We start from the raw sequence: 140423 nt of genomic DNA, 5'->3' as shown, positions 1-140423 counted from the left end.
GTCTTGCCCAAAGACACAAAAATGACAATACCAAGGAACAACATGCTATTTAGTTAAATTAAGTTAAATTCATGCATAACTCAAATAGAAGCTCAAGAGCATTCTTCCCATACATTACATTTACAACAGACATAAAGATTTTTAAAAATGCTGAGGTCTGGTATTGCTCTTGAATCGATGAAGCAATCAAAATAAAATCTAAAAATCTCTAGCTTGACGTAGTTGCCCTTTGACCTCTCAAGTGATCAATGTAAATCAATAAAACGCTGAAGATGAATATCTAAAACCAGGCGGTGAACAACATATTTTTGTGTGCAGGTCGTTTTCATACCCGTGCTATTTCCCAGTATGCTTCTTATGCCCAGAACCTGCGCGCTGAGGATGCCGAGGGTGATGAAGAGTTGGGGAACGATACAGATGGCTCCTCTCAGGTTCTTTGGAGAGAGTTCACCCAGATACATCGGCACCACAGTGGACGACAGCCCTGTTGAATATACATAAATACTTTTAAACACCCACATTACTCGCCGTTCTATCATAATGACGTATGTAAACGAATCACAACCTGCGCAGATGCCCACTATAAATCTGGCCACAATTATGATCTCGTAGGACTTTGAGATCTCGCTGACTCCCATCATCACCGCGGGCACGATGGAGAAGATATTGTTGAAGAGGAGAGTGCCCTTCCTGTCAATTAAACACACACAATTGTCTTTGTATTTGCCTTGCATTTTAATAATTCGTTCGTATTTTTACCTCCCTAGTTTGTTGACAAGCGGAGCGACCATCAGGGACCCAAAAAACCCCCCCAGAGGATACATGGACACGGACAGGGACCACAGCACAGTGAGGAAGCTCTCCTCCATGGGCTCGTTGTAGCGCTCCAGGTACGTGGCATTGTAAAAGGCTTTCATAAACTGCAAAAGGTGAAGATGATAATAGTGAGGACAATATACTTTTATGGGACTGGGTGATGGGTCGTTACCAGAGCAGGAGAGTTGACCACGGCCACGTTGTAACCGTACTGGAAGGATGAGCCGAATGCGGATATGAGAGTAGCCAGGGCGAGGACCAGGGTTAATCTCTGTCAAAGAAAGATCAGCGATATTAACAATGTGTGCAAGCATAAGATATGACTGAAGATGTTTGTCTTGTACCAGTTGGATACGTTCATATGACCAGAAAAAGCAGCAAGAATTGGTGTATTTGTGTTAAAAAGTGTCTGTTTTATTTGACTGGATCGTAAGTTATATATATATATATATATATTTGCTTACAATTATGAGTTGTTCTAGAAATTTAAAAGGACCCCAAGAAGAAGAGCAGTACTGATGACGCTGATGGGGATCTATTAAACACTAAACAATCAAGAAATCAGATTGAACATTTCAATAATTCTCCAGCAATTAAACAATGATCAGTTTTGATGTGTGGATGTAAACGTGGCCACTGTTATTTCAAAATTTAGTTTGAATAATATTTCAACAGCAACAGCAACAGCAACAGCAACAGCAACAACAACAACATGAAAATCAGTACTAGGCCTTCAACTAAACCAAATAAATACATAAATAAATAGCATCTGTAAACTCTAACACAGCTGGAGTTGCATGCATTTACCCTGGTTAAGTTAAGATTTGGCAGAACTTTATTAGTGCAGCAAAATGACAGAGAATAATTTGTGCAGTGCCTCCCCATGTCATGAAATATTCCTTACAGTTTCTGCATATCACTCACCCCTCTCCTCTCGGGTGTTGCTCCAGCCTGTTTCTCCTTCATGACTGTTTGTTTGGACTCTTTTCAGCAGTTACCACAGGACATTGTCTGGACGGAGCTGGACCTGTTCTGCCCTTTGAACCTGGAACCACAGGCCCTGCTTTATGGCCACGGCTGATGTTTATGGGTCCACTGCTGCTGACGGTGCGTTTAGGTTCAGGGAGGCTTCGGTAAAATAAACTTCAGACGCGTGTGTTATGCCATGATGCGTTTATGGCACCTTTAGTGGTCTCCCAGGGTCTGCAGCTGTTAGAGTAATTGTTTGATCGTGATATTGGTACGAGAGTTGGCTTGCTTATCCACCTGCAGAGAAAGCATTTAATTACAAGCCATAAAACTCAATTAATGGTTTCAGTGGGAAATCATTACAAAATCTGTTGTAATTATACAAAAACAAACCACCTTATGTTTCGTTCTATCGAGGCACTAACATGAGTTTCACAGATGTAAAGCAAAATCTCACAATTGTGTTCGAACATAAAAATAAATTAGGCAGTTTTTGACCCTATTTCTACCTATTTATCAGTTAAATGTACATTTTCTTAGTGCAAATATTGAACAATGTGTTTATAAAAAATCGAAATAAAATAATTACTTACTTTTGCACTAAATCTTAAAAAAAAAAATAGGATTTTAATAGTATAAGATCATTAAAGAACCATTTAATGAAAAACAAAAAAATATGTACTTACAATCCCACCAAGAAGATGACAACTGTTCTTTAGGAGAGGTTTAAACGGGAAAAACTAGGTAGTGTCACTTTAGGCAAATATTACTAATGCAAACAAAGTATTTGACACAGCAGCCTCTTCTGAAACAGTTAGGCAAAGGTTTATTATCCACATTTAAAAAAATGATTCACATTGAAGTGACAGTGAGTGGTATTTACTGCAGTGTAATTACCCAGAATGCCTGGACTAATGAATGAAGTGGGCGCTGAGCCTGCAGAGTCCAACCCAATGGTGCAATGTCACAGGATGAGTCTGTGGAGGGAATTGTCAGGATGCTGTTGTTTTATGTTAAGCCCAAAATGTCTCCACTTTCCCACACTATCTCGGCACCGTCACTTTAAATATATGACTGTCTAGTAATAACCTTGACTCCGGGGCCCATTACTTTGTCGGTAGCTAAAAATATTGGTTGTTTATGTTTTCAGAATAAACATGAAGAAAAGCCTGGGAAGGTACAACTTCTATTTAACCAGGTAATAACCCATATAAACTTTGTGATACTTTATCAGAGACGTGTACACTTAGAAACACATGATCAAAAGTAAAATAACTCTGAACATTTTTATTACCGGTTCTGTAAATGTACAAATTCTGCAAAGTTGTTGCCGTGGCAGTGAGTTGTCACGAGATGGACAATATAACAACAGTATTTGTTTTTGCTTTGAACTTTTTTGCAATTGTGAAAATACTTGCCAAAGCAGTAGATTAATACATTCTCTGCTGAAAATCCGATACGGCAGAGGTTTGTTTTCACTGACTGTAGTTTCTTCACTTGATGAGGCCTCAGTGGATTCATAACGATTGCCACACTCCAAACAACAAGGTATGAACCGCTAACTAAAGAAAGCTATTGCCAAAGGAGAAGTGGAGTGTGTTTTTGTCTGATCAGGAAGGCCGACATGTGATGGTTCATGCATCCGGCCCGCAGTGAGTCAAATGATACTCACTTGAACCATTCATTACATTATTGCACCAATGAGTGATGAAAGAATGGAAACTGGTGTTATTTATGTTAGTTGAATTCAGTAAAAATAGGATTAATCATGGTCCAAACATGTGAGCAGCGATGTTTCAACAGCTATTTGCAGTGAGTCATACATTTATTCAGCTGCAAACAGGAATTGTCAGAGTGATTTTTATTTTACAGAATGTGCCTTCAGCTCTCATTCAGTTAACATTCTTTTATTACAGTGGAAAAAACTTGTGCTTGTGATTACATTTGAGCCCAATGTTTGTGCAGTTGATCTCAAGAGGTCTGTCAAAAATAATTAACACGCTCTGGTGAACCCTGAATGAAAAGGAGCTGATGTGTAAGGGAACCATTTCTTTCTTTTTTTTTGTAATAGTACAGCTATTTTTTATTTGTTTTTTAACAATTTGCACATTAATATAACCACATACAAATTTTCTGTAACAAAAATCCTTCGATTCAGAACTAAAATAGTGTAAAAATGACGAGTTTACAGTACAGTCTCAAAATTACAAATAATCACAGCTGCTCCACTGCACTTCAACAGGCAAAACACAGATAAGGCAGGAGTGTTTCGACTGGTTTCGTGTAACTTCACTCCAGTTAACGCATATACACGAGAGACAGAGCGCTCTCTCCATTACGAGGCAATTATAGAACATTTTATTTCCGGCACCAATGTCCAACCTTCGAGATACGATGCACACATTTGGGGTCATCTTTCCGCCCGGGCCTGTCCGGTGCCGGCCTCCTCCGCCGTGGCCTGGCTGGATGTGCAGTGGGTACAACAGCGGCAGCAGCACAGAGCGCTGCAGAGGCGCGTGCGAATGGGCCGCGTGAACAGCACAAACATGATGCAGTTGGCCGCTCCCTGAAATGTGTTGCCGATTCCCTGTTGGAGCAGACGCATCAATGGAACTGGTTACCTTTTTTTGCTCTATACATGCGTTCGCGGTGACGTCATACAACCCTATAGCGGCCATTTTAAAAAGGGGCACGCGATATAAAAAAAAAACAACACGACTGCGTCCTTTTCTATGGCATCTTAAGCTACGAATACTTTGATTCTTTAGACGATAACGGCAAACTAAGGTACACGACAAAGCGAACATTTCTTGGTCAGTCAACAGAGCAATGTCCTAACAGAACAATGACCTTTACAGAACAATGACCTTACAGAACACAGGTTTTTGGCATTTTGGCCTCATATGTCCTGGATATCGTATGTAGTAGACGTGCTGTTGTGCCCCTTTCAAAATGGCGGACTCGGTTGCCACTGCGCACGTTCCCGGATGTGCGAACGCATGTATAGAGAGACTGTTCATGGTACAGTTAAAAAAATAATTGAATAATGATATACTGTATTGTAGATAATAATAACCCTTAGAAAACCAGTTACTCTCACCAGGTCACCAATAAAAACAAACTCACCACCAGATTTAAATGTTCGGTGCCGTTTTGTCTCAATGTTTTCATTTGTGTACAGCACTTTGAAAGACTGTTGGATTAAATATGACTTGAACAGTTTCCTTTATCAGTCTTGCTATAAGGCTTAAGCTAGGGACGCAAACTACAACAACACCAATGTATTAGCTACGCAATTACAATGGTCAATGACAAATTTAGACATATTAAAGACAGTCATCCACATCTGTTCCTGTCCCTGTTGGATCATTCACTAAAGCATTTCAATAATATTCTACATAGGGACAATTTCTATTATTCTATATATATCATATGTCCATTATTGTATTGTGACCTACGTGCAAAGTGACCAGCACCGGGTGTTGTCTGATGGTGGAGTTCGCCAGCAGCAGAATGAAGCGGACCGTGCTCCAGATCCGGAGGCAGATGAAGATGACAGGAATCATGGTTAACTTCATGTCGGCCATCGATGTGAACGATTGAGCTGTGGAACTGCTGGCCAAGATGGGACGGTACTCGGACAAGGCTGCGTGCTGCACAACAGACAAAAAAAACAACCTTTAAACTGCTTGTATCGAGCTATTTCAAGTTCTAGGTTCAAGAGTAAATAAAAAAGGAACAAAATTAAATCATATGACAGGAACAAAAGGCATGTGAACACTTAAAAGCCCCATTTATTAACTGGCTGCATTGCAATAACTGTAATGACTTTTTTTTAAAAATCACTGCAAATACATTGTTTTATTGTCAAAACTCACCGCTATGTGAATATGCCTCTTTATCAGTATGTACAGGACAGGCAGAGTGACATAGGCCAGGAACTCCCAGATCTTTCCAGTCAGCAGCATCCACAAAACATGATCCGGAGCCTGAATCTTGACCCAGCACCAGCCCACGGACACCTCGGACGCATCGTAGCCAATTTTGTTCAGGGACAAAGCTGCAGTAGTGATGGCCAGAGGGACACCCCAACTAAAGGGAGAGAAAACAGAGACATAGATTTGAAATATCATCAACAACTTGAGTATTTAGTAACATGTTTGTTTCAAAGAAAGCATTAGAAGCTTTGGGATCATTTGCAGGTTCATATAATTGAACATTTATGTAGAGAATTGCTTGATAAATGAAGATTGCTACTGAATCATTATTAAAAGCAGCAACATAATGTATCAACCCAAAGACCTGCTTTATCTCAAAACAGCAATCATGTCCAAAGCCTCTCTCTTTGTGACGGGGTGCCAGCCTTAATGAATGGCTCTGTTGTGATCCACAAGTCAATAGAGGGAAGAGACAAAATCACAAAAACAAATATACACAGCACCAAGGGTGAGCCAGGGGGTACGAATGTTTTGTACCAGATATAGATCAGCGAGCCCAGTGCCAACTCTTTAAATAGATGTTCATAGTTTAAAAGCAGTTGGTTTCATGGCAATGAAACATGTAAAAACACAGCTGCTTTTGAATTCTGGCTTGTATTGCTCTGTATTCAGATTCAAGCAATTTTGAGACAGAAATGATTGTCTTAACATAGCTTAATATTAACGCTATCAGTATTTTATTTAAACCCTACATAGGATTTACCCATTTATCAATTGTGTTATTATATATGAGCTTGATTAGTTTTAGTTTCCACGCACTAACAATTGAATAAAACTGTCTTGTTCATATTCATTAGAGAAATTGGCTTGTCCAATGGGATTCTGAGACGCTCGTGCTCTCTGGCGTCAGTAAACAAAGCTTGTTACCATGGAAACCAGTCTCGTGGCACCAAAAAGATGCAAAGTTAGCGGTTGTTTGTTTCTATTTTTAATCAAACTTATTGCAGAACACTTTTTGCACTTTTGAATTGCAGAAAAAGTTTGAACGTTCCTACGACGCCAGAGATTTCCCGTCATGCCCCTGGAGACAAACAACGTCAGTGTTTGTTTGACATTTTTTGACACTTTTTTTGACACGTTATGGCACATTTTGACACTTTTTGACACATTTTGACACTTTTTAACCCCGCACACTTGCCTCACGACGTGGAAACCGCGCACCAAACGGTCCGCGTCTCTCTTGCTCGCCCGCACGATGAACACGTAGAGATACACGGCGATGGCCACGGTCCAGAAGAACGAGCTGGTGTTGGCGAAGGTGGAGATCGCGCCCTGGACCACGCAGTCCACCGAGTCCTCGCGGAACACCTTGCCCGCCCCGTACGCGTACGACACGGCGGAGAACCAGTCCGATACCGAGAGCCAGACGAGCAGCCGCCGCGGCGACGTCCGCAGGTCCGGCCAGGCGACGTACGTGACGATGATGAGGGACGAGCCGAGGAAGGAGAGCGCGCAGGAGCAGAGCACGACCACCTGCTCCGACAGGAACACCTCGGTCCGGTTCGCCATGGTCACGTCTTCTTCTTCTTCTTCTTCTTCTTCTTCTTCTTCTTCTCCCTGCGCTGGACAACAACAACTTCTGCTGCTGTAACCATGGAGCGAAATGAAACAAGTGCAGCCCCGGCCCGGGACAGAGCCGGTCGGAACTCACGCGCGCGCGGCGAGCGTCATGTTCTTTTTAAGGAACTGCGTGTGTTTTGGTTGAATTCGCGTTTTAAAAAAAGAAGGACCTTAACCAAACTTTTCTCTTCTCTTTCTTTCTTTCTTTCTTTCTTTCTTTCTCCTCTTTGCTCCGAGTTGCCCAACCGGAACCAGAGCCCCGCCGTCGTCAGAGTCAGCTGGTGCACGCGGCTCTAATTATGGGGCCCTATGACGTTCCCTGGTGTGAGGATATGTCATCCCAGGCACAACGTGTACTCGAGTATGTGGAATGGTACTTTAAAGATTGTTCAAGTTGAAAGTAAAACAGAACGAGGGAATAACAACTAATAGTGTTTTGGATGTAAAAAACAACCAGATAAAAAAAGTTTGTTACATTCAGGTCTATTTTTTGGATAATAGATTGAACAAAAAATACTTCTAAAATTGTCATGAGTATTATTATTTGGTTCTTACGATTACAATTTGAATAATCACGATTATCAATTAACTGAATAATCATCAATAATCATTTGTAGAGCGTTTTTAAAAACAACAAGCAACAAGCAGCACAGCAGGCACAACGTGTACTCGAGTATGTGGAATGGTACTTCAAAGATTATTCAAGTAGAAAGCCAAGAAGTAACTCAAGTAACAGTAAAACAGTATGGGGGAATAATAACTCAAAGTGTTTTGGATGTAGAATATGAGTTATAATTTGAAAGTGATTTAATTGGAAGGACAAAACCTTAATAGATGCAATTAAATTTGACTGGCAGATAGAGGCATGTCACGATATCGAATTGCAGCGTTGTGATTATTGTGAGAAAAAACATTACGATTTAACGATTATTCACGATTATTGAGACCAAACAGTGAAATTCTCGATTTTCTTTCATTCCCGTGGTCTGACATGTTACTGTTTCCCAAGTTTGTGGCCGACAAAATAAAGTGTGTCAAAAACAATCAGATAAAAAAAGTTTGTTACATTCAGGTCTATTGTTGGGGCAATAGATTGAACAAAACAGACTTAAATTTGCCTCTTAAATTGTCATGAGTAATATTATTTGGTTCTTATGATTATAATAATTACGATTATCAATTAACCAAATAATCATCAATAATCATTTGTAGAGCACTTTTGAAAACGACAAAGTGCTTAACACACATTAGACAATGTAAAGCAACAGAAAAAAAAATACTACTTGTGTTAAATAGCCAGAGAACAAAGGTGCGTGTTAAAGAAGACTTAAAACAGAAAAATTTACAAAATCTGATCTCCAAGCATAAACCACAACAATGAACAAAACTAAATCATATCTAAAGGAACTGTACAAGAACAAACATAAACACAAAACATAGAGGTACAAATAATGTAATAATTAAATTCATCAATACCTGAAACTTTACCAATTACCTTATAGACTTAGTCACAGTGGGAAGAGTAACTAAAGCCTTCACTCAAGGCAGTGTTCTGTTGCTAATTCAAAGCACTTTGAATTACGTTTGTACGAATTGTACATTTTGCTTGCCTACTTGCTGCAAATTTGGGGCTTTGTACTTCCAAAGCAATGGAATAAGAATTTTTAAGGACTACGACAAAGTCTGAGGGGAGGAAGAACTTCTATTCTACGACGCTAGGCGGTTGAAGGTGACCCGGTCTGGGAGAGACGGGAGATGGCGGAGGAGAGTGGATCGGTGGTCGAAGACGTTCTGGACGGTGTGGAGGAGCAGCCTTTTCTGGCTGCACGTGCCCGGAAACGTAAAAAGTCCCTGAAGCTATTGATATCCGGGGTGAGAGCAGAGTCTGTAAGGTGATCATAAAGCTTGCACAGGATAGTGCATCCTTTAAGGAGTGGAATTCAGTGGCATTGTCAAAGAGCCTAACTGTAGCTGTGAGAATGATCAAGAGTGCGAGTGTCCTTAGAGATGGCTCGCTGCTGGTCATGTGCAAGGACGCGGCTCAGCAACGGAAGGCGATTGGAACTAAACGTCTGGGTGGAAAGGACATTCTTGTGTCTGATGCTGAAAGAAACACGGTCAGAGGAGTGACTGTGCTGCTCAGACTCAAAGTAGAACTGAAAGGATCAGGATCATTGCTAAAGCTGCAGGGAGATTCCTTGGAACAAAGGAGCTTGATTGGGCAGATATAGAAAACAGGCTAAAGGCGCTAAATGGGAGTCGGAGTGATGGGGGTCTGCTTTTGGGGAGTCAGAGTGATCAGAGTGACGAGATGGGGGTGGGGGTGGTCTCCTGTCCTCGCCCAGTCTCGTAGACGCACGGCTACCAAGCAGCGACATCAGTGGAAATATTAAAGCCAATAGAATGAAGCCTAAAGAATAAAGCTGTACGGTGGAAGCACCGATTGTCAAAGAAGGAGAGGAAGATGAAGAAGAGTCTCCCTGGAATGAAGCCGGTTGGTCTCTGAAACAACAACTATTCTAGTCACAAAGACATATCATGACCTCATGGGCTTTGTAACACCAAAGCAATGGAAGGAGTACTTTTACGGACTACGACAGAGTCTGAGGACTACAAAACTGTGAGGAGACCTTGCTCAACACCCGGTCTGGAGAGACGGGAGATGGCGGAGGAGAGTGGATCGGGGATGGAAGACGTTCTGGACGGCGTGGAGGAGCAGCCTTTTCTGCCTGCACGTGCCCGTAAACGTAAAAAGTCCCTTAGCTCGTCCGAGGGTTCTGGGAATGAGCAGCAGGATGAGGCTGAAGCTATTGATGTCCGGGGTCAGAGCAGAGACTGTAAGGTGATCATAAAGCTTGCACAGGATAGTGCATCCTTTAAGGAGTGGAATTCAGTGGCATTGTCAAAGAGCCTAACTGTAGCTGTGGGAGTGATCAAGAGTGCGAGTGTCCTTAGAGATGGCTCGCTGCTGGTCGTGTGCAAGGACGCGGCTTAGCAACGGAAGGCGATTGGAACTAAACGTCTGGGTGGAAAGGACATTCTTGTGTCTAATGCTGAAAGAAACACGGTCAGAGGAGTTATCGTAGGTGTTCCTACGGCGACGTCTGTGGATGAAGTTAAGGAGAATTTGACGGGAGTTACGGTGGTGGACGCTAGGTGTTTGAAGGTGACCCGGTTTGGGGTAAGATGTGACAGCTTGTCGGTAATGGTAACACTTGAAGGGAGGTGCCTGCCTAGTAAGGTGTTCATTGGGTACATGTGCTATAGCGTCAGGCCATATGTTCCGCCGCCCCTGCGTTGCTTTAAGTGCCAGCGCTTTGGGCATATTGCAGCGGTCTGTAGAGGGAGGCAAAGGTGTGGTAAATGTGCAGGAGATCATGAGTATGGGAAGTGTGACGTGGGTGCAAAACTGAAGTGCTGTAACTGTGGGGAAGAACATAGCTCTGCCTACGGGGGCTGCAGGTTTAGCAAAAGAGCTGCTGAGGTGCAGAAAATAAAGGTCTCTCAAGGTATATCCTATGCAGATGCAGTCAAGAAAGTTTCAAGTAACGAGTTTAGAGTAAATACAGAGAGAGGAGCCAGCGCTGCTCCCAGCCAGGGCGAAATGAGAGAGGCCAGCGTGGCTCCCAAGAAGTGTGAAGGTTTCAAGAGTGGAGGTCCCAAGTGTGCAGGTTCCAGAATTAATGAGAATACCCTGGTTGTGGATAGAGAGGATTTTGTACTCTTTATGGTGGATGTTGTAAACTGTGCTGCTCAGACTCAAAGCAGAACTGAAAGGATCAGGATCATTGCTAAAGCTGCAGGGAGATTCCTTGGAACAAAGGAGCTTGATTGGGCAGATATAGAAAACAGGCTAAAGGCGCTAAATGGGAGTCGGAGTGATGGGGGTCTGCTTGTGGGGAGTCAGAGTGATCAGAGTGACGAGATGGGGGTGGGGGTGGTCTCCTGTCCTCGCCCAGTCTCGTAGACGCACGGCTACCAAGCGGCGACATCAGTGGACATATTAAAGCCTATAGAATGAAGCCTGAAGAATAAAGCTGTACGGTGGAAGCACCGAACGTCAAAGAAGGAGAGGAAGATGAAGAAGAGTCTCCCTGGAATAAAGCCGGTTGGTCTCTGAAACAACAACAACTATTCTAGTCACAAAGACATATCATGACCTCATGGGCTTTGTAACACCAAAGCAATGGAAGGAGTACTTTTACGGACTACGACAGGGCCCCGAGTGGACGGAGATAGAGGATGCGCTGCGGGAGGGCGCCCTGCCCCATTCTGGCAGTGGGAGTGGGGGGGCTCCCGATGCGCCGTCAGGTTCCGGGGGCTCATAATGGCGGTGGTTGTCTTGCAATGGAATGCGCGTAGTCTTCGTGCTAATGGCCAGGAATTTAAGCATTTTGTCTCTACCTTGTTGAACAAGCCTCACGTTATGTGCGTGCAGGAGACTTGGTTACGACCTAGGTGGGGTTTTGGGATACAAGGGTATGTGTGTGTTAGGAATGATAGGGAGCAGGGTAGAGGCGGAGGTGTGGCTGTGTGAGCCTGAACAACAACAACAACACAACAACGAACAATACCTCGTGCACTTGGATGCCAACTGCCATAAAAAACTACAACGACAACAGTTTGGATATTACGACAACATAGAGGAACGCCTCGGTCCGTATGATGGGGAAGAAGAAGAGGAAGCGTGACCTGGTCGGTGACGATATGAACAGCGGGGAGGACTCCCCTGGAGCCACTGATCCTGTGCAGCGTAGGGCGTCTTCTTGCTCGTCTATGGAGGGCTCTCTCAGTGAGGAGCAGGGCGGGGGGGTTGCAGATGTCGGGGATGTGAGTTCAGAGTGTAAGGTGTTCATAAAGCTCGCGCAGGATAATGCGTCCTTTAAGGGGTGGGATCCGATGGCGTTGACAAGGAGCCTGACTGTAGCTGTGGGAGTGGTCAAGCATGCGAGTGTCCTTAGGGATGGCTCGCTGCTGGTTGTGTGCAAGGACGTGGCTCAGCAAAGGAAGGCGATTGAAGCTAAGTGTCTGGGGGGGAAGGACATTCTTGTGTCTGATGCTGTAAGAGGCACGGTCAGGGGAGTTATAGTAGGCGTCCCTACGACGACATCTGTGGATGACATAAAGGAGAATTTGACTGGAGCTAAGGTGGTGGATGCTAGGCGGTTGAAGATGACCCGGGATGGGGTAAGGTGTGACAGCCTGTCGATAATGATTAGATTTGAAGGTGGGATCCTGCCTCGTGTGGTGTGCGTTGGGTACATGCGCTATGGCGTACGCCCATATGTTCTGCCGCCCCTGCGTTGCTTCAAGTGCCAGCGCTTTGGGCATATTGCAGCGGTCTGTAGAGGGAAGCAGAAGTGTGGTAAATGTGCAGGAGACCACGAGTATGGGAAGTGTGACGACGGAGCAAAACTCAAGTGCTGTAACTGTGGGGGAGAGCATAGCTCTGCCTACGGGGGATGCGTGTTCAGCAAGAGGGCTGCGGAGGTGCAAAAAGTTAGAGCCTCTCAAGGCATATCCTACGCGGATGCGGTCAAGAAGGTGTCTGGTAGTCAGGTGACGGTGGATGCAGTGGGGGCTGCCAGTGCTGCTGGTGTCCTAGGCGACAGGGGAGGGGGCAGCGTTGCCCGCAGCCAGGGGGAGGTCCCCACTGGGATGCCCGTGAGTGTGGCTTCCACGGGCAGAGGCCCTGTGGGTGCGGAGGATGTACTGGTTGTGAAGAGGAAAGATTTCTTCCTCTTTATAGTGGAAGTGATTAACTGTACTGGGCAAACCAAGAAGAGATCCGAAAAGACTAAGATCATCGCTAAGGCTGCAGGGAAGTACTTTGGAGCTGGGGGCCCCGAGTGGACGGAGATAGAGGATGCGCTGCGGGAGGGCGCCCTGCCCCATTCTGGCAGTGGGAGTGGGGGGGCTCCCGATGCGCCGTCAGGTTCCGGGGGCTCATAATGGCGGTGGTTGTCTTGCAATGGAATGCGCGTAGTCTTCGTGCTAATGGCCAGGAATTTAAGCATTTTGTCTCTACCTTGTTGAACAAGCCTCACGTTATGTGCGTGCAGGAGACTTGGTTACGACCTAGGTGGGGTTTTGGGATACAAGGGTATGTGTGTGTTAGGAATGATAGGGAGCAGGGTAGAGGCGGAGGTGTGGCTGTGTTTGTCCGAGATGACCTAAATTACGTTGTTGTCAGTGTGAGTAAAGCGCCGGAGGCCCTGGCGGTGAGGGTCTGGCTGGGTGGTGAAGCTGTTACTGTGGTTAACCTTTATAATCCGTGTGGTGAGTTAACGCTAGAGTCCTTACATAGTATCGGTAAGGATGTTCGGGGAAAGGCCGTGTGGTGTGGGGATTTTAATGCGCATAGCGCTTTGTGGGGCGGTAGTGGTACCGATAGGTATGGGCAGGTGGTAGAGGGTTTTATCAATCAAAGGGAGTTGGTTTGTCTGAATGATGGGGGTGGGACCCGCTATGATATGGGGACCGGTGCGGAAAGTGCAATAGATCTTACACTTGTGTCCAAGGAGTTAGCTGGTGTTTGTAGTTGGGAGGTTCTTGGTAATCTTTCTTTTGGTAGCGATCACTATCTAGTCCGCACCGTGATTGGCTTTGGGAGCTGTGTGGTCAGGGGGACGAGGATCCAGAGGTGGCAGTTGGCAAGGGCGAACTGGGGGGCTTTCCTGAGGAAAGCTGATGATGGTTCTAGGGTTCTGCAGGAAGGAGGATTGACTCAGGTGGATGATCTCAATAGTGCAATTGTCTCGCTCATCACGCAGTCAGCGGTAGGCACGATTCCTAAGAGTGGTGGTAGTGGACATAGGAAGCGGGTGCCGTGGTGGACTGAAGCATGTGGTCATGCTGTTAGGGCGAGAAATGCGGCGTTTCGCCGGCTAAGGGTTGCCCACACTGAGGGTGCCCTCATTGACTACAAGAGGGCCCGCGCTGTTGTGCGGAAAACTGTGAGAACGGCCAAGAGTGCCTATTGGAGGCGGTATTGTTCCAAAATTGGGAGAGAAACGCGTCTCGGGGATGTTTGGGGGATGATTAAGCGGATGCATGGGGTTGAGCGCCGTCGTGGGACCCCGGTCCTAATACTGAATGGTGTTGAAGCAGTCAGCGACGTTGACAAAGCTGAACTGTTGGCCAGCACCTTTGTGTCGGTGCACAGCTCTGACAATCTCTCACCTGCGGAAAGGCACTACAGGGAGAGTACTTTGGCCCAGAATTCTGAGCTGATTGGGCACCAGCCTTCGACTCAAGATGACCTTGACCTTCCGTTTAGTTTGTTTGAGCTAAGGAGAGCACTTTCTAAGGCGAAACAGACAGCCCCGGGTAAAGATGAGGTGTGCTATGACATGCTCTCTCATTTGACTGATGACACGCTTGGGCTAGTCCTGGGTCTTTTCAACCGTGTTTGGGATTCAGGTTGTGTTCCATCTGCGTGGAAACAGTCTACGGTGGTGCCGGTTCTGAAGCCGGGTAGGCCAGCGTCTGACCCTTCAAGTTATAGGCCGATTGCCTTGACGTCGCAGCTCGGGAAAACGATGGAGCGCATGGTTACCGAGCGGTTGGATTACTTCTTGGAGAGTCAGGGTTTGCTTCCCGCGCACCAGAGTGGTTTCCGTAGGGGCAGGAACACCATGGATTCCGTGTTGTGTTTGGAATCTGATATCCAGCTGGCCAGGGCTCAGAAAGAAAAGGTTATTGCGGTGCTCTTTGATGTGGAGAAGGCGTACGATATGGTTTGGAAGGATGGGCTCCTCATTAAGCTGCGGAAGTGTGGTGTGAAGGGTAAACTGTTTAACTGGGTCCGGAGCTTTCTGTCTGGCCGGCGTATCCAAACCAGAGTGGGCGCTGCTTACTCTGGGGTCTATGGGGTGGAGAATGGGATCCCGCAGGGGAGTGTGTGTAGCCCTATCTTGTTCAATGTTATGATTAAGGACATCTTTGACGACGTGGATGGGTCTGTTGGGAGGAGCCTTTATGCTGACGATGGCGCTCTATGGGTGAGAGGGAGGAATCTCCGGTTTTACGAGGCGAAACTGCAAAGGGCAATACAGCAGGTGGAGCAGTGGACCCTGAAGTGGGGGTTTAAACTGTCCGTACGGAAGTCTCAAGTGATCTGTTTCTTCAATGGACATAGGGACGTCTCCCTTCGACTGCATGGGCAGGTGCTCGAACAGGTCAGGGAGGTGAGGTTCTTGGGGGTCACCTTTGACGAGAGGCTTAGTTGGCGTCGGCACATTGATGAGGTCAGTGGTAAATGCAAAAGGGTGAATAACTTGCTTCGTTGTCTATCCGGCCAGGACTGGGGGGCCAGCAGAAGGTCGCTCCTGGGTATTTATCGGGCCGTCATGAGGGCGGCTATTGATTATGGCTGTATAGCCTACATGTCTGCGGCTGAGACTAACTTAAAGAAGCTTGATGTGGAGCAAGCCCAGGCCTTGCGCATCTGCTGTAGGGCTTTTAGGACCTCCCCTGTCTCGGCGCTGCAGGTTGAGTTGGGGGAATTGCCGTTACGGCTCCGGAGGCTAGAACTTCTGTTGGCTTACTGGGTGAATGTGCAAGGTCATACGAGCTCTCACCCGGTGAGGGACTTTCTCAGGGTTGATGGGGGGCAGAGTGAGGCTGGCGGTATGATTTTCAGCCAGGTAGGAAATGCGAAGGCGCGGCTTGCGGGGGTTGGTGATCTGCGTGTGAGCCCGTCGGTGGCTTTGTCTGCTATAGCTCCGTGGAAGTTTGTCCCGGCTCCTGTTGATGTTAGCTTGCATGGCAAGCTTAGAGGAGTCGCTGGGAGGGCACCGCAGTTTGCCGTTCAAGCGCTCATCGATAAGCACTCAGGTGATGTGTTTATTTATACCGACGGGTCTAGGGATCCTGAGAGTGGGCGTACTGGCGCCGCTTATTTTGTGCCTGACCTGGGGCTAGCGGTCAAGAAGAGGTTGACAGATCGCCTTTCTGTTTTCACGTCGGAACTTATAGCGATACGGTTGGCGTTGGAATGGGCGGAATCTGCTTTGCAGTGTTGCGGCATTGTGGTGGCCTCTGACAGCCTTTCTGCATTGCAAAGCATTAAATCTGGGAAATCGGATTGCAGACAGGATGTGTTGAATGGCATCTTCTGTCTGATGCTCTCCCTGTCCAGGAAGGATGTGAGGGTTTCCTTCATTTGGGTCCCTGCGCATGTGGGGGTGGATGGTAACGAAATGGCTGATGCACTGGCTAAACGTTCCCTTCGGCGGCCATCAATTGGTGTGGCGGTTGAGTTAAGCAAATCTGAAATCAAGCCTGTTATCAAGAGTCATGTGGTCGGCCTTTGGCAGGAATTTTGGAGCCACTGTGTTACTGGACGGCATCTCTATCACATACAGGGTAGTGTGGGTCCTTGCGGGTCTATGGGCAGGAACGCGTGGGAGGAAAGGGCCTTCGCCCGCATGAGGATTGGCCATACTGGACTCAATTGGTCACTAAGTAGGATAGGCAAACATCCGACCGGTCTGTGTGGTCACTGTCGGGTGCCAGAGACTGTCGAGCATGTGCTGATTTGCTGTGAGGCTTATGATAGGGAAAGGGCCGGGTTGGCCTTGTGGTTTCGGAATAATGGGCGGGAGTTCAATCTGCGGAACGTTCTGGCGATCCAGTCACAGGGTTTGTGTCAGGCTGTGGTTGCTTACTTATGTAGCACAGGGCTGGGTAAACGTTTATAGAGGTGGGGGGTGTTGGAGACTGAGCCGAGGATGAGGAGCAAGAGGATGTTCTAACGCGCTTGGACTTCATGGGCCTAGAAACGCCAAAGTGATGGAAGAAGGACTTCTAAGGGATAAAACGACAAAGACGTCCCATGACCTCATGGGCTTTGTAAAACAACAAAGACGTCCCATGATCTCATGGGCTTTGTGCTTCCGGGGCGCCGAACGTCAAGGAGGGCGAGGAGGGTGGGGAGGAGTCTCCCTGGAGTGGAGCCGAGTTCATTCTTTCCGCTTTGATCCCATGGGCTTTGAAAACAATGACACATAAACACAGTGGTACAAGTATATATGTCATATGAATGGGTTCCAAGTGTGGAGCTCATGGGCTTTGTACTTCCCAAAGCACCGACCGTCAAAGAGGGCGAGGAAGGTGAAGAAGAGTCTCCCTGGAATAAAGCCGGTTGGTCTCTGACACAACAACTATTCTAGTCACAAAAACACATCATGACCTCATGGGCTTTGTAACGCCAAAGCAATGGGAGGAGTACTTTTACGGACTACGACAGAGTCTGAGGACTACGAAACGTCTGAGGAATAAAGTCTGGCGGTAATGCAACACTCGGATGCCAACCGCCATAAAACAACAACAACAACAACAACAACGGACTACGACAGAGTCTGAGGACTACGACAAAGATGTCAACCGCCATAAAACAACAACAACAACACACTGGACTAAAACTGTGAGGAGACCTTGCTCAACACCCGGTCTGGAGAGACGGGAGATGGCGGAGGAGAGTGGATCGGGGATGGAAGACGTTCTGGACGGCGTGGAGGAGCAGCCTTTTCTGCCTGCATTGCCCGGAAACGTAAAAAGTCCCTTAGCTCGTCCGAGGGTTCTGGGAATGAGCAGCAGGATGAGGCTGAAACTATTGATATCCGGGGTGAGAGCAGAGACTGTAAGGTGATCATAAAGCTTGCACAGGATAGTGCATCCTTTAAGGAGTGGAATTCAGTGGCATTGTCAAAGAGCCTAACTGTAGCTGTGGGAGTGATCAAGAGTGCGAGTGTCCTTAGAGATGGCTCGCTGCTGGTCGTGTGCAAGGACGCGGCTCAGCAACGGAAGGCGATTGGAACTAAACGTCTGGGTGGAAAGGACATTCTTGTGTCTGATGCTGAAAGAAACATGGTCAGAGGAGTTATCGTAGGTGTCCCTACGGCGACGTCTGTGGATGAAGTTAAGGAGAATTTGACTGGAGTTACGGTGGTGGACGCTAGGCGTTTGAAGGTGACCCGGTTTGGGGTAAGATGTGACAGCTTGTCGGTAATGGTAACACTTGAAGGGAGGTGCCTGCCTAGTAAGGTGTTCATTGGGTACATGTGCTATAGCGTCAGGCCATATGTTCCGCCGCCCCTGCGTTGCTTTAAGTGCCAGCGCTTTGGGCATATTGCAGCGGTCTGTAGAGGGAAGCAAAGATGTGGTAAATGTGCAGGAGACCACGAGTATGGGAAGTGTGACGTGGGTGCAAAACTGAAGTGCTGTAACTGTGGGGAAGAACATAGCTCTACCTACGGGGGATGCAGGTTTAGCAAAAGAGCTGCTGAGGTGCAGAAAATAAAGGTCTCTCAAGGTATATCCTATGCAGATGCAGTCAAGAAAGTTTCAAGTAACGAGTTTAGAGTAAATACAGAGAGGGGAGCCAGCGCTGCTCCCAGCCAGGGCGAAATGAGAAAGGCCAGCGTGGCTCCCAAGAAGTGTGAAGGTTTCAAGAGTGGAGGTCCCAGACTTAATGAGAATACCCTGGTTGTGGATAGAGAGGATTTTGTACTCTTTATGGTGGATGTTGTAAACTGTGCTGCTCAGACTCAAAGCAGAACTGAAAGGATTAGGATCATTGCTAAAGCTGCAGGTAGATTCCTTGGAATAAAGGAGCTTGATTGGGCAGATATAGAAAACAGGCTAAAGGCGCTAAATGGAAGTCGGAGTGATGGGGGTCTGCTTGTGGGGAGTCAGAGTGGTCAGAGTGACGAGATGGGGGTGGTCTCCTGTCCTCGCCCAGTCTCGTAGACGCACGGCTACCAAGCAGCGACATCAGTGGACATATTAAAGCCTATAGAATGAAGCCTAAAGAATAAAGCTGTACGGTGGAAGCACCGAACGTCAAAGAAGGAGAGGAAGATGAAGAAGAGTCTCCCTGGAATAAAGCCAGTTGGTCTCTGAAACAACAACAACTATTCTAGTCACAAAGACATATCATGACCTCATGGGCTTTGTAACACCAAAGCAATGGAAGGAGTACTTTTACGGACTACGACAGAGTCTGAGGACACTTGGATGCCAACCGCCATAAAACAACAACAACAACAACAACAACAACAACAACTACGAAAAGTCTGGGTGGAAAGGACATTCTTGTGTCTGATGCTGAAAGAAACACGGTCAGAGGAGTTATCGTAGGTGTCCCTACGGCGACGTCTGTGGATGAAGTTAAGGAGAATTTGACTGGAGCTACGGTGGTGGACGCTAGGCGGTTGAAGGTGACCCGGTATGGGGTAAGATGTGACAGCTTGTCGGTAATGGTAACGCTTGAAGGGAGGTGCCTGCCTAGTAAGGTATTCATTGGGTTCATGTGCCATGACGTTAGGCCATATGTTCCACCGCCCCTGCGTTGCTTTAAGTGCCAGCGCTTTGGGCATATTGCAGCGGTCTGTAGAGGGAAGCAAAGATGTGGTAAATGTGCAGGGGATCACGAGTATGGGAAGTGTGACGTGGGAGCAAAACTGAAGTGCTGTAACTGTGGGGAAGAACATAGCTCTGCCTATGGGGGATGCAGGTTTAGCAAAAGAGCTGCTGAGGTGCAGAAAATGAAGGTCTCTCAAGGTATATCCTATGCAGATGCAGTCAAGAAAGTTTCAAGTAACGAGTTTAGAGTAAATACAGAGAGAGGAGCCAGCGCTGCTCCCAGCCAGGGCGAAATGAGAAAGGCCAGCGTGGCTCCCAAGAAGTGTGAAGGTTTCAAGAGTGGAGGTCCCAAGTGTGCAGGTTCCAGAATTAATGAGAATACCCTGGTTGTGGATAGAGAGGATTTTGTACTCTTTATGGTGGATGTTGTAAACTGTGCTGCTCAGACTCAAAGCAGAACTGAAAGGATCAGGATCATTGCTAAAGCTGCAGGGAGATTCCTTGGAACAAAGGAGCTTGATTGGGCAGATATAGAAAACAGGCTAAAGGCGCTAAATGGTAGTCGGAGTGATGGGGGTCTGCTTTTGGGGAGTCAGAGTGATCAGAGTGACGAGATGGGGGTGGGGGTGGTCTCCTGTCCTCGCCCAGTCTCGTAGACGCACGGCTACCAAGCAGCGACATCAGTGGGGGGGTTCAACACTAGCAGCTTAAAAGATTAGCAACAGAACCCACCAAAGTGTTGCACAACAGAGAAAAAGAGCGTCAAATTAGTGTTGACACAGTTTTTATTCTCTGGCGTAAAAGGCTGGTAATCATTATTTTCATTAAGGAAGTTTAGCTTGAGAATTCTATACTATTATTGCATCATTAAGTAAATAATGTATTTTTATGATTGCGTAAACCAATGATTAAAATTAAAACCAATACAATACATGAATGAAAACTGTAGCCTCAGCAGGAGTGTATGTTTTGCTAGTAAAGGGTCACGTCGCATCTTACTGTGAGGACAATGAGAATGCACTGTGAGGAAACATAGAACATAAACCCCCGTCTTAATTAATCTCTTTCTTTAGGATCGCATAATAAATAAATATTGTTACACTGTCAGGTAATAAATCACACCGTGAATTATTCAAAGCAGCTTTTCTTCGTTGGCTGATAACGGGTCACAAGAGAGTTTTAAGAGTTAAATTTATGCTGCCGGTCGACCTTGTGGAGAAGCCCCTTTTACTGCTCCTGCAATGCTGCGAAACCTCTTTGTGGCATTGCAGTAGGAGCACAGTGTCGTTCCCTACAGGCCGCAGTGAACCTAACTGCAGCCCCATTGCCCAAGTCCGCTAAAACGAAATTTGACTTGAAAATCCATCCGTCTAGTAAAGTGCAAAGCGCAGCTGGTTTTCAGATCTTCAATAAGGGCCAGACGTTTAGCTGTGGTCTGTGGAACCGAAATGAGTCTGCACCTGGCGTACTTTGCCTTTTTTCCCCGCATTAGATCTCTGTGAGCAGCATTCACGTTGCAACATTTTAAATAATCCTTAGGTGTATTTATTGAAGGAAGTAAACACAAAATGACACAAATTAAATATGTAAATAAATAATTCAACACCATAGGATACTTGATTTACTTTTTAATGCTTTCTTGATTTAAAAAAAAAAAAACTACAAAAAACTCAAATGTACCATACTTTTTATCCATTAATTATTGTAAAATTTGAGAAACCCCATTCAAATAGACCTCTATTGTAAATGCTTGGTACGGATACAAATGTATTTACAACAATAGACATTTTGGATGCTACGCTTATTCTAAAATGTTCATGCATTTGCAACTTAAAACAAGCAATTTCAAGCCACACTTATGAATGACCTTTTCATCCATAATAATGCACATTTTTAATTTTCAGGGGCATGCTGGGAGATCGGTCACAAGATGGCAGCAGAGGATCGTAAAACATGCTGAAGAGGCTTGATGCTGTGATCCAAGTGAACTTGTTGTAGATGTTATCATGAAAATGCCATGCTTGAAGTCACTTTGCATATGTTCCAGATCCTGTTCAACCATCCCCGTTGTCCTCCTCTGGCGTCCAGCTGATCTCACAGGCCTCTTATTGCGAAGAATTTCTGCGGCAGTATACTTGCTGATTGCTTCGTTCTCACTCCTCACAACAACCAGCTAAGACACTGCCAGAGAAACACCCACAGCAGCCGCATCCAAACAGCCCTCCTCCGTCTCCACTTCCTCTTCTTCTCAAACACACTTCCTCCAGTAAGTCTTTTTGCAGGTTTCGCTCACTGGTTTTGTTGTGGCGACTATAAAATGTTCATGGTTGGAGTCCTGCGCCAGCACCTGGAAAGCCACACAAGAAGAAAGTGAAATCAAATTTGAACAGGATCAAAAAATCATAACCGCGTCAGCTTGGTTTGGAAATCAAATCCCGATTGTCAGCAATATTACATAGTTAATTCACTGATGACTGGTCGCTTCACTGCCCACAGTGTGTTAAGGTTTAACAGCTCCTCAATACAAGCCATCAGCGTGGCTTCTCTTTTTCAGCACAACTTGTCTAAACATCCCTAAAACTAATAATAGACCTGCAGTGACTCATGATTCTGCAACAAGAGGTTCAATTTGATCCCTCTCATCTATTTGTGTGTCCTTCTCCTTGTGTCCACAGCACAAGAGCTTCGGTGTCTATACGAGTGTATTGCTTACTGTGAAGCTATTTCGGGCCGACTGACCATTCCATACTGTCCTGTCCCTGTGGGGTGCGCTTTGCTGACGAGACAAACACGGAGAGTGGAGAGAAATCTGCAGTAGAGGTAACAAATGAGGGTGGACAGACAGGGGAGCGGTGGGTTGTACATTGGCGGATAGCGGAGGTGATATCAGAGGCACATTTATGAACAGATGTGAAAGACTAAAGGCCGACCTTGGACTGACGCAGTGCTCCAGTGTAATTAAAGAGTTGTTTTAATGCTGGATGCGCTCCGACCCTTTGTAACAGTTTGTAAGAAAACAAATTCAATGTTCATGATAATAATGAATATGTTAATAATTCACTATATTCATGACATCCATTCATGTTAAACGTATACAGCGTTGAAATATACAGTTCTCCGTTTGCCCTACGTTTTCACTCATTAAAATGTTCTACTGCTAAACTAAGTATTTAAACTAATCTCTTTTATTGCTTTCCTTTTCCTCTGATGTCGGATGAACTGACCACGGCTGACACTAATATTTTAATTGTGTGGATGTGGATCTTTTGGCGCGCTCCGCACTCTGAGCACATGATGACAGGGATTGTTTCTTGCTCCGAGGTGGATGTAATCCCTCATCCTGGAGTGACAAATGGCAGTGAGAACAGCTCATTGAATGAACAGGTTCAATGACTGCACAAGACATCAGCACTGGGACAATACACTCCTTAAATGTCATCATCTCCTCACTGCCTACGGCCCATTCTGTTTTTTTTTTGTTTTTTTTAAAGAAATGTCAATCATCAAGCAACTACAGTGTGAACACGCATTACTTTCTTGGATAATTTATTTGACATCGTTAATAGGCCTAAGGTGTCTACAGTAACTGATAATATCCTGTTATTTAGTGTGAATACATAGCATCGGTTGTGTTTTTAAATATACAAATTTAAACTGTACTATTATTATTATTGATTACAAATGCAACTGATTTGCTTTGTAAGAAAAACAATATTCTAATTTTTCCTTTGACTTTAGATGTGAGGTGTTTTCTTAAGAATAGTGGATACTTATAATTGCAAACTGAAAGCGATCATAAAAAAGGTTACTATTTTATCAGTTCATAATAAATAAATACATAAATATACCTGAAATAAACAGGTGATAATATTTTCACACATCTGTACGTAAAAATATCACTATTGTCAGTTGTGGCTTTTGAGGAGTTTACATGGGACTTAAGCCTGTGTCCCGCTCCAGCCCAACACGACCTACACAGTTTGATCTGGATCCTGTCAGCATCACCATACATCGCTCCTTCTCCTCTGCACGTCCCCGCTGCTCCGGTGTCAGCTACAACACCCAGACAGTCATGCTTTCCTGCTCCAAACATAATCATCTTATGCCTAACAATGCCATTAGTATTTACTGCCGAGGCGCGCTGCTCGGCAATGCCACACATGACAAAAGCTGTGATGGCATGCCTGTCGAGCTGAGGTTTCTCCATACAAATCTGGTCATTGTTTGTTTGATAATTGTTCTGATTTGTCTTCTTTTGTTTCAGTTTGACACATGAGCGGCTTGTTGGTAGTGGATTATCCCCTGGTTACCATAAAACAGAGTTGCCCAGTTACTATTTGCATGCCTGGTGATGCAAAGGTAAAATACACAGAGCATACAGCACATTCATCTGCGTTTTAAAAAGCCAGTGTACACCTACGTGCTAAGTTAAAAAAAATAATGAACTCTGCAGCCTATTCTCCTTGTTTTGAGCTGATAACTGACTTGCGATCAATCTGAGTGTCTGGGCTAAACCTTGTGCCTTGCTAGGTCAATATGCTTTTCAAACAAATACCAGTTTACAGCAAGAAATGTACTTTTAATTGTCTGTATTGAATGTGTCTGTTTGTTTGCTGTATCTGTTTTATAATCAGCTATTGTTTGGTGTTGTTCGTTACCATGGCATCGCGTTAACCTCAGGATGCTTTCTCAATGAAGTCTACAAATTAATTTCCTCTTTTTTAAACTGTAAGTCTGTCCATTCTTTTTATTCCTTTTCAAACTCAAGTGGTTGAATTCAACATAATGGGATTTCCACACACTTCAAAAGGCTGTTTTAAATATCCACTTCTCTTTGAAATAGCAAAAAAAATGAACGTCTTAAGTGGAAATTACTTAAGTGATGTTTTCATATTCTTACTCACCAGTCATTGATAAGGCTCTTTCATCCTTCAGTGCCCACTCGTCCTGGCGTTGCCCAGAGTTTGTGGAGTCCTGTCGGCCACTTCTCCCGTTCTTCACCAACTCTTGACCACTGTCCTGCCTCTCGTCCCTCTTTTTAATACTGCTCTTTCTGCTTTGCATCCGGCAGTACAAGTCAAGGCATGTTCCAACACGCCACCAACAGCCTGAGCTGGAGATGGAGCCGTCTCCTAGAGGACACACACAGGGGGAGGAGCGAGGATCAGACAAGGGGGAAGCCCACAAATGACCCTGGCAGCAGTTTGACTCAGCCACATGTGCTACTGACAAGTGAAACACAGGAAGGACGCAGTGAGGTAATGATGAGTGATTCAGCAACCGCTATTTACACAAGCTAACACAAAGAAACACAGCCATAATGTGAACTGACAACTAAAGCCGTATTAAATGTATTACTGCTTAAGAAGTTTAATTCTATTTTATGGTAGATGCTGTTTTAAAAATATATATATATATATCAATTACGTTTATTCTTGGTACATAATATGAAATTAAGCATTTTCCCGTTTCCATTAAAAATATTACTTGTAAAAACGGTGCTGCTGTATAATTTTATGCCTATGTAGATTATAAAACCTGAAGAAACGCTTACAGATTCATTCCCATAACTGACTCGCAAAATCTTCTGTCCATAAATCATTCAAAAATTCTTCCGTAGAATTTTGTCTGGTCCTGTTCAAAGTTGTAAGTAGAAGTATTATTCTGTTAAAAATGAATCTGCGAAGCGCTCAAATCAAAGCTGTTGTGCGGATGCATCAGATCTTCCTCGGTTTGCATTGTCAAAAAAAATATTAATAGCAAAAAAATTGTCATGCTGCAGTGGAGCTTCGCACCAAGATAAATGAGCAGTGCATTCTTCTCTTTAGCCGCTGAGGTTTAAAGCCAGAGGTTGATCTTGCCGAATCATCACCTTCAATGAGCTAATTATGCAGTTACTCTAATGCTAGCTAGATTTTTACGAGAGGGTTCATCACTGCTACAGAGGAAGTTGATCACTGGGCAGATTCTAGATGCAGCGGCAGGATCCAGCTCAGCAAAACTCTTCTGCTTCAGTTTGGCCTGGGACCTGCCGCCTGAGCACCTTTACAGGCACTGACCTGAGGAGAGTGCTGGTCTCACTGCGGCCTGTCAACACTGATGACCTTATCAATGAGAGCAAAGTCACTATGCCCCTCCAACATCAGGGGCTTGGGGCTTTGTCTATCCTCCACAGTCCACAACTAAGATAATAGAACAGGAGAGATGCCTGCAATTAGTCACTAGGCACCACTTTGTCAAAGTGAAATGGAGAGTTGGCTCTTAATTTATAGAAGTAGTGTGTTTTTGCAGATGAGTGAAATATGGACAAAGTCTGGGTGCACTCTCTCTGAGGAAATTATTCTCTGCTCTTTGTTAATGAAAGGATCATGTAAAGTTGGCAATAGGGTCATCCATCTCTGGGCTGCAGTTAGCTTTACCCATTTGTATCAGTTGAATGGAGTGTGTCCCAGAGGGAGTGAGGAAATAGGAAGGAACCCCTGGTCCAGCAAGTTCAATGCTTGCTGCATTGATTACATCATCAGGACTGGAGCTAGAATGGGACAATGCACCATCAGGGGGTGGGGGGCAACTGGCTAATCCCCCCTCTGTGTCCTTTAAAGTAAGCAATGCTTTGTCCAAATACAGGATGTGTGTGTCTGTTCCTCTGAAGTCAGGCTGAGCCTGGGCCCGTGCTGTAACAGCAGCAGCGCATCACGTGATAGAAGATGTCTCTCAGACTCCCAATGAGCACAGTGTATGAGTGTGTGAGGCTGCTGCAGGACACTGCAGGATCGCAGCCTTTTCTCCCTCCTCTTTTCACTCAGGCAAATTGCTCAAGGAGGATGCTGGGAGCATGTGCTGCATACTTTTTAGAAGGGGAGGGTGTGATGGAGGAGGGGGGCATTTGAAGAGGTGCAAAGCATGCTGGTGAAGCGCTGTGCTGGCCAACTGTACCTCAGAGAGACTACAGTAGAGAAATTGGAGACAAGGAAGGAGGAGGGACGAGGATAGGGGTGGGGAAGGGCAGGAGCGAGGTGCAAGCAACATCAGGTGAGTGCGGCACTTTCCTTTGGCAGGCAGCGCTGCACCACCCCCAGTGAAACTGCAGATGATGTCAGGCTCCGGATGTGGCTCGGACCCTTAGCACACACTGCTCCTGCTCTTTGCTGCTGCAGAGGACAGAGAGCCAAAGAGCAGAGCTGCTCAAACCTCCCAAACGTCCAGCTGTGACACTCGGGCCTCGCATTTTCAAGGTCTTAGCACAGTTACCTTAAATGAACCCAGGGCCAATTAACCTGCACAATGGCCAGGGTAATCTGACTGAGTCAAGGGCACTTTTTTTGAGTATATTTTCTTTATACTACGCACCTTTTGACTGAGACATAGTTCACGCTTAGATGCTAAAATTTGTACAAAGTGGAGAAATCTTTTTTCCTTAAATAATTTATTGTGTTTAAATGCCTTGACCAATGGTCCTGTTTCCCTTTCTGTTGTCAAACTTTAAATTATCCTAAAGCTGTATTGTGGATTGCACCAAAGTGTTGCTAGCTGGAGCACAACTTCAGTATTGCACCACAGCTTCACTGTCCCATGCAGGCCACTCTACCCTCTTTGATATCTTCCTATTTCAGTTTATAGTTAACATTGTGCACAACAGTAATAAGAACCTGTGTTGTTACTTGGAAAACTATCACTACTAGCATATTATGTATAAGCAGACAACACATGGAAATCAGCGACGCATGGGACTATTTGTTCAAACTAACACTAAATCAAAAGCTGTACTTTTGGCTATAGCTATAGTCTTAGCTTTCTGACACTGGTGACTGTCCCCAGCCTGTACCATGTGTTAAACATAGATGAGAGCAGTGGAGCCTGACCGCTAACTGCTGCGTGGTAGAAGCTGCTGCAGAGGCAGTGATGAGGCAAAAGCAGCCGGGAGCACTGCAGGCATGCTCCCCTTACTAAACCCCCGCTACTATAGGTAATGTGGCAGAAGTGCACTAATCTTTACAAAGATGTGAAAACAAAAGGCAGCGAGCATTGCAGAAAGAAGAGCTAGAAAAAGGCATGTACTCACAGAGTCCTGACTGCCAGCCTGCAGAGGTACGGGACCAAACTTCTCTGGACTCACTCTGAGCCTCTCGGATGCTGCTGGTGTTCTCTCATGGCGCTGTAAAGTTGACTGCAGCATTGCCTCCTGAACAGAATGACATTGTTTGCACTCTCTCTCTCTTCCTCACCCCTCCTCTCCTGACGGCACTCCCCCTCCTCTACAGTGCAAGCTCGCTGGCAGCACAAACTGCACAGCTCAGCAGTGTTCCCCACTGCCGCAGCAGGTCCTGCATGAGCTCTGCGTATCTGTGTGGGATGGGACTTTTAAAGGGGAATGCAACCTGCTGGGTCAGCCCAAGTGCAGATCCCCAACCCATCCACCTCTCCATCCCGTTCTCCTCAGCATCCCCCTCTCGTTTCCTGCTCCACTGACCCCCCAACCATCATCAGTGTAACAGACTCCTACAAGAGCCCCCTCCACACTTCTATTCATTTTCACACACCAGCAAATCTCCTCAGAGACATGAATGAGAGCACTTCCAGACTTCAGAGATTCTGTGTAGCGTGCAATTATGATCTTTTTTCACATCTGATCTGTGGAAAGATGACTTTCAAAATATTTTATTTTAAAATGTGATTGAATATTGAGCAGTAAACTAAACTGTAGTTCACCATCAACCTCTGGCCAATTTATATGCACAATCATGTCTCAATTCACTATTTGTGAATGATGCCTGCACCATTTGGTGCAATCATTATTTTATCTGTAAATGACCCCAAAAAATGTTTAAATAAATAAATACAAAAGTAATAGCTGTTAAATAAAATTGTTATAACCTTCAGGACCCAAAATATGCCGCTGTACTAATGCCATTCTGCAGTGCACTAATGTATAGAAATATCTTGACCAACCAAATGTTCCCTGAGCACGTTGCACAACTTCGCGAGTGTGAGATCATCCATCATTTAGTCAGCCACAGACCTGAAACTTCATTTTCTGCTGTATTTTCACTTCAGGAAAATGGTCCTGAAGATATAATTTTTTTTTGTTCTTGTGTTGACATATTGCTTGTGCAGCATGGGCTAAGAAAACGTAATGTTAACTCTATTATAAATTCTCAGTGGTTGGGGCTCTTGCTGCTCTATGCAGCAGTGCAGCGCAGCCCTCCACTGCTGGACTGGGGCTTTTCATTGACTTCACTGGGATAGAGTCTCTCATTGTGATAACCTTTTCTCTGGAATATCCCACATTTAAGAAATATATCTTGATATTTGAGATTACGTTAATTTAGGCACAAAATATGATTTTTGTTCCTTAATTAGCTTGTAGGGGCCCTACTAAAGATTTCCTGAATCGGCAGTACATCATAATGCCTCTATTTCTCGTGGGAATGTATGGAAAGTGCTTGTCTAGATCGGTCAGTGTCAGTATATTTCACACACAGTTTTCTGGTGTTGAAAGAGGTGTAGTTTGCTGCATGTGTGACCTGAGCTGCATGCGGTGCCGTGCTGCATTCGGCCGAGCATCTGTCCTCTCTGCACTCAGTGACTCCAGTAAAAATGCCCCCGACAGCACATCCCTCGCAAGGGCCACGCCGTTCTCAGTAATGGCACCCCCACTGATGAATAAGACATGAGGAGGGGCCCTTTTACATGTCCTATTAGATTACCTAGCCGAGTTTTACCTGGTGACTGTCACCTCATCGCTCCTGGCTCCAGCTCTTCTTATTGTCTCTTGTTAGCAGAGCAAGGTGTGTAAATGCTCGGTTGGGCCCATAGATCATGTTAGCGCTGTAAGTTAAGTCATTTCTATCCCTCAGCAGATGTTATCATACTTGTACTTGTGTTTTTGTTTAGTAGTTGGTTTAGCAAGATTGCATTTTGTCTGTTTTTTCAGTGCACTCCTGTGATATGGCTCCTTATTTCTGATGTTCAGGTTCTGTAATCTGAAGTACAGATATGACCTGCTGTCTTATTGTATTCAATAAGTGGGCAGATTGTCATGGTAAGATTGATATTGCTGTTGTACTTTCATATTATGATCAAGTTTTGATGGTGCACTGCCGTCTCAGTCACATGGTGGCTGCTGTGACTGTTCTTTATCACCAAATGTTCCAAGGTGTGGTCCATTATCTCTTATCAGCTCTAATTTGTCTTAATAAAAACAGACAATAACCGTATAGAGAAATATGAATATCATCCGTCTATTGTGCTCTGTCCATGTCTCAAATGAATAAACTAACATTACAAGATGATGTTGACTTTATAAATCTGAATCATCTGAATTTAATTGAAATATGTGAAAATAAATGCCAAAACCAATGTGGTGGTGACGCTTAAGCAAATGGAGCCATAGTTTATTCATAATTTGTATAGCCATTTTTGAGATTAGATAACGCTTTACCACAGGTTACTTCGGGAAACTTTTTTTTTTCCATCACGGTGGTAAATCTGGACTCTGCACTCCATTGACAGGGCAATCCTCTGAAAAAGCACGATGCACAATGACAATGTGTCACTGCAGGTTGTTGTTGACGACTCATAAAGTAAAAGTAATGCTCATGGGAATGGAAAAGGTAATATGTCCTGATGTCTGAACTTGGACATAATGAAGGTGAGTGCAGGGGCCTGTGCGTGTGCCGGTCTTTTTTGCCATTCGCAGCCTATTTCTTCTCCTCATTGATCTGTCCGGAAAAGATAATAGCCACATTGACTCTGATAGCTCAGCAGTTTGTTTGGTTTACACATCAATTCTGACTAATTCTCTAGACTACTCAGTCCAGAAGCAGAATTACCTTGACTGTTGTCTGACTCCTGAGTCTTTTACTTGGATTCAGGGCTGTAGTCGACATAAAGGGGGGTGGCAAAAGCTATCAAAGTATCAAAGTATCTCCATGTACTGTATCTGTCCCAACCTGCACTCAAAAGACTGCACAGGAGTTTATGCAAAAATAACTATTCAAACAGAAAGGTACTAGTAAACAGTGTATTTTTATGTTACAGATATACAAGTTTGATTAAACTTGTGATTCCCTCCAAAATCTTCAGTTAACTCACTCTAGTCTTTTCCTTTTTGCTGTCTTTTCCCATATAAATATTTTTAATCTAAATAAAATAACTAGTTGAATATTAACAATTTTGGTCAACTAAGACATCATTCATCGACTAAATTACTAAACAATTACAGTCCTACTTCTTTACATTGCTTTTACTTTACTTTTCTTTCTGAAATCTTGAAATCATACCGATGTAATTATAATAAGTTATTACAATTAATAATTGTTATAGTTGCAATAATGTCTTCAGTTGCTCGTCAGGTGTTGCTGAATGGTTGGCTTTAGAGTTGTCGCAATACTAACATTTCAAACTTGATTTACTGGGAAAATACATCCACAACCATAAAATCATTATTATTCTATATATATTTTTAATTAAACACTGTGGCCTTATAATAGTTTTGATAAAATAATTTGAAAATGGTTCATATAAATAAATTTTGTATTGTATTTTGTATTGATTGTTCAAATTCTAATTTTGATAATAGTTTTATTTTAGTATTGATTTGTATCTCATTTTTGATACTTTTGACAAACCTAATTAGCTTTGTAATAATAATAATAATAATAATAATAATAATAATAATTTAATTAATTATAATATGCAAGGTAGGTTAGCTGTTGGTGCTTCTGACTCACACTAAGAAGGTCTCATGTTTGATTCCTCAGCATGTCTAAGACCACATACAATAGGGTCTACTTTGGGGTCAGGACCCTCTTGTAAAAGAGTTCAAACTTTCCTGTTTCAATAAACAAGTGAATAAACATTGCACCAAAGCCTATGCTGACATCCTTTTGTGACGCTGAGCAGATTACAGAAAAATGCACATCGTACTACATTCTGTAGTAATAGATGCAAATATTTTGATCACTGCCTTTGAAAACAGCAGAACAGCAATAAGAGTCAATAGCAGATTGTTATTATGGAGCTTGTGAACTTGTGACAGCTGCGGTTGGTCTGTCAGCTGTGAGTGTCAGCAGCAGACTGTCTGCCCTCTCTCTCTCCTCAAGCACAATGTAGAGATCAGGCTCTGCTGCCAAGAGCTGCAGAGGAAAGCTTTTTTTATTCAGAGGAGCTACACCACTGCATTGTCAAAGATATATTTTTTCCTACTGACAACAAAAGTAACTATAAAAATACATAACCAATATCCTAAAAGATATATCTACAATATACTGTATGTGATGCAGCTAGGGTACCAAATTATCATGATAAACATTTTTACAATTCACATTTCAATAGATTTTGCTTCAGAGCACAGATGTATTAAGTAAGGGATGTTTGTATAGGACGGCTCAGCAGCAGTGATGAAGGCTTTGAGATTGTCTTGAAATAAACTTAAATGAGGAGCATACTTTTAGTGACACACAATATTGGCGTAATACATTTAAAATTTCAATAAACTATCATTACAGCAGTTTATGTGTACACGATTTAACAGTAAAAAATGACACTTTAAGTAGGGGCAGTAGCACATGCACTTGTTTCTGTTGGTTCTTGTTGGAACATACCTATAATAATGTCTAGTCTATGCTTTCCTCCTTAGCTGTTTTTGTCTGCAGACATGGTCAGCTGCTCTTTATTTTAGTTTTAGCTGTTACATTGCTGTTCTTTCAGGTTTATGCAGAATTGCAGCATATTTGCCAAAGCAATGCTTGTCATCTCCTGGCCTAAATTCTGCACTGCCTTTTGTTACTGTAACACACAGGTACAAACGAAGAGGTCTTGCTGGCTGATCTGTATTTACCCTTTAATGTTTGTCTGCTCGTTGCAAAGGACAGTGGAGCTAATGTGTGGACAGAGGCTATGCACCGTCTTCACTGCCGCACGCAGATATTGAAGCTGCTGGGTCATTGCAGTCATTATCGGGACAGATGGGTTCACATTCAGAGGCAGAGTACCAGTACTTTACTAATACCCTAACGCGAGTAACTATCTCAATGCAAGTAACACATGAAGCATTGAAAAGTAAAAATGTACTGGTACTTAATCTTCTCATTTTGTGATCAATAAAACAGGTGTAACACAGTAGGACAGAACAAAATGTGCAAGGAAATAATAAAGTCAAATAAACAAAATAAAGCCTTTTGTGCATAATATCAGCTCATATTATTACAATCAAGATAATTATTTTTTTAAGATTTCTACATCACTCATTCTATTCATTTTAATTATACAATCCCTCCTGATCATGATGGAATTCATAGATTAGGGAAGGAAGCATTTTATTATACATTTAAAGCTGTTGGCTTTTAAGAAGTTGTTCTACGGATTACAGTCAACCATATTTTAAAGCAATCTGAGAGAATCATGCATCGAAAAAGTTCGCAGTGTTGACAAGACATTAGTTGTCATTTAGTTTAATTTGATTTCCTGACTTGCTCTCCACTGCAGGTCCCCCGTGTAGGCGCATTCCCACCTGGGACCCCTCGTCAGAGGTGTGTGCCCTAGCAGCAATGCACCATTCAAGCCTGCAGGCAACTTGACAAACGAGCCGCGATGTGAACAGAGGGGGATGCTCGTACTGCAGCACACATCCTGTCCCATCCACTTCCCCCCGTCCTGCAGTGGTGCACCTTTACAAACCTAATCTGCTGCTTTAGCCCACAGCGGTAATCACAATCCTCGCATAAATGCAAGGACATTAAATACAAGGAACAAATCTAGGTTAAAGCCAAAATTACTGCTTTTGATTATGTCTAAGCATTTTGTTCTTATTCCTACATTAATTTAACTTTACTAAAATAATTATTGCCACACTTGCAACAATGCAACAGCCAATCATTTAAATTTAAAACAAAATATCCAAGCATTTGTCGAGGCCCAGAACATTTTTCTTTTAATTATATGTTTTATTTCCTGAAAATGTCCTTCATCTTCCACATGCAGTACGAAACTGAAGAAAGCGTAATTAAAAAGTCTACACGTCTGTATATTTGTTTATCCTATTCATTTATTATAACTAAACAAAAAATATAGAGGACTTTTTTTTTGAGCAAATTGTAAAGACTTGTGTAAAGTATGAATCCATTGATGCCATTCAGCACAGTACAGTAGTCAGGTTAGTTGTTATCTTTCATCCACAGCATGAATCAAGGTACCAGAGAAGATATTTGTTTTTATTCTAGTATTCTGCACTCCACAGTATAGCTCCTGCGAACATAAACCACTTTGCTGCTGATCTGATCTTCTGTCTTCCTCATCCACACCTTCCACTTGAGGACAGCAGCCATCCGCCCACAAACTGCATCCCAGAACCGGAGTCTGACGCAGCACGCGATCATTCACCTTGGCTGCCTGCTCCGCTCTCCCTTAACTTGGCGCAGCTGTCCACACGCGTACCCCCCCATCCTCCCATCCCAACAGCAGCAGTAGGCAGCAGTGAGCGGGGCGTACTATCGATCCTGCTGAAATGATGGTTTCTAAAAGGGAGGCAGTAAGCATGTCTGCGCTCCCCTCCTCTGCTGTACAAGGGGCCCTGAGATATCACACAGCTCAGCACATTGCGCCATTGCTGCATGGGAAAATGGGATGATTTATTTCCCCCCCCCCTCCGGCAGACGAGCTGAGGGGAAGGTAATTCTAGTCATGGAGATGTGCTCCCTATCAAGGTTGTAAAATGAGCCGCATTACCTTCACTACTCCCCTGACACTGTGGACAAATAAGGTCATTTTTATGCGTTTAATTTACAAATGACACGCAAAGTAGATCTGAAGTTGCAAAGAATGGAAGGAAAGGAATTTAAAAGATCGATGTTCTTCACTTGAGGCTTTCTTAGTAATTCGATACAGAATTATGAATTATTCTATTAACTATTCCAAAAGAGAGAGCCAACACTGTAGTGTGTGGTGTACTTAAGAGACCACTAGATGGCGACAGTTTATCAGGTTGTACAGCAAATCTGGCTGAAGTGTGCTGGGACAGGGTTTATCTTAGTTTTTCATTGAAGAAAGATTGTCAGCATGTTCCCTTTTAGAGTTGAGGTAAAGTAATGCCATCTTTGAGTTCCTGTGGTGTACACTGCGGGGGGAAACAACTGAAGATTAGTACTATGTACGTGTTCATAGAAATACAATTGCGTCTTCCATTGTCGTTTTATTCTAAACTGCGGTGCAGGATTACGTAATGTGAAGTGGACACAGAGATTGCCATTACGTAGTTAAATGTTTACTAATTGTTTTGAAGGTATTGGAGAAAGGAGTATTAGATTTGGCAACAATAAGCCTTAACAATTCTTTACAAAACTGCATTAAAAACTGGTCTGAGCTGAAATGGCAGGTTTACAATAGCTTTAACACTTAGATGAGAACTCCCCATGAATGTCCTGAATGAGGCCTTGTGTGTGGAGTGGTTTGTGTTACTGCAGAGTTCAGCTATGTGGGCAGTTTATGTTTCTGTGAGGTCATGCCGACCGACAATGAGACACTTTCATCAACATGTTTTCTAGGGCTGGAGCAATCGTAACTAATTGAAAACCATAGTAGAAAAAGCTTCAGTTGTAGTCATCTGGACTCAGTTTGAAAAAATAGACGTTTCGACTCTCATCCAAGAGTCATTGTCAATAACAGAATTTAGGTTGAGAACTCCGATATTAATACTGTTCTGTGGTAAGACCCGCCCATTGGGAGGAGCCTTCCTGAAGTAGAAAGAGTTGTTTGTTTCAACAGAAACTCCCCCTTGTATCTACCGAGCTAGCCTATTCAGAATCTTAATGGGCTATTAGAAACCTCTTTGTCTTTGTGAGACCCTGGCTCAACCACCCTGAGTACCTGATTAGCATCTGAATGTCCTTTACCTTTCCAGGGGTTCAGAATCCCATTATAAATAACAGGAAGATGAAACCTAAGCCCTCCATTTCTGTTTAAAGAAGGTCTTTCTTTTTTAACAAAAATAGCTTCCTTGACTCCTCTTTCAAACCATCTTTTCTCCCTGCTTAAAACCTTCACCTCACCGTCTTCAAACGAGTGATTAGAGGCTTCTACTATGGAACACGCCTGGACGAATGAGGGATTACACCGACATAATTGAAAACCACCAACTAATCTAGTAATTGAATAATCGTTGTCTGAACTATACACCGATTCCAAAACATGCCATGTGCTGAGAGAGAAGGTTTTATGACTCAGACAGGAATGATGGACATTTAATGTTTTTGTTGATAAACCTACTTTCTCTGTAAATAGGATGGCCTCAAGCAACTTTATCTTTATTTGGGCCAAATTTAGTGAAGTTCTCATTTTTTTAAGCTTTTCACAATCCATGTCTAATCAATTAATCAGAATAATAATTGCTGGATTAGCACAATAATCATTATTTGCTGCCCTAATGTTTTCAGTCTGTACCGCCTCCTTTTCAGATTTTTTTTTTAAATTAGTGCTGTTAACAATTAGCCACTAACAACAACAAAAACAACTAATACATATTATATGTTGAATGGGAAAAAGTTGCATAAATGTTATATAAGATGAAGCTGAAAGTCATGCATGCATCAGTATTTGTTTAGCTAAATAATTGTTTTCCAACATGTTTGTACCACAGTGGACCTGTTCTGGAGGCTAACCATTTGAGAAGAACCAATGTCATCATGTTATTATTATTAATAATATTATTTTGATTTTTGATAATAATATATTTAATTTGTACCACCAAAAGTTACTTTGGCCCTGTCTGTAATTGTGTTGTTTTATCAAAGTCTATCTTTTGTTGTTGCTGTTTCTCATTGCAGATACTTCTTTATTGATTTGATCAGATCTTTGTGAATCACTGACAATCTGAACACAGCATATTTGATTTCACATCATGATTATATCCAGCCACCATGTCAGTCCAAGAAGACTATTTTCAGACCTCTTGAACCTACATCAGGAGCTTCCCAGGCCTGAAGGTCAAACTAACAATTGAGTTTCACTGTCTCCAGGGTCACGCTCCGACCACATCCAATCACAGATGAGGACTCAATTAGTTATGTTAGTTTATCTCCCATCGAGTCTCTAGGCCTCTGCATAGTTTCAAGAATCAGCCAAGATACAAAGAAAGGAACATTTATTTGATGTTTACTGATGATGAGAACAAATTATCTGCACATACAAATACTGGCACTATTTCTGCAGTTATGTCATAATATCTGATAACAGGGTGATATCGTTGAATTATTTGAAAGGATCTGAAAAAACGGGAGCAGCCCAGTCACTTCAGAGTCTTTTTCACTACATAAGCCAAAACTTGCCTAATACTGCATTTTTAGAGAACTTATGTTGAATTAGGGCCAATTTTCCATAGACGCATTAGTATTAAACTAGAACATGCGTAGATCAGCGTTTTACATGTTGTTGGTTGTAAAACACAGTAATCTCTAACAACCTAGTGATAGAAATGGGTCCATTGACTTTGTTTATAAGCAGCAGTTTTTTTTTACATATTTTTATTTTTGATCTTGTTCTGTAACATGGTTAAAAGCCCATGAAAGTCCTGATGCATCACTACCATGGAAGTGATGGTGACTCTTGGCTGTGCTAGTGTGTTCCACCCTGCTTCACTTCTCTTCCGTTTTTAAAGCAGTGTTTGTCGCCAAAAACTTAAATGTGAATATTATGTGCTCGAGGGTTTGTGGGAAAAGAACAAGTTAGACAGATTTAAATAATTACGTCCTCCTTTCGCAGATACTCAAGATTTAAAATAACTTGCGGCCCATTAAAGGTGGAATTAATTGAATGTAGATTCCTCCTCATTATTTCCCATTAAACAACATCCCAAACAAAGGTAGCGCAAGACTAAAGGCCCATCTATTAAATACAAATGTAAACAAAATATTATTTGCAATAATTCATCGAGTAGGTTGTGTATCATGAATGAGTGATACTAATCTATGGTGGAAAAGAGTATTGCAAAATTGCACTAAAGTAAAAGTGAAGTTACATGGCTAAAAGTACAGCTGGAAAAAGTACACATGAAAAATACTACTACTGCAATTTTAGTAGCATTTTGGATCAACATTTTATAGAAACTTTGAAAACAAAATAGTTTGGACTAAAAAAAAAACAAACTCAATCAAAGCAGTGTTGTTTTGAGTGTAACTGTGAAAAACAAAAAAAACACATACAGCAGTGAGACAACTGTGAATAGGGCCAATTGGGACTCACATGATTTTTATATGAAACTAATTAATGACATGCTAAAATCTTACTCAATTACAAGTACGATTAGGCCAGTATGTTTAAAAATCTACTTTAAAAGTACACTTACTCAAAAACTAACTCAATTACAGCAACGCGAGTATTTAATTCGTCACTTTCCACCTTTGTAAAACATAATAGATCCACGCTTTTGTGTATAACCTGACAAATGTCGAAAACAGCACGGCGATTGTCCCAACATGTTCCCGTCCGTGGCTCGTGGGGGGCGGTCCGTGGACGCATGGGGGCGGTACAAGCGAGAGCAGCAGCTGTGAGCCTCTGACCACGTGACCGGGAGAGATGTTAGAGAGCAGCCATCATTTCACCTAATTCAAGTCAAGCCCGGGGGTGCGAAAGGTAAAGGCAGCGGGGGAAAAGCCCAAACTACGATGGAGTAAGGCCCGTAAAGACGTCCGCCGCCACTCCGCACCGAGCCCGCGCCGCCACCCGCACCCCAAACTGCCAGGTTTGTGTCTTTGTAGCGTGAATGCGTTTGGCTCGTTTTGTTCTCATGAGGCGATAGGACAGGCACATGCAGGCGGGGGTGCTTTATTTGTCATGACATCACGCATTAATAATACAGGCGAAGGGAAACGCCTGTGAACCGTTGAGACGTCCGTGTTCGCGAGGCATTAGCTCCGTATGTTTGTCGCTAAATGCTAACAATTTGGTTGTGTGTCCGCTCGCGTTTATGAGCTCCAGATGTGGCCGCGGGCTCGTTAAAGGCTCTTAAACGTGTGGTTCGGGTACAACGTCCAAACACGTGTCTCGGGCTTAACCGAGCCGCACGTTCCCACCGGGTCCTCGTGTCCCCGGTGCGGCTCGGTCCCCGCAAACACGGGCTAGGACTGCACACGCTTCAAAGGGTTAACGTGAGGCCCGTACAAACTCACAGCTGTAGTAGTAGATACACCAGAGCAAACTTAATCTGCTGCACACCTGCCCCACGCAGCCTAATGGGACCGTGTTCTCTGAAAAGTACTTGACTGTGCTTTGTTTTGTTTTAATCCTTTGGAGCACAGGACTGTGAAGGGCCCGGCTCTGCTTCAGGTGGACCCTCAGTAGAGACAAGTGTTTTCTTGGCTCAGCAAGTCCCACTGAGTTTACGCTTGCATTTTAATCAGCTCCAAACCAGCGCTGGGGCCCCGCAAACCCCAACCGCTCATCTAGGATCCCGGCCCAAATATACCCTCCACAAGCCCCGGCTTTTGTCCCTGTATGGGCCCTGTTTGTGTCCAGGTCCGCGGTTGCTGTGGGAAGACCAGTATTGTTGGGTTAATTCTGGTTTGCGTGTTGTGAGGTGGCCCTGTGCCACGTGGGGAGGGGACGCCGAACGCCTGGCTCCACAAAAACGGTGCAAATGAACATGTTTCATCCTCACTGAATGCTGGACAGCTCGTGAAAAAAGAGACTTGTTTACATTCAGATGGTGGCCACCCGCTGCCGGCTTTCTGTTCCCTCCTGTTTCCCGATCACTGAGGAGACATGACTCATTTAAATGGTTGTTTACTTGCATTAGAAGAAGAGCCAAAGCACTTCTCAATGAACTCTTGTCTACAATTCAATTAGAGTGGCCATCACAGTAGCACAACTTTCCACATTAGACAATGCTCTGCAGCCCGGCCACCGCACAGGAGAATACAGGGAGCAAAGGGCAGCAGGTTTGACCTATCAACGGGTCACTCAAGGCCCACAATAAGGACAATCGATCTGGATTTTTTTTTAAGCTTAGGCTGAACTGCAATTATAGAATTACTGTTTCAAATCCAAAATGACTATTCTTGGGGTTTTATAATGAAATATTGACAATTGGTGGACCTATAGCACTGCAGAGAAAGTTATGGGTAAAATTGAGACTCAAGAATCAGGTCAGACCTAAGTAGCATTTATGATACTGCCTTGATTAGAGCAGAACAACGTTGTTTACCACAGTTTAAGATTATTTGGGGTTGTCTTAAAGCCACTCACTTCCCTCTTTCTTCAGCGTGTGCAGTTGCAGCGTGGCATCTGGATCAGCCACAGACGAGAGTGACAAGTTCAGACATGATGTACAGGCTTATAGTCAATCACTCACATGTTTAATAATTTCCCTTGATCTCACTAATGCATTTAGCTTGTCGGTGGTACTTAATAACATTCACTCCAAGTTGTCAGAAAGCATTTGTTGTTTCAAAAAGATAAACATGGGTTTAATCACAATAAATTGAGTTACTGTAATTTAATGTTGGTGATACTTGTACCTTTGCTTCACAGAAATCTCCTGGATTCTGTCTTAATCACATTTCATGTTAAACTTGAGGCCATGGCTGTTGATGTTGTGAAACTTGTTGGTCTTGTTTGTCTTCTCCGTCAGACAGGGAGGGCCACGTAGCCCTGATTCACTCTGTGGAGATTAGGCGTAGATGGTGGTTAACATGTCGTCACGGCGCTGCTCACTTAAGATAAATCCTGGACACACAAATCTATGCATACTGATAATGTGAATGAGTCAATATTCACACTCAGATCGGTTACATCATTGGAGGACAGTAAGTGTATGTGAACAAGGCAAATCTTCAGACTTGGACTAAACCAAATTAAAAAAATATACTTTGTATCCTTAAACTGAGATTAACTCTTTTCAATTGTGATTTTGTGAAATTGACTGTAGGATAACTATTACATTTGTACCATACGTCTGTTTTTCTTATATGTATTCTGCCAGGGACGGGTTGTTTCCAACAAACTGCTAAATTATGTTTTACTTCATTATAAAGGGTGTTTATGTTGGAAAGATTTTCCATTTTTGGGGTTGTTTAAATTTTTCAGGATGCTTTGTCTGCTGACCCCAAAACTGAACTGAAGGATTTTTTCTTCTAATTTTTCTATTGAGATTAGTGCTACAACACTTAATCAGAATAACTGTCACTTGTCAAAAGCCCTTTGGTTGTGGCGTAATTAAATCAAAATGACAAAAGAAAGAGTGACTAAGTGACAAATAATTGTTTTTGACTAATATCAAAATGGTAATTATTTTGAACATAATTGCAAAATGCAAAGCTCATCAGTTTCTCTGGATTCTATGTAATTTACTATTTAAAAATTCAAAACTATTGAGATATTTGCTCAAATCGCATTTGGGGAAAACAAAAGACTATGCTTTCTTTTTTTTTAGTAAACCTTAATCTGAAAGATTTGTGTTTACATACTCTGGGTAATTTTACTTCATCATTCAATACTCGTCAGTGTGTAGTACTTTCCTTTTATCTTTGTACTGTTATGTTTTGAGCCAGCAATCTTTTCCAACAGATTTAATTCAAAGCAAATTACAGTGAAGAAAACAAAAACTGGAAATCTTATTATTTTAAATAATTTATTTGTATGGTACTGCTGCTAATAAGTAAGGCTTTCGACCGTGTCCCTCGGGGTGTCCTTTGGGGGGTGCTCCGGGAGTACGGGGTCCGGGGCCCTTTGCTCAGGGCTGTCCGGTCCCTGTATGACCGGAGCAGGAGCTGTGTTCGCATTGCCGGCAGTAAGTCAGACCTGTTCCCAGTGCATGTTGGACTCCGCCAGGGCTGCCCTTTGTCACCGGTTCTGTTCATAATTTTTATGGACAGAATTTCTAGGCGCAGTCAGGGGTCGGAGGGTGTCCGGTTTGGGGACCACAGGATCTCATCTCTGCTGTTTGCAGACGATGTTGTCCTGATGGCTCCATCAAACCCGGACCTGCAACATGCACTGGGACGGTTTGCAGCCGAGTGTGAAGCGGCTGGGATGAGAATCAGCACCTCCAAATCCGAGGCCATGGTTCTCGACCGGAAAAAGGTGGCTTGCCCTCTCCAGGTGGGTGGGGTGTCCTTGCCCCAAGTGGAGGAGTTCAAGTATCTCGGGGTCTTGTTCACGAGGTGAGGGAAGGCTGGAGCGTGAGATCGACAGGCGGATCGGTGCAGCGGCTGCAGTGATGCAGTCGCTGCATCGGACCGTTGTGGTAAAGAGGGAGCTGAGCCGAAAGGCAAAGCTCTCGATTTACCGGTCGGTCTACGTTCCTACCCTCACCTATGGTCATGAGCTTTGGGTAGTGACCGAAAGAACAAGATTGCGGATACAAGCGGTCGAAATGAGTTTCCTCCGCCGTGTGGCTGGGCGCTCCCTTAGAGATAGGGTGAGGAGCTCGGCCACACGGGGGGAGCTCGGAGTAGAGCCGCTGCTCCTCCACGTCGAGAGGAGCCAGCTGAGGTGGCTCGGGCATCTGTTCCGGATGCCTCCTGGGCGCCTCCCTCGGGAGGTGTTTCAGGCATGTCCCACCGGGAAGAGGCCCCGGGGAAGACCCAGGACACGCTGGAGAGACTATGTCTCTCGGCTGGCCTGGGAACGCCTCGGGATCCCCCCGGAGGAGTTAGAGGAAGTGTCTGGGGAGAGGGAAGTCTGGGAGTCCCTGCTCAGACTGCTGCCCCCGCGACCCGGCCCCGGATAAAGCGGCAGAAGATGGATGGATGGATGGATGCTGCTAATAAGTATTTCAACACCCACCAATCAGCCTCTATTCCCCTTATTAATCTAATTTAGTAGCACTTGTCTTTCCCTCTCAAATCAGTCAGACTAACTACTACCATGGGCAAGATCTCTTCTTGTGGGGTATCGATGATAAGAAAGGTGAGGAATCAGCTAAACTACACATGAGGAGCTGGTCAATGACCTGAAGAGAGCAGAGACCACAGTTTCAAATGTTATTGTTGGTAATCGCACTACGCCGACATGGTTTTAAATCATGCATCGCACAGCAGGTTCACCTGCTTGGGTCGGCACATGTCTTGGCCTGTCTGAATTTTGACTATCTGGATGATCCAGAGGAATCATGGGAGAAAGTCAAAATATAACTTTTTGGTATAAACTCCACTCGCAGTGTTTGGAGGAAAAAAGGATGAGTACCATCTTAAGAACACCATCTACTGTGAGGCATGGGGGTGGAAACGTCATGCTTTGGGGGTGTTTTTCTGGACAGGGGACAGGACGACTGCACTGTATTGAGGAGATAATTTTGGGCAACAACCTCCTTCCCTCAGTATTGAATAATGGGTCGTGGCTGGGTCTTCCAACATGACAATGACCCAAAGCACACAGCCAGGTTAACCAAGGAGTGCATGTCCAGGTTGAAAGTTCATGTTGCTCAGTGACAGCCCCGAAACCTGACAGATCTAGAGTGTGTGGAGGAAAAATCCCTGCTCCAGTGTGTGTGCAAACCTGGTCTAGAACTACAGGAAACGTTTGACCTCTGTAATTGTAAACGAAGGCTTCTGTACCAAATATGAATTATCTGGTGTTCACGTATTTATTTGCAGCAAAAACATACAAATAAATGATTATAAAAAATCATACAATGTGATTTCCAGAGTTTAAAAAAAAAAAATTGTTCCGTCTCTCTCAGCGCACCTAATGATAAATTTCTTCATTTTTAAGTTTGAGAACTTTCAAAATTGTAGGGTGTTCAAATACCGTACGTACTTTTTACCCACTTTTATTTAATTTGTGCTGAAGATACTATAGCATGTTTTTTGATACCAAAATTGTTGACCGTTTCAGCTGTACTTATTTTATAACTTCCTTGTGTAAAGGTTTCCTGTTGGCCTGTCATGTTTGCAGGTCGGCCCCCGTGACCCCTGGACAGCTGCCTGCTCCTGAGTCCTGTCCCATCATCCCAGAGGTTGTGGAGCACAGTGGAGGATACGCCGCTTACCTTAAGAACTCCCCCCATTTGAGAGAGAGGTGGGGGGGGGGCGGGAGGAGAAGGCGGTGTGCTGCTAAACCCACCCGGAGCATGGGGCAAAAGGTCCCCGGTGGCATCAAAACCATTGACATGCGGGACCCGGCCTTCAGCCCTCTGAAGCTGGAGCTGCAGGCGCTGAACCACACCAAACCTGCACGGCTGGACCTGCTTCTGGACATGCCCCCCGCTGGCCCCGACCTCCAGGTGCAGCACTCTTGGAACAATGATGACCGGTCCAGGAACATCTTTGTGAAGGACGACAACAAGCTGGTTTTTCACAGGCACCCGGTGGCTCAGAGCACGGATGCCATCCGGGGCTGTGTGGGCTACACCCGGGGACTGCACGTTTGGGAGATCAGCTGGGCCATGAGGCAGAGGGGCACGCATGCTGTGGTGGGTGTGGCCACCAGTGAAGCCCCTCTGCACTCTATGGGCTACACGGCTTTGGTCGGGAGCAACACAGAGTCCTGGGGTTGGGACCTGTGTCGCAGTAAACTGTACCACGACGGGAAGAACCACCCCGGGAAAACGTACCCCAATTTCCTGGAGCCTGACGAGACATTCATCATCCCGGACTCGCTGCTCGTGGTGCTGGACATGGACGAGGGCACGCTGGGCTACATCGTGGACGGACACTATCTGGGCGTGGCCTTTAGGGGACTCAAGGGCCGCAAGCTCTACCCTGTAGTCAGCGCTGTATGGGGCCACTGCGAAATACGCATCCGCTACATCAACGGGCTTGACCGTAAGTACTACTCTCGGATACTGTATTTGGACGGCTTGTTTAATGCACATAAATGTGTCTTTACGTTAAAATATTAGGGATGTCCCGAACAGGTTTTTTTTTTTTTGTGGCCCTGATCCGATTCAGAGTCATCTGATTTTGAGTATCTGCCGATACAGAGTCTCGATCCGATACTTTTGTAACACATAAAAAAAATGCACAAATGCAACATAAACAGGTTGTCCCAAGTAATTTTATTTTTTAACACTAACAGTGCACCTTCTTTGAGGTAGCTTAAATAAGAAATAATAGTGCAAAATTAAAAATAATAAATAAAAATAGCAGCTCAACTTAAAATACCCAGCAGCATGTAAACAAATAAGCAAAGCGTGTATTAAATGAAAGTGCAACAGTGTCATAAAGTAAAGCCAACGATTTTCAGAACTGCACTCTTAATTCTGGCTTTAATTATCAAATGTATGTTTTTCTTGATGAAATCCGTCTGAATGTCTTTGAGTCGAGAGTAAGCCAGGGGCCAGTGTTCTTCCTCGCCACGGTGTCTATCACGCCGCATTGGGAAGTCCTCATGAACGCAAAGTTGGCAAGATTGCGCGACACAGCCCACACTCCGCACCCCCGTCTCACCCATGGCTTTCTTCATATCGGCAGGGTTGTCGCACAAAATTACATTGACCCGTTGCTTATCGATGCCCCAGTTATTGAGCATTTTTCCTTAATCAGTTTGATGCGCTCTGCTGTGTGGGATCTGCAAAATTCCCTGGACATGCAGGGTCGCACAGCGCCAAACAAAACTAGAGTTTACTGTCGTAAAGTGTGGGCAACATCCGATTTCGATAAAGTCTGAAACCACCCAATCACGTGATCGGATCGGGACATCCCTAGAAAATATTATCAGCACATTTTGTTTTTTGTTTTTTGTTTGTTGTACAGTTCAGAGGTTATTTGACAAATTTAAAATTAAGGCTCCACCTTCTCTAAACTGGTTACCAATTGGGAAACATTCATCTGCTTTTACTTGTGCCTTGCATTGTGGTTCCGATTGCATATTTGCACTGTATCTTTACACCTGACAGAAGAGCTTATAGTACACGCTTTCTATCAAAATCTGTTATACTGTACATACAAGTGGCAACCTCAATACTTAGTTTAATTTCTAGCCAAGTGCAGTCTCATGTCTTTGGGATGAGTCTCTAATGTGAACCAGCAGCAGAATCCAGAAAGTTAAGTCTGTTTGCCATATTATAATCAGTTGACTCAAGAACATTGCCACATTTTTCTAAAAGATAAGACACTTTATTTGTCTTAGTGAATAAATTAGATTGCAAATTTCAAAAACATCAAGAATAAAAATATACAATTGAAAATAGATAACTACTCTAAAGTAATCTTAAACTAGATTTGAATAGTAGAAATGCAAAAAGTTGTAAAGATAAAAATAATAACTTGCCAAAAATTAAACAAATTGTATTGCAAATGGTAGATACATCGTTTCCCCCTTGACTCTGCCAGTATTTCAAGCCCATTGTATGCAGGATATAAAATTTAAGTCATTATAAAGGCCGCCATTGTGCTGCACTTTAAGCCCTTACGGTGTTAAACTAGGACATTGGTTTTATTGCGTTGCACATTTCCCTTCTGTACATTCCAGTCTTGTACATCCAGACCTAGTGTCAAATTTGATTATCCACATTATTTTACATTCTACCCGGGTCATGAGCTTTCAATGAAAAATGTTGCTTATTGAAATGCTCTGTGCTACCAGCAATCCCCAAATCCTCTGCGCTCATTACAATTGTATGTCCTAATGGAGCCTTGACCCAGATTTCTGCTCTAAAGGAAGCCATGATTCACTTACCGCAAAGCCAGATTTGACACGTCCCGTTAGATCTGATTTTTGTGCCTTATTTTTGATTTATTGCATCTTCAAGTTTAAAGTGTATTTGACAAGTTCTCCTGTTTTTCTAATCATAACTTAGTTTGGTTGGCTAGCACCTGTGGTAAATGTTCATCATAGTTTTACTTCTGTTAAGTGAAGACATATTTAAGAATACAAGTTTAAAATTACAAGTAGTAATTAAGTAAGTAGAGCTGAGTTCTGAAACCGAATCCCTCTGTCATCAAAAGGCGACGTGAATGATGAAACAATTTACACTGAACTGATACACTTTTCTGACCGTTCAAACCATCATTCTACAAAATAAAGGGGTTATATGGTATTTTTTTTTTTTTGTCCAACCATATAGCTATTGTGCATGGATTGTGGCCCTTGTTTACAGTATGGTTGCTATGCAACCCTTGTGAAATCACCTCGACTTAATGTCATATTTACTGCTCATGCTTAACCAGGAAGTACAATTTATTAACTTTACAAAAATGGTCAAACGGGGACTAATAAACAGATTAAGTGAAATCTGAAATCAAATTGTGTCCACTACGTTTGAGTGAAATGTGTCGTCAACCAGTCTCACGGACTTTAATATATAGCCTTATACGTGTTGGATGATTTGAAAACTCCAATACTAAACGGCTTTGAACACAATTTCAGGAGTTTGTGGTTGCGATTGGCCAAAATAGTTTTTTCTGAAGCCAATTTCTTTCAATATGCTGGTAAGTGCAAATATTGGACAATTGAATAATTTGTCAATTTTTACCTGTGATCAACCATTTAGTCAGGCATTTAATTCTAAAAATCTAACAAACCATTGGCTTGTGACTGTAACTTGTTCAACAGCACAAATCAGTTCTTTATAGTCAGATTGTGGTAAACAAAACGCCAATTGAAGTCCAACTTGAGTAGCGGATCTTCAGACAAGGCTGTGCCTCAGTTAGCTTCAAAGCCTCAATGTTTATGACATCAACTGAAAATGATTAATCAAAGGCAGGGAAATTAGTTCTTAGTTACAGTGAATTTTATTAAATCTTAAGAATCCATATATCATTACTATTTTCCCCAAGGTTCATCTAGAAAGTCTTATTCCAAAATGTGTCCATTAACTCTTAAGTGCCGGTACAATCTTTTTGTATTTATGTGAATTGGTTCTAAACCTAAAATGTAATTGTCCAATGGCAGCATTGTATCTTCGCTGTAGATTTGAAAACATTTGCTGTGATATGACATTCTTGAACTGGTGCATTTCAAGTCAAACGTTAGATCACCTGTGAACTGGAGGTGGAGCTGCATTGTTTCTATGAAAGAGCAGTGTTTTAAAGGCCTGTGGCAGCTGCACCCTGAGATAATGACTCAGTAAATGGTATTGCTACTATTGGATACTGGTTTTAGCATTGAATAATATTTCAGTTTAAATGTTTTAAACTAGGGCTGAAACTATTTAATAAATTAATCTCAACTAATTGATTATTGATGAACTAAGTTGGTGCTCGAATAATCATTATCTTGAGAGTCCAGAACATGCCATGTGCTGAAAGAGGTTTTACATCTCATACAAGTTTACACCCTCAATGTCTTTAACACACATTATCTTAAGCCTTTCACAATCTAAACGACTAACCAATTCATCAATTGGTGTTAAATATTTTCAGCCCTAATCAAAACTAGCTTTATTTATTTTTTAATACACTATTTTTATGTTTTTAAGAGGATACAGCAAAACAATACTAAACATGGATAAGTGTGTAGTATTATTTGATCTTTAATTTTCCAGTTAAATCAAAGGGGATTTTTTTTTTGTCGCCTTCATCACCCTCATCAATGGTGATATGTGATGACACAAGATATGTCCAGTGTACTAATGTAGAAGGATTAACATATTTATATCAATTAAAATAAATCTATAGTCTGTTTTGCATGATAACCTCAACCATGACATTTACAGTCACGTTTAGCACGTTTCTTTTTACACATTGCCATCAATATCTCCCACCTCTACTATGTGCCTTACTATGTTTGTTAGTTTTTATGGCGGTCCAGCCCCTGCTCTGACCTGTGTCTCCTCTCTCCAGCTGAGCCTCTCTCCCTGATGGACCTGTGCCGGCGCTCGGTGCGGGTGGCTCTGGGAAAAGAGCGCCTGCCTGAGATCCACAGACTACCGTTACCCGCTGCTCTCAAGAACTACCTGCTCTACCAATGACGGCGCCTCCTGTTGTCCCGTCTCTGTGCTCTCGTCTGGCCACTCCACAATCCCAGAGCGCTGAGTCATGGGTGATTCAGACACATCCTTCCTTTTTGTCTGTGTCTTTTCTTAAACTTGTTTTTATGACTTCAACTGTCTTCGAACTTTCTCCAAATCAGGAATCGCTGAACTCTATGCACACACCTGACAGACCAAGCCGAGTTTTGGTGAAACATGTTGCGTTTGCACGTTGATGTGGCATATGTGATCGGTACCTCTGCTGTGATTATGTCTAATCAAGCCTTTTTAAATGTGCGTGCCATGGGTTGTATTAAAATAAATTTGTTTGGGGGAAATTTAAACTTTTGGTGGTTTTTAGGAAAACAAAGGTGCACTGCCAGTATCTGACCACACTATGGCAGCACACATTCCCCTTTTACACTTTGAAATCAAAGATCAAAAGTAGTGGAGTTGTGCTTTTTATAAAGTGACTAAATAATTAATATGATGTTGTGTAATGCAGTGTTGGCGACACACTGAGAAGAGGCTCCAAATCCACAGCTCAGATTTCAACGAGATTAAAAGGGGGTCTTTGAGAGAGGAACGCTGTCAGCATAATCGAAGGATACCGTCACTGTGATTATTGTAGCATGCACCTGCAGGAAGTCTTTCTCGATGCACTCAAATCCATGACTCGTATGTTCATTAATCCTGCTTTTAGTTGTATAGTAGTTTACACATGTGCCACTGAGACCCAGAACTTGACCTTCTGTCTCTCAGTTTTGGAGGAGCGGACAGGAACAAATCTAATGCACAAATGGTAATGCGACCAAATGCAACATAAAACATATTTTAAAATGTATATACAAATGTCCATGTTTACATTATTGATCAGTTTTGTTTTGGAAATTTCTCTCGCTCCATAAATGGTTAGAAGTATTCTCTATTGCACATTGCTCCTGTGTATAATTTTTAAATGTGGAGTCCTAATCGATTTCCTCCTCAGAATGGGGAGTGTGCGTTGAACTTTGCGATAGTACATAAATAGACACTGCAATGGTATGTAACAGAACAACATTTACTAAATAGTTGGCGAACTATAAGTGAATCATCAGCTCCGGGTCTCGGTGGCTTATAGCTGACAACCATTGATGTTGTGTTTGTGTTTTCTGGTGTGTAACATGGGACGGTTCAGATGTATGGAAAGGTATGGTGCCTTTTTTAGGGAGAAAGTGGTAAATCAAAAGGCATCAAATTCAAGAAGACAATCCACAAATTGTGCACAAATGAAATAAACATGATCTTATTGCCAATATATTGTGACACGCCATTTCCCATGCCTGTCAAAGTTAGTTTATTTTTATTTTCATGTGCAAATATAGTCCAGATTCTGTCCTGAAAATGGACCGACTGTGCCACACCTCTTTCCTTGCTTGCAATTTCCATTTTATTTGTAGAATTGTTTTAAATATCTATTAAAGTATATTTCAAATTAATGAAGACTTGTCTGTGCATATCTTTCCACCCAGTACTTATAATTGAGCCTAATCTGACTCGCAATAACATTCAGCCAAAGGGTCCTGTGACCCTGGGTGACGGGCACAACTGTAGCCTCATAACATTTCAAATATTTTTAAAGCGTTCCCATTACCACATGCATTTCTTTGAACCTAACCTTTTCTGCCCTTTTTTAGAAGTAGCCTACCTCTATTTAGAAGAGCTGCACGATGTGGTTTTCCACCTGAAAACTTGCAGCTGTAATCGTCTCCTGTTTGTGCAACTAAGGACTATTTTTAGGGAGTCGTCTTGTCCTATTTTTCAGGATCATCATAGAACAAGTACAAAATATCCCAGAAAGTCTACTGCGGACTGCTTCAATTTTTACAAAGTTCCTTTTTAATAATCCCAATTTGATAACTACTAACCTTAACTGTGTAACTGCCATAAATGATGGTCTTGATAATCATTTTGTGCAGACTCCCAAATGGAAAAACATGTTAGGGATGTTCGAGTCTCAGAATTACACTCTACACATTAAACTGCCTTGCAAATAAAGGAGATGCTTTAAATAAAGTAGTAAAACATCTTATACCCCTTTAACATATAAAACTATCTTTAAAAGGCTTAAAGGGGATGCAAGAATACATTTGTGAGAATGTGCTCGGCTTGGAGTTTGCAAATCCCCTGTTATCACTTTCTTGAGTCAATGTATAACAGGATCCAGTTTGAGCAAGCACTGATATGTCAATGATACAACAAGCAGAAAACATCATCCAATTCAGACTTTTGTAGTTTGTAGTAATTGAAGGTGCAACCTTTCAAAGTTATTGCTTTGACTTAAATGTTCCGCAGTATGGCATTAGACTTAATGATCTGGTATTTTTATTGCTGAATATGTTTGACCCTCCATTAGAAGGTGACATAATGCAGCTTCTAGTCATTCCAGCTGTAGAAGACATCCTGGGGACACTATTGTTTATAATAATAATATAATTATAACATAATTACTCTGTTCACAATAATGCACCTGCTGTTTTTAACAGAGCTTAGGCTTCATAAACCAGTGCGCACACATAAACACCAGGCACTCTGAAACTGTTGTTTCTTCTCGTCCCACTTGATGTCACCATTTCCTTAAATTTCTGTAATTCCATGGCCACAGACACCAGGCCCAGTCAGAATGGTTAAAGGCCTAAATTGAGATTGTAGTAGCTAAGTGTTTTACCTAAAAATGTCAGCTAACTCAACACTAAGTAAAATTATTTCTAATCTAACCTTTAACTCTGTGTTAAATTTATACATAAGCGCTTGAATTATTATAGTTTATAAAATGGTGTCAAGAATGTATGACTGGAAGAACAGGATGACTGATTTCTTACATACAGATTTATTACATACACAATATTGAACCATTTTGTTGAATTTTTGTTTCACATTGTAATCAGACTTTTATTTATTGGACTTCATCATTATTTTGTGGTTAATTTAATATAACATGGGTACAAATACAACTGATCTTAGTAAATATTTACAAAAAGGGTTTTCAAAAGTATCAAATAAAATACTTAGTACTAAAACTAGTATTGAAACTAAATACTAATTTTAAAAAGTATCATTACTTAAAAAGTCACATAAAGAGGACAGAGTTTGACCTTTCAGTCCAAATGTTCAATTACACTGGTGGATTTGAGAACAGTCCAGAAACTGCAGTGTTTTGAGGCTTGTAAATGTGGTTTCTCTGCTCTGTTTTGCCCTGCCCCTCAGACATGTTTCTCGTTCCGAGCCGATCATATATCTGTCTCCACACGGCACATGCTGTACCTATAGTTTCACCAGGTCAAAGCAGCAAAACAACCAGGTGTCATTTTATTTTAGTCCAGTTACAGTTTTGTACAGAGTGTTGTGTTATGAACAGGTTTATCTCAGCACTTAACACATGTTATCATAGAGGTAGATAAACCCATGTTTATGAATTTGTAGTATGCCATTCACAAGTAAAGGTATTAGGTAACATACACAGTGAAAAACAAAACAAGACACCATGTGATGCTTTATTTGTTTACTTGAAGAACTTGTTATCACTTGTTGTAATAGACTACTTTTAACTTATGGAAAATGTAATTTACAATGACCTACAATATGATCCTAATCAAATGATTCAAAGGACTTTTGGCCCTGTTGAGTTGTTATATATATTATGTATCTTGAGTTTGAGTGACCTCTACAGTTTCTGTTAGTTACCCAGTAAGTAGTGTGTCATTCTCAGTCTAGTCACGTCCTAAAGCCCGTACAAACAAAAGGTTTGTTGTATTGATAGTCAAAAAATAAATTGTGTGACATTGCAGACTGGTTCAAGGTGAGTTGTTGTTGAGCACAGCAGACACTTCTTGATGATTTTCACAGCTCCAGTATTATACCAATATTAATAAACCCTTTTCAGTTTCTGGTACTTTTTTTAATACCCATTTAAATTTGGTGTGTGTTCACACAGCTTAGTACTGGGACTGGGGTCACTCTTTGAAGATTTTTTAGTGCCTGATCTTGGAGCATATACTTTCCAGTCAGACCTGGATCTTTTGGTAACACAAGTAGACCTACCACACTGACCTTGTTGGGAAAGAAAACGGTTTTTGGTCCACAACAGAAATAACTTTGACACAGTAGCAGCTCCGACCATAAAATTCTTATGGGGCGTCAACACTATTAAATCGCATAGTTTTTTAGCTCTAAGTAGAAGTAGAATAAATAGGAACAAATACTTTCGTTTCCCTATCCCCACTTAATAACATTTAATGCAACACTGTCTGTCACAAAGTCTGTTAGACCCACACAAATGGACAAATGGACCTGTTGTTGACGGGATTCATTGGCTCTTGTCACTGTTACGTGCGAAAAAACTATTATGATGGACAGACACCCTAGTAAAAAGGTCAAGGGGCAAAGAGGTGACCATGGAAACCGCGCACATGTGTCCCTACGTCACGGACAACACCCCCCGTACGCCCACGCGTGACGTCAGCGTGAGACGTTCTTCTTGCCGTCTCGTCCTCCTCCTGCCGTGTGTGCGTCTCCTCCTCTGACAGCTTCGCCACGGCCACACAGAGTCAAGCCTGAAGCCGGCGACGGTGAACGAACCCCGGGGAAAACAGCGACCGAACTCCGCGGCCGAGAGCGGGGGACGCGTCGGGAATTTAACCAACGAGACATTTGTTACATCATTATTGCTATTTATTCACGTAAGATGGCTGTGTCGAGCTAAAGACGAACCCGGGCAACCAAAATGGCACAAAAAGACACGTTGCTACATCTCTTCGCTGGGGGGTAAGTGGCACATTTGACACGAAAACTGTGTGTTAAGTTTAGTAACCACCAACTTAGAAGGTTTTCCCAAATGAAAGCCTTTAAAAACAGACCAAGAACGACTATGCTAACCTCATGTTAGCATATTTAAATGTAGCAGCCTATGGGCTAAAGGTAAACTTGCTTAATTTAACGCACTTTACATTGGTATGGTTATTTATACGTGTTTGAGACATTGGTCAGTTCATTATGTGGGTTTATTGGTATTGTTTTTACGCCAAACCTGGGACACATTGGCAAGGTTATTGGGTACAAACGTGTTCAATGAGAAGCCGGTGCGATCTTGTTTCATCAGCCATGAACATCCGTAGCAGCAGCAGATCTTGATGATAAAATTAGCTAGCTCTAATGTTAGTTGTTAGCATTACATATGTCTCCTGTTTTGCTAATGTATTTGCTAGTGTTTTATTTTTTCAGACAGTGTGTTGCCAACGTTATACCGAATGATTTTAGCATGTACATGAATTCTTTAAGCGGACACTTTCCCTCTGTCTTTGAACGTGGCGCAGTCACGAGTCGTTCGGCTGTAGCTACGTGATGTCCTTCACTTGCATAACTCTGAGCTTTATCGCCTCACTGCAGCGCTCAGATCTGTCCACGTCCAAATACACACATATACTGTCACTGGGAAATGATTATCCTTAAATGTTCTCGTTCTGTAAACATGCTACACGTGAGAAAAGTCTGAATTATACATTTTGAACCGGTAAAAACGAAAGTGCACACTGTGTCCTTTTTATAAGATAAGCTATTCCTAAAATAAGATATTCATTCTAGGAACATTAGCATTTAATTGAAGACGTAAATAGAATAACAGGTACATTTTTCCACCCTTTGTAGATATTTCAACTACAGGTACAAGAAAAAAATAATTTAATTTTGTTCTTTGTAGAGTACAATCTATTATCCAATTGTTGCCTTTGTGAATTGCGACTTTGTTTCGATTGTGATATATTGTGCAGCTCTAAGGTCAATTCATAGTTGCTCCATAATTTCAAAGGTCTTCATTTTGACCTTGTTCACCTGTTCAATGATCATCGGCTTTATGGACAAAACAAGCTCTGCAATACCCAAACATTACTACATGTTCAGTACAGTGTTAAATAATTCATTGAGCTGCGTTATTCATTAATTGTACAATCATGCAACCGTAATATCATTATCATTTTGGATTTTGATCAGCACTGGCTAGGAAGTTTTACACTCTATGAGACAGCAGCTTATTGTAATCTTTCTTGTCTCTAAGCCTGTCTGAGAGTTGCAAAGGATAAGGTCATAACGCTCTGTACATAAGAGAAGATGACAATTTTTAAGTTTGCAGATTTAGATATGATAAGCTGTATACTGTTTGTGGAATTGGCTAATTATTACATTTGATCAGATGATCTTGGAAAATGAGTCAAAGCAGGTACATTTTTACTGCACAAACTATGCCAATAATTGTTGTGACAAATGTTATATTTGACAAAAGTGTCTAGAGAGTTGTACAAGAAGGTAGTAGTTTCACACAGCTCCAATGTAATTTCAGACAAATTATAAAGCTCAATGAAGAAAAATAGTACATATATTGCTGTACAGTTCAGTTTAATGTGGTTATTGTGATTAAGAGTAAGGTTTAACTCTTGTTTTGTGTTCTCAGGTGTAGTGGAACCGTGGGGGCCATTGTCACGTGTCCTCTGGAGGTGCTGAAAACCCGGCTGCAGTCTTCAGGGTTTGCTCTGCGGCCCGTTTTCCAGGTCCAGCTCAGTGGTACCGGAACTGGGGTCATCCGTCCCGGCACCGTGACACCCAGCCTTTTGCAAGTCTTACGGTGAGGCTTTGGCACTCCAGAAGAAGAGGGTTAGAGAGAAAGGCCATGTCCCAAAACCTTACTGCTAATCATATGAATTTCACATTTTACAAACCCATATGACAAAACACAATACGTATTGTGGATTCGTCTCAACCCTAAATACTTCACCCAATGACATTGCCTGAACAGTATTTGTTTTTCCAGTCTGAGCTACCTGCGAGTTTGTTTTGTTTTGAGTCTAGTTGATCTGCTGCTGCTACTGCTGCTGTGCTGCATTAAAACCTGTAATTTTCTCTTGCATAACCCTGTATCAAAAGCCCTTAATCATGCTCTTAGTTGTGTGCAGTGGTTTAGTACATGCTGTCCTGTGTTTCACATCTGCTTTTTTGTGTCACATACAATGCCTTTAACAGATTTTAGGCCCTTGATGGTCTTTTTTGTTTTGTTTTGAAAGGCCTTAATGATCAAAATGATCAGGTTGACAAGGTTGTATTACTTAAAGCCCACAAAACTGGACTGACTTGTACCTAGAGTCTCAACTTTAAGCTGCAATTTGTGCAGACGTTTTGTTTGTGATTAAAAGGGGGTTCTAATGTAGTAGTAGTTCAACCTGAAGAACAAGCTGTGTGGCATTAAGCCAAATTAATATCTACGCCAGGTAATTTGAGCTTTTTGAAGTGTAAAGTACGTGCTAGAACATTTTGTGTGCAGATTTATCCTCCTCATTCCTACTCCTGCTCTTTAAATTGCTCCTTGTGAGGTGACTCGCGGCCATGTACCATGTACCATGTGTTGCAGGTCTAGCATGACATAACTGTAGCACTCCCCACGTGTCAGACATGTGGAGAATGTAAAGCATTAATATCTCCATGTGGTTTGAGCGACTCGAGCGCAGCCCCAGTCACGCTAAAGGCACTGAAGAGGGCCGCTCTTGAGTAATGGGGCTGTCTAGATTTCATTACACAGCCAGAGCGTTTCCCCAAATAGTTCTAATGGGAAAAGGGAAGGCCTGCAGACGTTTATGTATTTGATCGTCTCAAATGTAACGGCATGGGGTTATTTCAATCCAAGACACCGTTCGCACGCTATTCTGATATTAATATTTGATATAGTTATGTTTCTTCACACATGGCAAACCATTTAAGCGTTTTTGTAGTTTTTCCTGGCCGAGAAGGAGAGTCTAAGGACAGAGGACCCTGGGACATCGTCCCTCGCCACCACAGACATTGTCTGACTCCCTCGCCACCACAGACATTGTTGATTCATTTCTCCCTGTGGCCCTCAGAGGCAACTGTTGTTGTGATTTTGGGCCTTACAAAAATAAATTGATTTGATTTGATTTGAAAAATCATGTATGTCAACGTTATCTTGGCAAAAAACAACTGTAATTGTGATATTATTCATAATTGACTTGTGGTAAGTTGTAGAAGCTTCCCTACAATGGCTTAAACACCTTCTCTTGATAAAATGCTGTTGTCTCTTCTACCATTTTCTACCCCAAACTTGCATGGCTTTCCAAATGGTTGCTTCCTTTGTGATGTATATATGCATAATCTATCTAGTCTCCCTGTGTGTATGAAAAGAGTAATCCTGAATGTGTCTACTATTGTGTGAACCGCATCTATTCACATGTAACAACCCTGTCAGCTCATTATGGCCCACTCTAATGCAGGAAACGTCTGGTTGTCTCAATCAGGTTGGATCCAGTTCAGTCCTTGTCCCCAGCTGGCTCAGAGCAAACACAGAGCAGAATAACAAATAAATGTCTTATCATTGATCACCGTTTTGTGTATTTCAGGTCAATCCTTGAAAAAGAGGGCCCCCGATCGCTGTTCAGAGGCCTGGGACCAAATCTTGTCGGCGTAGCTCCCTCGAGGTAAACATACATGCATTAAAATGTAGATTCTGAAACTAGTATCAGAATTAGATTGATGTGATGAAGTTATCCATAAACGTATCAGGGTTGACCTTTATCAGTACTACGGTGTGTCACATGCTCTTATTTTAGGAATATTTAATTATAAGTTCACCTACCAATTGGAAGATGAAACCACGCCATAATTAAAATACAAACCAGATTCTACAGCCTAACTCTGGTTATAAAGGGAGCTAAACGCTGAATCATAAACAAAGTGTGTTGTGAACCCGGGATCATTTCTCAGGAGTTTGTCGTGATCACGCACAGAGCACCTCAGGACTCTTAACCACAGGCAAAGCAGAGGAAAGGTGTACTTTGCATGGTGGTGCTTTGTACTGTAAACAGGAAGGGGTTGTCGTGGGAACTACAATAATACTGAATCATGTGAACGACATGTAAACCTAAAGACGGTTGTCATTTCCGGACAGATTTGAAAATGCAACTGACAGTAATGTTGTGTTGTTGTTGTTGTTGTTTTTTTTATATAAAACAACACTACACTTTGTAATCCAGTGTAAAACCATCTTTGTTACCAGGACCTCCTAAAATCATCTAAATTTAAATTGTTTATCTTGAATTGAATTTTCTTATTTGATATATCTTCTTATTGTTGTATGTTGCACTGAATCACCAAAGCAAGTTCCTAGCCTGTAACTGGAAGTACAAGTTAAAGCCAAACAAGCAGGGATGAGGTTGCAGCCTACGTGACTCTAACAGACACAGCATTGGTCACTGTAGCCGCTGCCTCCTGAATTTTAAATGTCTGTTCGTCATCGGGCCCGAGCACACGGCCTGATTCCAAAAGTATGCATTACACTTCTAAGCTTAGCAACTAGGTTAACTTTTTTCATTGCCATTTAATTAGGGAATCGTTGTCCTCATGTGGCTGTAAGATAACCATAATGTATGATACTTATTACTATAGATGTGTTGAACAACATTGAGTTAATCTTTATGGGTGACAATCGTCTGGATTCAGATCTTTGCTCTCTATTGCAGCATGTGACGTCAAGCTGTTGTGCGTCAGTTTGGTTTAAACTTTAACATTTGTCAAGTAAATACTATTACATTGAACTTTGGCTTAGTTTGTAAATAGAGTCAATGTTTGTGAAGATGTTGAGAGCGATTGAAAAGAGATATTTTATCTCTGTTTAGTTTGTAATTGTTGCACATAAATGTATTGTTTTTTTTATTACTACTCAAATCATTAGGGGTATAAATATCTTAAAATTGGTCAAATGTGGCAAATGTGTTTGTCCATTTTTATATTGGTGAAAAGAGTTTATTAAAATGGTATCAGTGAGAAAATGCACAAAAGTCTGCATAGTATATAAAATCTTTAAGCTTTTCCAAATGCAGCAATTATATCCGTTCTAATCTCAATCATGAATACTTCCACCTTTGGTCTATTTTAAGTCTCGACAACACCTCGTAGTTCCTGATTGATAAGGCCTCTTCTTGAGTCCAGAACAATAATGGCCCTGTTACACATCAGCCTCAAATCTGAGAGACTTTGAGACTGTTTACACACACAATGTCACTGAGGTTAAACAGTGGCTCCAGGCTGTTCTTTTGACTCTGACTCCACAGCTGAATGTTCCGGGGCAGGGCACGGAGGACGCTCTGCCCCCCGTGCACTTGCATAATGACACATCTGATGCTTTAGTATGATCCAAGTTATATAAACTAATGCACTGCCTTTTTGTCTTTCAGAGCCATTTACTTTGCCGCTTACTCGAAGGCAAAGGAACTGTTCAATGGGCTGTTTGTCCCCAACAGTGGACTGGTGCACATGTCGTCTGCGGGCGCGGCAGGTGAGCACCAATGTGAAGTGATCCAAATATAATGAGGCTGTCCATGTAAATGCACCACACGCTCTAAAGACATGTTTGGATTAGATCTGTATAGTGTTATAGTGTTTTTTTGTATTTGCAATATATTTCTTTTTTTTTTTTTCCATTTTATTTTTATTTGAACATAGAACAGCAAAAACAGAGCAACAACACAACAACAGAAAAAAAATAACATTAAATAATATAGTATTTCTTTTTACAAATGCCGTTTGTCCGGGGGGAAAAGATGATGATGATGATGATGATGATAATAATAATAATAATAATAATAATAATAATAATAATAATAATAATAATAATAATAATAATAATAATAATAATAATAATAATAATAATAATAATAATAAATAAATTAAAAAAAAAAAAAAGCGGCAATGATCAGCCCTCGCCACGCCGCTGCCGCCGCCACGCCGCAAGAGGAGGGGGCGCTAACGCACCCCAATGGTCCTTTTATTACGCCTACTGCTGAATCTATGACGCTGTCACATCTTCTCCCCTTTGTTTTACCATCAAAAAGCAATTTTATTTTGAATTCTTGGCAAAATGTGCGGCTTTGCCGCACCGAGACCGTGACTTTTTGAATAAAAATGTGGATACCTTTTGATGGTCCACCCCTGAAGATGAGTCTCACCAGATTTCAGGTTAATAGGGCTGACGCGCTGGGAGGAGTTTGTGAAAGTATGAAGTGTATACATGTTCTGGCGATTTCCCCATTGGAATAACGTGGGAGGTTTTGGTCATCGCTACGGCAAAGCCATAACAATTATGACATGGGTCTCATTGACTTTTTTGATGGGGATGCTAAAATTGAGTTGTGTGTCAAATTTCATATAATTTCGCAAAACTAAACATTTAACCTCCATATAAAATCTGTAGGGGGCGCTGTGGCGCCAAATTTATTTATTTCACTTCAAGCAGGTTTAGGGCAAGGAGTTTAACAACTGATTCTAATTTGACGCAATTCGGACTTTATCTGCGCAAACGGCAGAAATGTTAAATTTGGGAGATTTCTGAAATTCTAGCTAGAGTTTGCGGCTTCGCCGCACAGAGACCGTGACAGGTATCAATGTAATTTGAATAACTTTTGATGTCCCACTCCTCAGTAGCATTTTCACCAAATTTCAGCTTTTTAGAGCCAACGCCCTGAGAGGAGTTCGTAAAAGTACGACATTTGGAAAAACTCCCGAGTCATGCGTAGCCATTTTTGAACCAATATGGCCGACATTTGGTTGGGTGGACGGCGTTGCCGTAATAATATTTTTTACTTCTCTTGTCACCATCTACCTCTGCGCCAAATTTCATGATTCTACGATCCGATTTTTTTTGGGTCATTTCCTATCTCTCAATGTATTTTTGGTACATTTGGGGGCGCTGACGCGCCATTTTTTTTTTTTACAAAAGGGAAATTGCCAGAATGTAGAGAGGCACGATTTTTAGAGGTGTGCAAATGTTTGTGACTTTTCGTCAATGTTCACTGGTCGCGGTCGTCATCCCAATGTAAAGTGCTCGTTTAGTGCGCACTTTTGCATGGGCTTCGCCCGTTTACAACAGTAATGTTCCATTTTCCTACTACTAATTAGTATGCACGGGGCGTGCGTGAGTGAAGGAGTGCGTTAGTGAGTGTTTGGAAGTGGGCGAGCGCTTCGCGCTCGATTTCGTGCGCACTTTGTGCGCACTTTCGCAGCCGTGCTTTGCACGGCCTTACGAGATTAATAGGCCTCTCACCAGCTTGTGGTGCTCGGGCCTAATAATAACAATAACAATAACAATAATAATAATAATAACAATAACAATAACAATAACAATAACAATAACAATAACAATAACAATAATAATAATAATAATAATAATAATAATAATAATAATAATAATAATAATAATAATAATAATAATAATAATTTAAAATGGTACATCAAATACAAAGCCTGTTCGTTATTGCAGTGGGAATATCGCACAAATAAAAATGGCTGAAGAATTCAAACTGTGTATTATTGTGTCTTCAGCGTTTGTGACCAACTCTCTGATGAACCCGATCTGGATGGTCAAGACCAGGATGCAGCTGGAGAAAAAGTGTGTTCACAATTTATTTCTGCCTCTTTCATTTACTCCTCCACTCGACACGCCATCATGTCATTATGCTGTGGCTGACTCCAACGTGTAAATCAATATGATCTACTCCGTCATTCAGCCGTCTGAGAACACAAATCAGCCAAACCATTTCAGTCTTCTGGCCTTTGAAGAAATACCAGAGGCAGTAAAAATGTCACCCTTTTCCAGAACCAACAACAATACATTTTACAATTTCAGACCGACAGAACGGTCTGCAAATGTTTTGATTTAGAAATGCTCTTGAGATTATTAATGCTTGACCCAAACAGTTAAAACCAAACACCCTCACACTCCTGCTTTAGAGGACAGTCAGTGACATGTCCAGGTCAGGTCTAAACCTTCAGAGCTCTGTCCTTGGTCTCTGCAGCGTTGAGCCTGAGCGTGTGACCTGCTCCATAAATACACAGAGTACTGACGCAGTGTCCTGCGTGCAGGGGAAGAGTCTATATTTGCCTAACATAGCCCAGGGCAGTAGTATCATGTGATGTGGAAGAGGCCCGTCTGTTCTTTTAATATAGTGCACCTGTCCCACAGCAAAACGCCTCCATAGAACAGTGACTGTCATACGGGCACTTGACGCAATCGTATTTATGTTTCTTGTTATTGTTGAGAGTTTAAACACGATGTGGGAGAACTGACTGGCATTTTTACTGTTGTCATCAGCAACTGAGCGTTTGGTGATTGTCTTTTTTAAAAATAAAAATGAAATTTATACTTTAAACTCAGTGAATCAACGAAGCTGTACACTAGCACTTCACTTGGGTTGCAAATTGTTTCTGTTGTGGAGCTACATAATAACTCTTGATTTTGTCTGTCCAGGGCCAGAGGAGAGAAGAAGATGAATGCGCTGCAGTGTGCCCGTTACGTTTACAAAACAGAAGGTGTCCGGGGCTTTTACCGAGGCCTGACCGCGTCCTACGCTGGAATCTCAGAAACTATGATCTGCTTCTTGATCTATGAAACACTGAAAAAACACCTCGCCAAGAGCCAGTTTGTCTCGCCCAACGGAGCAACGGAGAGAGGAGCGTCGGACTTCCTCAGCCTCATGATGGCCGCTGCATTTTCAAAGGGCTGCGCGTCCTGCGTCGCCTACCCACACGGTAAGCACACGTCTGTTTCCCCTGTAGACCAGAACACCACTGTCAGTTTGTGCTAATTTACCCTCTTTGTTTCCAAACAGAGGTGATTCGGACGAGGCTGCGAGAAGAGGGCAGCAAGTACAAGTATTTCTTCCAGACGGGGAGGTTGATAGCTGTGGAAGAGGGCTACGCAGCTTTTTACAGAGGACTCATTCCACAGTTAATCAGGCAGATCCCCAACACAGCGATTGTCCTCTCCTCATATGAACTGATTGTGTACCTGCTCAGGGAGGCCAAGTGAGGACATCTCTGCTCCACTTTGCGAAATTGGGAGTGCACAAAAATAAGGAGTGCTGGCCAATGGACTTGTAGCACATTGAAATTTGAAGGGTGCTGCTATGAACACTTTTTTTTGGTGACACTGAAGCGTCTGTACTGTTATCCAAAGAGTTTAATGTGTTTTATTTAAGTGCAAGCTTGTCTTTTTGAGATTTTCAATGTAACTGAAGAAATTTATGGTACAGTCAAAAGGTCATCTTCTTAGAGGCTTGGTGTTAAGTTATAAATTATTTTGTTATTTTATGGCCATGTATATTTTCTTTTGTTGTATGCTTTATGTCTGCACCAACGCAAACTGAGCAGGTTTATTTTAACCACGAAGGCACAAATAACAGTAGTGCTGTTTTTATATATGATTACACAACCAATATTTCTTTTGTTCCTTCTCAAATGCAAATTGCTGTTATGAAGTTCAAGTACAGAGAGATTCATCTTATTTTTCTTTAATATATTCAGGATACAGATGTTTCTGTATGTTTTCTTAATGGAAAATGAGGCTCGTGTTTTACAAAATAATGTGGATGCTTATTTGACCAGTGGCTCAATAAAATGCATCTATAAAACTAACTGGAGATATCAATGTTTTTGTATTCCCTTTATTTTTTTCAATGACATTCCTGTTTTTGCCCCCAAAACACCTGCAGTCACATGACCGCATTGTCATGTGTAATAGTGTTTGAATGAATTCAGTGCTACATTGAATGTGAGTTCAGAATCAAAACATTTTGGGGGAAAAAACCCACAAAACATTTGATCATTTAAATGTTTCAATAACCAGTAAGATCTATGCAGAATAGTGTTGTGAATACTGTTTTTGCTTAAATGTAATGGTAAGTGTGAAGGAAACATTTGATAGTTCCAACAACTGACGTATTTATTTAGAATGATCTAAAAGTAGCCTTCTCTCCGTTTCATATCAAATGGCAACAACCCATGTGCTTCCTACAAAGAGAGTGCGCGGGTTAAACATATTTTAATGTGGGTCATGGGTTTAAGCAGAGCAAGCTGAAGATGGACGAAGCCTGTGACACCACGAGATCAAGACGAGATCAAGGCGGCTTGAGGCGGTGACGAGCACCTGCAGCGCCTTTATGGACTACAAAGTCTCAATGCATCACGGGAAATGCAGTGCTGTGTGAGGAGAAGCGCGCCGCAGTTCTGCTCCGTTCCTCCTCTTCATCCTCTTCCTCTTTCATCATCTCTGTTCTGCCAGAGCGTTCAGCTGCTTGATTAAATCTCGTGCGAGAGGCATGACTCACAAGGCAGATCATCCTGTTGTTCAACATGAATCTGACCACAAGGATCTGACCACAAGGAGAAGTGATTCACGCGCACAAACACCAGTGGGTTTCTGTGGTCAGCAGAAGACGTCATCTGACAGACAGGAAACGGAAAAACCTCATATTTTTGGGCATTTGTGTGAGAACAAGCGAGACTGCTTCATGTCTCACGTGACTCATGAACGAAGTGTTGAAATAGATTGTCTGTTTGTGCCATAATCATAGCCTAAAACATACAACTCACAAAGTAGTATAACAACACATTAACTATAGGCTGTTGGTCCTGTAATTAAAGCTTTTACTCAGGGTTAGTAATCCACTTTACCGACCTCAATTGGAGGCAGTAAAGAACAATTTGAAAGTTTTTTTTTTTTTTTTAACAGACATAATATAATAAATTGATAAGGTTTATTTTTTACCTTACTTTATGTGGAGTTCGTAATGTATGCATGCCTTATTTGATTCTATAGACGTTGCTATTATTATTTTAATATTAATTGTTTTAGTGATTAAATGAAGCAGTGACAGTACAATCACATTCATTCAAGCAAGTGGAGATGGAATAAGCCCACATTTTAGCTGATTACAATCAAAACTTGGAAAACTGCGAATATAATATATATATACAGTTGTTTTGAAGGCAATAAACTACCAATAAATGTTGTACTGTCACCACATTAGTTTATATTGTATATGTGCCTACGCCCCCTAGCGTGTTTCTTTTTCAAGGTCAACATTGTCCTCTAAGTGTAAAGCTTATGTTCAAATATATCAGAAAAATAAATTAAAAATTAAAAAAATGTAGAAAAGTTAATTCAGTATCTCGATGGCAAGTGGACCTAATTTAACTAATAAATAAAGTGCCCAGTAATGGCTTTAATGCGGGTAAATGATGCCCTCGTGTGGCCAACTCCGGGACAACATCCATTTGCACGAAACAAGAAACAAAAGTCGTATAAGTAAATTCACACCAGATTTTTAAAAGATGGACTTTAACGCCATTGTCATAATACAATATTCAACTTCGTGCTGGAATACGTTGTTTCTACGGTTCAATGGTTCTATTCCGTTGTGCGCTTTTCTTCTCCCTTTGACTGGAATCTGCTGCTGTTATCTGGCAACCCGCAGCGCTCCTGACGCTAACCTCAGGATATGCTAATGCCTCACGTGTACTCTGCACCAGGAACGAGGATTCTGCTCATTTAACTCGTTTCTCCGGTGTAATTCGGCTGTATTCTAATATGTAACATGCACGTTCAGATTTTGCAGTCACATCTTGTCGCTACTTTTCAAGCGAGTTTGTCAAATAGCTATTTTAAACTTATTAGCCGCTAACGCTAGCTGCTTGTAGCTGCATTTAGATGCTATAGCTCTCTGATGCAGTGGTTGTTGTTAGTCCGAGTTAGTCTGCGCCACAAAAAGCACTTTCAGCCGCCTGCCGCTGTCTGATGGACGGGACAAGATGCTCAGTTTGTTCTGTATCCTCTTGACAGGTAAGCGCTTGATGATGGACACCACCCTTTAGCAGCAAACATGCAGAATATACACTATATATTCTTATTATTGTATTGATATTGTTAATTTACAGTTTATTGTTTATTTCGATACATGAATGACAATGTAGTGTTGGAACAAAGAAGCATGTCACGAGTAAACAAGTCATCAGAAGTTGATTGTAGTGTTTGGAGGTTTGGAAACGATGTGGCAATTTGTAGTAAGGTTAATTTACATTTATTCCCACTTTCTAAATTAAAATGGTCATGCTTTTCTAAAAGGTTTAACCTTAGCTACAGTTCTGCATTAAACATAGACACTACACCACATGTTCTGAGTGAATAACTTGCATCGCCTCACACTGTTGCTCTTAAAGTTCTATGTGTTTTTATTTGTGATCCAGGTCTGTCGTGTGTCCTGTGGGAGGCAGTTATGGGTTTTGGTAAGAATTGCTCCTGGAGGTGTCCAATATATATGTTATGAGTTTATTATGATTTGTAGATGTATAATATGTGTGTGTGTGTGTGTGTGTGTGTGTAATATATATATATATATATATATATATATATATATATATATATATATATATATATATAATGAATATAAAGTAGATTGGTTCTAATAACAATGTTTATTTGAATACTCAAAATGCATCAAAAATAACTGATTGAAAATAAAATTGGAACAAATTATGGAATAGACTTTTCTGCACTTCTACAGTTCTTTCATATATTTCTCCAACTTAAACCTCATCTACAGATCGTAAAGACATGTTTATGATTATTGTGATATTCAAAATACCTAAATCATATTTTTCGTCAATATTGCCCACCTCTAATTGAGACTACTCCACTTCTATAGTTGGGCTAAACATATGTGTTTTCTATGTAAAGATTTTGTGTCCTATGTTTACAGAGGAGGTGCGGTTAGTTGATGGTGATGATAAATGCTCTGGTCGCGTGGAGGTGCTGCATAATGATCAGTGGGGAACAGTCTGTGACCACGGCTGGGGCTTCATAGAGGCCCATGTGGTGTGTCTGGAGCTGGGCTGTGGCTTTGCGGAGTATCCCGTTCAGAGTTCGGCCTTTGGGCCCGGCTCTGGAGAAATCTGGCTCAGACATGTCCAGTGTTCGGGACATGAGTCGAGTCTAGACCACTGCTCTTTTGACCTGGGCAGTCATTTCCAGTGCCCCCACCAGACCAACGCAGGGGTCAAATGCTCAGGTACAGCCATATACTCTTCCTCATTTCAACAGGATATATTTTTGGGGGTGAGTGTGCCTTTTTGGCTTTTGCATGTTGTCAAATACAATTACTTTTAAAACGGGAAGAAATTGATTTGATTGATGTTTGGAGTTGCACTTGTTGTGTTGTGTGTTTTAAACTCTGAGTTGGATAAATGGTATAATAATTTATATCCCTCAGGGACTCTCCTTATGCCCACGCTCACGCTGCTTTCGCCCCACACTGTGTTCTCCTCTGGGGAGTCGGTGCGCTTCAGCTGCCATATACCGGTGGGACAGTCCCATCTCAGTGACTTCCACCTTTATAAAGACCGGCTGCTGACTCCGCTGGTGACGCAGAGAGTGGAGCAGAGCCAGTCCCGGGTCGAGCTGACCCTGTCGGATGTGGAGACGTTTCATCAGGGCAGTTACAGCTGTCGCTACAGGATCAAGGGCAACTTCCCGTCACAGCTGCTGCGCTCCCCGCCCAGTAACACCATCAACATCACAATAGGTGAGGCTTTGAGTGAATTAATGTTTTTATGTGTCAAGTAAATTGTGCAATTCCCAAAAGGAAGAACTAAACTTGTCATGCAGAACCAAACCCATCTGCTGCCTGTTTGTACATGTTTGTTGTGTTTGAGACACAGATGGTTGTCGTGAACGGCTCCCCAGGGACTGTTACTGTTTTTAACCGTTTTCTTTTACATCCTAAGATTGTTTTGTAACACTAAAAACTGTTTTCCTTGTGCTGCATATGTTGCCATCAGTGGACCTGCTTACGCCTCAGCACTGGTACAACACTTCACTGGAAGCTCCGCCCGGCTTCGTGATCCGGGGCCACAGTTTCAACATCACCTGCTCCACTCTGCAGCAGTATCCTGGGGCCTCTTTTCAGCTGCGCCTGGTCCGCTCCAATGGGACCGTCCGACACTTTCTACCCGCCCTCACGCCGACTGTTACCTTCTCCTTTACCGGCGCTCAGACCTCAGACGAGGGCTACTACTACTGTCTGTACAGGGTCCAGCTCGGGGGCCGCACCTTTGTGTCTCGAGAGAGTCAGCCACTGCCCATCTCTGTAAGAGGTGAGGCCAAATAGCTGCAAGAAAATGCGGAGAAACATTTTATATTTGGTTATCAGCAAGTTGTCTTTCGAGAAACCTGTGTACAATAATTGCAAGAAACCAATCCTGACTAGTTGTAAAATGTAAAATTGTGACCCACAGACCCAGACCCTCTGTTGAGCCCGATGATGATCAGCTGGCTGGTGTCGGGCCTCATGTTTGTTATAGCCGTCGTCTTCATTATAATCATCGCCAAAGTCTTGTGTAACAAGCAGAAGCAGCCGTCTGAACTAGAGAGAGTGACTCGAACATGTGAGTTTTCATGGTCACAGCGTTTGTTTGTGTTTTGGTGTTGTCCTACTAATGGAGAGTGTTTAGGGCGAGACACTACAGGGAATTGGGAAAGAATCTCACATTTTTAAAGATATCAATTTGAAACTTCTTCTGTAGTTTACTCGCATAAATATATGAAAGAAATGTGTTAAGTTTATCATATGTGTACAAACGGCCAAAATTGCACATATTTGGACATCTGATAAATGGGCAGAGCCAAGTTGAAATATCTTTATAGTTATAGTATATCTGTTTAATTTGTTGATGTACATTTAAACTAGATCTGCCTGAAAATTGAGAATTAGTATGTTCCACCAAAATCTTGTTAAGTTCAAGCTAGTAAAGTTTGGTGCTGCTTTAAAGGTTGATCTTTATGTCCCTGTTACAGAAAAATACATATTTTTGGGGGGATAAAATTAAATAATACAACATTTTTTGGAGCATATTGGATAATTTTGCTGTTTCCAAGCCTTTATATTGAGAGAGCAAACTGACCTAAAACATTTAAGATGAAAAAAAAGCCTGTAGTGTCTTTTAGTGATGCTAGTGGGTTTGAGTGCTTGAATAGACTCCCACCACAATAATTACATCTTGCACTGTTACTGTGGCTTAATGTTGCCCTTAAATTACAGGTGTGGACAACACTTACGTTGCCTTATCGATAAACAAGCTATGACCATGGATTGTACAAAAGGTAGGTATTCTTTTATAACAGTAATACAGAAAAAATGTTTGAACACAATAACTCAAGTGAAAAATCACATATAATAGTAATTTAATGTGTTTAGGCCTGTCACGATAATGACTAAATTACCGGAGCCGAGCATCTGACCTCGTGCGTCAGTCGGGTCGCTCTCTGCTTTAGAAAACTTGGCGCAGGAGATCAGTCGTGACTCGTGATGTTTGTTATTGTCTGACTAAATAAGGAAGAAGCCGTGCACAGACTGAACAATTTGCAACACAGAGGTTTTCTGCTCATTTGGAGCGAGAGAGCGCGTGCACATCGCTGCTGTGACTCGCTCCTCTTACTGTTCTGCGCAGAGACAGAAGCACACGTGGGACTTTTGAGTGTGTGTATTACAACTTTATTTTATAGCAAATATAAAAAAAGTTTATCAAAAGTTCTTTAACTGTTGCTCTGATATTTATTTTATATACTATTAGAGAACATTGCCTGAAATGACGGCGATAGCGGAATAAAACGCTCTGCTAAATAATATAGTGACAGGCCTATATGTGTTATGAAGGCAATTTGACTAGAATGTATTAAACGTACAGCGATGATAATATGCTTGTGTGTTGTTGCTGCTGCAGGGTTCGTCCACCTGACTGAACTGGACACGTTGGGACCAGTTCACTGCACATCTGAATGAGCCACTGAACACGATGGAGCTGGACATTAATCACAAAGTACTAAATATTAATCATAGTATGTATCTAACAGTTAACAAAGGAGAGTCACAGTGCATAAGCTGGTTTAGGTTGATTTCGGTTCATAACCACACACATTTACAAGGACGTGTCTTTTTATTTTGGTCTGACAGTTGAGTTTGTCTAACGCTGTAAATGCACTGTTTTATTTATTAAAGTTACACTAATAGTTCATTTTTAAAACTTGTTCCTCACTGGTCCTAAAAGGATCACCTAAGATGTAATCTATGCATTGTTTATTTAATTTTTTTTTATTTTAGTGCTAAAACAATGTAAATATAGATTGTTTAATGAGTTTAAAAATATTAAAAACTATTGATACAAAGCATGTTTACGTTTTTGCCCCCCCATCTGAATAAAGATAATCAGTCTATACATCACCGATTTTTACTGAGACTGCGATCCATATTTGAATTACCTGTATTTAATACTGTTTTTAAAGTAAGTGTCACTAATTGCCTCTACTGAAAAATAATGACGGAGATATTATAAAATTCACTTTGTTTAGAACAAAAGCACAAGCAATGAACCATTTTATTAAATTTTTTTTTAATCTTTTTTAAGTTTTTAGATTATCGTGTCAAAAGTTGGACCATAGCCTCCTCGATAAATGGAAAAGGTCAAGCCACATAGTCATTCATCAAAATGTAGCGTTTTACATTAGATTTAGGATTAGGTTAAAACCTTATTGTCCCCGAAAGGTAATTTGTCTTGGGCTCACACAGGTCACATTCAACACAAGAGCCAGAACAGTCCGAGGCGCACAACAGTCCGAGGCGCACAACAGTCCGAGGCGCACAACAATCAGGACAACTTGTGTTTTCGCAGAGATTGTGGAGCTGTTGGATCTATTGCTGTTTAATGACTCAACACCTCTGACTTTAGCATTATATTTAACAATAACGGTAACAAAGAGCAAAAATGAGTGCGATTATAAGAGGCAGCATTCAAAAATCTTTACGTGGCTTTAAAAGCATGCATACAATTTTACAAAATAAAACAACATGAAACTTACAAATAAAGCGGTAAGATAAATGTACAAAATCCTATTCCAATAAATCCCAATATTACAACAGTTTTTTTCAAAAGAACCTGCTGTCACCAAAACCTTTTACGAATCATCCACATAGTGTAAGAAACACTTGGTATAAAAATCCACAGCGCAAACATGAACATTCCTCAGAGATTAAAAACTCTTTAAAACAAAAGCCATAATCATAATCTAGGATGAAATCACTCGATGCCTTTGATGGGCTCGTTTGACTCCATACTAGAAAAGACAATGTAGAGGAAAATCAGCACCACGAGGAAGAACAGGACTTGGATCCAGGTCGGAACCGGGCCCCTGGACTTCGGGGCCAGAGGGGAGACCGGGCTCTTCACCTCTTCGTAAGTCGGCGTCGCTTTCGAATACGAGCTCTTGTAGGAGTTTGGTGTGCTGTAGGTGTACGGCCTGAAATCAGAAGGCACAGCGCTGAACACAAATGTGACGGCGAGTCGATATGACCCGTGTACAGCAGGGTTCCCACCGTCGAGACGTGACACAATCGAAACGTACAGTTTTCGTTTGTGATGTGATGCTGTCGGGGTTTTTTGTTTGACCAGCAACAAAAACCTTCTCCACAACAAAAAAGGAGCTTTGTCTGTAGCTTTGTTTACGTGCACACAAGAAAATATGATCTTTATCTGACTCGCGGCATTATCAGATTATTGAAATGTCATGTAAACAAGCTCCATCTGATGCGAGTGGTCGGATTTCTGTCAAGTGTAGTTTTGATGGGGAAAAAAATGGGACAAACAAAGACAAAATATTGAAAATGATTGAATGAGTTATTTTTAAAGTAATTGTACTTTGCCTTTCAATAGTACAATGTTAAATCTGAGGTAGACACAAACACACCAGAAATCAGATCTACCCGTAATGATATTATTTATTCTAATTATCTGTTTTTACTGGTCATGTAAATGTACACAAGGCCTTATTTGTGAATCAGTAGTTACTAATGGAGGGATCAGGCCAAAACATTTGATGGGGCACACAAACACAGACTCATAACCTCCTGACAAATGTAGAGAAAAGGCAAACAAAGACCCAGAGAAGACAAAAATGTGTGTCGCTGAAAACGAGTGGGAACCCTGAAAAAGGCTGTGTACTTCTAAGTAACAAACGTACTCGTCAGCATAATCTCGTCCGCTGTAATCAGGCGGGGATCTTGAATAGCTCGAGTTTGAAGCCCTGCAAAAACACTGGTGTCACTTCATTGATGCTTTACTTATTCATGTATCAACAGAGTACGATATTAAATGTAACTCACTCATTTTGATATTCGCTTTCAGTCCATTCCGGTCTTGATCTCATATATGCCCCGCTGCAAAAATGATGTGGATATTATGTACTTGTACAGTAAAAGCCAATTAAATGTAGTATTTGTCAAACTGACCCGTCCCCAGCTGGTCCTGTTCTGACCTGAAATAATTTGCAGTAGTATTAATATGTTAAAGTAAATGTTCATTGGTTACAAGCACTTACAGGGGCCCGAGTCACGTATGTCACGACTTCCTCTTCTGAAATAAAATGCAAAGAGCGATGTTATAATGACATCATATTTTGGTGTTGTAGATTTCAGCTTTCCAACACTGATTTGCATTTGTGCTCGCAGTATTCTCTCGCACAGACTCATACAGTAGTTCCTTTAGTGATACTCGATTACTGCAAGGTTTTACAGTCTATGACATTTAGTGAGTCCATGAGAATCGTAATATTCCAAAAAATAATCAAGGCAAACAAAAAACACCACTAAGCTTATTGTCTTGAAAGGGATTCAGAAACCTCGGGTCAGTATTTTAGAAGTATGGAGGAACACAGTATTTAAAATGGAGCTCACATGAGTCGCTTTAACATTTGAGTTTTAGCTAATGAGGTGGTATAACTGACTGTTTTTACCCAATAAGGCGTTATAACTGACTGTTTTTACCCAATAAGGCGTTATAACTGACTGGTTTTACCAAATTAGGCGTTATAACTGACTGGTTTTACCCAATAAGGCGTTATAACTGACTGGTTTGACCCAATAAGGCGTTATAACTGACTGGTTTTACGCAATAAGGCGTTATAACTGACTGGTTTGACCCAATAAGGCGTTATAACTGACTGGTTTGACCCAATAAGGCGTTATAACTTACTGGTTTGACCCAGTAAGGCGTTATAACTTACTGGTTTGACCCAATAAGGCGTTATAACTGACTGGTTTGACCCAATAAGGCGTTATAACTGACTGGTTTGACCCAATAAGGCGTTATAACTGACTGGTTTGACCCAATAAGGCGTTATAACTGACTGGTTTGACCCAATAAGGCGTTATAACTGACTGGTTTGACCCAATAAGGCGTTATAACTTACTGGTTTGACCCAGTAAGGCGTTATAACTTACTGGTTTGACCCAATAAGGCGTTATAACTGACTGGTTTGACCCAATAAGGCGTTATAACTGACTGGTTTGACCCGATAAGGCGTTATAACTGACTGGTTTGACCCAATAAGGCGTTATAACTGACTGGTTTGACCCAATAAGGCGTTATAAGTGACTGGTTTTACCCTCTTCTCTGTAGTAAGTTTTGTCTGGTGAAGATCTCTTTGCTTTGGCCATGGCCTGTTGCGCTTTCTTCTCGTACAGTTTTCTGGTGGAGTCTAAACGGGGGAAAATGGGTTCAAATCCAAGTTGTTCAAACAGAAATAACCAACACATGAGTCACCAACTTCAGACGGACTCGAGCTAAACTCACCCACAATAGGGCCATGTTTGATCCCAAACTCATCGAGCAACGCGCAGAGTTCATCCGCGGTCATTTTCCCCAAGTCGGCCATGAGTGAATTTGAATCACTAATTAATATCAAGAGGATATTTCAGAAGTTTTCCTTCCGTCTTTCTTCTGCTATTTTCAGTTTATGTTGGTAAAATGAAAACACTTCTACTTGTCGCTCGTTTTGTGTCATGGAGTCGCCCGGGTGGAGTCGGAGCTTTGCTGTGACGCAGGCACCGCTCATGCGTCACAAAGGGTGAATGAAACAAGCGCCAGCTGTGTTCTTCTTCTGTGCGCGAGCCCCGCTTCAGCCGCCTATAAACCTCCAAACCGCACCACGTACCGCCATCTAGTGTACACATGTGTCACTACATACCGCCATCTAGTGTACAAATGTGTCACTACATACCGCCATCTAGTGTACAAATGTGTCACTACATACCGCCATCTAGTGTACAAATGTGTCACTACATACCGCTATCTAGTGTACTAATGTGTTTGTTAAAGGGAACGTTATGTTATTTATGTTATGTTATCACGTAATAAAAACACCATCTTCTGGCAGTTTTGCCTATGGACCTGATTCTACAATGCAAATGGTTTGCAATAGCAAATTGTTTTTCGAAGGACCAAGGCACACGTTTATTACTATGATGACAACATTTTGGGTCCCACAAAAGTTTCAATACATTGATAATGAAAAATATTTTATAATTGTTAATAAAGTGAAATACTGATGGATTTGAATCATTGTGACAAATAACATTGAGAATGTTTTACCAACATTGCTTTGCTAACATGTCTGAGGTACTGAACCAGAATTAAATTAGGACTAGACTGTTACCAAACAGGTCTAAACCAGGACTAACCTAGAATCCAAACGGGTCTAAAGCAGAATTATTCAAAGAATAAACCAAGACCAAACCAGGTCTAAACTGTGCTAAACCAACCATTTGAAAAATGGGTTGTGAGCTGGATTAAATCGCATGGAGGGCCTGATTTGGCCCCCACGCCTTATGTGTTATTGTATAATACTAAATACTTGGGGGAAAAACACATGCTATGTCTTTGTTTAATCAACATGAAACTGTAGCACCTTTTATTATGAACACAGGCTTCAGCAAAAAATTAACAATCAAATAAACATTCATATGTTTTGATATGTGGAAAAAATTGCAAAATTATTTTCTTTTTATTCAAATTCTATGAATAGCTTGTCTTTCGTTTAAAGGCCAAAATGAGGCCACTCTTCTGCCTCTGAGACCCACCAGAACATGATCAGTCCCATCGCAACGACCAAGAACAGGCTCAAAATCAACTTCAGCACCGAGACACACTGCAGGGAGAAACGGCACAGCATGAATGTCAAAGAAAACACTCCCAACAGGCCTAATAATGCAAACATGTTTCATGAAATGCTCACTCTGTGGTTTCTGTTGCAGGTTGGTTTGTTGGTGCTCGCTGTCATTTTGCCTGGTATTTCTGGAGGTGAATCTGTCAGAGTTAAGTCTTCAACCTCCAGAAGCTCTTGGGACGATAATAAAACAGCTTCATCTGAACCCGCGGATGGACATGTCTCAACATTATCAGTTTGGTCCTTGTCTTCCTCCTCTTCTTCCTCCTCCCGCTCCTTCTCCTCTTCTTCCTTCTCCCGCTCCTTCTCCTCTTCTTCCTCCTCCCGCTCCTTCTCCTCTTCTTCCTCCTCCCGCTCCTTCTCCTCTTTTTGCCCCTCTTCCTCTTCCTTCTCCTTCTCCTTTTCTTGCTCTTCCTCTTTCTTCTCCTTTTCTTGCTCCTCTTCTTCCTCTACCTCCTCTGTCTCCTCTTCTTGCTCCTCTTCTTCCTCCTCCTCTTCTGGCTCCTCTTCTTCCTCCTCCTCCTCTTCCTTCTCCTCATCTGAAGAATTGCAAAATTCTCCGCTGCTAAACGAGTGAATGCACGTTTTGTTCACAAGAGGTTTCACAAAATTGTATTGCATAAACTCCAAAGACAAATGTTGCACTTGATTTGAGCACACTCACCTATCTGTGTCATAATGGATGACCTGGGACAGTGTTTCCACACAAAACTGGACCTTTGTCTGTCTCTCTGAAACATTAGATGCATCCAAAATGTGGTTAAGAAAATTACACCGCTTAAAGTGCATATTTTTTATCAGTCAAGTAGCAATTTGTGAAGAAAAGTCGAAAAAAAAGGTTGAAAATTGCAAGAAGTCTCATCTTAAGAGCCACTTTTATCCACTGTCCATTAGCGCTGTGTGAGTTGTGTGGGGGTTTTGTGTGGGTTTTGTGTGTTGATATGTAAATAAAGTGGATTGGAAGAAGAATCTCTATCTTCATCATCAGTGGACAACATTCCATCCAAATTACAGAGACAATTTACGTGCGAGATAAGGAAAACACGCATTTAAGCATGGACAAGTGTTATCAAATGTCAAACTATTGTGTAAATTATCTGAACGTTGGCCCTTGTTTACATTATGGTTGCTAGGTAACGGTTATGCAATTTCCTTTGTCACATCTGCCCCAATTATAAGCTTCACCCAGATTGTCAAGCCAAAGAAAACGAGGTAAGACCTAGATATGTTAACTACAGTTTAGTTAAATAAGTAGTGTTTGGTGGAAGAAGTACTCCATTTTGTTATTGAAGTAAACGGACAGATACAGGAGCAATAAACAAAAACTAAAAACAGGTCAAATAAAAGTCAAAGTGTCACATTAAAAATATACTTGAGTTAAGTATTAAAGTAATTCACACTGATTTCCAAAGAATTTATGTAAAAACGTAGGTGTAAAATACTTTTACTTTTCAGTCCAGTTCAAAAATGTACTGGAGTTGAAAGTACAGGTACTTTACAAATGTAGTGACGTAAAAGTAAAACCTGTATTTCAGTAAAGTACAGATAACTACTAACTACTTTGTTACTTCCCACTAGTGCATATTCACTTTAATTTTGTAAATTAGAACGACAATAAGAAGTTTAAATTGTTTTTCTCACGTCTTATCAACTCACCTTCCTTACTGTCTCCGTCTTGCTCGTCATAAAATCTGTAAAAGGCCTGGATCCTGGCCTGCTCCTTCCTCCTCTCCTCCTCTTCGTCCTCCTCCATCTCCTCCTCCTCTGTCACATCATACACTTCTGCTTCATCGTCAAAGAAGAAACTATCATCCACTGACCCACTGCTCGAGGACACTGTGGCCAAACACGCCTCATCTCGACTCACGGTTGGAAGGTCTCGTTCTGTAGTCTCTGATTGGTTCTCCCAGGTCACGTTCAAGTCCGTCAAGCCTCTTGCACCTTCTTCAGCGTTACTCCAACTTTCAAGAGCGATATTGTCTCGATTTTCACTTAAATTTATATATTTATTCGTCATTTCTAATCTATCCAACTCTTCTTCGCCGCGCAACTCGCTGCTTCGATCAAAACAGTCGTCATTGTTCAGAAATGTGTCACCAGTTGCTGCACTTTCGTGTCCTGCGGCGTTCTCAGTCGTGCGATCGAGCGCCGATTCGAAGCTCCCTGGCCGGGCACTTCTCGCACCGTCGACATACTCACACGAAGAAAAGTCAGAGGGATAATCTGCGAAGCTCTCTCCGGCCTCTTGGTGCTCCTCTTCTGAAAAGTTTTCCAGCTCTACATCCTCGTTAAACTCTTCCATCCCGTCATATGAGATTTCCGGATATTCCAAAGTATATTCAACCTGGAAGAACGTTGTTTTTGTTGATTCCGTCTCATGTTCCTCCTCACTGCTTTCATCTTGTGTCGTCAACTTGCCTTTGTGTCCCTGAAGTGGGCCAAAATAGCCTTCCTCCTCTTCCTGGTGGCTGTCTTGTCCCACTGTCTCTAAAACGTCCCCAGGTTTCTCTTCAATATCACCTTCATCTTCTCTGCTCTCGTCTTCCGAGCTTGTGCAGTCCTCGAGTCTCACCTTGACCTTGAACTCTTCAGTATTTTTAGCACTGAATGTTCCCTGGGCATCGTCGCAAGGGTAAGTTGATGGAGTTTCCACAAAAGAGGCAATGTCTAAAGCGTTTTGAGACTGATTTCGTCCCGTTGCGTAAAACGCGTCATTGTCGTTACTGGTATGAGTTTGATCAATGCTGTTCTCAAGTTTCTCATTGATTTTGGCTTTGTTCTCTTCTTCTGGGCTTGAGTTTTTCTCTTTACTATTATATTCAGCATCCAATATCTCTTGGTCACTTTGATAAATAGATGCAGAAGCAATTTCCAACAAAGGAGAGAAGTCTTCCTGGTCTGCAGTGATGTCGTCTTGACTCAAAACGATACTATCCACTTTCAAATCGAGATTTTCGAAATCTTCATCGTCAGAAAATGAAGGAATAGAGCTTTCTGAAAGTACACATGCATTTACCATATTATGGATCAAGTACAATAACTAACAACTATTAAATATACTTCACATTTCAAGTTTGTATTGCATAAAAGAAAATAAAAAGATGTCTATTTATGCATTAGGATCTTTACAGTGAAAAAAATAATCCAAAATAAGGCAATCCTTCTTATTGTTTCAGTATTAAACCTTTGAAAAATATTGTATAAAAATGCATATTAACTCTAATTATTCTTACCTGAAAATGCATCACTGAGGAGCTCAGCAAAGTTTTTGTCCATGTTTAGAAATCAACAGAAAATGACAAATGCTGACATAAACATCACCATCTCACAAATGTTTCTTTGAAAGGAAGGGACCACAAACTGAGCTGTCGCAGGCACTTCCTGTCGACGAAAGGCTGCACCAGATAAAAGTCACTGCGCTCCAAAGCAGAATGATGTTCTGTGCTGTCTCGTGCAGCTTTGTGACCAAAACAAAGTGTCAAATATTGTTCATCGTTTGTGTTGCTCTAAAACAAGCTTAAAATGAAATGATCTCTGTTGTGGCTTCAGTTTCAGATGCAAAGTCTGCACACAAACAGTAGTTACACAGTAGTGTTGTAGTTCTACAGTGTTTGAGAGCAGAAAGACGCACGTCATCTGTTCTACTTCAGCTGTAGCAACCAACAAGGAGTGTACAAATGATAATAAACCTTTTTCTTTTTTTTTCTTCAAGAATGCAAGTCTGTAAATGAAAAGATGAGCAGAAAAGATGGGCATTTGGTTCTTATTGATATTTTGAATCATTTCTTGTTACTTGTGTTGTCACAATATAATACTAAGGAAAAAGCCAGATACAGTGGCTTTTTCTTTAATATTTTGATGCCACTCACTGTGTATTTTGTTTTTTAGATAAGAATTGTAAAGTAAAATAATTATTGTTTTCTTTCATTTTGCCACACAGTCGTAAACTTGGTCTGATAAAGATAAAGACCATTTAAAAACGATACTTTAAGCTTTGTATAGTTACAATACTTATTTTAGTGTTGATTTGTCTGACAACCATAGTCTGTATGGCCTGATGTTAAAGTTAAGAACATTTTTGTGCCTAGTAAGCCTTAAATGGCTGGAATGAGCTCCACCCATTTAGTTACTGCCGTGTTTTCATTGACACTGTGTTTTCTTATCTGATTCTTCAAACTGATTGTCAATAGTATCTTCTCAACCGCAATTAAAACCCGTCGACACTTGTTTCGCTGAATGGGTCATTTTAATGTAAATAACACCCGTCATTCATACTAATAAACAGCATAACACATGATGACACAGTGTAAATAAATAAATAAATATGTCCATGTAGAAGGGTCTTGTCTGGCGTGCTTTGGTTCACAGCTCGTGGCGAAGCAGGTATCGATGGTTGGGCTTCAGCTCCACCTCCACCGGGAAATGATCGCTCACGTCAAGAGCCTTTGGAAATGAAAACAGACCTTTAAGCACCGTGTTCCTCCAGAGCTAAATAAAGTAGATCATTTAACGGTAACTGCACCTCTTCCTCAGTGAGATGGAAGTTCTCCTTGAAGTTAAAGGGTTGAGCTGAACCCGGGACGATGCTGGAAATGATCTCCCGGCCGTGAACGATGATCCTGGAGGAACACATGGACGAAACAGACAATATTAGCTCAAGGAATCAATCGAGAAAAAGAAATGGATTAATGTTGAGTTATTGAACTTTAAAAATGCAAATGTTGTTTCTTAAACTTTGTTGTGTCTTATTACACCTTGTGCAACAAAGATTTACTTTTCAGTTCTGGTTTGTTCTAGCTTTTTATGTGTTTGCAATTGTGAACACACCTGAAGATGATATTTGGCTTTCTGAGAACAACCAGATCCAAACATGGACTTTAACAGGCCTAAATTAGAGCTCAACATGGGGCAAAAGGAGACTAAACCATGGACAAAGTAATTCTAAATAATGATTAAACCAAGGAGTACAAAAAAAAAATTATCTACCTTCAAAACTGCACTGTACTAAACTTTGATAAATACTGACCTGACTATAATGTACTGCTTGTCTTTAATAGTATTTTTGAGACTTAAAACAGCAGAATGAGACCACATTACATGGCAACTTTCCCCTTTTGTAATGTTCTGTCCTGTGATCTTGACTTTAACCTTTTCTTATCCATTATCACATTTTTATAGTTGATATTCAAGGATTTTCTGGATTATCTACAAACTGTAACAAATACCATGTTCTGGGACGATATGTATAATATAATAAGTATATCTGGTTAATGTAATATCAAAGGCACAATTAGAAGTAACTGATTGGCTTTTTTATGATCACATTTTTAAGGAGGGCTTTGCATGTTCTGGAGATTTTACTGGTTATAAATAAAGGTAAAGTCTGTTTGAACTATCAAAAGGGATAAAATATTTAAAAATGCAAATGTTGCTTCTTAAACTTTGTTGCTTCATATTAACTTGTGTCTTACACCTTGAAGATTTATTTTTGTGAATTGTGGGGGGGGGAAATTGCCTGACTAATTGAAAAAAGAATCACTCATTGACTAAAGCAATAATTGGTTGTGTCTGTATTTAATCCCTACACATTTTTTCATTCATCTTTTCTCAGTTGAAAAGAGAGCTAAGTTATTTCAAACTGGTTCTATGACAACACGATAGAGGAATTGTTAAAGAGAACATAAATAACACACGTGTCCTCTGAGCACTGACCGGTCATAGGCGCAGTGTGTTTTCTCTCTCACAGTCGTGTCCTGCTCGTCCCCGATGAGCCACTGGAACCTGGAGTCGCCCCTCAGCCTCACGCTCCTCCAGCCCTTCTGCGTGACGTAGTGACAGGCAGCGTTCAGGTCGCCCAAAATCATCACGTTCTGACACACACATGAGGTAAATATGAAAAAAAGTATAAGTTAAGTGTATTTTAATAATAAGTTTGCAGATTTGCGTGCTTTTATAGGGCTGGACCATGTATTGGTGTTAATACCTTAAACCAGGTGTGTGAAAACTTTTTTCAGGGAGGGCCGCATTTTGAAACTTGTATGGGACACAAACAACCCAATCGAATTTGAAAGTGAATCCTTCAAAATTTTGCATTTGACATAGTTTCGATGAGCCTCCACACCTTTAATACTACTTGGGACACGAATGACAGGTTGTTATAACATCAAAAAGCTTGAATTTGTCCAATTTTACAGTAAAAGGTACTACTTTTTGTTGTTTGGACCAAGCTGGAGGGCCGGCAAAAATTGGTCTGAGGGCCGTAGTTTGGGCATGCCTGCCTTAAACTAAAGCAGTTGAGTGGGTCTTGTTGCTAGATTTTAAAATATTGTTATGGATATCTGCAAATATTAGTTATTGGCTACAACAAATATCAATATTGGTTGGCAAAATTGTGGCACTTACTTCAGTTTTCCATTTCTTGTAAATGCCTTTGAACACGGTGTACAGCTCGTCCATCTCCTTCATGGCATTTTTGGGACATGTGTGTTGACCAATCAGAATCAAGTCTTTCATTACTGTAAAAAAGAAAAGATAAAAGAAGATAAAAGATTAAGATAAAACACTAAAACTCAAACATGTTTATGCATGCTATTTCCATGACCCAATATGTCACTAGACCCAGAGATACTTGAACTCTATAAATATATATAATAAATATCAATACATTTCAATAAGCCTTGAAACACTTTTTTTGTCCTGTAGCTAGTTTAAGTAAATGTAGCTGTCTCACGATGAGTAAAAGTATGTATATTTCTTTGTCTCACGTGTTGTTGGGGAGTGAAAGCGGGCGATGAACGGCTCTCTGGAGAACACCTCTGTCTCATTGGTGCCGTCTCGTTCTTGTTTGGGATACTGATAATGATCCTTTAGCTTCAGCACATTATCTCTGTACACAAAAAGCAGTGTTACAACCTTTCTGAGTCAGTCCAGTCTGTTTGAATGAACTGTGTTACCTGTAAATGTAGACGTACTGCTCCTTGTACGTTTTCCTCCCGAGACGCTCACTTTGTAAACATGAGTAGGAGTTTGACTTGTCGTATCTTCAGACAAACAAACAAGCAAACAGACATTGAGGTGAGGTGTACAGTTAAAATGTAAGAATGGCACTTTATTTGGAGGGCAATGACTCATACCGGTTCAGGTTTTTAATCAGAGCTTGTATGGCTTCTCCTTTTGAGTCTCTGACCTCCTGGATCAGACTCAGGTCACACCGAGAGATGATCTGAGTGGAAAGAAATACATTGGTGTTATGTAGCAATTAGTACAGTAGTTTTAATAATGCTGCTGCAGAAGGTAGAAGTATAAACCATGGTGTTATCAGCAACAAAATCTTCTTTGATTACATAACTTCAACTTTGAGACCTGTGAAAAGGCACATTTTCACTGCAAGTACCTCCCAATGATGCATTAACACTTGTTGTTATTTGGTCCTAAATTGAGCTCATTTTAGTCCTGATGTGGCCTTGGTTTGGTCCTGTTCTGGTTCAGGTTTACTCTCAGGTTCAGTTCTGGCTTGGTCCCAGTTTTTATGTGTTGAATTTGCGAATGTGACAAAACACACCTGAAGATGATATTTGGCTTTCTGAGAACAACCAGATCCAAACATGGACTTTAACAGGCCTAAATTAGAGCTCAACATGGGGCAAAAGGAGACTAAGCCATGGATAAAGCAATTCTAAATAATGATTAAACCAAAGGAGTACAAAAACATTATCATCTACCTTTAAAACTGTACTGTACTAAACTTTGAGAAATACTGACCTGACTATAATGTACTGCTTGTCTTTAATAGTATTTTTGAGACTTAAAACAGCGGAGTCAGACCACATTACATTGCAACTTTACAATCATGTATGGACTTCCCCTTTTGTAATGTTCTGTCCTGTGATCTTGACTTTAACCTTTCTTATCACTTTCAGGTGGTATTCATAGATTTCATTTCATAAGGGCCATTTACAGAAATTTTCCCTCATGTAAAAGATTAACATTTATTCGTTAATTGTTATGACACCGATCTACATTTCCCATCACTCTGAAACCCACAGATAGACAGGGACAAACCTTGAGTAAGATGCTCATGACCTTCTTGTTGTTCGCCTTGGCCTCTCCAAAGCTCTGTACGTTGAAGGCACATATTTTCAGACCGAGCGCGGCGTCGGACAAACACAGCCCCAAAACCAGCAGCACCAGCGTCCTCATCTCGCATCTTGGTCTGTCAAAGTCAGAATATTTAGCAAGTTCCCTTAAGTGGTGAGACGTGCCACAGGAAGCTCTGAACTCACCCGGTCTGCTCTTTTTTAGTTTGACTTTGACATACACCCTGTGGAAGTGAGGGAACATTTCTCTTTGAATGGTCGTGGAGATTCAGGTAAACGCCGACTGTGGGCGTGATGTGCTGATGCAGAGCGATGAGACAACAGGGCTGCATCTGGAACGGGACAGGACAATAGAGAGACAGAGAGAGGGCAGGGGGGAAAGTTTGAGTGCAGCAGACAATGGGACAGCCCAGAAGAGTGATTCGCGAATGTTTGAAAATGTTTGGCAAATTATTGGACACACGTCTAGAAATATGAAGCCATTGAAATGAGGGTAAGGTTCATTAGCAGGCTTAGATCATGCTTTAGTGTGAAATATTGGTAAAAAACAGTGTCTTTCAATAAGTAAGACACATTTGTTTTATTGGTCATTAGTTCTTCTTAGTGAAAGGAAAATACATAATAGATACATATTTAAACTTTTTTCAGAAGATTTAGTGTAACTTTGTGGCATTTTTGGGGCACTGCAGAAGTGATAATCCTTATCTTAAAGTTAATAGGGAAGGTAAGTAAGTAAGTAAGTAAATTTTATTTATATAGCACCTTTCACAGACAGAAGGGACCTGACCATTTAAAGCTCTAAAAGTCAGAACTAGAATTTTAAACTGTATCCGGTAGGAGACCGGCTCCAGTGAAGGGCTCTGAGGGTGAAATGTGGGCCCTTCTATTTGTGCGAGTTAAGCTCCTCTCTGCAGAGTTCTGGACCAGCTGCAGACGAAAGAGTTCCTTCTTGTTAAGACAGGAAAACAAGCTATTACAATAGTCTAAACGTGAAGACAGAAAAGCGTGTAAATATTGGTATAACAAAAGAAATGTCGTTGTGTCCTCAGGCACTTAACCCACATTGCCTAGTAAAGTGCTATATACATGGTAGTAGTAATAGTTGTTATAATAATCATAATGATGATAATAAAAATAATTAGAAGAACCATTCTATTGTGATTTGAGATCACACCATTAATTCCCAGCAAACGTTCCATTAGAGGTGGGAGATATTTTGATAAATGGATATTTTTGCCATTTTTGTTTTGGAGATATGCAAAATTTGAATATAGCCTACAATGTCAACAATTAAAACTATTAAAAATTAGAAACTTCTTCTGAAATCTTCCAAAAATATGGTATAAAATGATATTTCTGACCTTTTGTGAATACTTTTATGGTCCATTCACATTTTGTGCTAAACTTGAACCTCAACCAACAATTACAGGCACATTCAGAACAATCCTGATGCTTAATCCTAATATCATGATCAAATATCCCCTCAAACACATTTCATCACTAACTGTCCTAAAAAGTAATCACACACAACTCATGTTAAAATAGTTTCACTTGTATTCAAAATATACAAAAGTACATTACAAAAGAGTGACATCAGATAACTATTACAAAAGATTCAAGTACGGTACCTACAAACACAATGCACACAAAATATAAAGATTCTAAAATTAAATAATAAACTTCATACAGGTCTAAAACAGCTGGCGTGTCGCGGGGAAGACATCTTTATCAGATAGTCCTTGATCCTGGTCTCCACGTCGGAGTAAAGATCCCGAAGCTGCTCTCTGAACGGAGGATAACGCAACCATAACCAGCCGCCCACCACAGCCAGAGCCAAGACCACCAGGAGGCCCAGACACCAGCCCAGCCAGGAACAGCCACTCGCCTGCACAAAGAGAGGCAGGAGAACCTCAATATAACATGTTTATGAAGGGTAAAAAAGCTGAGTTTTACATGCAACTACATTCTATTGGTAGTTTTTAGTCCCTAGAGTGTTTTAGAAATGGTTTTCCTTATAGATTACATGGTATTTTCAGAAGAAAGTACGTATTAAAGACACAATAATGGAATCAATAAATACATTAATAATCTTATCTTGTAAATCTGTCATCTGCAACACAAAAATGAGCCTCAGGTGTAGAAGCGAGGACGGTAAACGTGGGAGGATTGTTACACCAAACGAACCAACCAAATAACAATCAAAACGATTGACTAATAACAATTCAAGCCCTTTATGATAACATTGAACTTCCAAATGCTTCTGTGCACTGACCGTTGCCCGAGGACGGGGGCTGAGCTGCCGGAGCTGCTCTCTGCACTGGGACAAGCGAGTCTGTGTGGACTGACACTCCTGCTCCATGGCACTCATCTCCGTCTGCAGCTCCTCGCACTAAAATAGGACAAAATAATGCACTCAAGACTTGACTTTTATCCAATGTCTGTATCAATAACAGTTTGTCTTTTGTAAGCGCTTCTTGTTTATGTGTCATAGCATACATTTGGCTTCATAGGCTCGTTTACCTCTTTTTCTTTCAGTTGAAGTTTCTCTAAAGTGCGCTGTAGCTGCTCTTCGACCTCGGACGACCCCTCCACTTTTAGACACTTCTCGGTTTCTACTGCCGTCAAAATCTGCTGCATCAGGACGTCTTCAGTCTCGCCGCTGCCATCTTTAAAACACACATGAAAAACACAAATCTGCACTAGATGTATTCGGCGTAAATGTATTATAACGCAGAAACACTGACCTCTAATATTTTGCATTTCCTCTCTCAGTGCATCGTGGTCCTCTTGTAGCAGACAGATGTTGTACTGTAGCTCCTGGCTGTGCTGCTTCAGTGAGACTAGCTCTTTCCTCAGCGCTGCCTCTCTGATCCGGGACAGCTGCAGGGCAAACACACACACACACACGTGCTCCTTTTTGGACCAAATTCCCCACCGTCTGCCCCTCCTGGACATGTACCTCCAGCTGGTTGTGCAGTTGCAGCAGTTGATCGTTGCTCTGGTTGTGTTTCTGTGCGAGCTGCTCGGAGCTCAGTTTGACTTCTTCGTGGAGACGCTGCCATCGCTGTGCCTCCGTCTGCGCCGCGTTCAGAGCCTCCTGCGAGACACGGCAGAATCAAGAGGGACTCCAGACTCTAGATCTGATATATCAGTCCTCTAGCCTGACAAGACTTTCTACTGTTTGTTTGAACATTAGAGTTAAATGCCCACAGTACAGTAATAATGGATATGAAGTAAATGGACTCTGGTAGTTGGTGGAATAGATTGTTTACAATAGTTGACAGTTTTCTCTCCTGGTTTTACATTTACTACACTATTTTACTAGTTCAGCTGCTGTTGTCGTTGGTGTTTATACCTGGAGTGTGTCTGCTTTGGTCACAGCCTCACTTTTCTCCTGTGTGGCTTTCTGCAAAGCGATAACTGCTTTGTCTTCATAAACCAACTTCTGCCTCTCCATTTGCAAGAGCAGTTTCTTCACAGCATTATTTGGAAACTTCTGTAAAATATAAAATAAGTGACAAATGACACCGAATTCACCTGGGCTAAAATGTTGTTGAACCTGAATATTGGCTCGTATGGATGATTTGTGCTGCAGCGGCTCTTACCTGCAGACAGACGTGCAGCTGTGCCTCCAGAGCCCGGATCTTGTTTCTCAGCAGGTCTTCGCTGCAGTGCGTCTGTGTGGGTCACAAAGGAAATGGTGTTTGTTCTTTGAGTGCTGCACACGCAAACATCTGAAGCTACAGTTGGGGAAACCAGTTAGTACCAACAATTATTCTAACATTTAATACAATCTTAGTACCTTCCCAAAAAAGTAACTTACTGGTAAATGAAATACAGGCCCATAGAGGTGCATGGTTATGTTAAATTATGTGTAGTTGTTATGGTATATATATATATTTTTTAACCTTTATTTAGACCTCTTATTCAAGGATGATCTGTATATAGTGCACTGTAAAGTCAAAAACAATAGAAACATTTACATTTACATGAGATACATTACATTTGGGGTTAAATTACAGTTTACAGTTACATTTAAACCCTGAAATTAGGGCATCTATGGTGGTATTATGCATGTATATATAATGAAGTCAGGAAACACCTTATACTGAGCATTGAGAAGCCTCGCCCTTCTGTTTTAAGAATGACAGCTCGCTCTTCTGCTGCAGAGCGGAAAAAGGAAGCCTCAAAACCACACAGTGCACAGGCCTCACACTTGCCTGTATGAAACTCATTTAATCAAGCTGAAGAAGTGCTAAACAATGAGTGGTACTAATTTGTCCTCATAAAATGGGAAATACACCTTTATTATGGAGAAACTGTTGTGTGAGACTCACCGTCCATATTTTATCAGAGGAGTTCACGAGGTCATTGGTGCTCTCCTGGAGAAGCGCCAGCTTCTTCTTTAAGATCTGCTCGCGCCAAAGGGCCTCCTGAAAAACAGCATACAAACATCTGTTTCTATGCTCATTTGCTCCTCAACTTTGGATCAAACAAATGTAATTGTATATAATCAAATACAAGTAGATCTTATTATATGTGGCAACAACATGGTTATACGTAATAAGATAATGTTGTGAGAAAAATATGTTGTTTTTCCTTGCTCCAGTGGTTAAGGTACGGAAGTGTAGAACTGTCACTGAGGCATAAACAGTTTCAGGCCAAAACAAGAAAGTGTGAAGTTAAAATGAGAACATTTACACGTTATAACAAGTAAAATTTCAAGCTAATTTGTTTTGGTTTAAATAAAAATCAATCACGTTTGCGCCACAGTTACAGTTCTACATTTCTGTATCAAAGCAAGTATACATCTTGGAGAATGTTTACCTGTAAGTAGTCTGCTAACTTCTGTAGATCCTAATTTGCAAGAAAAGAGAAAGTTTTAATTTGAAACTTGTAATCAGAATATTCAAATAAACCTGCTTACAGTAAGTTAGCTTAGCATCACTTACTGTTTCCCTGACCGTGACAGAGCCAGACCTGCACATACAAAAATACAAATTCACACATGATTCAAATGTTTTCTGCATAATCTCTCATCTCGGCCTTCACACTCACTCTGTCTGTACACTGGCCTCTCTCAGCACCTTCTTCACTTGAATAAACTCACTTTGTTGAGTCAGTTTTTGTTGTTCCGATTGAACGGTATGTACACGTGTGGTTCGCACTTGAACAGAAGAAAGCTGATTAGTAAAACATAAATAACACAGTGTTTAACTGGTAAACAAAGACACAGTATGACTTACGATTCAATGTGCTTTTCCCTTTCAGCACCTGGTGGTCTTGGCTTTGTGATGTAGAGGCGTGCTTTGAAGGCTCTGACCACGATGAAGACTAAAGAGCAATAATATCCCAATAATGAATGTGCAACAACTACATTTACGTCAAACAACGATATGTTGAATAATTTACCCATTTACTGGAGCTAGGAGAGTCACTCAAATGCCTTTCCAGGATTATAACTGGACGTCTATTCGAAGAGGGACTGGATTGTTCTATGTTCACAGTCTCCGAACGTCTATTCTTAAATATTCTTCTTTTCTCAGTAGGTCTCTCGGCCAACTTTGAGCCGCACATTTCTGGACTCACAGATCTTCTCTTCAGAAACTCCACTTGCCTCTTTTCTTTGAGCTCATTCTTTATTGATTTTGTGTCAAACTCTCGCGTCGGGCTCCTGCAGGACGTGCTGTTGTTTTTGCCTCTCAAGTATTCGTGCTGCTCTGCCCGAACCAGGGATTTCTCTTCAAAGTTTAATGCAGACAGCTGGACTTTAGGGGGAACAGCGTCCATTGCAGCTCCATGAACTAAAAAGAAGATCAAATAAACTTGTCTCTATAACACAAGAAAGAGTGCTACTGCTGCAAATAGAAAGGGTGTATTCTTAGTGTGCACAATATAACTAAATCATGAATGAATTGTGAATAAACTTGATTTTATGGTACATGGTTAGGGTTTATATTAAAGGCAGCGATCAAAATATTAACTTAAATATGAGTTTATCTCAGAGAGGACAAGTACAGGTCTGTTCTTGGCCAACACATTTTAATTTCAGAGCAGGTTTAATTAATGTGGATCTGAACACAAAAAGTACATCTCAATTATTAGAGATGCAAAACCGCTCAGACTTAATTGATCTTTTATAGTACAGCTATTGTACGGATATACACCAAATGCAATGTAGTTTTCGATCTAATTAAAATAATAATAAAAAGATGTAGGCTGAGAACATGTGTACACTTGTTCAGTCAAGGAGATGAGAGAAAAATCGCACTTCTCTGTATCCTCTTGATTCAGCTTATCACAAATGTTTTTCTTGTACTAATTTCTGGTTTGTACCAAATGAGCAGAGCAAAAGGCCGTGTTGCTTGTGGTTCACAAATGCATATTACAATAGTTATGTGCAAAGTGCAGAATTAGAGGCAGCAACTCAAGGGCTTGGAGACCAACTGCCTTTTCATTCTTCGGTTATTGAAGGCGGGAAAGATAATTGTGCAAGTCTGAAAACACTATACTATTTGTACAATGACAGTAGACACTTACCTACTGCTCCCTGTCAAGAGTGCAGGGGACACTTCACAGTCCTGAAGCAGCCATCCATTTTGTCACTCTCTCAAAGTTGTGTCTGTTTCACATGTAGCTTGTTCTGTTGTGCGTAAATTTACAGGAAGTCGAGTGAACCACAGCGTCATATGTTCCTCTATCTCAACAGCCACTCGCTCAGGGCTGATGCCATGCTCGGGTGGGCCCCAAGATTACACCCAGACCCAGGCCACCTCATTGAAGTCTGCAGAAAAAAAGCACATTAGTGGGATGAGCCAGAGCTGTGGTTGCATTTTGGAAATTTAATTGAGGTTTTCTATTAATGTAAGCTTCTATTTGTGGTCAGCACATCATCAATGTATGCTTTTCAATGAACTGCTAGAAGATGTTCATAGAAGAAAGGCCATAAAGTTATCATTTAAATATGATCTATAACATTTGATGATGTGTATCTTGATAAACTCTTCATAATTTACAGCAGTGATTCATGGTTGGGGACCATGGTAGAAACACAAGCACCTCTTTGAGGGCCGCACAAATGACACAATAAAATACATTATGTGAATGGGCCCAGGTTCCCATTGAGTTCAAAACAGTGAAGAACCCCTGCTCAACAGCAAAGAACCCTGCTCAACAGTTAAGAACCCCTGCTCAACAGTAAAGAACCCTGCTCAACAGTTAAGAACCCCTGCTCAACAGTTAAGAACCCTGCTCAACAGTTAAGAACCCCTGCTCAACAGTAAAGAACCCTGCTCAACAGTTAAGAACCCTGCTCAACAGTTAAGAACCCCTGCTCAACAGTTAAGAACCCCTGCTCAACAGTTAAGAACCCTGCTCAATAGTTAAGAACCCCTGCTCAACAGTTAAGAACCCTGCTCAACAGTTAAGAACCCTGCTCAACAGTTAAGAACCCCTGCTCAACAGTTAAGAACCCTGCTCAACAGTTAAGAACCCTGCTCAACAGTTAAGAACCCCTGCTCAACAGTTAAGAACCCTGCTCAACAGTTAAGAACCCCTGCTCAACAGTTAAGAACCCCTGCTCAACAGTTAAGAACCCTGCTCAACAGTTAAGAACCCCTGCTCAACAGTTAAGAACCCCTGCTCAACAGTTAAGAACCACTGCTCAACAGTATCCTACCTGTAGCCAGGGAATCCTGCAAAAAGACTGGGAACAATCAGCAGTATCAAGACAATCAATCACACATAAAAATAAATCACTGTAATAGACAACACTATGTTTGTGCTTTCTCAACTTTACAACTAGCCAACTTTAAAATGCATTAATCTAAATACAATGTATACAGAAGATTTAAATACACATGTTGTATGGCGTACCTTTCTGCGATGTCAAGTAACAGCACACTGAAACTAACTTCTGTATTCTCCACGTGAATTTTTAAACTTTAAAAAAAAATCTTGGACACTAAATACAACCACTTAATACATACAATTACAGAAACATAACACGCAAGAACTTTGTCATCCTATGTCATAAAAAAGAATAAGCCTTCCATGTGGCCTGCACGTACTTGACCCGGTGTCGCTGTTCATTTGTCAAACACTGCCACCAAGCGGACATGTCGAGAACAGCCTGTTGAGTTCTCTTCTCGCGATACTTTGAGGCGGTGTGTGGAGTGTCCGCCATCTTTGAGGCTCAGTGGAAGGGCACGAAAGGCCGAAACACTGGTGCCCTGTCAAACTCATCCTCCAAAATGCTGTCCAGGCTCGTGTTCGTCTCAGGTAATGCATATTTCTGTACTCTTGTAGTGTATTAATTTACATTACTTGACCGTGGTTTCCTGTGAAATAAAAGTGTTAGTGTTAGTGTGGACTTGAAGGGTAAACTGAAGGCCACTCATTGAAAGGAAACATGCTATGCTAACTTCCAGAAAGCAGCTTACATGCGCCTATAATAATACCATCGCACACATGCACCCAAACTAGGCAGATATTATTACGTGTGAAGTATTACAAGTGCAGTTGTTGCAGACCGTAGCAAACCGATGATACTGTGGCTAACTGAGGGTCTGCAAATGTCACCTTATGAGAGACTCCGATCGAACATAATGTCTTCAGCACCTGTCACCGGGTTTAGGGGACATTTTAGAGTGAATATTAGTTTATTCAATAGTTCAAAGACTTATGTTCCTTCCATGTAATTCCCCGTAACTGTCATATTATCACTTTTGTTTGCATTCAAAACTTAAACCCTTCAAAGTCACCCTTTCCAATCTTACAAACTGCAGTAGATTTCAGCATGTCTTGTCTAGTAGGTTGTGCAGCAGAGTTGACCAAACATATGCACAGATATTTGCCCTCATGTTTGCCCTCTGTTGTTTACAGCTAATGCCCTGAAAGGCAGTGGTCCCATGGGTGCTGGGTAAGTGTCTTGTACCATTTGTGTGTGTGTGTTGTCTGATGTGACATCATGTCGTTTATGTTGTGTGGTTGTTGTCTGCAGTCTGGTCCAGGCCTCCCGCTCCCTGCAAACCTCCTCCCAGAGTCTGGCCCCGGTGCCTCCACTGCCTGAGAAAGGAGGCAAAACTCGCCATGGCATCATCCCAGAGGAGCTGTTCCAGATTCTGTACCCCAAAACAGGAGTCACAGGTCTGAAGATGACTGCTATTGCCTGCAGATAAATGTTTCCATCACTTTTGTTAAATTATGTTTTTGTTTTTCCAGGCCCTTACATGCTTGGCACTGGCCTCCTCGTCTACATGCTTTCCAAGGAAATCTATGTCATCAACCAGGAGACCTTTGTCGCAGCCTCCATAGGAGCCGTTTTGATCTACGGCATCAAAAAATTTGGCCCAGATGTTGCTGCGTTTGCAGACAAACTCAATGAGGCATGGATATTTTTGTTCTTTCTTCATTACTTTCTTTCAGGAGCCATACTGCAGAAATGTTCCCCAATGTGGCGGTTAGCTCTATATTATAATGTTCTTTGTGGTTTTGCAGGAAAAAGTGGCCAAGGCTCAGGAGGTGAAGGATCTGGCCGTGAGCAGCTTGACCCAGGCTATTGAGGATGAGAAGAAGGAGCAGTGGAGAGCAGAGGGACGGTCGATGCTCTTTGACGCCAAGAGGGTAAAACATACAGAAAATCTGAAAGGAACACATGTTTTACCATTTTAAGAGTTGTAATGTATTTTCATTTGTCAATTAATAACTGTCTGAAAGATTTTGAGCCGCAAATCTACACAAGAGCCACATACATTCATATTTTGGCTTTTCGAGTATTACCAGATCCAAGCCAGGTCTTTCAAAGAGCAATTTATAAGGGCTAAACCAAGTCTCTAATAGGACTACAACTGCTGCAGTGATTACAACCAAGACCTTAACCAGAGGACGACAGAATTGTGACTAAAATGAGCAAATGCCAAACTGTGAGCTTGGATATAACCTGAAGAAACTTTCGTTCCACCAGTTTGAGGAACACTGCTGTTGTATATTCAAGGCATGGCTCCAAACAGGAAGTAAAATGATAAACAAACTAAATTATAAATAAACTGGAGAAAATTGGGAAGATTTATAAAAAAAATCTTCTATGTTGACTACATTTTTGTGACCTGTCATATGCACTTTGCCTGTCATTTTGAACACTGGTAAAATGTCACAGGTACAAATGGTTACTATAAACCCATTTCCATAATTAAATCTTAATTTTGTGCTGGTCATTTGGGATTCTTTTTGTTTCATAGTAAAATGTCAGAACAGAATCAGTCGGGTTACATAATGATGGACATCGTGACAAATGTTGACTGCATTCAATAATCTAATATACATGTGGTGGACCCATTATTCAAGAAATGCTCAAATAAAAATCTTCTGTTCCCCTCTAATGTGCTGCAGAACAACGTGGCGATGATCTTGGAGACTAACTTCAGGGAGAGACTACACATGGTGACGCACGAGGTGAAGAGGCGGCTGGATTATCAGGTCTCCCTCCAGGCCCTGCACCGCCGCATGGAGCAGGAGCACATGATCAACTGGATCGAGAAGAGCGTCGTCGGCAGCCTCACACCACAGCAGGTCCTCACCTCACACTCCATATTTACTTTTAAAATATAAGGCCAGGTTGGAATATAGTATTTATTTACAGGGTATGTCAAAGTTTGTAGCTTTTTGTAAAAAAATTGAAAAATAGCAGCTTGTTTTTATGATTTTAGAATTGATTAATTTCATTGATGAACCTTAATGCCCTTTATAATGTAACAATCGTCCCATTCTTTTATACCAACTTTATATCAAACCAGTATATTAACTAAAGACTTTTCCATGATCTTTCAGGAGAAGGCGAGCATTGCCAAGTGCATCACAGACCTGAAGGCTCTGGCTAAGGCTAAACAGGCCACGGCCTAAACTCCACTCTTCAAAGAAGATGGATTATTCCCACACAACGACCGAAAGGAGACGCTCACATTTTACTTTTCCTTCAACTAGAGAAGTTCCTTTTTAGTGTCTCTGTGAATATTATGGGTGTGTACAGTATTTACACGTCAGACAATGGTAAAATAAATGAATCTCTTATTGAAAAATGTCTTGTTTCTGTGTTATTGTTTTGAATTGTTGTTTAGTGGCAAGACTATAAAGTTAATTTAATGGAGCAATAAAAGTACCTTTGGTCAGCCATATGGAAAATTGTATTTGACCTTTGGACTCAGTGAAGCACAAACCAGGCCTGCCCTCATCATTAAATTGTCACACCTGAACAACTGCTGCACTTTGATCCTGTGGGTGATCCAGGAAGTTTCCTTTCTCCATTTCTCCTGTGACTCGCGGTCTAGAAAGGGAATATAGACGACAATGGAACCGGGTCAGCGCTTCGGCTGGTAAAAGAAGGTAAAAGGTAAAATCTAAATTGTACTTTAAAGGGGTGATTAGTCACTTTTCTCAACATTCTAATGACAGTGACAGACTGACCCTGCTGTAACTATAAGTTACAGGTGGTTTATTAAAGTCTTTCTGTGGTTGGCTCCTGAGAGTCTGAGTGTTGTTATAAAACTTAAATTTTGAATTCTGTTACCTGCTATAACTTGGGAATAAATGCTTATGTGAACTTAACACAAATGTGACCGATAGTGTATTTAAAAAAAAAAAAAAATTGAATATCAGAAATCTGGGCCGTCAACAGCAATGTAAAATCTTAACTTCTCTTAAATTAATTATGGAGGTACATTTGTGTTGGGACAGGCGTCTTCAGGATTACTTTGAACCAGTGAAACGTTGACAATGTTTGGTTCCAGCCCGTTCTCTTACGCCCCAGGGTAAGTTGGTTTCATTTAACATTATTATGAATTCTGATTCCTAATTTTCCAACCATTTTCCAACCACACACTGAAGATAAACTCCTCAGTTGTCATGGTTTTCTCTTGAGTTCCCTTATCTCAACAAGAGGATCATAGTCTTTTATTGCAGTCAGAGGAAGGAGTTCAGGTCAATCAAAGTGTCCCACCTTTTTATTTATTTTTTATTTTTATAAATGTTTCAGGGGTTTGTTTCCAGAGGATTTGTCTCCCAGACGCAGTTTTCATAATGAAGACCAAAGAGTTTCTCCCCTGCAGAGAAACAACATGTCCAGACCCTCAGGGAAATCCATCTACAGTATGTTTTTACTTTTTACATAATTACATGGGACTACAATTACATGGGAGTCATTTATACCAATCTGGCGACACTTTTGTAAACATGGGTTCAACTTGGTCAGAACAACTCCTAAAATTCCTCCTTAGGCTCAGTGTCATATCTGTTCAAAAGAAGGATTCATTGTTGAATTGGCAGCAAATTTTGTGCATTTTGTGATTGAAAAATGCCCCATGTCCACAAAATTATGACATAAATAATAAAATAAAATAATGTATAAATAAATACTGCAAGACGGTCTTGGGATCAATTCCCAGGTGGTGCGGGGCCTTTCTGTGAGGAGTGTATTCTTCTCCCCATGTTCTCCGGGTACTCCGCTTTCCCCCAACCATGTAAAATAGGCTCCTAATAACATCAGCCTGCCTATTTACTGATAAGGATAATTTTACTGTCTCTAATAAACTAACTGATCTGATTGAAAATGTTATAAAACAGGTGGTTGCTGGCATGAAACGCTGAATGAATTGTTTGTTTTCGTTTTTAGTGCAGAGAAGAGAGTATTCTGAAACACTGAACAAACAATCAGACAGCTTGAATGTCAGAGTGGAGGTAAATATGAGAAACACACAATACCTAGACCATGTTTTCCACGCTCATGACTTTGTATTCTGTGGCCGTAGCACCTGTTTACCTGTGATCTGGACGGTCAGGACGTGAACTCCATCGAGGACTGTGTGGCCAAACTGAAGAGGTTGGACATCAAGGGTCGGCTCTGGTCACAGGAGATGATCCTGGACCTTCAGGGCGGCTATCTGGTTCTCTCTGACATTGAGACCAAGGTTTACACTTTTTTTATTTTTCGGTTGATGCAGTGAACCAGGCAGAGGTGGAGTAGCCAAAAATTGTACTTGAGAAAGAATGATGTAACCTCAACATATTTTTGAGAACTCAAGTAGAAGTACAATAAATTATTATTAAGTTAGAGTAAAAAGGTATTTGGAGAAACTACTACTCAAATAAGATTACCTGTAGAAGAATGTATCCAGGCCGAACATCTGATTTATAATTGAGTTAATGTAATAGGAAAAAGAAACATTACTATATCAAAAATGAGAAAAACTAAATAATATCTGAAGGAATGTTCAAATGTTCGAATCCTTTATTATTGTCAACATAAAGTGAGTAAAAGTATGGCGTCTCTGTGAAGTTTGTGTTTCAAAAAGTTCCTCTGGTAAACGTCAGTATGTACAAGTCACCTCTGGATTCAGAAGTTTACTTCTGAATCCATTCTTGCCACAAAAATATATTATTACAAAAATATATTATTACAATACGGTTTCAAGTGTTAAATTGTATATTACATTTGTATATTACATGGTAATATGAAGGCCAGCACATAGTTTTGTCTGAAGCCTAGTTAAAAAATACTGTTTTCTGTTCAACAGTTATTAAAGCCTAATCTTTATTATTATTATATTATATTTTTTTTTCCTCCTTTGGGATCACTCAGTCAGAGTTGGACTCTCTGGTGTTGAGCAACATCATTAACACTAATGCCATTTTGGACACGTGCGCCTACAACTCTCTGCTCACACTCACCATCCAGGAGCGCAACAAGCGCATCCCTCAAGTCTATATGTTTCAGTGCGAGGAGACTGGGGTAAGTGGACTTGAAAAGATTACTACAAAATGTGCTGCTGGTCTGAGGCTGTAATGTGTTTTAGGCTGAGGTAATTAAGGCGGACCTAGATAAAGCAATTCTAAAAGGAGGACAAGGATTTGTGGAGCCGCGCACCCAGAGACCTGCAGAAACGACCGATCTCAGGTGAAAATAAAGACATTCAACATAGAGAATATCATTGGTTGAAACTATCTAATCATTGACCACAACTAGGTCCAATCTTGAGAACATCATCGGTGCACATGTGTCCGGAGGTTTCCACCCTGAAGGTCCTCGCGCAATGTTGAGGGAGCAGTTCTCCATATCTCCAGAGCCGCCTCAATGGAGCAACAGGGAACCAGGTGCGCTCATAATGTGGTTTATCAAGTCAAAAAAGCAGGGAACGGATTTTCAAAAGGAAATATCACACAAAATATATATCTTTCGTACTTGGTACATGAATCAGAAGACCTTAAGTCACCCAAAAATGTCTGTGCGGTCAAAAGTTGTGTGCAAACAGTTTCTTGAGGATGTGTATGTCTTGACTGGGTCTCAATATTCCACAGAAAACTATGTTCCTCAAGAAGCAGTGTACCAGGAGGAGCTGTATGACACTCAGCTTGGCCAGGGCCCTCCTCCGCTCTCAGACACTGAGAGGAACATAGTGAGTTAACATTCAACAATCCAGAGTTCATTCAGTGTATTTACCCTTATATTCTGAACATGCTCAATTTGAACTTTATGCATTTTGTTAAGTCTGTTTTTATTTGTAGGAAATATTTAACCATGTTTTGGGTGATCTGGAGATCTTCATGCAAGAAGTCGCTGCAGCAATGAACACTGCTCCACAACCAGAAAAAAAGAAAAAGAAATCAAAGAAGTCAAAAGGTGCTGTGTATTTTACATTTGACGTGTCTTGAAAAAGCGTCTTGTGTGACATATTTGCATAATCTTTGCAGCCAACAAAACGGCCAGCCTCCCAATAATGGAGCGATACGTGTCCTCTCTTCAGAAAATCAAATATGGATTTAATCTTCTGGTAAAATATGTTCTGTTAAATGACTCCTTTGTGACTACCAGCCCTTTAATGTAAAGCATGTGTGTGAACAATGTAACAGGGACAGCTGGAGGAAGACCTCACTGACCCCAGCGCTGAAGACTATGTCCACATCATGTTCAACATTCTGACCATGGTAAAGCATGATCTATGAGTGTGACCAGTGATTAGGAACTATCCATCATGTCACGTTTTTATATATAAATAAATGTATATATTTAAATCTATATGTATATATTTGCACATATACAATTTGGAAAATGGATAGAGCCAGGTTTACATTTCTTACTTCATGTCATTATTGTTAACATATTAGATACAAAAAAGGGGATTTTGTGTTTGTGAAAAACTATATCGTCTTGAGTAAGGGAGTAAAATATTACTTTTGAAATGTTTTAAAAACTTGAATAAATCAACAAATCCGATCCTTCAGAGCCGTCAAAAACATATTAAGATTAGATAAGATAAGACAGAAGATTATAAAGTTTAATGGGTGTAGGTAATCTTTATGAGAAATAAAATGAGAAATTATGAATTATATAGAAATTATGAGAAAACGGCCAGTTAAGTCTGTGGATGAATTAATGAATATAATTAAATAAAAAAACATCTTTAGGAGAAGCTTGGATAAAGTTTATATTTGAAAGCTTATATGTTCAAAGAGCAAGCTGATAAAAAAAAAAAAAAAACATTACATTATACTTTTCCTTTCTCTTTCAGCTGGTGAATGCGTATCCTCCGGATGTTCCTCCTTCAGTTATGGCTCCGTTACTGACTGACGCTGCGGTGCAGCTGCTGGGCTCCGTGGTCACCCCTGAAGAGGAGCAGCTCTGGGGGTCTCTGGGAGACTACTGGATGGCCCCCAGGTCAGATACATTTCTGAACTCACTAGAATCAGGCAGTATGAGCGGCACAATAATCCTATATTATATGAATAACATCCCATTACAAAATGCTTTACTTAAGGATGACCAACACTAAATAATGGGAGCTTGGAGATTTGAACACAAGAGTGTTTACATTATATTTTGCCACTTTTACCGCTTATTAATTTTATTACAATGAATAAATCAAATCAGTAAATTATCAATAAAAATGCGTACAAACATGCGTCATTCCAAATAGATTAAAATTACCATACAAAAATAATCAAGTAAAATGCTCTTATGTTTTCATCTTTGTTATTGTATTGTAAAGTGTAAACTACTTTGTTGATCCACAAGGGGAAATATTTGGACAAAGTTATTAAAATCTAATCATCATTTTGGCTGCATAATCCTGTACGAATCCTCCTGTTTCCGTTCAGGTCCCAGTGGCGAGAGGAAGACATCCCGCAGTACATCCCTCAGTTTGATGACAACTGGCAGCCTCCACCTCCGACTCAGATGAGCCGCCCAGTGAGCCGCAGCAACAGCCAGCGTTTCCCCTCCAGACAGCAGAACGGCAGGGGAACCCCTCTGCCCTCCTCACGGTACAATCAGAGTACAATCAGAGTACAATCAGAGTACAATCGCGGTACAAATACACAGTACAATCAGGGCACAATCACGGCCCCATCACGGTACAATCAGAGGTCAATATTAACCAGCTCTGCACTGTGTTTTGACCGCTCATGAGAATGTGCTTGTGATTATTCCACAGTGAACCTGAGCAAATGCAAGCTGTTTCTGATTTCACGGCGAGAAACAACAGAGAGCTCAGTCTCATGAAGTGGGACGTGGTCGAGGTGAGTCAAGAAGTCCAATTTTACTAAACACTTTCAAAACAAAAAGCCCAAAATGCAAGACATGCACATATTACAATAAAAAACATTCGTAGAGCGTAAATAATATACGCCTAATACACAAATTACCAAGATTTCAAAGGTAGTATTTTTCAATTATGGATTTAAAATTCAAATTTTTGGATTCTCTCATAAAATACACATTAGATTGACACAGAACATAACGTAGACATTAGAGAATACATGTAAAACACACATAAACATGCTCTTTGCCATGAAGTTTGCTTATATTTAGTCATGAAATACAGTCATTCAAGATACAACTTTTTTTGTGGACAGTGGAATCTCTTGTGACTTATACTTACAGTTTGTGCCTTGGCCTGTAATAACTAATACATTTTCAATTACACTCTCTATTCATTTATCAAGAATATTTTGACAGAAAACAACCTTGAATCCCAAACAATACACGTGTGCAATTGCATTGAGTACGTGTCAATAATTATCACAAATTAAATCTGAAGAAGCCAAACAGATGCTTTTAATTGAGCACAAACAGCACTGCCCAGGCATCATTTTACATGCTTGTATTTGTTTGCTCAGATGCTTAAACATTGCGACAAGAACCCAATGTAAACGGTGCTCTTTTGTGAAAGTGACATGTAATAAAGTGCTTTGGTTGCGGCAGGTGGTGCAGAGGAATAAACAGTGGTGGCTCGTCCGTAACAACCGCAATGAAGAGGGACATGTCCCCCAAAATGTCCTGGAGCCACTTGATCAGCCGCAGATGGTTCAGGTTCACGATTCATTATACGTTTGATCTGTTCAACCTGGTCATAAGGTCTTTTACCGTGAATAAAGTGTTGTTTTATTTCCAGCGTGAGGCTCCTGTGACTCTGCTCATGAGCTCGTCGTCAGCACAGGTCTCGGCTTGGCTTTCGTACAAGGGTTTCTCCAAAATGTGAGTCAAATGGGTCAAATAATTCATGTTGTAAAAAGCCAACAGTTTAAAATTGAAATGGACAGCAAAGACTTCAACATTTTACAGTATTCAACTGTAAAACATGGTATAAATGAGATTTTAAACCCAAATTATTTTGAAATGGCAAATTTAAAACTATTCAAATATTAGTTTTCAAGGTTCATAGCTCAATAATGTTCTATTTTTGTTCAGTATTTATTAGTCTAAATAGTTTGTTGTAACTGTGTTAAACGTTGCTGGCCAGGTTTTTAATCTAAATATGACACTGCTGGTAAAGATTGAATAAAAAAAATGTGTTAAAAAATATGAACTTTATAGATTTTCTGGTGCAAGGTACGCCGCCTACTTGTCTCCATGGAGATGTTTTTTCTTTAACTAGAAAGTCTCTCAGTGTGGCTTTAAATTGAGCCATCAGGCCTGGTCACAGGTCAGATCTGTGGGGTAAAAGTTGAATGGATAATATCTCTGGACCGATCCTCATGCAAGAAAATGTCACAAAAGCATTTTCCACTTTTGACTTTATTTAATCAAACAGGCATGAGAGTAGACGCCTAAAGCACAAAGCAGCAAGTTAATGAACCCAGTGTTTTGACCTCCACTTTGAAATGTGGACAAAATCTAGTACCCAAACCTACTGAATCTGCAGAATTGAGACTAATCTGCTGCTGCTGTGTGTGTGTGTCCGTCATGTGTGTGTCATGTGGTGTAGGACGGTGAGAAGCCTCGGGGTGCTGAACGGCCGACAGCTTTTGGGGATGAGCAAAGAGGAGATCAGATCTGTGTGTCCTGAAGACGGAGGGAAAGTCTTCTTCCAGCTCCAAGCCGTTAAATCTGCCATCGCAGTGCGTAAAAGGCTTTCAACACAAATCTGGGGATACTTCTAAGTGTCTCTAATGTGACTTATAGTATTAAAAACCACTTTATGATCAACAATATAGCGCAGCTTCACGTAATATGCTGTCTGTTCTTTAACGTTTCTTCACTTCTTTTCACAGCTTGCCAGTGAACCTTCAGGGCCTTACAACGGACGCTACTGAAGTGTCTCCTCTCACTGTCATTAATGAACTTTTGTGAGCAATTAAATTGGTTACACATATATAGTTTGAGTAATTTTAGAAAATTCAATATGTACATGTATAGGCTCTTTAAAAGTAATTTACCGTTTTGTCATTTGCAAACTAAATAAGTCGACGTTAGCAAATTGCAAATAAAAAGACAAAACATTTCAAAGGCTGTGTGTGTTATTGTAGAATGGCATGCTGTATTTGTCAAATGTGATTATATAATATATATAAAAAAAAAAATACATTACATATTTTGCTTTATTTATTCACTCTTTGTAAAAAAATAAATCAATAATTTGGTTCTTTCAACATCATTTTGATCCAATTCAACTTTTACATCTGACAAATTGGTACAAAAACGGTTTTATGAGAGCGTCTCTAGTTCTTTCTGAAATGTGTTGGTGTTTTTTGCTTTACTCCTTTTTGTTTCCCCATTTGGCCATTTTGTTGTTGACTGGAGTCTTGATGAAGCGGTCGGACTTCATGTAGGCTTTGACCTTGTCCAGCGCCTGGACGACAAATAAAGCACGCTCAAACACATTTCTTATACGGTATATAAAGTAAGACATGAACTAACAGTGTACAAAGGGTAATTGGATCCCCACTTGCCTCAAATCGGTCCAGGAAAGCTTTGAGGTTTTTAAAGTCACTGAGACAGGACGGGTGGAACATGCGATGCTGATCCAGGAGCTCGTACATTGTGAAATCCACAAAAGTGATCTGGAGTAAACGGTGATACATTAATTTAACATGACCATCATCAGAGTAGTTTTGTGCAAAAGAGCAGCGGTGTGTAAGATTTACCTTTTCACCAGCAAACCACTTCCTGTCGCCCAAAAACTTTGAGAATTGCCCCAATGTATTTGGCAAATTCTCCAGGTATCCAGCTTTCATACCGTCCTGGAGCACAGCAAAGAGTCAGAACTGTGTGTGGGCTTTTATATGAAATACTACACATTTATACAAGACTTACAAAATCTCTGTAGCACAGCATCACAAAGCCGTTTCTGAAGTCCATTGCCTGGTTTTCAAGAATGTCCACCCTCACCTTTTCGTCGTCACTTTCTCCACCTTCGAAGACGAGGTTTAATCAGGCTTTTATATTAATAAATGGAAATGATTATAAAAACTTCCAAGATATTTCTACAGTAGAATACTTACACAGATTGTGTTTACGAGCAATGTATCTCATGATGGCATTGCTTTGGGTGATCTTTACGTCTCCGTCCTCCAGATAAGGCAGCTGAGGAGAAAAGGACTTACATGCTGCTCGCGGCTTTAGAAAATATAGATTAAGTTCTGAAACTTACATTGGGGAAGTACAGCCCAAGCTTTGGCTTCACATCCGTCCAACAGCTTTTGTCGTAGTTTGGAGCTGTTTGAATCAAAAAATCAAGACTTAAGTCTGCAGCTCTAATGGATACAATGCAGTTTTATAAGGAAGCGTGTTTACCGTCACCGCAAGAGTACAACTTTTCCTCATAAGAGCTGCCAGTGTACTCCAGCAGCAGGCGGATGGGCTGAGCAAGCTGCAAGAAGCAAAAGGCATGAGATTAGACAAGAGAGTTGTTTAGAATCTGTCACAAACAACAAGACGCATGTCTGTGGAATAAGAGTTTAAAAACTGTTATAGCTCAGCCTCAGCTGGTACTGGACTTCAGGACTTTATCCTTATGATTTTCACAAACTACAGCAAATAGTGCAGTCCAGGCCGTGAAGGGCTCTGGTCAACTGGGGCAGAGGTTAAAACAATGAAGTCATTAATGTTGCAATGCAAAGCCTTCATACTTCTGCAACATGGACACCAGTGCAAGTTGATATCGACCTTTGACTCCTTGGCTACAGTTTCTATTTGGATTTGACTGCGCAGTTCAACAGATGCAGATGCGTGACTTGTTCTCAGAGAGAAGCTCACGCAGCAGTTACACAATCACGGTGTCATGCCCACGTGGACCTGGTGGTTGTACAACATTTCATTTGTTCCCCCTCAAAAATATTCTATAATTACAAAAAAAATAATCTGATAACTGCAGTCTGCATTAATGTCCCCGGTTTCAATGCGATTCAACACAAAGTAAAGGTTACTTTGTGTTGAATCGCATTGAAATCGACGCTAGTTTTCATAAACTCACCCCGCGGATGTCCCAGTAAGCCAGTTTCATTGTCATTTTGGAGTGAGATGTGGTTAGATGAGGTTAGATGTGCACAGAGGACGAGAGTAGCTGCAGCGGAATGTGACGGGCTCTATAAAGCTGCACAGACCGAGGGGCGTGGCGAGGGAAGGGCCATGCTGTGGTCAGACACTAGAGGGCGCAGTGGAGGAACCAGTTCTTCCACTCTTTGTTTGCTCCAGGGTCACAGTTTGTGCCATTCAATAGTCAAGCCTTTTCTTTCTCAGCCCTCTTGTCAAGTTAACAAAGAGGGTTGAAGATTTCACCCGCATGTACATGTTCTGATGCATTCTACAGTCTAACCTATATCCAAACATGTGCTTTGGTGTCTGTAAAGGCCAACACCCTTTATTGCACAATATGAAATTGGAGTTAAATTAGACTTGACCTGTTATAGCAAGTGAAACACAAAGACAAATGCCTCACTTGTCTACGTACATTGATTTTGTCGCGGTCACTGTACAGCACTGCTTCCCACTGTTGCATTACTCTTATATTTGAATAGGCACAACATGCAAATCCAAGTAATTTTCAACAATCATCATGACAAGGCTTTTTCTTGAACAGGGACAAGCCTCTATGACACAGGCTGAGGCATGTTTTTGTGTTTATTACCGCTGTACATATACCATTGTACTTTTTTTCTACAAGACAGTTTGCAAAAGAATGTATCTTCTTTACAAATTATATCTGGAATAGCACTTTCTGCCTCTGATCTTTTGCACTATTCATTGCGTCTGCAGCCACGGCCATAATTAATAGATAGATAATGACCAGCACAGCACAATGGACTCTTTGTTAATCTCACATTTCTCCTGTTAATCCTCTGGACCTCACAGTATTTGTCTAAACACATTAACACAACGATTGAACTTATTTGTAGCTCATGTAGTTTCATAATAAAATAACACAATCAAACGGCTGTTACGTAGGTTTGTAGACATTTATTTTTCCCAAGACACAACATTTATTAAATCATATTTCACAGACACACACAGAGACTGTTATAGCCCCATTGAAAACAGCAGAAACCAAGCAGAGGCAGAAGTTTGATGTGAAAATCCTTTGGCACTGATGGAAGAAACAAACAGGAGGATGCATTGTTCACTGCGTTTCGGTTGGTTACTCCATAATGCCCTCGTTTGAGTTTATTTGTCAAAGTGCTTGATTCTTTATAGTCGTAGCATAAACTCTACACCGGATCGGACAGGAGAGGCATGCTGTGGTCATGCAAATACGAGCAGCAGTGGAAAATATGTAGAGTAATAGAACCAACTGTAGTTTTTGCCCATGATATGTATGTCCATTGGGTAAAATTGTTGTTGTTGTTGTTGTTGTCGTCAGCTTTCTGCCTTCTTTTCGGTTTCCTGATTTTGTGCAATTCCCATTTTCATTGAGTGGAGACAATATTTAAAGTAGAAGTAAGTGGGAAAAGTAAATACAAATCCACAAACCAAATCTAATCTGAGGCATGACTTGTACATTCACAAAACTAGCAGCGACTTGACGTGAGGATTCTAGCGATGACGGTGGTACTAAATGTGGTTAAACTGGTTTTAGCAGCATATTACACTTAGAGATGGGCAATATATAGATCCTGAATGTTGTCTTGAAGATGTGCTAAATTTGAATATTGAGTTGAATTAAAAATGCTACGAAACGAGTTGAAATAAAGCTATGTTGTACTCTTCTAAAGGACATAAAGTATAAAGTGATACTTCTGCACTATATAATCAGGTTAAAGTACACGTTTTGTTGACATGATATCATCCGACTAACTTCATGGAAATGCAGAGATATCAACTTTTATCAATATTGCCCACACCTCGTTGCAGTTGTACCAGCAATAGAAAACTAAAACTATAATGCGCTAGAAATGCCACTTACTTCCCATCCAAACATGTAGAAATAAAGGTAAATGGGATGGATTTAAAAATGTAGTGACAGATTTTCCGGGTCGCCGCACATCAATTGTAGCGCTAATAATGGATGCTACAAGAGACACAAATGACACACGTACGTCGACAGTGTTTGGCCATGGAAAACGGAAAGGATAAAATAATAAATAAAGTTCATCATTCTCATCTATTCTTCATAAGTCTCTTTATAAAAGGTTTTCTCGTTCCGCTGGTGTCATTGGTTGATATGTAAACCTGTACACAGCGGTGGAACGTAAACAGGTGACGCAGCCAGTTTATGGTTTCATTTTTGTCCCAGCCCAGCTCCCATATACAGGCTGCCCTCCTCTTCTATGGTCTCCAGTGCATCGGTGCGAATGGCTTGGGTTATCAAGTTCAGCTCCTCGCACATGGTCTCGAAGCGATAGGCCACGCGGATGTCCGGGACGTTGGTGCGTCTGATGTCGTTGCACTCCCGCCCCTCCTTGATGTAGTTTGGACCGAGCCAGTAACTTTTGACCTGAAGGAGAAAGAGAAAGCAAGATGAGTGTGGCATAATCTTCAGCAGGCGCCAGCAGAGGTGACCCCAGCTGCTCTGCACAAAACACGATCTTTGAGGCAAGGGTTAGTACTAGATTTTAGTTCACTTCTAAGGAATCAATTTCGGCAATTTTTTACTTGTCTTACGGAAAATGACTGGCACTGTTTTGATTTGGGAAGAAAGAACACACAAAAAAGTGGTGTTTATACATATATATATATATATATATATATATATATATATACATATTCCCATGTGCAAAACAGAAGCTAATATACAATCATTTTTTGAAGAATGATTGTTGAGTGAAATATCATTGGATTAAATAGTATTATGAAAATTCTGGAATTGTTTAGTATGTATTTATTGAAACAGAAAGGCTTTAGTGTTTCAAATACTATGGAAACGGCAGTAAGCAAACCTGATGTGAAAATCCGCTCATCAGGACACTGTTTCTGGACAGTTCACACATGTCGCAGGAGCTCAACTTCCACACTTGAGCTGCGATGCTGTACTCCTCCATTAACGGCTCCTGCAAAGAATACAAGGCAAAGTTAAAAAACAATGATCTCTATTACAATTTCTCGGATTAGAAATTACATAATAACAAACTACGAAACATTTGAGATAAAAAACTAAAGGCCTGACCTTGGTAAAGTGGAACTGCAGTGGGTCGTCGGTGGACAGAGACACCATAAGGCCGCGGGACAGGTACTCGGGGAGGGGGTTACGGTGGTAACTGAGGAACAGGCTGTTATTACTGAGGGGAGACATGGCGATGCCTATCTGGGCCAGATAGTACAGATACTGCAGTACGGGAGCCTGGAGGGACACAACACATTACAAGGTGAGATCATAGCTGATTATATTAACCGTGGCACATGAAGTAAAATCAGACTTTTCACAGATCTCTGAACAAAAACAATGTTCGATGCATTTTCACAGTGACCTATTAATTCACATCACAACATTTGTTTTTTGTAAGCAATATTCACCAAATAGATATTCTATAGTCGGGCTGCAACAATGGATTATGGGTAATCGACTATTAAAATAATCCTGATTGTTATCTGGACTTTACATACTCTAAAATACATAAGAAAAGACCTTTTTATAGACTTTTTATAACAAAGATATTGCCATTATTTAATCAAATTATAAAAACATAATTTCATCATTAGTACTCTTCATTCGCAGATTAAATATTCTCTTTCTAGAAGTCTTTAGTCACCATAATTAACGGGCTCTTCAAAACCTGGACTAGAACAGGACAAAACCTTAGAAAATTACTTAGTATCTTGACAATAAACCTCTTTTAAGGCACTGGTGTAAAATTGAGCTTTGACATATTCATATTGATGATGCCAATTGTTAAAATGTTGATTAACTTGCATTATTGATTGAACAGTATTTTTTTCACACCTCCTAAAATACTAGCACAGTATTTAAATGATTGCCACAGACGCTTTGCCCAGCCTCATCTCACCTTCCTGAGCAGCAGTCCATGTGAGATATTCTCCGAGAGCATGAACCCGGAGACCAGGTGATGGATGGGCCCCGCCTCGCCGCAATGAGGCCGCAGCACCAGAGAGTGAAAGCCCCGCTGCCTGCGACACAAGGAGAGCAGCAGCCAACACTTTACACAAGGTTGTATTAGAATAGTGTCAAAAAGCGGTCTCTATTGCTCTTGAGATACTCTTGAGCTGAAGATATCAAGAGACTCGACTGCATAACTTAGCCCAAGGTCAGAGAGGAAATGTGTCTCTGGACTGCTTCTGAAAATATGATGTCATTTTCAATATAACAACCTCATATTTTTTTACCAGTTTTAATCTAGACTCTTGTAGCATTTGACTGCCAGTGTAATCATTTTGTTATGCCTCCAAGCGATTGTGTTTCTTTTCAACAATACAACTCGAATAATAAAACCACAGTTAAAAAACAGATAATCAGATCTATTAAAAGGATTCATGATTTTGTTGCTTTACGAATACCAATACATTTAGTCAGTCATTGTTGTCATTCAAGTGTGCGCATTAACAAGCCTGAGGTGAGGTTTCTCAGAGCATAACATTTACACTAATACAACAAGCCTCAAATCAGTTTGGGCAAAACACGTGCACAAAAAGGTTACGCAACGGATAATATTGCAATTGTCGTCCCTTTCAGTTTTTTTGCAACATTTACACTCACATCTGAGCACATTCTGAACATCGTTATCAAGATAATGCAAAAATATTTAAAGATATTCATTTGTGTCACTATCGTCCACCTCTAACTGTAAGCTGAATTTGTTGTAAAATAAACCATAATCATTTATACATTTGCTTTACATCTACCCTTTATAAAATGTATATTCTTGCAAAGTCATGGTGACAATGTCTCTGCTCTTACACAGCCCTCAGCAGAGGTAGTCGACAAACACAAGCAGAGTGCAGCCTTATTGTTTAAACCTTGTGTTGTGATTTACTTTCATTGCCTTTTATCTGGAAGGCGACCTCGAGGTTATGCTCATAAATGAAACGCAGACCTTTTCAGAATCAGAGTCCGAAAAGGTTTATTGCCATTGTCATTGAACACATAGGAACCTGCCGCGGCATTAAGGTGCGGCATACAACAATGAATAATAAAATAATAATAACAACAACATCAACGTCTATAGAATCAAATATGGCATGCATAAATTAAGAATTCACTAATAAAATACGGTAAAAACTAAAGTTGGTCTCAGTATGTACACAGACTCACTTGCGCAGGTGGTTGAGCACAGTCATGTTTGCATACATGTAGTAGAGGTAGTAGGAGTAGGGCGGGTTGTCCTCCTCCGTCCAGTTCTCGGGGAGAGGACTGTCCAAGTTGAAGATGTGCTGCTCTGGTTTGGACTCGTCATCCACACTGTCAAAGCCGACGACCTGAAGGACAAACAGAGCGCTGGAGCTATTTATGGGTTTCAGATACAATTACTTCATGCAACGTCTGTAAAAAAAACAAAAACTAATATGGTTGATGTGACATCGTTAGAGAGATTACTTATCAATGCACAATTTAGAATAAAAATACATTAAAACGTCCTCCTTCCTTCATCTAAGATAACGTATCTATATCAAAAGATTCACAAGCAGGACAAAATTTGACTTGAACAGTTTAAAAATAATCTCTTATGGTCAAAATGAAAGTCCATTGATTAAAAAAGAGAACGTTTTATTATCGAGCCCCAAATCCAGACATATTATGTTGGTCTTACGTGCTGCAGGAACAGGTGCAGCTCCGGGTGAGAGCTCGGATCCACTGTGACCTCGAACAAAGGCCTAAAGATGTTTTCTAAAAGCTCCTGGAAGTTGGACAGTTGTTTCTTTGTGTGGTAGACGTCACTTTAGAGAAGGAAGAGATGGATCAAAAAGAGTCCAGTTATTGGTATGAATTTACTTGATTACATTGAACAATTAAAAATACTTGTATAAACGCTTTCTCTGTTGACACAATCCTAGATGATGTAATATTGCATAGTCAGATGGCTCTAATTTAGTGGGGGGATTTTTAAACATATACTTGTACTTACCTTCATAAACCTTATACCTTTCTACATGTGCAAACCTGCTCTGAAAAAATGCAGATTGCAATTTAAATAAAAAATGTAATTAATTTGATTATTCTAGTTCTGTGCAATTTCTTTTTTAAATACAACGCAAAAAAATACATTAAAAAATAACTAGTAGCTTGTACTTTGAGTAGTCTTTTTCAAGTACAATTATGGCTGCAGTAATTGTACTTACATATTATTACTACGTCATTGAGTATATTTTTAGCCCTGTAACAATACTTTTACTTCACACATTTTCAGTGCTGTTTCCGCCCCTGACAAATGTGTCTATTTTAAACATGATTCCCATATTCAGCGAGATCAACCTGTTCAATACCTTGACACTTTGCAACATGAATTACACTCACAATAGTCTTGGGACCTGGACGAGCCAGCGCACATTATCTGAGTACACTTTATGCTTGACGGCCCACGAGGCCAGTTTGTCCCACTCGTCTCTGGAGCGTCCATAGATGGAAAGTCGCAGCTCCACGTTTTGGTATTTGCTCTCCTCCAGATCAGCCATCACCTCCTGAAAGAGCAGCAACACAGCGCGGTCAGCAGAGGGCGCTATATACAACTTCTCATCACAGTAAATGAGTAAATTTAATGAGTTTATGCAGTGAGCACCTTAATGATGTGACCGAAGTATTTGCCCTCAATGTAGTTGTCCGTCTTAATGAAGATCTCCCTCAGGATGGACTCTCCGATCGGGTTGTACTTGGAGTTGAACTTGTCAAAGCGATGAAATGTGTTCCTGTCCTGAATAGAAATGAGTTTCATATCAGCCTTTACCAGCAACGTTCTTGGCAAGTGCACGGTGAAAAGGCAGTACATCGTATAGGTCAGTACAGTTAATTACAACGTTTAATTTATTCAATATTAAAAACCTGTTCTGAAAAGAAGTGTTCAAACTGTAATGTAATGATCCTAATCAACTGACAAGGGAAGAATCAACACTTTGTAGTTTATTTAAATCAATTCCAATTAGAGCGTAACATGTTGTGCAGTATTATACACGCACACATGTACAAGGTCAGAAAACTTAAAATTCAATACAAAAATTCTACTCGATTTGGACTATAATAAGCTCAATACTCAATACCGGCTTCGTTTCATAAAGACAATAGATTTTCCGTCATTTCTTTATTGTATCACATGGTCTTTTACTAGATGATGAAGCTCAAAATGGTTCTAAAATCCAGATTCAGTCCTGTTTATGTGACTTATTTTGGTATAAAAACTTGTTCAAATGAGTATCAAGTTTCAATACTAGTTTTAGTATCTGATTTAAAAAAAACAAGCTAAGTACAACTACTAATATTGTTTAAATCGTATAGAGCACTTTTCCAGACATGAAAAAGACTCTTTTTAAGGGGAGCCTATTGTTTTTTTGTGTGTTCTAAGAGGCCACCGAGCTGCCCGTTCACACTCTGAGGTACACTTTTATTGTGGCCACAGCCAAATCCCACTTCATACTATAAGTCATTACCGCTGCAGATCTTGAGTTGTTTAGTCGATAAATTGGTCAGTGGTGGTTGAACTAAATGAATTTAGTCGCCTAATGATTTTTGGGGGAGTTTATTAAAGGATTTAGTCACAACAGCATGAAAGGAGTAAGTCAGTTTTAGTCTGGTCAGCACAGAACATGTCTTTAATCGACTACAGCCCTATAAATTATGCTTGGATATGACATGTGCAGCAAAAAGAAGCTTAAACGTCTACACTGGACATAGCTCTGCGTGCCGTTATCCCTTTCACGTGTTCTTTACTCACGGCGTGCATGTCCAGAGTGTCCACGCTCAGGTCGAAGGCCGTGAGGTTCATGGTCTCGAACACCTCCATCAGCGTCAGGCCCTTCCCGCGGGTCATGTGGACGATCTCTGTCGGGTTCTTCTTCATAGCCCTTTTGATGAAGCGCAACAGGTGCTTTTGATTCATGCAGGAAGACGCGTGGATGTGTGTGTCGACCTGCGCTCAGACAAAGACGAAGAAAGCGTGAACATTACCGCAGCAGAGGCCCGGGCTGCTCTGAAGTGCGAGGAGGAGGAACAGCTGCAAGGTTCACCTTACGGATATTGTAAAAGTCTCGATGGGGGACTTTCTTTTGCGCCGCCAGCTCTTTCATCTCGTTCAACAGGATGTGCATCTGGAACTTGGAGCTCAGGTACTGAAGGCGGCGGTAGCAGAAGGATTTTCTGTCACAGGGTTAAAAGAGAATGATATTTACTTTGATTGTTGAGGAAAGAATGTTAAATTACCTCACGCAATATTAACTTACGAAACAAAACAAAGCCTTAACTCTTTGTCTGCGTAAAATGAAAGACTGCTGTTTGTCCAATTTGACCTGTCTAATCATGAATCAGTGGAGTAAGCTTGATATTTTGTTGCCTACATTATATCTGGATTAAGGAACCTGTACAATGGCATCACTGGATATAAGGGAACATTCTTATTTATATCTCGTTCAGGCACAATATCATAAAACAACTTGATCTAATGTGTTGAGATTTGATCATTTTAACGCACACTGGTCCATTGATAATGAGAGACATCATCACATTCATATCAGCGATGTACTCCTGCAGGTCTGGGTACGGCAGGTCCAGCTCCGTGCTCCTGTGGACAACAAACAAACTCACATTTAATTCCCCGGGTCAGTTTATAGGACGCAATCACGTTTCACCATGAATAAAGAGGCTTATGCAGAAAGATACAGACGAAGAGGAACTATATATTCATCTATTGCACTGTGTTGATTGTAAGTGAGGGATGAGACGGTCCAACATGCGGTGAATTATGGGTAAACAAAGAAGAAACGTGAACAAAATCCTCCAAGGGCATCTTGTTTAATCTTGTGAGAGCCACACTATGTTCAGTTAATTTACATTTCTACTTTTATTCCAAGTAGAAAAGAGGATACGTCAAAGATATAAGCCATGACTGAGTGTTAAAGTGTATTAAAAATGTGTTAAAGGTTCACTATGCAAGTTTTTAGAGGAGGGATTATTGTCTGGCTCTATGAAGACAAGCAGGTGAAACTTCCGGTCCAAGTTACAGGTCATATCTGTGGAGAGGCGAGCCAGCTTACAGTAACAACTCGTGTCGTTTCAAACATTTCCGCCAAATGAAATCAAAACCTCTCTTTGAAAAATTGCATTAAAGTCCAGTTTGATGCCTGCGGAACTGTGAAATATTCCAGGTCAAGCATGTGGCTGACCCTCCTCCAGAAAAGTTACAGAGTGCACCTTTAAGGCTCAAAACGTGTGTGTTGAAAAGTGGTCAGAACGGAGGCAGAACTGGAGGGAAAGTGAACATGTTAATATAATTTACAGACATCAAATCAAAATACAAATTGTTTTAAGTTTTTAAAACAAAACAAAATTGTTTAGAATTCATAGGTAATAAATATAATATAATACTATTTTCTAGCCTCAAATTTCATAATCTGTGGTGAAGTGCGTGATATGCTGTATCTGTAAAGAAAATTAATAACTAGGTCAACATTTCTGCAAGAGTTTGTCCGATGAAACACAATTACAAATGTGTTTAAACCAGGTTCTGTTGTGAGTGGTTTTTATTTGCCAAAAACACCTTGATTTTTAATATCATCAGTTTCTTCATTGAAATCACACTATGTTCCACTTCACTTTGGCCTCCGGTCTGGAATTCATATGGTTCTATACATACTATAAATACATACATAGCCCATATTGTAATCAGTGTTAGAATATATATCCATGCACAGTCTCTCACTTGTCCATGGCGCTCCTGCTGGTGTACACGTGCATGACGCCGTTCACCATTTTGCACCCGTATCCCTTGTCGGGGGGCGTGCTGTTGGGGTCCTGGTGCTCGTAGGGGTGCGTTTTGGAGACAGGCGGGTGCATAGTGGCCTCTGAAAGAAAGGAAACTGAGTCACATTTGTGAAGGAAGCGGGACACGGCACATACAGAGGGGAACAGATGGGCCCGGAGGCTGTGGGAGGGAAAAACACATACTATGCTGCAATTGTATACGCTCCATCTTTATTAGCACTTGCAAACTCAAACAGAACAAACAGTTTTCGAAGGTGGCACTATTCATTAGAGTTCTCACAATACTAACGTTTCAGATTCAATTTTGATGCAAATGAAAAAACCCAATTCTTGATACAATTTCAATAAAACAATGATAATTAAAATGCTCTTTTTGGGTCATTGTTTTGGGCAATTGACTGACAATTTCAACATAATAATAGTACTTTCTCTATTAAACGCTGTCTTATTGTGGTAGTCTAGTTCTGACAATGCTCAAGGTCATTTGAAACGGTTCACAAAAAGGTCAAATTGTCTTGTCACTGCGATTTGTTTTTAGCGTCGATACTTTTGGCAACACTATTCAAGATTGTAAGACAATGTTTCTCCAAGCAAGGGTCATTTTATTACAGATTGTAACGTAAATATGACTTATCTTTTGTGTGCAGTTTTATATAACGCTTTACATAGGACAAAAACAAGACAAAGCACGGACACACAGGTGCAGGAGGTCAGTGTTCTGTGCATTATGGAACAGTGTTAATTCTTAAATGTGTGTAGAAGTACGAGTTTCTGATGTGAAGGTGGAGGCGTTTTGTCAATAATGATTATGTCATACTTTCCGATGGGAGGGGTGGGGCCTGTGTATAACTCTATGGAAGATTCACTGTTTTTGAAAGAAATATTCAAATTTATTATCATTATCTGTCAGGAATTGGCTCCACAAACTTGTAATATAAATCTTTCGACTCAATGTTCCCTCAATTGACAACAATCACGTCTTTGGGGTTGAATAATGGCACAACTTTATATTATTATGAATTGATAACTTCACTTTTCACTTTTTTACGCACAGTGAAGCAATCATCATTCCAAAGCAAACATACCATCTTTTGAATGGGTAAAAGTCCTCAAAACAAACTACAAACAGGAAGCTGATATCCATAAATAGCACTTATTATGTCTGTCTCAAAGCACTAGTCAAACAATGATATTTGATATTTCTGCCCCTTTGTGATAAATTTTACCAGCATTTCACATTTGTCAGATAATTAAACCTGAACTAATCTTTTCTTTTGGATTGACATCATTATCATCATCAGGAGACTCCCAAATAAATATCGAGATCATGACTATCGCCCGGCCGTATCAGGAGACGTGGCTTTCTGTGTGTAGTGTTGTATGTACCGGCAGTGCTTGTTTCTGTGTGTAGTGTTGTATGTACCGGCAGTGCTTGTTTCTGTGTGTAGTGTTGTATGTACCGGCAGTGCTTGTTTCTGTGTGTAGTGTTGTATGTACCGGCAGTGCTTGTGGTGTCTGGAATCTCCTCGTACAGCTCCATATCCAGAGGTCTCTCGCTCAGCTCCTGCAGGAAGCGAGCCGCCGTCCGATAGAAACTCTGCAGAGACAGACCCATGTACTTCTGCCGGATGAACAGCGCCTTCACCACACACTTGGCGGCGTCCAGGAGGTCTGTGAACGGAACCTGCGCAGGAGGAAACAATGGATGAAAACACCTAAAGTGAGAGAGTGTTTTAATTGGCCACTAATTCATTACTAAGTTTAGAGACTTTACCATGGCAGACAAGGCAGAAACAAAATTTAAACTTTAACCTAAGAATTAGGAGCAGAAATATTTTTCAATTCTATAATTAACTAGAACTATTCAAGTAATTTCCCTTGTGGATCAATAAATATATAAATAAATAAGTTTAGTTTTTTCTTCTTCTTGACTATAGCAACATTGTATTAATTGAGATATTAATAAAGGATTTTTTTCTAGTTGAGACTTAAAACTTAAGAGACAGAGAAGAATTACATTACATATTTTGATTTCCCGCTTTATTTCTGTAGCTAAATCCTGTTTTAATCTAATATTTTCCCTACAGTTATTGCCTTTCTTTAGTTTTACAAGCTGTAATATTTCGGTTTTATGTGTTCTATTAGATATGTAGCACACACACACACACATACATACATACATACATACATACACACACATATATATATATATATATATATATATATATATATACATATATATATATATATATATATATATATATATATATATATATATAAATAATATACAAGGGGAAAGAACGTCTCAAGCCCTGTAATGGCAGCTCCAGTAAGGTTTTATAGGTTAACTTTGTCATGTTTTATAGCTGGATTCTTGACTGCGGAGTCTTACCCCACATTTCTCCTCTCCAGAAATGGAGACTCGCTGATACTCTTCTGGGACGAGCTCTCGCTCCTGAAAGTCGAGCGCCAGGCTCTGCTCCTTCATGTATCTAATGACAGATCAATAACACAGATCACATTTGTCTGCTCACTGTGGGAACAATGAGGCAATAATAGCAGCACTTACTCCAGATCGGTGGCACTGTCAGTCTTCATGAACTCCTGCTTAGCACGGATGAGGATGTCAGGCTCAAACCTACGAGTGCAGAATCACTGAATTATACAGACAATTTCTTCTCTTCAAAACGGTGCACTATAGTCATGTAAAGACCCATTAAAATGCTCTGTCCTCAGAAGAATTTTAAGTCTTTATAAAAAAAATAATCTACAATTTTAAATTAGTTTGCTTATCTTTCAAAAAGTGTAAATTGTGTTGAAGTATTTAATAATACTGTAGGTAGAGTGACAAACTATTGAGAGCCCAATATTTCTGTAAGTATTTGTCCAGTTAAACCTGAAAGGCAAGATTTTGCCTTCAACAAAAATGCTAATTGTCAGATTCTCCTTTTTAATGAGCAAATTATGTAAAATACAATGTTAAATGTGTTTAAACCAGGCTCTGATATGAGTATCTGAGAGATTATCTTTTCATATTTTGTGATATTCAGAGGTTAAGGTTTCTCCATAAACCCACTTATGTTCCACTTCACTTTTGCCTCCAGACGCCTCCATTCCAGGAACAAGTTAATTAGCTTCTGAATGTCATAAAATGTGAAGAACCAAGGGAAAGTTGGCAGATGAAAACTACTCAGATACACGTGAGTCATATCAAAGCCTGGTTAGAAAACTTTAATTATTTGGTATTTCTTATACACACATAACTTGTTTGATGGTCCTGGACAAATACTTTTAGAAAGGTCGACCCAAATTCACTTGATCCACAGATTTATTACACATTTTACCACAAATATTATGGTTGGTTTTTCTGAAATTCAATCTATGCTTATGACTATGTACTTTTCACTTGTTTTTAATACAGAAACTCCCAGGACTCTGGGACGAGCAGGTCAGATCACAGTCCACCCTTCTCAGCCTGGACATGGACTATTTGAGCCCCTCCCCTCAGGCAGGAGGCTACTCCCCTCAAGCAGGAGGCCACTCCCCTCAGGCAGAAGGCTACTCCCCTCAGGCAGGAGGCTCCTCCCCTCAGACAGGAGGCCACTCCCCTCAGGCAGGAGGCTCCTCCCCTCAGACAGGAGGCCACTCCCCTCAGGCAGAAGGCCACGGTCCATTCGGACTAACCATCAGTTTCTTTCCCTCTGCCGTTGGACTCATGAACACTTCTTAAACACTGTCACTTTATAATTTAATTTATTATATTTATTTTCAGCAACAGGGAGGGAAGACAACATTTCCTATAGGTCCTCTTCTAAAATGCTTTAATCAATCTATCATTAGTTTTGAAATAGTCCATGTTTCTGATCCATACAGCAAGAAGTCTACAAAACTGTGTAGAAGTCTTTAGAAATTTTGGAGAATGTCATTTTAAATCTGATGATTTATCACTGGAAATGTCACGTTTGCCTTATTACAGAATTTTGAACATGCACATTTGAAAGGGTTTCTTCCTATTCCTTCCATCCAATTAATAAATGGATATCGATAAACTCAACAGAATAAGTGTTTCGACAGTAGTTGGTTGAATCTCTTATGAGCCCTTCACAGTACAGAAACTCAGAAATATTGACAATGCTACATGAATTTCTTCCTGTTTTGGGCAGTTGTTTGTGTGGGAAAGACGTACTTGACATCTTGGCTGATCTGGCGCTCGAGGCGGTGCCGTCGCTCCTCCAGTTGTTCGATGGGACTGTCCTCGGGAAACTCATACGGGGCACTTCTCATCTCACTCTCAGCCAGACTGCGGGAGAATAACTCCTGCGCACACATGGTCAATATTAATACATACATAAAACACACACAAGGGTAAGTGTATGTCGGGTTAGGTGCAGAATAGAGACAAAATGTGTTCTTTTTCATTCTGAATGTGCGTGCAAATTGTTTTCATGTCATCATTTTGATGTATGGTTGAATATATTTATGTGCAAACTGAACATAGAAAATCACAGAATATACAGGACTATACTAACAAATGTTCAGAATAGCGCTTAATGATTTTTTTCTATTGCCATCTTGATTAGATTTGCATTTTGTGTTTTAATAGTACGATTCAGTTCAAAGTTCTGACTTTTAAGCGACTAAAAAATAATAAATATGATACAGAACATAGTAGAGGTAGAGAACAGTAGAGGTTTAAACTACTGGGTTAGCAGGTTTTATACATAATAAGTATATTTTGTTGTTTGCAGTAGGAAATCATGTTACTTGTTGCGATTTGCCAATTGTGGCCACAATAATTACTATATCGACTTTTTTGGGGCTTAATATTTATCGTGTGATTCTTGTCTTTGCACTGACAGGAACTTGCACTTTTTGTAATTTTTTGGGTAATATTCTGCAGAGAGTTGGATAATAACTACGGAAGTGTTTAATTCTGCTCTCTATTAAATATATATTATGATTTTTTTTACAATATTATGGTTCAATGGGAAAAGGGTCAGTTATTATTTTCTGTAATAATAGATTGCACAGCAGAATGTATTATTGTGACAGACCTAACCATTCAAATTCAATTGCAATAAACTGTATCATGCTCATAAGATGTTCATAAGATTGTGGGTGCTTTTGTGCAGGATTATTAAGTTCAATCAAACCCTGACAATGCGCTCCAGAAGAACATAAGACACACATTTTCAGACGTTTGACCTCCGGTACCTCTGCAATCTCCTTGTATTTCCCGTCCATGGATGTGCGCAGGTCAATGGACTGTTTCAGAGCCAGCGGGATCCCGGGTAACGAGTGCTGAGAGGTGAGCAGGTGCCGCTTTCCACGAGGATCCACTGCTGAAAGACGGACACAAAAGAAGATTAACATAATTGCGTCTGGTCTGCTGTGTTTGGAGTTTGCTGGATTTGTCTCAGTTCAACAACCTGTTACAAAAGCGCTGCTCGTGTACGTGTCTCCGAGCCCTGTTGTGTGAAAGTGACAGAAACAGAAGCGTCGGTCAGTGGGGCTTGTTTGGTCTTTACTCCTGAGTCTACTCTGAGCTCAGCGGCTGTTTGTGCCTCAAGACACAATGGAGCGTTCAGGTGGAGAGCCATCAGCACATCACCGGCTAATACCCTCCATTGTTCCACCTTCATACAGTTGTCATGGGAAGCCAAGAGGGGAAAACAAGAGGAGGGTCTCTGAGAGGGGCAGCTGCCAGCTTTGCCACGGCACCAGGGCAAGGTTTAGACTCAGGGACGACATTGAGATTAATTATCTTTCTGAAACAACGCACCCACTGCTAAAATATTTACAGTCTTGCTAAATATTTCATCCAGTGAAGTGGTAGAATGACAGCTCACCTTGTGCCAGTATTTTTAGACTGAAGGGGCACAGACAGAGGTCAGACCAGGCTAATGTAAAATGTACAGAACTAAAATTTGAATTTAAAACAAATGAACAAAAGTGAAAGCATGTGTTTGTTTTATTTATGCTCTAGTACCTGCAATCTACAAAGTTAGCTACAGAGGGACACATTTCCTGTGTTGTGAGTGTTTAATAAGCAAGTTTAATTTACTTTAAGCAGGAGAGGTACATGAGCACACACAAAAACTACAACAGACTAGTGTTGTCTACGCATGGGACAATATTTACATTTGCATCAAGATTATCATGACCATTATAACACAAAAAATATCAAAAAAATACTGTCAATTTAAAACATGTATGGATCTTGATACATTATGAATAGAGTTCCATGTTTAAACTATTATAGTATTGTAATTTGTGATGAGAAAACATCATGTATAAGTATCACAGTGATGGTGTTATGATGATTTTCTTTGCCAAAATTCTACAAAATGTACCATGAACAATTATTGCCTACCTTTTTTATCACGATAAACAATGTTATTGTTTACTGTCCCATCCCTAGTGTCGTCACAAAACTAAACTTTCAAACAAAATTTTCGTTACTAAGGAAAAGGCTCGATCCTCAATTTGGTGCCACATTGACAATAAAAAACAATTATTTTGACAATAGTCATGTTCAACACAAAATAATAGTATACTTTCTTTAATTTCCATGTGGTCTTAAACTAGTTCAGATAAAGCCAATCAAAGATCATTAAAAAAAAAACTGTTCAGGAAAGGTCAAATTTGGTTCAGTCTGTGATTTCCCCCAGTATCGATACTTCAAATCAAGCAGTGGCATTGTTATAATTTATATTCCAGATCTAATGTATGTAATAAAACTTTGTGGTGCGTATCGTTGTTTCTATAATGAGAGGTGGCGGTGACAGGACTCAGCATGCGTTCCTCACCTTCTGCTCAACACCGTCCAATCAACACGTCCTCCTCAAAACCCAGTTTCAGTGATGCACAAACTCACTCCAAAATAATCCAATGTGGCCTTTTACAATGAACCTTCCCACACTTTTAAGCTCACATTTTCACGTATCTGAGCAACAGGGAAACTAATTGGACAAGATTTTGTGCTCCGAGACGAGACTTGATTTGGAATGAATGTGAGCAGGCAATTAGGTGAACAAGCTCTTCTGGCAAAGTTTAATGAAGAAAAAAGACCGAAAGTGACCTTAGTGAGCTGGCAGACTTTGTTAAATAGTAGGAGGTGAGCTGTTACAGGTTGGAAAGACAATATTTTAACTACCATTATTCATTTTCAAAAGTAATCTATTTATCGATTTGACCAGTATTGTCCCACTGAGACACAGAGAGAACAAGAAAACTCCACTCTAAGGATGTCGCAATATCAAATTGTAGTGTTATGATTATTGTGATCACAGTTTTAATTACTTATGATAGTTGGCAGGACGAAAGTAAATTTTTTTTTTTTTTCATTAAAAACTTCTCTCTCTCATTGTTGCTGTGTATGATTTTAACGATTATAATGTTTTAGTTCTTACGATTATACTGTGGCCTGAATAATCCCGATTATCGATTAACCAAAAAACTCATATCCCTCCTCCACACAGAAAAAACCCGTACCTGCCCTGGACATTCTCACTATCACTGGTCAATTGACGGGTGTTGCTAAATGTGACATTACTTGACTACACGATGTTACTGGCATCAGCAAAAGACCCTAAAATGGGCGTAACGCGTGCTTTCAAAACTATATACCGTACTAGTATAAAAATGGAGATTAAACTAACAATTCACTCCAAAAACTACATCTTATCTTCTATACTGTTGTTCACCCGAATATTCTTCAAAAAAACAACTAAAACATCAGTCCACTAGAAGAAATCAACCAATTATTCGCATAAAGACTAAAGTATTACATCCCTCAGCGGCAGTGACTGAATAGATTTGTTCTGCCATCTTAAAAACAAGTTAGTCAAATGGTGATACGTACCATTATTACAGTGTAAGAATGAGATCACGTTGAGCGTATAAGTGGGAGGACCTGATCTGTGCTCATTAAGTCATAACATGTCACATTGAACCATCTGTTAAGGCTTAGTAAGTCTGGTGCAAAGGGCAGCGACTTAGAGAGGAAGAGCTGAAGGTGAGCAGAGGGAACTGATCCAGGAATGTTATCAGAAGGAGGCAATATATCCAAAAATGTATAATACCGTGAAGGTTGTTTTGTGCATTTTGTTTAAAAATGCAGCAAAATTGAAAAAATAAGAAGTTGTACAAAGTGATATTTCTATTTTTTTGTTGTTGGTATTTTTACATTTGTCTGATACCTCAACTAATACATGTTAAGTAGTGGTGCGCTTACACAATAACCAATATTAGTTCAATATTTTCTTTAAGTGGTTATGGCTATGGAAGTGGTTCTCAACCTGGGGATCGCGAAATGATTTCAAAGGGTCCCCAGATGATGTGTGAGAAAGAAATTTAACTTACAATTTGTAAAGTAATGTGTCTAGATCTAAGTCCAACATTAAATATGAGGCTACATTATTACTTTGGGGTAAGCCTAATTTTGAGTGTCACGAATACCAATGATTGTTATTTTAGGGGTTGCGATCTAAAAAAGTGAGAACCACAGAGTTAATTAACGCTTTCATTACCAGAGTGTAATAATGGTGGACTTATACCGGTGCTTTTGGCTGGTATCGATATTACTCAATGACGTGAATATCAATCGATACCAATACTGGCCCGACATATTGGTGCATCCCTAATTTAAAGACACGTTTTAACACATTTCTGTATTGAGTAATTTATTTTGTTAATGTTGCCCACAAAATTCAACAATAAATTCAACCATACCAGTGCATGGGACATAGTTTGAATATAAAAATAAATAAATCCTGATGTACCTTATGCCACATTTCATTTTTGCATAAACTAAATGTTAAAATGCTACAATGTATTATTAATTTATAATAGCACCATAATTTATGGCATCCTTTTTAAATATTGGTCAGTAGTATCCTCATAGAAAATGAAAAAAACTCAGTTCAGTCCAGTCATAGAACCATGAGAGTGTGAAGGGCCCGTGTGTGTAATACAGTCAGACAACAGCAGACGACAGAGCGGAGAGCAGGATACGACCAGCGGCAAAGACATCCATCTGATCCGGGCCATACAAAAGTCATGCCAACCGGACCCTGGGCTAATCCCATAGTGGTGGCTATATTTGGATCACTTGCATCTATAGTTACGTAACACCTCATCCCCCACTCTTCACAAGCAAGTTAAACACGTGAGTAGGGCTGGACAATAACAACAAACATGAATATCTCCATACTTTTTGGGCATATCCGGATGATATTATATCTGGCAAATGTGAAAATTGACAATAAAATTACTCACAAACGTAAACAAATATCACTTTGTACTCTTGTTTGAAAGAATAAAAATATTTTTTATTGTTGCATTTTTTGCAATAAACAATATGATAAATATTTAAATATTGCATATCTTCAAAACAACATACACAATAAGATAGATTTTTGATATAGTGCCCACCTGTATTGTTGTATAGCTTCATTCAAAATGTGCATTATAATCTGTATTGATCTAAAAGCACGCACAGATAATCATAGTAACAGTGTTCAGAGGAGGCACTAGGAGTTTAGTGATGTGTCCTATCACCTGTTCGCTGACGATATTCAGCTCTATTGCTCTTTTAAACCTTCTGAGATCCAGAAGCTGAACTCCTTGGTCAGTTGTTTAGTGCAAATTAAACAATGGCTGAGTCAAAACTCGTTGCAGCTAAATGCTGACAAAACAGAAACTCTGATTATTGCCCCTAATGATGCCATTCCAGGGATAAACCAGTACTTGGGTGTTTTAGGCCAGACTGCTAAACCAAGTCTTAGAAACTTGGGCGTTGTCTTTGACAAAGACATGTCTTTAGAGCACCACTCCAAGCTGTTGACGAGGAACTGTTTCTTTCAGTTGAGGAAAATCTCTAAGCTCAGGAAAATGGTGTCTCAAAATGACCTGGAACTTATAATTCATGCATTTGTGTCTTCACGTTTGGACTATTGTAACAGTTTGTTTTCCTGTCTTAACAAGAAGGAACTCTCTCGTCTGCAGCTGGTCCAGAACTCTGCAGCGAGGATCTTGACCCGCACAAATAGAAGGGCCCACATTTCACCCATTCTTAAAGCCCTTCACTGGCTGCCGGTCTCCTACCGGATACAGTTCAAAATTCTTGTTTTAACTTTTAGAGCTTTAAATGGTCAGGTCCCATCGTACATCAGCGATCTGATTAAACCATACGCTCCCTCTCGCTCACTAAGGTCCTTGGATCAGAAACTGTTGCTGGTTCCTCGCACCCGTTTTCGGACCAGAGGAGACAGATCCTTCCAGGCTGTTGCCCCCAGACTCTGGAACGATCTTCCGTTCTCCTTACGGTCACTGGACTCAGTTACTGCTTTTAAGGGTCAGCTTAAAACCTTTTTATTTAGTCAAGCCTTTTAAATGCACTTGTTTTACGGACTGATTTTACTGTATATTGTTGTATATGTATTGTTCACTGTAAGTTTTTTGTGTTTTTATTGTTTTATTCTGTGTTTTGTGAAGCACTTTGTGACCTCTATCTGTGAAAGGTGCTATAGAAATAAAATTTACTTACTTACTTACTTACTTACTTACACTAAATCCTAGCTCTGTTTTCCTTCTAAGCTGCAAAAAGAGGTCAAATAGTATCAGCTTGCTGACCAATTTCCACTGCATGCATATTTCATCAGAAAAAGTCAGAGCTCAAAACTGGGTGAGGAGAGGTGCCACTTAAGAGATGAGATACTAGAGTTTTAGTTTAAAAAGGTCAACTACAAATCCTTTCACCTATAATCTGTCCATTTCCAGTAGATGTGTGGGCTTTTACTCTTCCCTGTTTCCAGCTTTACACATTGGCACTCTTTCAGAACAAATCACAAATAGTAAGTCCATACAGGCATAATATAACGGACTAGCTGCCAAAAACATAACCGCATGAAAAGATACTGGCAACTAAAAACTGTGAAAGCACTAAAAAAAGAGCTGTCATCTGCTCTCATGCTCCCACAGTTACATTGGCCAAAGTATCACATTTCAAATATCGTGAATGCTGCTTTAAAGATATGCTAAATTCAAATATTGAATACGCTGTTTATTGCATAAAAATAACAAACAAAAAAACGCTACATTAGAGCCGATAAAAAATGAAAAATATAAACGATAAACTTTCAAAAATGAAGGTATAATGTGATCTGTTATATTTGTCTGAGGCCTAAACCTCCAATCCGATGTTTAAAGACACGTTTAAAACATTTTTGTTGAGTATTGTTATAAATATTGTTATAATATTCCCCAGCTCTACGTTGGCACCATTTTCCCACTTTTTGTCAAATAAATTCTTACCAATAACAGCTTTTATGCCCTTCCCCTTTCAGTCGTCATTACAACAGCATCTGTAAGTTCACACAACAACATTAAGCTCGTTAAACATCAGGCTGAGGTTAACTGACCACGCTGCAGATATCTGGAGTGCTAATCGTCTGCATAAATCCCAGACAGAGTCCTCGCTTCTCCCCCGCCCACAGTCCTTCTCTGTTTGTACACATCGTTCGCACCGGTCGACCTGCTCGCTGTGCACATTTGGTTTCCAGCCCACGCAGAACCCCTCGGACTCTCTGGGTGTAAGTGCCTCTCACAGAAAACGGCCGGCACCTAAGCTACAGCGGAGCACGGTAAACACGGCAACCTCTTAAATCAATACAACAAATAACAGCTGTCACCGTGCGCAGCGAGCAGAAAACAGTTATATATTTTAATTTTCACGACTCAAATTATCTGTCTGCTTTGGTGTGTATTTGTGATAAAATGTAACTGTGATCCGACCCCAATATGCGTTTTTTTATGTCATGATTAGAGATGTCACGATATAAAATGTTTGTGTTATGATTATTGTCTGAAAAAAACAAACCAAACAACAGTGAAATCAATAATTTCCAGTGTTATTCCTCATGTTTGTGACCAGCTTTGTGAAATCGAACTTTCTGAAAGACAAAATAAAGCTAATGTGGCAAAAACAGCCAGATAAAAAGGTTCTTTATGTTTAGATGTACATTTTTGCACTGCAGATTGAATTAAAAAGACAACATTTCGCTTCTAAAACTGTCATAACAATCATTTTTAAAATTATTACATTGTGACCTCATTTTGAATACGCTTTCTGTTTACGGCCGTTCTACGCTCACTTTCCCCTTCAACTCCTTCTATTTGTCGGCCTTCATCATGTTTTGTGTGAGTGACAAGTGGATGTAACCAATCACAGTGAAGTATCAGGAGCTGCAGGTGGTTTTAATTTCCACAACATGAGGCAATGTTTTTAGCCCAGATATAAAAGCAGTTGAAGTTGGGCAGATCCTAATTGCCGGGGAATGTTTCACTTCACAACATTTTTGCCATTAACCATAAACCATCAGATCCAAATCAGGTCTATAACAAGACACTTTTAGGTGTAAACCACAACTAGTCCAGGTCTCTCTAAAGACGACTACACTACTACAGTAAAGGTACATTTTAACAAAGAACTAACCCAAACAAGGAAAACATTTGGATGAATTGGACTCTAAATTATAGGCAAACAAAGGGACTTTCAAACAAGTCGTGTGAGACATTGTACCTTAATATTTGATTTATAAATATCCAGTGTGGGTGGCGTCAGCACAAGCCATTTGTTCCATCTTGGCATTAGTTTAAACTTGTGAAGAAACTTGTTGAACCAATACAAAGTCTGTACATCACGATGAGCAGACGGAGAGTTCAGTACAATATACATAACGGCTTCTAGACTTTAGCACATTAAAAGTATTGTATTTTATTGCAACAAATTTAGTGTAAAATTAGTTTGTGTCGGGTAATTTCTTCATTCTCTTAAATCTGAGCACTGCAGTTTTACTTAAATAAAAGTCTATAACGAAGACGTGTTTATTTTACCATTATTATTAGTATTATCTTGTCTTACGCTAGCGGTTTTTATTTTATTTTATCTTTATTTTCCCCTCCATTCCTTATTAAGAAATGAGAGGTTTTGTCTATAGGAGTTTTTGTTTATAAGAGTTTTGTTTATAAGAGTTCTTCTATTAAGAGTGTTTTTTAAACTTCCTATAAGTTATCTGTCTTTTTCCTCTGTATCTACCTGCGTTGCAACAATGAAATTTCCCCATGTGTGGACAATAAAGTAATATCTTATCTCAGACCTTGCAATTTCTGCGATATCTTTAGTTTGTTGTGTGTAAAGCCAATATTGCAATGTCGATACTTTTGCAATATATCACAGTGAGCCAAAGTTTGCTTGATGTTTAAATCATGTTATTCCAGACAAAGCTTCTGTAAACCTGACAGCTAACAAACCTTGATGCATTGCTCAGATGTTGCCACAGGAAGCAGTTGCCCTGGTGCGTCTCCGGCTGCTTCATCATTCACCATTACTGCCACTCACTGCACTAAACAGCTGACTCCTGCAAGGGCCAAATCAAACTCTTTGTACGCCACAGACGCTTTAGCCTCTGCTGCTGCGTGCTTTATGTTTTCTCATACTCTTTCTTGAATTTTCCTGTCGGTGCTGCGCACAAATCAGCTCCAAATTACACCACCAGTCTGAAAACAAACAGCAACAAGAGTCCCATAGCTGCAGGTGTGTGCAAGAAAACATATTGAGCTACTTATTTCTCCAATACAAAACTCCAGAAAATGCAAAGAAGATTTCTTTTTGGGGAGGAGGGCAATCAATGCACACCTCCTCCAAAGACAGCGCTGCTCCGGGCTGTTACACAAAAGGCTCTGTGGGACATGCAGAGAGGGAAAAGGGGAAAGGGGAGGCAGCTCCTGAACGGGACGAGCCCAGCAGTGGACCGTACCTGCTGTGTCCTAGCTACACGCCGCAGATAAAGATGGAGGCTGGAGAGAGAGAGACCAGAAAGACAAAATGGCAAGTGATTTCCTTCGAATTTGGGTGTAGGGAAATTACAGAAGACACGAAGAACGAGTGAAATCAAAAGACGAACAACACTGTCAGCTGAAAATGACAGCGTGGCCCGTGCCTGTCCCGTGCCGTATACATACACTGTTCATCTGATGTTGATCCATGGACTCATCCCAGTGTGTGCCCTCCCCTCTGCCTCCTCCCTCTGTCTGCCACTTGGTCCTGGCCAGCTGTCGGTCCTCTGCACTTGCTCTGCCTCTGGAGCTCGCCCTGCTCATTTAAATAACTCAGACATGTTCCTGGGTTGTACCACTGAAGGAGCCGATGGAGGGGGGTGGTGGAGCTGACTGGACACGGTGGAGGATGCAGGGGGAAAGGATGCGCGGTGTGATGCTAAAGACCCCCCCTCGGCACTATGGGACGGTCCAGGGCTGTGTGTTGCTGAAGGGACCATGTGTTTGGGATGTTTGTGTTGGTGATGGTGCGCGTGTGGAGAACTGGGTCTGGCGTGTCACCAGGATGCAGTGTGGGAGGAATTAAAGGGCCAGCGCGGTCCCCTGTACGAAGATGTCACCGTTTATTAGGCTCTCGCACAAAAGCAGTACCTGGTGTTCAACAGCAGCTTCAAGTGAAAAGGCAGATTAAACTCTCCAGTCTCTGATATCCATAATAATACTTAAAAAAATTGATCTATTAAATATATATCTAAGTACAATGTTTATATATTAGGTTTTCTGCACATATATTTACTTTTTGTACATGTTCAAGCTGGGGTGGAAATAAAATAATGGTAGTAAAGAGTTTCAATTTCAATGGATTTTAATACAAAACTCATTGGCATTGGATCGATATTGTATAGTATTACATAGTATTACTTGGTACTGGATCGAATCAAAAATCACTCCCAAAACTCTAGTTGACTCACTGTGTTCTCCGTTCTGCTGTGGCCCATAATAATATACATAATAAGATCATCTGAAAGAAGACTCACAGCTGGGAGACCCTTCAACACAAAGGTTACATAGTGCATCTTTAAATAGAACACTTGACTAATATGTATATTATGGCGCATTCACGGTTTCACTGCTTTGGTCCTGGTTTGAACCCAGACCTGGTGTGGTCTTGCTTTGACCCTGTTCTAGTCTTTGTTTAGTCCTCGTGGTGTTGTAACTCTGTGACGAATGAGACCTTTACAAATGCGTATCTCTCGGAGCTTTGTGTGGCTCTAGTGTAACATTGCTCAAACAGACATGTTGGCATGTCTGAAAGTGACACTTGGTTCTATTTTGTTTTAACAGTTGCATCTTTACAGAATTGCTGTTGAAATTATTTTGTTTATATAAATGTTTGAAATTGTATGAACACATAGAGAGCAAAAAATAGCTATTGAATCGAAAAAGCTACAGAAATTATCATTGAGTTCCAACTGATTATGAAAGAACACATTGCTTAACACATTTTTAGACTCTTGAATCTATAAAAGATGAATGCATTTGTCAGATCCAAAGCAAACACGAACCAACCAGCCAATTTCACGTCAACAACAGCAACCCGAGCTTCATAATGAACAAACATTACAAAGCATCTGCAATCAAATAAAATCATAGACGATAATGTCGCTGCTCCTGTGGGAAAGGACCATTTTCTCAAGCAACATTATAATAAACCCGAAGGCGAAGGCAACATTGAATATTGGAATATCCTGATAACAATATTATGTCAATCTAAACTCGTCTTGAAAATGTGTTAGTTGAGGTTTAATTATCCGGCAAATGTGAAGTGTCAGTAAAATAAATCAGATCAGAGAAAAAATATCACCCTCATTTGAAAGTTTACAACATAAAAGTTTTTACATTTTAATTCTTAACCAGCTATAAACGATGTACTTGACATTCAACTGTTTCACATCTTTACGTTCACAATAATACCTAGATTTGAGGTTATGCCCACCTCAATTTACTGCGAGTCAATGTTATGTAGTTCCAGGGCCTGGTCAGTTCTATCCTGGTCCCGAGTCTTTGTCCAGGGAAGACTCCCCCTAATGGCCAATAAATGTATGACACAATGTACCAGATGGTTTATCCTCATTTCCAAAGAGACAACAACTCACTTAATGTGCTTTGGGCCTTCAAAAACGAATTTATTTATTCAATTGTGTATTTTAGTGACCAAATGTTAGTGAAGAGCTTTAGTTGTAATGTAATGTTTACTTTTCTTAAACTGTTGTGTTGCACGTTTCCCTGGCTGCACATGCGTGGTTGATGTGCCGGTGTGTGTTTAGCAAGTTCCTTCAGTGTACAGTACAAAATGACGACAGAGAAAGACTGTGTTCAAGCTCAGAAGAGACGAGAGATACGATGCGATCCATTGCGCTAATAAAGAAATGCAAGTGTTGTAGTCGAAAAATCGCAGAAAAATCCTCTATTATTCCTTTAGGAAAGTAGCAAAATCTGCCGCAGATCAACTTTTCATTTGTAAGATTCATTTAATTTGTACATGATCCCTGACAACAAGACTTAACTAAACAAATGTTTGTAAAATAACTACGGTAAGTTGAACACATTTAATAAATCTTTTTAGCTCAATTGAAAAAAAAATGCAATGTTTCTAACTTTAACTCATTAAATTCAAGCTTTTTAGGTCAGTATGTATTTATTAAGTAGTTTATTTAATAATAAATACATAATTTACAAGGATTGTGTATTATTTACCTTCAGTGGCTTCAGGAGAGGAGAGAGACAACATCATGTCACTTAGCAGCGTTTAGTAATCCAGAGTAAATGAGCCGCCCAAATGTTAGTCATCAGGGTTCAGTGTACGGGGTCATCATAGTGAGGTGTGTCCAGCACAGATCCCATATCCAGGTAATCATTACCTTCAATTAGTAGGATTAGTAAACCCATTTCCTCACATCGAGGAGTGACTCTGTTTAGCATTCAAGCAGACACGTTTGAGTCATGAATGCGTGTGAGATGCAGTGGGACAGGCCGCGGTGACGAGGTGTGACAGAGTACACAGGAGTACAGTATGTTCAAAGGGTCATCCAGAGTGTGTTGCATAAACACGAGCGTTGGACAGAGTTTGTCCCTGATACACGGCCGTGCATTTAATCAAAATTGAGTTTCTGTCTTATATATCAGACGTTTATAGATGATACTGTGTTGGTAAAAGTATGCGGTTTAAGAGCTGAGTTCATAAAAAGTGAAAAGTGATAGTGTTAAATGGCAATGTTTAAAAGTGAGTATTGTTTATGTTCAGGAAATCAATTTGATTTTAATGTGGAAAAATGCAATTGAATCGAAACTTGTGAAAGATTGTGATGGACCTTTTGTCACATCACCCAGCACCAGTCCAAAAGATGTCATTCATGAGAGCCAGTCCTATGTATAAAAGCTACATTTACCAACATTTACCATAAAATATGTAACATTGCTTGTAAATGATAGTTTAATAGATATTATTGTAATTACAGATGTTCTTAAACAGCTTTACAGCAATCAATGTTGTCATATAAAGTAAGTAAAACAGGGACAAAAGTACACTCGCCCCATATTCGAATAACGGTCAAATTTACATAATTAAACTAAATTCATTGAGAGCTGATCATTTATCCCAAAATCAATTATTTTACCTGTTAGTGTTGTCACGATACAAAACTTCAAACCCAATTTCGATACTCAAAGCACTTGATTCAGAGCAATGAATGAATTTTAAACACATTTTAAACACAAATAAGAGCCATTTATTTATGAATACTAACACGTGGTCTTGAAGTGGTTCTGATAAAGAGCAAGACATTTCAAAAACGGTATTGGAAAAGTCTAGTTTTGTCTAGTATTTTTCTCAGTATTTACACTTCTTAGTACCTTTGTATCAATTGGTGTCTGGGCATTGATCCTTCTGACGTCCCTATCACCTAATGGTCCAGTCAATCATAATATAAATGACAGCTACAGCATGTGGCCTTGTTCAACGTGCAGTTAAGTCATTTGCATTGCCATCATTTCACAAGAACACACAGCACCTTGTTTTATAGCACATACATTAATGCATATCACAGCAAAAATTCACAGTTTCAATTTGATTCGATTTACAAACTACAAAGGCTGCAAAATGTTGATCGATATGTGGGAAAAATATCATCCAGTCAATAAAAAACCTGACAAGAATGTATTTCACAAATTTTTCAGTGTTTTCTAAAGTATCAATGCTCCTGGGCCTGGCTGAATGTGATTGTGAAGCTGAAGAAATAAATAAATAAATAAATAAAGCACTATTGTGTACGCAATTTATCCTCAGGCAAATTCTGAACTTAAAACTACATCACCATGGAAACAATCACTCTCCAACAACGGCAACAAAAGAGAGGCGCCTAATCATTTTGTGTTGCAGCAGTCTGCTCTTATGCAACAATAGTTTGGAAATGTGAAGAAGAACAGAATGGCTTTACTTCCTTGTTAATTATCAAAGAATCATGAATGTTAAATGTTTGCTTTGATTATTATAAAATTCACTGCAAATAACTCTTATTGTCCAAGCATCTGTATTGTTGCCAGTGCCTCTGAGTGGTTTATGGGCATTTTTTTTACCAAGCAGATAAATATTCCTTCTATAACTATCTAAACCTTCTGTTTTTCCAAGAGCACCTTACATGTCTCCACAGGGCAACCGCTGACAGGAGGGAAATGCAACTTGCAACGTCACCGCCAAAGGCTGCATTTAACGCTGAAGTCATGAAATGATGGAGCCACAGAGAGACACGTTTTATGTGTTTGATTAACACTCACAGCACGCTCTACAGTAGAAAGATCAAAGGATAAAGCCACTGCAGCCTCATTTGTAGGACTGTGCAACTCGATGACTTTTAATCGAGATTCGGTCATTTCGTCATTGTTACAGTTGGGTCTTTTTAATTTGATCGGTCTACAGGGAATCCTCTTTCAGGCAGGTTTGAAATGTTTTTGTGAAATGATTCAGGGACTATAAATTAAATTTCAAAAGAATTGATATTGAAAGCGTTTTTTTTTTTTTTTGCGATAGACAAATATGAGGAAAAAAATTGGATTATTTTTTTAGGGAAAAAAAGGTTCAAAAAGAAATAAACATCTCTACACAGATAACAACTTTCTGATGTAAGATAATTCATTATAAATTGTGTTATACATCTGAGTTTCCGACATTTTCATAAAAGTAAATGTTAGCCTGCAGTGGATGCATGCAAGTGTAAGACAAAGGCACATAGTGAAATAGCCGCTCGTAATTTGTTAACAGACGTTGTTGTTGTTGTTGTTGTTGTTGAAATTAGAGCATAGAAAAAGAGCTTTTATTTTCTGGTGCACAACGTAACCGGCTTGTCTCCAGAGATGTTATTGCTTTACCAAGAATGTACCACATTATGACATTAAACTTAACTATCTCCATGGAGACAGGGCCAGGTCAGACCTGTGGAGAGGCGAGCCTGGTCACAGTAACAATGCATGTTTTTCAACGTATTTTTGAGCAATGAAAAAACTGCAATTGAGTTTAAGTTTAATGGCACACTTGGGAACAACCTGGACAAAACAATAACATCTCCATGGAGACAAGCAGGTGGTGTGCCCTGCTCCAGCGCACATTTAAATAAGTGTTAATATAGTCTAAATGTCTAATTGTTGTGTAGTCCATTCATCTCCATTACAAATGTCTCCAGGTTTAGTTCAAATATACTCTCGTGTACAGTGGAAGTATGTCAAGGTTAAAGCTGAATTAAGTAGTAGTAGTGCATTGAAGATTTTCTAAATGTGTCTCAATCTCAACGGAATGTGGATTTCTTTCAGTACATCTTAGACAATGTTACGTTGTAGACAAAAGAGTTACCGCTCTGGTGATGGTTGGAAGTGCTTCCACCAGAGCAAACGCAGCATCTGAGTGGGAGCCCGGTGAGTGGGTGGTGCCCTAATCTCAGAACGGTCCATTTAACAGCGCGCAAAGTGATTCGCCCGCTGCTGAGCTCGAGCCACAAAAACTGTGCTAAAACCTGCTAAATATAATGGAGACGGAGGCGTGGCAGAGGACTGGAAAAAAGAGCACTAGGCAGCCTGACAGAAGTAGTAAATGCAGCGTGAGTAACCTTTGAAATGGGTGACTCACACTGGCTCGTCTCTTCCGCTTCTCCGTTTGATTGGCACAAGGCTCATTAGAAGAAATCGAAGGTCTAAGATTATTATAAAACAATCAACCAGACATGAGCTGTCGGGGTTGCTTAGGCGATCAATGCTGAGCCCTGAAATCAAAGCGTCAGCCGCGGCAGTGTAATCACGGTGCAACAATCACACTCTACATTCGTTATTAATTCCACAGAAGGCAAATGTAGCATCATGAAAGTAAAGGCTACACTTAGCTGGTCTTTACAAGATTTTTTACCTTGTTGTTAAGGCAAAGCAAAAAGATTGTAAAGATTTTTTTCATCCACAATTGATGGATGTTGAGTTACGACTTCTCAAAAACAAGACGCAAGTGTCAGTTACACAAACAGCTAAGTTTGTTCCTCCAAAGACTGAACTCTGCTCCACTTTTGACCACTTTATTAAAAAACTCCAAGCATGTCATTGACAATTTGAAATGATTGCATCTTGATTTGATGATAGTGATGCGTCCCTATAACAATTATCAGATTATATTTTGGAAGTCTGGAGGAAATGTGCAACAGACTGTCTTTAAATTTCTTTTTAGACGTTAAATTATTTCGTGAAAATGAATGAACTGTAATCATTTATAGGATTACACTTTTTGAAATAACACCACAAATTCCACAGCCTTTGAGGATAGTAAAAATAAACTACGGCCGCTGCAAATGGACAGAAGCTCCAAAGAGACACTCAACACTCACAGCACGCTCTACAGAAGAAAGATCAAAGGATAAACCCACTGCAGCCTCATTTGTAGGACTGTGCAACTTGAGGAATTTTACTCAAGATTCAGTCATTTTTAATCGTCAGTTTTAGTTTACAATTTTAATTTGAGCCGTCTGCAGCCAATCCTCTTTTAGTAAAAGCTGGGTTGAAGAAATTTTACTGTTTTTTTGTGTTAAATGGCAATGATTCAGGCACTAAATTGTTAAAGTTCAATACATTTCAATTGAAAGGTGTTTTATTTGTTTTAAAATGAAACTGAAAGGAAATTGTGATAGATAAATATGAGGAAATCTTTTTAAAAAAAATTTAGGGACAAAAAAGGTTCAAAAAGATCAAACTATAAACTGCAGCAGCCTCAAATAATCAAAACACAAACAGCAACAGCTCGAGAACGTCGCACATAGAGACAGTTTTGGAAAGCCAGAATATTGTTGCCCGTTTAGTCAAAATGGAGTTTTCCAAAAGAGACAAGGCGTACATTTTACCATAACAAAAACATCACTGTTACACAGAATATGGTACCAATCCCAATTCATTTCACCTTTTTATATCTGTGGCCCTTTTTCCGGTCGTGTGATTTTGTATAAAGTTAATAAATTACAGACCTAAGAAGCACTTTTCAAGCCACCTAGAGAAAAAGTGCATTGTTTGTGCATACAAACATCAAATCTTATGCACAAATCAACCTTTAAACTATTTCAGAGGCAAAACTTTTATCTAGTTCTCCACTGAAATTAATGGACTTTCTGCTTAAACCCGAAAATACAATCACAGCAGATGTGCCAGTCAGCAGCAGTAGGAAAAAGATTAAGCTAACACTTTATTAGTTACAAAGGCTGTAAAACTGCTCTACAGTTATATAAACATACTAATATGTGAGTGATCATTGTATCAGATTCTCACAGCTTGTTTTCCATGTGTTTTTCAGTATAATCTGCTGTGAACAGTTTAGGCTAAATTTGACAAACACAAAAGAGGTCGCTTCAGGAGAATGTCATCTCTACTTAGTCAAACGTTTCTCAGACACAACACACAAACAACAAAGGTTATCTGGAGCTCGTGCAGGACAATATGACATCTTAGTGAAGTCTGTTCTTGATCAGAACCAGACAAACGCTGTGTTTCTGCAGGGACTTCGGTAATAGCCACTTTCTGCTCCGAGTGCCAAATAAATGCGATGATAGGAAGCGCTCTGGTAATGGGGAGAGTGAAAACCGATTTGCGGTTTCACCAATCACTACCAGACAGCTACTCTTCATCAAATGTGTTCCCAACAGAAGCTCAGCCTGTGAGGCCAGAACACACTTTTTAGGAACAAAATGGTCGGATTATGTAACACATATTGACCGACGTTTGCTGCAAATATGAGCTCACAGGTCCAGCTTGCATCCCCCAAGAACTGAATTATTTATTTGCTTTTACAGTAAGGCTCTGTAATGGTCGTACGTAAGAGAGAGTTTGGAGAAAATTGTTCCATTGTATGAATTAGAATTGAGGAATACATTTGCGTGATACTGGACACACAAAAGGCGATGAAAACAGTTCATCCGCTCAGTTAAAAACAAGGTAAATAAGCAGGTTACTGGTATGTTTCTTACTGTTTTACACCAAAATGTATTTTATTCCCTTGAATTTGAACTCTCTTCAACACTTTCAACAAAACTTTGGGACAACTTTGGCCAGTGCGTTTACAAAATAACTATTTATTACAAAAGGAAATAACTGAAAACAAATGTAGTGTAGATCAAGTATACATTGTTAAAAAATACCAATGAACTGCATTTGCACTGAAAAATAAAATAAATATAAAAACACCTAAATAAATTCCACTGCTTAGTACAGAATAATGCCGCTATGAGGAGGCTTATCAGTTCTGCAGTCAATGGACCCATTTCAATTATCAAGCCATTTTCGATTAATATTACAGCTTACAATGAACAAAATCTAAAATGAATAGCTGCATATGTTATAGTTTGATTGTATCTGAACAAATAATGTAGGTCGCCCAAGTAAACAAATGTAAACCCATCCAATTGCTCATGTTGTGTTTTAATTTGCACAGCTGACAGAATGATGGTGCACTTAAATCAATAGTGTTTCGTCACAGGGTCATCCCTCCTTCTGTCCTTTGTATTTAGATAAAAGCGTATGTATGGTGAGCGAGCGTCACAGTGCTGACTAATCCTTTCATTCAGCTGGGGATCAGGTCCTGAGGTACCAACCTACACACTCTCCGCTACAGACCCGAGAACCCTCTGCCAGGCGCTATAAAAAACACTGTCATCATTGTATCTAACTCACAGTGAAGGGAAAAGACAAGACTGATTCATTCTGAAATATGTCTACAGAGTGAGACGGGGATTACGTGTGAAGCAACGGTTTACTCTGCAATGCTGAGGAGTCAAAAAATGCAATCTAGAATTATGCACTGGATTTTGTAAGTGCGTTGTAAAAAATATAAGGAACATTGCCACTCTTTACGTTCAGGGATGGGCTGTAAAATGTATTCAATTAAACCTGACGGACCACAATAATTAAAGATCTCTTATCCTCAAGCAATTTGATGGTTTGACCTAATTATTAAAGATTACCCCCCCCGAAATTTTTTTAAAATAAGTGGCGAACATTTGATCTTTGTGAGAAGTAATTTAAAATCCTATAAACTGCAAATACTGAGAAGGCAGCAGATTTGACATGTTACAACACAATCGCTCCCAGCTCGCTCACCTGTGCTCGTGGTGTACTGCAGACTCCCGCGCTTCTTAAAGGGCGAGAGGGGCTTGTTTTTGGCACCTGTGGTGGCCATCCCCGGGGGCAAACTGGATGCCATGATGTTCCCAGGTCGTGCGGTTCAGCTCAGCCTCTTCAAATTGACAAGACAAACAGAAGGAGAGAGGATGCGTGAGTCAAGGTTGCAGAGGAAGGAGCAGTGAAGATGCACAAAGATACAATCAGAGGAGGGATTAGGGAGGCGGAGGAGAGGCGTACAGATGGAGCGAGCTGGAGGAGGGATGGAGGGCAGGGTGTGTGTCCGCGCTATACGTGCCTCAGAGCAGGGGTTTCCACACTGACGACTCCAACGTGGGGCTGCATCCCTCTGCAGAGGAACAGGCCCCGCCCCTCTGAAACATGTGTGGAGCTGCGGCGCTGACACGGAGGAGGACGGAGGGAGGCGGGGGAGGGACGGAGGGGCTCGGCTTCCCCCATCGTGCCACACTAAAGGCACACTCGCCATGCTAGAGACGTACACAGGAGACCGGCCACAGCAGGGGCACATGATGGAGCCTGCAGCTGTTGCCGCGACAACCGCAGGTCTGGCAAATCAGAGAGGAGAAAAGTTTGGAAAATGAAGCGATTAAACCTGTGATTCAAGAGTATTCATAAATGATTGTGTCGCCTGCGTCTGACCTGAGGAAGAAGTACTACATTTTGTTACTTAACTAAAAGTGCTGATGCAAGATGAAAACATTTAAATGCATCTACTTAAGTAAAAGTACTGATGTACCTCTTCAGAAATGTAGATTATCGGGTTGATTTTTTATTTATATTTTTTTTTATGAAATACCAGTCTTGATTGTAAATACATTAATAAAAACCTATTTTTTTTTACTTTACATTAGAGAAAGAACATATCACAAATATGACACACTGCAAATATGTATTTTTTTTGTTCTGAAAACAGAAAAGCAGCAACTGTTTATCTGTAGCCTTATCATTTGGTTGATAAGGCTACAGATAAAAGGCATTGTTTGAATCAAAAATGTGGTGTTAGTGACACTTAGCAGGTTGTCAAGTAATTTTGACTTGAACTTTCATATAATCATTTATCACATTTCAGGAAGCAATTTCAATTCTGCACACATCAATTATTTGTAGAAGGTGAATTGTAATAATAAAAAAGAACCAAACTTGACTGTCCCCTCATCCTTCCATGGTCCCACTTTACCCATATTCACCGTACATTTAGTTTTGTAATAAACAAGAAAAGCCTTCTCCAGGGACATTTAGCTTTCATGTTTGCTGTTGTTTCAGAAGAGAGCATGTTACTGTATATGTTACTGTACATGAGGCAGAAGGGAACTACCGCCCTCTAGTGAAGAAACTGTGAATGTGAAAATGAGTTGCAGCAACAAAAGGCTTTGAGAAGCTTCTTCAAACAAACTGAAAGGTTAACTTAGTCAGGGGTTCTACATCTCAAACTATTTCAGTGATCAAATCCAGTGGTTTTCACACCAGATTAGATCATTAATATGGATTAAATCCAGTGGCACTGTATATATTTTAAAATAACAAATAGCCTGTAATAGGCCAAATAGTTTTGAAGCAGATGAAGCCTCCAAAGTCCTCGTAATGGTTAGAATTAAAAAGCCACTGGCTAAAAAGCATCACATTTCTGCTCTGGTGAGCTGTCTTTTTTTCAAAAAACAAATGATCAATAACATTTGTTGTTATTATAAAAATGAATATGTTAATACAAATAATCCTCATGACGTAGGCCAGTAGAACTTTCTCCAGTTGAAACTTTCTCCTGCCGTGTTAATCTGCTCAATCCTTTTTAACTGAGAGAGTTTTCCTTTCCACTATGTGAAAGTCACATCTAAACGTACACCACTTTAATTTAGATCATAGACATTTATATGTGCTTTAAAGCTACCACTGTGTAGGTTTGACTGAAGGTTTCCCTGTTAGTATGGACATATTATTTCACTGTTGTGCATCACTGGGTTGAATACTAAGGAATGGATTTGCAGTGATGGGATGAATACTTTCATTCAGTTACTAATACCGAATACCTAAATAAAATTCTTATGCCGTGTTCTAATTCTGTGTTCGAGTATTCTGAATACTGAGATTACTTTCAGGTTGAGTTTCATTACTCTAGTGTAAAACCACAGCATAAGATTACACTTTGTGGTTTCACTTTGTTGTTATAAGTTAAGAGAACCTTAAAAGTAGAGACAATCTTAAATGTAAGCACTAAACGAGCTGTCTTTGCTTTTTTTCTCACTAATTGAGTGACGTTTAATAATTGATTTTGTTACTAAGGAATATACTCTATCCTCGATACCAATTTTGATGCTACAAAAAAAAAAAAATTATCTAACCAGGAAAGTCCCAGAGCGATGTAGCATGTACTTTATGTTTCCATGTGAGTTTATACTAGTTGTGGCGAAGCTCAAGAGCATTCTGAAACTACGGTATTCAGAAAAGGACACATTTTGTATTGTTCAAGTTTTTGAGTATTGATACTTAATCAAATAAGAATCTCGCTTCGATAATAGTTTTAGGATTGATTTGTATCTGATTTTGGAATAGCATCAAATGAACCTGTGCTGGAATACAGTTGAATTAGTATTCTGAATAAAGTACTTCAATGAGGTATTCAGGTATTTCCCAACACTGTAGATTTGTGACCTCTTCATGTCAGGGATTGTACTTCGAGGGCGAGAAGTGAAGTGTGAATTTGAATACAAAGACTAAAATATCTAATACTAGTAGAAAATCTGATGCATGTTATTGACAAAAGCAAATGTATATTAACCTGAAACATAACATGAATAAAACTTTATCACATCACATACGATTCAACAGTGCAAAGAGACAACAACAGTGATTTGATGGAAGCTGGAAAAGACCTGCAGAACCTTTATTGGCATGGGATAATATCAAATTCAAAATACATTTAATAACTTTATATGGTAAAGTCAAGAAAAAACATTAAAAAAGGTCACAGTGTCAAGCTTGAATATGGTGCATGTTCAGGTGTGACTAATACTGTGAACATAATCTTTCAAGTTGGACTGTTTCCTTATTACCTGTCAAAATCTGCTCCAGTAACATGTGGATACGGTTTAATACTTAACAAATTATTTAGGGATTTGTTCTTTAATAATTATTATTTATTTCCAAGTAGGGCCGCAACCACCATTTTGTAATTTAAATAAATATCATCAGAACAATAGTAACATTATAGTTCTGGCCCCGGCCTCTGTGTTAAGCCCCTGCCGGAGGAGTGGCTCTCGGCTCTGAGTGTAATCCCTTTAACAGAGGATCAGGAGAGCTGGACCTGAGCAGAGCAGGTCCCTACCATCCTCAGGTCTAATGAGATTGGCCTTACATTACTACCCTCTCAGCCTGCTTTCTTTCTGGCCCTCTTTGGTTGGACATTTACCACTCGGCATGAACATACAGCCTCTTTGATTTGCCCCAGGTCACGCTTGAAAAAGGGGTTTCGAGCTCAGTGAGTTCTTACCTGGTTAAATAAAGGTTAATAATAATAATAATCATCAACAGGCCTCTCGCCAGCTTGCGGCGCTCGGGCCTGATAATACTTTTTTAAAAGTATTATTTATTTATCAGGGACAAGGCACATAAAACCATTGACCCACAGGAAAGATGCTTGTGCCAGGTTATAGCAGAATTGCTCATTTCAACCAGCAGTAATGGCTTTTACACTACAGTATATGT

At 40.6% G+C, this 140423-nt stretch overlaps 12 protein-coding genes and 1 long non-coding RNA gene across 19 annotated transcripts in view; 5 read left to right on the top strand and 8 right to left on the bottom strand.

The window, feature by feature from the left end:
* The window catches only part of LOC140363517 (solute carrier family 2, facilitated glucose transporter member 5-like), a 10250-nt gene extending 8417 nt beyond the window's left edge, over nt 1-1833 (bottom strand). The window contains exons 1-5 of the mRNA XM_072450123.1: nt 1741-1833; nt 989-1087; nt 760-920; nt 566-690; nt 332-484 (exon numbers count right to left, since the gene is read on the bottom strand). Coding sequence (XP_072306224.1) covers nt 332-484; nt 566-690; nt 760-920; nt 989-1087; nt 1741-1782 — 580 coding nt within the window. The 5' untranslated portion in view covers nt 1783-1833. The remainder of the gene's footprint in view (nt 1-331; nt 485-565; nt 691-759; nt 921-988; nt 1088-1740) is intronic.
* Nucleotides 1834-3124: 1291 nt separating this feature from the next.
* Nucleotides 3125-7586, bottom strand: gpr157 (G protein-coupled receptor 157). Its single transcript, XM_072450124.1, has 4 exons — nt 6922-7586; nt 5664-5877; nt 5244-5438; nt 3125-4372 (listed from the first exon to the last, which is right to left on the bottom strand). Exons 1-4 carry the CDS (start codon nt 7290-7292, stop codon nt 4196-4198), a joined length of 957 nt encoding a protein of 318 aa, XP_072306225.1. The 5' UTR covers nt 7293-7586; the 3' UTR covers nt 3125-4195.
* A 14201-nt stretch (nt 7587-21787) lies between these two features.
* LOC140363516 (uncharacterized) lies at nt 21788-24727 on the bottom strand. The gene is made up of 2 exons (XR_011927149.1): nt 24617-24727; nt 21788-22059 (listed from the first exon to the last, which is right to left on the bottom strand). It is a non-coding gene; the product is annotated as an uncharacterized lncRNA (long non-coding RNA).
* Nucleotides 24728-43598: 18871 nt separating this feature from the next.
* Nucleotides 43599-71528, top strand: spsb1 (splA/ryanodine receptor domain and SOCS box containing 1). Of its 2 annotated transcripts, none has more exons than XR_011927148.1 (3): nt 43599-44467; nt 48428-49726; nt 49771-50033. XR_011927148.1 is itself a non-coding variant. In XM_072450121.1 (3 exons), exons 1-2 carry the CDS (start codon nt 43774-43776, stop codon nt 48553-48555), a joined length of 822 nt encoding a protein of 273 aa, XP_072306222.1. In that variant the 5' UTR covers nt 43599-43773; the 3' UTR covers nt 48556-48574; nt 71517-71528. The 2 variants fall into 2 exon arrangements, 1 of the variants encoding a protein (XP_072306222.1); XM_072450121.1 differs by lacking the exon at nt 49771-50033 and adding an exon at nt 71517-71528 and having other exon boundaries at nt 48428-48574.
* slc25a33 (solute carrier family 25 member 33) lies at nt 53135-63051 on the top strand. Its single transcript, XM_072450115.1, has 7 exons — nt 53135-53358; nt 55037-55207; nt 56988-57065; nt 58821-58921; nt 60964-61030; nt 61889-62169; nt 62250-63051. Exons 1-7 carry the CDS (start codon nt 53318-53320, stop codon nt 62447-62449), a joined length of 939 nt encoding a protein of 312 aa, XP_072306216.1. The 5' UTR covers nt 53135-53317; the 3' UTR covers nt 62450-63051.
* On the top strand, nt 64908-69637 carry LOC140363509 (uncharacterized). Its single transcript, XM_072450114.1, has 8 exons — nt 64908-65260; nt 65665-65703; nt 66177-66485; nt 66687-66998; nt 67255-67569; nt 67711-67860; nt 68514-68575; nt 69196-69637. The coding sequence occupies exons 1-7, from the start codon at nt 65230-65232 to the stop codon at nt 68555-68557; spliced, it is 1200 nt and encodes a 399-aa protein (XP_072306215.1). The 5' UTR covers nt 64908-65229; the 3' UTR covers nt 68558-68575; nt 69196-69637.
* Nucleotides 71529-74286: 2758 nt separating the features above from the next.
* LOC140363512 (uncharacterized) lies at nt 74287-77822 on the bottom strand. 2 transcript variants are annotated; one of them, XM_072450118.1, is made up of 5 exons: nt 77701-77822; nt 76124-77461; nt 75132-75198; nt 74537-75032; nt 74287-74449 (listed from the first exon to the last, which is right to left on the bottom strand). In XM_072450118.1, exons 1-5 carry the CDS (start codon nt 77741-77743, stop codon nt 74339-74341), a joined length of 2055 nt encoding a protein of 684 aa, XP_072306219.1. In that variant the 5' UTR covers nt 77744-77822; the 3' UTR covers nt 74287-74338. The 2 variants fall into 2 exon arrangements, with proteins under 2 accessions (XP_072306219.1, XP_072306220.1); XM_072450119.1 differs by having other exon boundaries at nt 74537-75029.
* An 872-nt stretch (nt 77823-78694) lies between these two features.
* Nucleotides 78695-82825, bottom strand: dnase1l1l (deoxyribonuclease I-like 1-like). The gene is made up of 9 exons (XM_072450120.1): nt 82750-82825; nt 82529-82679; nt 81601-81689; nt 81421-81507; nt 81232-81353; nt 80870-80982; nt 80180-80337; nt 78990-79086; nt 78695-78910 (listed from the first exon to the last, which is right to left on the bottom strand). The coding sequence occupies exons 2-9, from the start codon at nt 82664-82666 to the stop codon at nt 78830-78832; spliced, it is 885 nt and encodes a 294-aa protein (XP_072306221.1). The 5' UTR covers nt 82667-82679; nt 82750-82825; the 3' UTR covers nt 78695-78829.
* Nucleotides 82826-84133: 1308 nt separating this feature from the next.
* On the bottom strand, nt 84134-89302 carry traf3ip3 (TRAF3 interacting protein 3). The gene is made up of 14 exons (XM_072450117.1): nt 89104-89302; nt 87976-88367; nt 87810-87897; nt 87622-87730; nt 87516-87543; nt 87391-87420; nt 86901-86996; nt 86169-86240; nt 85919-86059; nt 85523-85660; nt 85308-85443; nt 85084-85229; nt 84836-84952; nt 84134-84448 (listed from the first exon to the last, which is right to left on the bottom strand). Exons 2-14 carry the CDS (start codon nt 88351-88353, stop codon nt 84245-84247), a joined length of 1683 nt encoding a protein of 560 aa, XP_072306218.1. The 5' UTR covers nt 88354-88367; nt 89104-89302; the 3' UTR covers nt 84134-84244.
* A 1399-nt stretch (nt 89303-90701) lies between these two features.
* Nucleotides 90702-93638, top strand: atp5pb (ATP synthase peripheral stalk-membrane subunit b). The gene is made up of 7 exons (XM_072450113.1): nt 90702-90843; nt 91447-91483; nt 91565-91710; nt 91786-91949; nt 92062-92187; nt 92953-93132; nt 93391-93638. The coding sequence occupies exons 1-7, from the start codon at nt 90816-90818 to the stop codon at nt 93460-93462; spliced, it is 753 nt and encodes a 250-aa protein (XP_072306214.1). The 5' UTR covers nt 90702-90815; the 3' UTR covers nt 93463-93638.
* Nucleotides 93639-93815: 177 nt separating this feature from the next.
* eps8l3b (EPS8 signaling adaptor L3b) lies at nt 93816-101197 on the top strand. Its single transcript, XM_072450110.1, has 19 exons — nt 93816-93942; nt 94294-94367; nt 94592-94704; nt 95228-95292; nt 95364-95522; nt 96194-96343; nt 96408-96508; nt 96578-96705; nt 96910-97007; nt 97117-97231; nt 97303-97382; nt 97462-97536; nt 98121-98266; nt 98707-98871; nt 99042-99126; nt 99812-99919; nt 100002-100084; nt 100815-100947; nt 101101-101197. The coding sequence occupies exons 2-19, from the start codon at nt 94333-94335 to the stop codon at nt 101140-101142; spliced, it is 1881 nt and encodes a 626-aa protein (XP_072306211.1). The 5' UTR covers nt 93816-93942; nt 94294-94332; the 3' UTR covers nt 101143-101197.
* gstm.1 (glutathione S-transferase mu, tandem duplicate 1) lies at nt 100609-103408 on the bottom strand. Its single transcript, XM_072450112.1, has 8 exons — nt 103302-103408; nt 102623-102698; nt 102480-102544; nt 102331-102412; nt 102143-102240; nt 101974-102069; nt 101779-101889; nt 100609-101678 (listed from the first exon to the last, which is right to left on the bottom strand). The coding sequence occupies exons 1-8, from the start codon at nt 103335-103337 to the stop codon at nt 101583-101585; spliced, it is 660 nt and encodes a 219-aa protein (XP_072306213.1). The 5' UTR covers nt 103338-103408; the 3' UTR covers nt 100609-101582.
* An 851-nt stretch (nt 103409-104259) lies between these two features.
* On the bottom strand, nt 104260-137080 carry ampd2b (adenosine monophosphate deaminase 2b). Of its 5 annotated transcripts, none has more exons than XM_072450105.1 (18): nt 136683-137080; nt 118392-118519; nt 117364-117494; nt 115747-115815; nt 115570-115669; nt 114675-114861; nt 113116-113257; nt 111889-111978; nt 111428-111557; nt 111136-111330; nt 109990-110121; nt 109728-109891; nt 109024-109150; nt 108528-108691; nt 107266-107386; nt 106428-106601; nt 106201-106311; nt 104260-105758 (listed from the first exon to the last, which is right to left on the bottom strand). In XM_072450105.1, exons 1-18 carry the CDS (start codon nt 136783-136785, stop codon nt 105543-105545), a joined length of 2484 nt encoding a protein of 827 aa, XP_072306206.1. In that variant the 5' UTR covers nt 136786-137080; the 3' UTR covers nt 104260-105542. The 5 variants fall into 5 exon arrangements, with proteins under 5 accessions (XP_072306206.1, XP_072306207.1, XP_072306208.1 ...); XM_072450106.1 differs by having other exon boundaries at nt 118392-118516; XM_072450107.1 differs by lacking the exon at nt 136683-137080 and adding an exon at nt 129774-129790.
* Nucleotides 137081-140423: the final 3343 nt, after the last annotated feature.

This window comes from Eucyclogobius newberryi, unplaced genomic scaffold, assembly GCF_026437365.1.
Source record: "Eucyclogobius newberryi isolate DKJ021-1_F unplaced genomic scaffold, fEucNew1.0.hap1 SCAF_17, whole genome shotgun sequence".
Lineage (NCBI taxonomy): Eukaryota > Metazoa > Chordata > Actinopteri > Gobiiformes > Gobiidae > Eucyclogobius > Eucyclogobius newberryi.
The sequence above is the reverse complement of the archived record's forward strand: the minus strand, read 5'-3'. Positions and strand labels throughout refer to the sequence as shown.

What these genes read in the sequence shown, in the direction of transcription:
- gpr157 (XM_072450124.1), bottom strand. Translation starts at nt 7,292, where the DNA reads ATGGCGAACCGGACCGAGGTGTTCCTGTCGGAGCAGGTGGTCGTGCTC. An exon ending in CGCGGTTTCCACGTCGTGAG is followed by an intron (nt 5,878 to 6,921) that starts GCAAGTGTGCGG and finishes CTCTCCCTTTAG; the next exon opens with TTGGGGTGTCCCTCTGGCCA. An exon ending in AGAGGCATATTCACATAGCG is followed by an intron (nt 5,439 to 5,663) that starts GTGAGTTTTGAC and finishes TCTGTTGTGCAG; the next exon opens with CACGCAGCCTTGTCCGAGTA.
- spsb1 (XM_072450121.1), top strand. Translation starts at nt 43,774, where the DNA reads ATGGGGCAAAAGGTCCCCGGTGGCATCAAAACCATTGACATGCGGGAC. An exon ending in CTACATCAACGGGCTTGACC is followed by an intron (nt 44,468 to 48,427) that starts GTAAGTACTACT and finishes TCCTCTCTCCAG; the next exon opens with CTGAGCCTCTCTCCCTGATG.
- slc25a33 (XM_072450115.1), top strand. Translation starts at nt 53,318, where the DNA reads ATGGCACAAAAAGACACGTTGCTACATCTCTTCGCTGGGGG. An exon ending in GTCGGCGTAGCTCCCTCGAG is followed by an intron (nt 57,066 to 58,820) that starts GTAAACATACAT and finishes TTTGTCTTTCAG; the next exon opens with AGCCATTTACTTTGCCGCTT. An exon ending in GTCGTCTGCGGGCGCGGCAG is followed by an intron (nt 58,922 to 60,963) that starts GTGAGCACCAAT and finishes TTGTGTCTTCAG; the next exon opens with CGTTTGTGACCAACTCTCTG.
- LOC140363509 (XM_072450114.1), top strand. Translation starts at nt 65,230, where the DNA reads ATGCTCAGTTTGTTCTGTATCCTCTTGACAG. An exon ending in GGAGGCAGTTATGGGTTTTG is followed by an intron (nt 65,704 to 66,176) that starts GTAAGAATTGCT and finishes CTATGTTTACAG; the next exon opens with AGGAGGTGCGGTTAGTTGAT. An exon ending in CACCATCAACATCACAATAG is followed by an intron (nt 66,999 to 67,254) that starts GTGAGGCTTTGA and finishes TGTTGCCATCAG; the next exon opens with TGGACCTGCTTACGCCTCAG.
- LOC140363512 (XM_072450118.1), bottom strand. Translation starts at nt 77,743, where the DNA reads ATGGACAAAAACTTTGCTGAGCTCCTCAGTGATGCATTTTCAG. An exon ending in CCTCAGTGATGCATTTTCAG is followed by an intron (nt 77,462 to 77,700) that starts GTAAGAATAATT and finishes GTGTACTTTCAG; the next exon opens with AAAGCTCTATTCCTTCATTT. An exon ending in AGACGGAGACAGTAAGGAAG is followed by an intron (nt 75,199 to 76,123) that starts GTGAGTTGATAA and finishes CTAATGTTTCAG; the next exon opens with AGAGACAGACAAAGGTCCAG.
- dnase1l1l (XM_072450120.1), bottom strand. Translation starts at nt 82,666, where the DNA reads ATGAGGACGCTGGTGCTGCTGGTTTTGGGGCTGTGTTTGTCCGACGCC. An exon ending in CAGTACGTCTACATTTACAG is followed by an intron (nt 81,354 to 81,420) that starts GTAACACAGTTC and finishes TTTTGTGTACAG; the next exon opens with AGATAATGTGCTGAAGCTAA. An exon ending in ACACACTGCGCCTATGACCG is followed by an intron (nt 79,087 to 80,179) that starts GTCAGTGCTCAG and finishes GTGTTCCTCCAG; the next exon opens with GATCATCGTTCACGGCCGGG.
- traf3ip3 (XM_072450117.1), bottom strand. Translation starts at nt 88,353, where the DNA reads ATGGACGCTGTTCCCCCTAAAGTCCAGCTGTCTGCATTAAACTTTGAA. An exon ending in AACTGCACAACCAGCTGGAG is followed by an intron (nt 85,444 to 85,522) that starts GTACATGTCCAG and finishes TTTGCCCTGCAG; the next exon opens with CTGTCCCGGATCAGAGAGGC. An exon ending in TTCAACTGAAAGAAAAAGAG is followed by an intron (nt 84,953 to 85,083) that starts GTAAACGAGCCT and finishes GTCCTATTTTAG; the next exon opens with TGCGAGGAGCTGCAGACGGA.
- atp5pb (XM_072450113.1), top strand. Translation starts at nt 90,816, where the DNA reads ATGCTGTCCAGGCTCGTGTTCGTCTCAG. An exon ending in TTGCAGACAAACTCAATGAG is followed by an intron (nt 91,950 to 92,061) that starts GCATGGATATTT and finishes GTGGTTTTGCAG; the next exon opens with GAAAAAGTGGCCAAGGCTCA. An exon ending in GCAGCCTCACACCACAGCAG is followed by an intron (nt 93,133 to 93,390) that starts GTCCTCACCTCA and finishes ATGATCTTTCAG; the next exon opens with GAGAAGGCGAGCATTGCCAA.
- eps8l3b (XM_072450110.1), top strand. Translation starts at nt 94,333, where the DNA reads ATGTTTGGTTCCAGCCCGTTCTCTTACGCCCCAGG. An exon ending in TTCAGTGCGAGGAGACTGGG is followed by an intron (nt 96,344 to 96,407) that starts GTAAGTGGACTT and finishes AATGTGTTTTAG; the next exon opens with GCTGAGGTAATTAAGGCGGA. An exon ending in TACAAGGGTTTCTCCAAAAT is followed by an intron (nt 100,085 to 100,814) that starts GTGAGTCAAATG and finishes CATGTGGTGTAG; the next exon opens with GACGGTGAGAAGCCTCGGGG.
- gstm.1 (XM_072450112.1), bottom strand. Translation starts at nt 103,337, where the DNA reads ATGACAATGAAACTGGCTTACTGGGACATCCGCGGG. An exon ending in CTTACTGGGACATCCGCGGG is followed by an intron (nt 102,699 to 103,301) that starts GTGAGTTTATGA and finishes TGCTTCTTGCAG; the next exon opens with CTTGCTCAGCCCATCCGCCT. An exon ending in CTTTCCTGGACCGATTTGAG is followed by an intron (nt 101,679 to 101,778) that starts GCAAGTGGGGAT and finishes TTTGTCGTCCAG; the next exon opens with GCGCTGGACAAGGTCAAAGC.
- ampd2b (XM_072450105.1), bottom strand. Translation starts at nt 136,785, where the DNA reads ATGGCATCCAGTTTGCCCCCGGGGATGGCCACCACAGGTGCCAAAAAC. An exon ending in AATACAAGGAGATTGCAGAG is followed by an intron (nt 117,495 to 118,391) that starts GTACCGGAGGTC and finishes ATGTGTGCGCAG; the next exon opens with GAGTTATTCTCCCGCAGTCT. An exon ending in GACAGTGCCACCGATCTGGA is followed by an intron (nt 115,670 to 115,746) that starts GTAAGTGCTGCT and finishes ATCTGTCATTAG; the next exon opens with ATACATGAAGGAGCAGAGCC.